The 129,995-nt window shown below is 40.0% G+C and overlaps 4 protein-coding genes, 4 long non-coding RNA genes and 2 pseudogenes across 19 annotated transcripts; 5 read left to right on the top strand and 5 right to left on the bottom strand.

Moving 5' to 3' along the window:
• Positions 1-6,612: 6,612 nt before the first annotated feature.
• On the bottom strand, positions 6,613-35,605 carry LOC143877118 (putative ADP-ribosylation factor GTPase-activating protein AGD8). 7 transcript variants are annotated; one of them, XM_077378963.1, is made up of 7 exons: positions 35,459-35,605; positions 35,229-35,347; positions 18,062-18,500; positions 17,635-17,901; positions 8,132-8,179; positions 7,241-7,345; positions 6,613-6,978 (listed from the first exon to the last, which is right to left on the bottom strand). In XM_077378963.1, exons 1-7 carry the CDS (start codon positions 35,525-35,527, stop codon positions 6,853-6,855), a joined length of 1,173 nt encoding a protein of 390 aa, XP_077235078.1. In that variant the 5' UTR covers positions 35,528-35,605; the 3' UTR covers positions 6,613-6,852. The 7 variants fall into 7 exon arrangements, with proteins under 7 accessions (XP_077235078.1, XP_077235079.1, XP_077235085.1 ...); XM_077378964.1 differs by having other exon boundaries at positions 7,244-7,345; XM_077378970.1 differs by lacking the exons at positions 35,229-35,347; positions 35,459-35,605 and adding exons at positions 22,439-22,467; positions 31,552-31,657.
• Positions 23,005-27,681, top strand: LOC143877119 (uncharacterized). Of its 2 annotated transcripts, XR_013250561.1 has the most exons (5): positions 23,005-23,602; positions 24,493-24,564; positions 24,895-25,021; positions 26,751-26,891; positions 27,311-27,681. It is a non-coding gene; the product is annotated as an uncharacterized LOC143877119 (long non-coding RNA). The 2 variants fall into 2 exon arrangements; XR_013250560.1 differs by lacking the exon at positions 23,005-23,602 and having other exon boundaries at positions 24,394-24,564.
• On the bottom strand, positions 32,023-33,641 carry LOC143877117 (serine hydroxymethyltransferase, mitochondrial pseudogene; annotated as a pseudogene).
• A 25,603-nt stretch (positions 35,606-61,208) lies between the features above and the next one.
• On the bottom strand, positions 61,209-61,766 carry LOC143876485 (uncharacterized). Its single transcript, XR_013250395.1, has 2 exons — positions 61,703-61,766; positions 61,209-61,610 (listed from the first exon to the last, which is right to left on the bottom strand). It is a non-coding gene; the product is annotated as an uncharacterized LOC143876485 (long non-coding RNA).
• Positions 61,767-66,754: 4,988 nt separating this feature from the next.
• Positions 66,755-85,099, top strand: LOC143876487 (uncharacterized). The gene is made up of 7 exons (XR_013250397.1): positions 66,755-66,879; positions 67,021-67,139; positions 82,985-83,086; positions 83,263-83,382; positions 83,532-83,612; positions 84,377-84,540; positions 84,636-85,099. It is a non-coding gene; the product is annotated as an uncharacterized LOC143876487 (long non-coding RNA).
• Positions 77,793-81,117, bottom strand: LOC143876484 (uncharacterized). The gene is made up of 5 exons (XR_013250394.1): positions 80,982-81,117; positions 79,112-79,252; positions 78,628-78,692; positions 78,448-78,496; positions 77,793-78,136 (listed from the first exon to the last, which is right to left on the bottom strand). It is a non-coding gene; the product is annotated as an uncharacterized LOC143876484 (long non-coding RNA).
• An 888-nt stretch (positions 85,100-85,987) lies between the features above and the next one.
• LOC143877112 (putative ADP-ribosylation factor GTPase-activating protein AGD8) lies at positions 85,988-94,163 on the bottom strand. Of its 5 annotated transcripts, none has more exons than XM_077378952.1 (5): positions 93,773-94,163; positions 91,530-91,968; positions 91,101-91,367; positions 86,465-86,566; positions 85,988-86,385 (listed from the first exon to the last, which is right to left on the bottom strand). In XM_077378952.1, the coding sequence occupies exons 1-5, from the start codon at positions 93,919-93,921 to the stop codon at positions 86,239-86,241; spliced, it is 1,104 nt and encodes a 367-aa protein (XP_077235067.1). In that variant the 5' UTR covers positions 93,922-94,163; the 3' UTR covers positions 85,988-86,238. The 5 variants fall into 5 exon arrangements, with proteins under 5 accessions (XP_077235067.1, XP_077235068.1, XP_077235071.1 ...); XM_077378953.1 differs by having other exon boundaries at positions 91,530-91,934; positions 93,796-94,163; XM_077378956.1 differs by having other exon boundaries at positions 85,988-86,191; positions 93,773-94,161.
• A 742-nt stretch (positions 94,164-94,905) lies between these two features.
• LOC143877110 (hyperosmolality-gated Ca2+ permeable channel 1.8-like) lies at positions 94,906-116,844 on the top strand. The gene is made up of 12 exons (XM_077378950.1): positions 94,906-97,432; positions 98,130-98,496; positions 101,718-101,870; positions 103,577-103,712; positions 105,412-105,513; positions 110,485-110,604; positions 110,754-110,834; positions 111,631-111,971; positions 112,733-112,978; positions 114,784-115,108; positions 115,814-116,047; positions 116,501-116,844. Exons 2-12 carry the CDS (start codon positions 98,183-98,185, stop codon positions 116,630-116,632), a joined length of 2,184 nt encoding a protein of 727 aa, XP_077235065.1. The 5' UTR covers positions 94,906-97,432; positions 98,130-98,182; the 3' UTR covers positions 116,633-116,844.
• Positions 97,151-97,930, top strand: LOC143876899 (uncharacterized). Its single transcript, XM_077378579.1, has one exon. The coding sequence runs from the start codon at positions 97,151-97,153 to the stop codon at positions 97,928-97,930; it is 780 nt and encodes a 259-aa protein (XP_077234694.1).
• On the top strand, positions 102,218-102,361 carry LOC143878043 (small nucleolar RNA snoR74; annotated as a pseudogene).
• Positions 116,845-129,995: the final 13,151 nt, after the last annotated feature.

Raw genomic sequence — 129,995 nt, 5'->3', positions numbered from 1 at the left:
GAAATAAAGAATCCTCAAGGAGGCAGAAATTGAAAAGCTCTAGCTCTACTCTAGCCACTCCTGCTCTCGAGCAAGACAATCCACCTCTCCATATGTTGAAAATGCAGGCATTCCTCCCCCCTCCCAAATCTCCCACATCACTGTAAAAGGAATCATACCCATAAAATCAAACCCAACGTCCCAAGGCGCCTAATCCGCAGCCTCTCTATGAGACTAGATACCGATACCGATGACGCATGAACCCAACTGTCGCAAAACCACCCAAAAATTTGGTAACACTTGCAAGGTCGCCCCTTTGTATTGAATGAATAAATGATCAATCAATTACTCCTCCAAACACATAGCACGCCTATTTTTCAAATGGAAGTTGCACTTCTTTAACATGTCTGTCGTGTTACTCTTCTTTTTTTCTTTTTTTTTGATAGGCAAGCTGGGGTTAGGCAGACCCCTACCAGATATATTTAAAAATAAAGAGACATACATGAAGCTTTGGAGCAAACCCACCAACAGGCTGGGGGCAAACAACAACAAGAGAAAGCAAAAACAATCGAAAAGACAAAACCAAAAGCAAAACAAGAGCACCAAACTCCAAAGAGAAGAGCAGAGATCAGACTTCCTCAAAAGGCTTGGATATTTGTGCGAATAGAGGCCAAGCAAACTTTCATGAAAAAAGAGAGGGACGTGAAATGTGGACTCCAAAGAAATACTAAATTCCAGATCAGAGTAACTCAGTTTCAGGGGATGAACTAGAATTCTTTGATAGAACTCTTATCTGTTATGACTTTTGAGCTGATTTTGTGATAGTTGTAGGGTTCCTTTTATTTGAATTTTTTGGTTGGAGGAACATTTGGGTCCCTCTTCCTTGTTTGTCTTTCAGACTTGGATTGAACTCACTGAACAGTGCGGTGTTTTCTGGTGGCTTCTATATTGGGTTATAGTTTAAGGCAGTCAATGAGCTAGGTCAAATGGACGGGAAGACCTTTTTATGGCTGGGCTTTTTGGTTGTCTTGGTTTTAAAGGTTGGAAGTGAAGTTGGATGTTTCCAAACGATGTGTAGAGGTGGAAAGCATGAACGGAAGGGAGGTCTCTTCAGAAGGGAAACTGCAAAAGGCAACAAGGCAGAGGACAAAAAAACGGTGATACCCACGCTCCCCGGCCTCTAGGCCCAACAATTAATTTGTTAGAAATTTTTGAACAAGGTACGCCCCGCTCATATTTTTCAAAATGAGATGATCCAAACCGTCCATTTGATGGGCCACGACGTAAATAGGTTACCCCAAAACATCATTTCCATAGGATGATCCTAGGCCTCCGATCCTCGGCGGCTCTCGAATCTCCTCAGGGGTTTCTTTATGGCTGTTTAGGGTTCTCTGGAGAAAAATAACCTAAAAATTAGTATTCATAGCCGTGTTCATTAACCCTAATCCAGATGCTTTGGGCTTTTAATAAAATGCTCTTCACTAAATTGAAATTTTTTCGTTTAGGCTCTGTTCACTTCTTTTCCCGGGAAAGGAAAGGATTTCATTTTCCTTTCCTTTCCAGGTGACATGGCAGAAGGGAAAGAAATAAAGAGGAAAAGGCTTCGTTTTCCATGGAAAGCCTCTTTCCGATATATTTAATCGGAAAGCAAATCTCAAGTAACAGGGAGAAAGTCAATTTCCACGTCATTTTTAGCCTTTAAATAAGAAATTTCGCATCTGATAATAGTTTTCCCTAGGAAAGAAGTGAACACAGAAATTCTGTCTAGTCAAGGTCTTGTCAGGAAAAAAATAGGCTGTTTTCCAGGAGAAACAGCACTAGGGAAAAGAAGTGAACAGAGCCTTAGGGGTGTTTCAAAGAGATTGCCAACACTAAATGGGGGGCGAGGGTGGCCCGGAGACGAAAAGAGATTCCCAACACTAATAGCAGGTGGCCCGGGGAAGAAAAGGGGCCGAATTGGATTCATGACTTTGCCCATTAATGCTTAATCTTTCTAACTTGTTCTATTTGGATTTTGAGAATCGATTTTGTGTCCAAATCTGATTATTGGACTTGAGATTAAACACAATTTTGAATGGAATAATCGGTTTTGGACTCAAAATCAATTCTCAAATCCAAAACGAACCGGGCGCTAGAGAGACTCGAAGCCATATGACGGACTGCCTTGCTTCAAAATCCAAGCCAGTCATACAATCGAAACAATCAAAATAGGATTCTACAAGCTGAATGTCAGCTGAATGTGGACTTCTGATCAGAACGATCCTAGTCATTTCACTCATTTGTATTAGAATTCTACGGTCGAATGTGGACCGTTGATCAGAATGAACGTAGCCATCTGTATTGGGCTTCTACAAATGTTGCTCTTTAACAATTTTTCATTTTCTACAAAACAATCAACAGGAATGATTATCCAATTGGTGTGTTTTTACTAAGTGGGGCCGGACGAGGATTACTTTTCTTTGCCTGCCGTGTCACACATTTGTCACACGTTACTTGACCTAGGCAAACGTGTCACACGTTAGAAATTTTACTTTCAGTGGGGCCAACGACATTCACTTGACTTTTAGAAATTTTACTTGACTTATGCTGCCATGTCTCACGTTAAATTTTACTTTCAGTGGGGCCCGACGACGTGTACTTCACCAGGGCTACCGTGTCTCAAGTTAGAAATTTTACTTTAGTGGGCCCCACGACGTTTACTGAACTCCATCGGATGGTTCTAACCCTATGATCTAATACGATGTTTGTTGACGAATATTTTTCGCTTTTTATTAGTTAGAAATTATTTTAATTTATTGAAATAGGATTAATCCTGCAATCAAATTTGATGGCTCTTGAGGATGGCTTTCGATGTTGTTTGTCTGACACGTCTCTCTTTGTGTGATTCACATCCTATGGGTGTGTCTTCTTTTACTTCTATATGTGGATGATATTACTGTCACTGGCAGTGACATCGGTGGTGTTCGCTACTTGATTACGTATCTCTCTCGGCACTTTGATACGAAGGATCTTGGTTCCCTAAGCTTTTTCCTCGGCATGGAAGTTGTTCGGACCCAGCCTCCATATTACACTTACACAGACGAAGTATACCCTTGATCTCCTTGATCGCGCATCCATGCTCGGGGCAAAACCTCTTACTACTCCTGTTTGTCCTGGTTCTAAGTTGTCTTGCACTCATGGTGCTAGCCTCTCTGATCCCACATTCGCGCATCCATGCTCGGGGCAAAACCTCTTACTACTCCTGTTTGTCCTGGTTCTAAGTTGTCTTGCACTCATGGTGCTAGCCTCTCTGATCCCACATTGTATCGTAGCTTAGTTGGCACCCTTCAATACCTCACTATGACGCGTCCGGACATCTCCTACGCCGTTAATCATGTATGTCAGTTTATGCTCGCGCCTACCACTGTACACTATGAGGCAGTTAAAAGGATCCTTCGCTACCTCAAAGGTAGTATTGGCCTTGGCCTTACACTTCGCCCAATATCAGCTCCCTCTCTTATTGCCTACTTTGATGCTAACTGGGCTGGTTCACCTGATGATCGTCGATCTACCATTGGCAGTTGCATTTATTTTGGACCCAACTTGATTATGTGGTGCTATGGACCCCGATCCCGAGGACGGTGGGCGAGGGACACGAGATCCCACGCCGATCCTCTAAGATCTCCACAATGTAAATGAGAGCTCTACCAAGGAACTCTTGAAATGGTGCCACTCACAGCATGGGTGGCGATATAAATGAGTACTTCTCGATTCAAGGACTAGCCCGGAACCAAGATGTACCTATAACAAAGAAGAGTCGACATCCAAGGAAGTAGGCCCTGGATCCCATGAAATACTCTGTTGCAACGGATAACCAGAGATACAAAAGTCCGTGCATGATGACGAATGTGGAAGGTGTTAAGCGCACCCAATTCACCCAAGTGCAAGCACCTGGTCTCTTATGCCATTTTTAATTAATTTTGAAGAGTTTTGGGCTAAAATCATGTGAAATGGGAACGAGTATCTCCGAGAAAACATCTATCTAAGCATGCATAACCTAGGGATGGGCAAAAGAAAATAAACATCCAAATCCTAACTCGCCGCATCTAATCCTAACCCATCACATCTAGAAAAGCAGTAACATCCACACGCACAGCTACAGCTAAGCAGATAATCAAGATAAGATGAATAAATGCTACAACTAAGCAGGTGAGAGGACAGATAAGCACAGCAGTAAACTACCAAAGCAATAGAATAAACACACTAGCATGCGAGCCTATGTAAGAGATAATGCTAAGAAAATATAATCAATCTCATGCTAGGAAAGTAAGCAAGCTAACAGTAGCACATAAGAAGTCAAAGATAAACACACAATGAGCTAAAAGATACAGGGAAAGAAATAAATCGGAAAATCAACGGTACATGAGGACCGAGAATGCCAGGGAAAAGAAAAGGGAGCGTACGATAGGCTCAGGAGCGATTCTAGTTAATCAAGCTCAGCGATCCTGATCCGCTAAAGATTGGATAAATCTCACAATCGTCATAGCCTATCGTTGGGCTCAGCGAGGACAATCCCTGTGAAGGGGCCACGCTACGTCGTCGCCCGTCCTAAAACCCGATAAAACGTCGGAAAACCGATAAAACCGAAAAACCACGATCAAAATCGGAAATGAAATGAAAGGAAGGCTCCGAGTGACCTGGCAATCATCATCCTTGCCCATTTTGATTTTTGTTGTGAAAGGTTTGAAAGATTTTTTGGATGTTTGAATGATTTTTTGAAGGGTTTAAATGATTTTATTGAAAAGTTTGACTGAACTTAGGATGACGGTCCCAAGCTGCCTACGTACCCTGTGAAAAGGGATCAAGCCAACGTAGTTCGAAACAGCTTTTCGAAAAACGCTTTTGTTGTTTTTTTATGTTTTTGTTGTTTTTGGATTTTTATGTATTTTTTATCCCTTTTGATTGAAAGGGGGTTTTGGCTCAGGAGGTTGCCGTCCGTCATCGCCTAAACCCGAACAAGTGTTCCTAAAATCGATGGGATCCCGAAATGTAAAGAGTATCCCAAGGAATATGCAAAGGATGTACTCAAAAAGAGAAGAAATCCTGAATCCTGAATGATGTAATAAACCTAACGAGATGGAAACCCATAAGCTCCACAGGAAATAAAGAAATATAAGGAAAAGAAAACCCCTCAAGTCCCATAAGAAGTGCTAGTTTCGAAAGAGAAGGGACCCCTAAGTCTCATAAAAGGTCCTAGATAAGGAGAAGAGACATAAAGGGCAAGGGGTGGCTCAAGAAATATTCTATGATCGCCTGGTTCCGACGACATGATCTGCAGATCAAATAATCTCCAAGATCAGATGGAATCCCTAAACACTGGATAGAAATCAATTGAGGCCTCAAGGTCATGAGAGATAAATCAAGACTACTCAGATATTCCATGGCTGCATTTCCACTTTTGAGACATGATAGTAATATGCGAACAAAGGACGATATTGTGAATGATACTGACTCAGGAATCTTCTAAGGGGTTGTCTCCAAATGAACTGGACATGATGAAAGATGGTGCAAAAGAAAATTAGCAAAGTGGGGTATACTAAGCCAAACCGAATGAAGAAATTTGGGTATTTTGACTTGCCAGCCGACTCACGGATTTTCAACTAATCTTGACGAGTGCTCTCACTAACAACTTAGCATAATCAAAACAATGAAACTTATAAACTCAGGTGCCAATCTCCACTGATTTCTCCTTCAACATGTGTAGATAACTTCATAACCCAACTGTGCTCAATGAAGAATCACCCAAACCCGTTTGTTTCACCATGGACAAACTGATTTGATTTGGATGAGGGTGGAGACCTGTTCCACAAATTCAGCCAACATGGCCCATCATATATGTGCATTACCAAACTCGGGAAGAACCTAAAGGATGGCTAAAAGGAAAACACATTGACATGAGAATATGGTATCAACACCCTTACTTCTTGATATTCATTGAACACAATTCCCATGGGCTCTTGAAATCGAATTAAGAAGAAGAGACCAATGAGATTTAAAATCGAGAGAAGCAAACCAATCGGACAAAACTCAGAAAACATATGCCTCTTCCGGTAAGAAACTTAAGGTGATCAAATATCAGCAAATTACAGAGGGATTAGGAAAAATTGATACATCAATGAGAAAATTAAGGCAATTGAAAATCACACATCAAAGGACCCAAAAATCTGTCAGGCAACAAGAAACCAAAAAGCCACATGAGCATGAGACATTAAAAAGGAATTATTAGGGAAAGTGAGATGGGTTTTACCTTCTTGTAAATTTTTTTCGAAATGGGTGAAGATGAAGATCAAACCCCTTTGCTGCAACTTCTCTACTTCTCTTTTTTCTTTTAAATTTACATAGACCTCCCCCCCCCCCCCCCCCCCTCGCTCTCTCTCTCTCTCTCTCTCTCTCTCTCATGCTTCATGAACTAATATTGTATTAGTTCATGAAGCATAGGAGAAGAAGTTAAGAATTAGAAGAAATAGAAGAAAGTGGAGAAAAGGAGAAGACGAAGAGAAGAGAAGGAAGAAGAGAAGAAGAGAAGAAGAAGAATAGGGGAAGTTAAGAATTAGAAGTAGAAGAGAAGGATTTAGAGGGAGGAGAAGAAACCTGTAGAGGGGAGAATCAATCTTTATTCAATAATCATCAAAGTTAAAATTCCTAATACAATGAGGCCTATATATAGGCAATGTGATGGAAATAAGATTCCATGGAAAATAAAATTACAGAAACTAATAACATGGAAATAAAAATCCTAGAAACTAAATAATATAAAAATAAATTCCTAAACTAAATAACATGAAAATATAAATCATAATGGGCAAATATGCCACTTATTGGCCAATATGCCACTTATAGGCGCATTATCTGCATCACGATTTCTTGTTTAACAACTGTTATAAAACTGGACCAGACAGATATTGGCTTCTGCCCAGTCTCCCCTGCCATATTCTTTAAGGACGAGATATCCTGTGATCCCTGCAAAACAAACCAACCACAAGCATAACAAATCTAAGGATCTAAGCTAACGAACCACGGGCAGTTCAAATAACATTTGAAGCAATTCCAAATGAACCAGGGCCGCCAAAGCCCAACAACTATGCTAGACCAGCCGACCATGCAAAGTGTGCCAAGCCCACCCACGCCAAGGTGTGTAATGGCCGATTGTGCTTGGAATTGTCAAAGGTCCATTTAATTGACAAGAAACCAAATTTACAATGTTCTTAGTAACAACACATACTACCTGAAAGGAGATTCGGTTGATGAGGTCAGATGCTGTGAGGTCAAGTTGAGAATCATCCATGTCTTGACCGAAGAGATCAGCACTTGATATGGCTGTTGAACTCTACATATATAAACACATTATTTAAAATGTCAGACATAAAAGTTTATCCAGCTTCAACTACTGAAACAGAAGCTGCATGCATTTTGCCACCAGAACGGCAGTTATTTATCTTCAACAGTAATTTATGCAAAACGGGTACCATTAAAAAAAAATTATGCAATAACGGCCTTCCATATTTTAAAACATTATGATCTCAGGCACATGCCAGATATGCCTAAAACACAAGTATTGGAGACCTTAAAGCAATCTCTTTTCTTGTTTATCAGTAGTATTTGTATACTATTTATTTTTTTCGAAAGAGTATTTGTATATTATTTATAATCTTTGTTTTCTTTGATTATTTGGTATTATTTATGTTCTTTATATACTTTCCCCACAGGCCTATTTAGGGGGCTGCCCACATCTGAGAAAATCAATCCCCCATTCCTGTTGCTGGAATCACTTAAACAAGCAGCACGGTAAAAGTTTAGTTTACATGAATAGACCTGAACACATTTTTTTTTTTTAGTTTTTTAATTATTTTTTTCTTGCATCTCATGTTTCATGAACTAATATTGTATTATTGTTTTTTTTTTTGATTGGTAAGCTGGGATCGAACCTGAGACCTCAAGGTTGAAGTATTATTGTTATACTAAGAAACTTAATTTTATTAATTATCATATAACTACATGGAGGTATCAGCATGTTGGTCTTCTCAGAGCCAATGTGTCTGACGCCTCATATCCCATGGAGCCAGATATTATTTACATAGAGGCCATTTTTAAACATAACAAGAAATGCACATACTGAAAACTTCCGCAGATAAATTTGAGACTCAGTATCGCCAGCTTTGTTCTGATCACAACAGACGATGAACCTCATCAGAGGCAGATGCATCAACAACACATAAAACGACATAATAAGCTTTAAATGGTAGAATAAAAATCCTTGCAATAGAACAATAAAAGCATACGCTGGGATTAAATCCTAAAGGATCAAGAAGTGGAAATTATCATGTCTAAATGACACCATAGAGTAGGAGCTGTCAAACCACCCAGGTCAGAGAATACAGAAATTAAAGATTTTTCCTGTTATCATGACATTTTATTGTAAACTGGTTATTGTCTAAATGACAAATATTGCTCTTTGGAATTTATTGGCTCGGGTATTTATCAGGATAACTTGAGCAACATTTTTTTTCTCAGGCAGTACTGGGAAATACATTTTCGAATGGCAAAAATATAATAATTAAAAATATTTTAAAATCATAAAATCCAAGATTTGGGTAATGCATTTAATGAGTTATTAATTATGACTTAGACATAAGTAATGAAATACGACTCTCTCAAAGCTAAATTTTAAATTTTTTTGAGAAGATTCAAGAGCATAAACCAACAGCGAACAATTACAAAATGAGCAGAGGTTGCTCTTCACTAAAGTCCGTACTAACTCTTGCCTATCTCATTTATGGTAAGACTCAAACTCCATGGGTCTCTACTCTTCTGAGCACACACTTCACCACATTTTGAGATCCGCTTTGACGATGAGGACTCCCCTCCTCGAAAGGACATAAAATCCTAAGAAAACTTGTTAGGTCTACTCTTTCACATTCCTACCAAATATCCTTCCCTTTAAACATTTCCTCCACGCGCTCATAGCACTCAAACACCTTAGCCTCGTGATCCCTGAAGCTAACTAAATTAAAAGGGTCCAGAATACACGCCACAAAGTGAGATCCTAACCAGAGTCCTACACAAAACATGATCCAGAATGATAGTGTTTTGATGATCAAACTAATGACAAAAGAGGGCAAATATCATAATATTTTTCTGATAATATCTAGCGAATAACAGATTATGCCTATTTCAAATGAGTATTTCAAGTGAAACTGAATTTTTTAATAGCCTCAAAAAAAAAAAATTGGCACATAGGTTAAACACTCAGGAAGGATATGGTTCGCTAGTTATGAATGGATGGAGTCAAATATACCCAGAGTTTCACAAATACTAAGTGGCTCATACTTCTATTTGAACTTCAAAGTTGTATGGTGCAAACACAATCAATAGGTGAAACAGCCAATGCTGAGAATTAGATGAAGGGTATCAGAAATACCATTTAACAATCATTTGGAGTACATGTGAAGACACAGATTCTATATGCCAAAGCGAAAGCTCAATAAAAGCAAGCGATCACAAACTGGTAAGTACAGCAAAAATACTCCGTGGCATAACATTTTTCATTACATTCTAGTAAACAATGCATCGCACTTCCCATTGTCAAGTAACAGGTGCAAAGGACATGTCTGAATACAGTAAAATAAATGTTTATGCTTACTTATATTTAGCATTTTAGCTCAGAGAGACTTAAAATGCCTCATGGGGGAAAAGGGGCTACAAGTTGCACAAATTTGATAAGAGTCAAAGGCGAACTTAATGGAATGGTAGTGGTGGTGGTAAGTGGTAAGAGTAGAAATGCAAGAGCGAGATGACGCTTGTAAGTGGAATTGGGGAAGGGAGTGGAAAAGAGATAATGACGCCTTGGGGAAAAGATACAGGCTAGTAAGGATCAATTAGATAGGCTGATCCAACAAAAGAGACCCATTAGAATTCTTCTGACATTGTGCAGTGCATCTATGTTTCCCAAGTTACTAATTTATCCCGATTAAACCGGGGAAAGAACTTTACTCAGGTAAAATTATGATACATGACATTATATGCATGTATCATAATTGTGTTCCCTTTCACGGATGATATTCCATGGGAAGAAATTGGTGTTTGTTGCCGAAAAGGATGTCCCTAACTTGGGAAGAAATGAGAGTATCTTTATTTTCTGCGTTTCCCAATAAGCTAATTTTTTCCGGCGTGATTTCTTCCGGCACGACCGCTGCTAAGGGCCCAAGCCCTTCTCATTTTTCCTTGGCGTTTCTCTCGTTTATTGGTTCTTTGGGCCCAAGCCCTTCTTGTTCGTTTGTTTCCCTAGAATAAAAAGGAACTATGGTTTTTGATAGTCGTCGCCTAAAAGAAAGCAACGAGGAAAACAATGCTACTCGTTTTCTTCTCGGAGATTGGTGGAGTAAGAAGTGTGGGTATCACAACTTCCGACGAAGGGTGGAGTGCCGGAGATGTCACCTAAAGCCGATAACTGCCGACAGTCGGAAAATAAAAATGAAGGTTCATGAGGAGGAGAAGGAGGTGGAGGACCGTCTGTGGCAGGAAGATGGAGACCGTAAGGAAACTGAGGATGATGATGATAGGATGGTGAAAATCTCCGGTGAACAGGTGAAACAGAGAGAGAAGTTGTTGAAGACACGTCCGATAGGAAGAGTGAAGAAATGTGACTGGGAGCTGGAGGAGATTTGGCAATGGGCAAGATGGTTTTGGGATTTGCCCCAACTTCCTGAGCCCTTCATAATCAGTAGGAACGAAGTTCTATTTGGATTCCAATCTGAAAGCAAGCTTCAATGGTGATGGGGAGGGGAGTTGAAGCTTTTGGAGAGTATCTCCTATCTCTTTCTCCTTAGCACCCGTCTTTCAAGACAGGGTCTAGGGCCGTTTGGATTAGGTTCTATGGCATACCTCTTCACGCTTGGGCCGCATCCATGGTAAGAAGTCTGGGTACTCAGTTTGGAACAGTAATGGAGATACGGACTGACGGCGACAATCCTCAAAGCCTCGAATATGCTAAGGCTAAGGTATTCACTTATGAATGGTCGTTTTTGAAATCGGTGGTTCGATTGAATGTGGACAACCGGTATTACTCCACTGGTTTCGCCGGAGAATTTGGTGAAAACCTGATTCTCGCTGCAAATTCCGGACCCAAGAAGGTGATGTCTTATCCATTTTCACTCAATGTCTCATTGGATGGGCGAGATTTGAAACGGGCGTCCCACCGGGATCACTCAATGTCTCGTCGGATGGGCGAGATTTGAAACGGGCGTCCCGCCGGGAATGGGACGGCTCGTTTCCAGCAGAGTATGTTGATAACTCACAGAAGAAGGATCCACCAGAGGCCTTCGGTCCGGTGCTCTCATTTAACGGCCAGAAATCCAATTATGATGATTGGCGGAAGGAGAAAAGACGAAAAGGGAAGGAACCAATGGGGGAGCTACACGATCTCGCGCATGAGACGACACGTGCTCGAAATTCAAATTTTAAATTATTAAAAAGAGGGAAGGAGGCGGTTGATCATTGGACCATTTTTCGGCGTGAATGGGGACAGGAAAGACAAAACCCGTTGGGCGAACAAGTGGGAACAACTATAGGGTGCGCAGTGACCGTCGGAGGAAGCTTTAAAATTTTCTAAAAATCCTTATAATGCAAAGGGTATGATGGTAAAAAACAAAACAAAGGTGGGGAAGGAACCAAGTAAGGATAGGGATAGAGGTAATGTGGTGGATAAGTCTGCTGCGCTGGCAAAGCCTCGGGAAGAAACGTCTTATCCTCTCTAGAAGGGAGGCATGCAGGAGGACACGTGGAAGCGTTCGGTGAGGAGAAATGTAACATCTGGCGGGCAATTTCCCCTGGAAAACAAATCAAGAAGCAAAACTCTCTCGAAAAAAGGGGATTTCTTCAGGCAAGGAGAAACGAATTCAGGGACATGTCCCGGAGCTCTCGTAAATCGATGGAAAAATTGATGCATTCATTGATTGATCGGGCGGTTGATCGAAGGTTACATCTTAGGCAGGAATGGTCAACGAATAATCGGAACTCCCAGACTTATAGAACGGAGGATGTTATCAAGGAGTATATAGCTTACAAACAGAGGAAGAGCGATGAAAAAATTCATTCGGAGAAGCACGTGGTAAAACCGAAGGTGGGGATTTCATTCCACATATCGTTGGGATGGAAATTCTGACAGAAAGTCCAAATACGCTCTTGCAGCTTGACGTCGGAAAGCGGATATCGTGTGAAACGGTGAGTGAAGCTTTAACCCATCCTGTTCCGGTTACTGCGGTATGTGAAGGGTCGCTGGGACTGGTATTGACGCAGCTTGCCCTCCTAATGTCAGCCTGGAGGTGCATAAATCGGGAATATGGAGAGGGTGGCGGTGGGTGATGTGGTATCGTCTGCGTCGAGGCAGTCTGAAGACAATGAGAAGCAATCCGTCGATGGTGTTAAACCTATAACCATGAATGGCTTGCTCTTGAAGGAAGCCTACAATTCTCTCTTTGCTCCTGTTGTTTTGGGCCTGAGAGAGGAAGATACTACGATCATGGATCATACTTTGGTGGCGCTGTCTGTGGAGTGCCAAGATAACGATATTGGGATGCATACCGCTATTGCTGAAGAGTCCGGAAATCCGATTGAAAACTCGGATTCAAAAAGGGGGTGTCTGGACGTGTCGGTGGAGGTGGACTCTATGGAGGTTGAATTGCAGGACAGAATTAAATCTTGTCTCCTTTGTGACGAAGACACGAATTATGAAAGTGATTAGGAATAATTCGAGGGCTTTGTCGGAAATGGGAAGGGATTTCGGAATTCTTTTCGAGGAAAACATTCCATTAACGGAGAAGATGTTTGCCGACATCCATAAGAGGGAAGTGAAGAATAAGGCTTCAGCCATTAAGAATGGGAGGGGAATGAGGGAGTTGAGGCGGTTGCGCTGATTGCCTCCTGGGGGGTACTGGAAAGGCACAGTTAGAAATGAAGATCATTTTCTGGAATATCTGGGGGCAGGGGTCGGAAAGGAAAAAGCTGGATGTCAAAGATTTATGCTCCACGAGAAACCTTGATATCCTGGTAATTGTGGAGTCAAAATTATCAGGGGTTTCGAAGCGTCTCATTGATGATCTATGGGGAAGGTCAAATAGAAGGTGGGAGGCCAAAGATGCTTGGGGATCTGCAGGTGGACTAGTAGTAATATGGCGTGACAATTTATTTGTGTGGATGGAAAGCTTTGCAAAGGATCACTCAATCTCGATCTGATTTGGATCTCGGTCAAATGATTATCAGTGGTTGTTGACGGACGGAATACGAAGACATCATAAGGAAAGAAGAGATTAGCTGGAGGCAGAAATCCCGTGCAACCTGGCTGAAAGAGGGGGATACGAATACTAGATATTTCCATCGCATGGCCTGCACAAGAAGGTTGAATGCTATCAGTTGCTTAGTGGTGAATGGGAGATTAGTGGAAGACAGAGAAGTAATTCGGAATCAAATTGTGTCTTATTATCAAAATCTGCACAGAATTCAGCATCATTGGCGTCCTAAATTGACGGGGCTACGGTTCAAAAGGATACCGGAGGGTCGGGATCAATGGTTGGAAAGGCCTTTCACTATGGAGGAAATTGAACTGGCGCTGAAATCGTTACGCAAAGACAAGGCACCTGATCCTGACTGGTTTCCATTAGCGTTTTACGATCAACACTTGGAGATGATCAAATCTGACATTCTAGTGTTCTTCTTTGAATTCCATGAAAGGGCGGTCCTTAACAGAGCCATTAGCACCATGTTTATTACCTTGATTTAATTCCAAAAGTTAGTGGAGCGGTTGAGATTAAAGACTACCGGCCTATCAGCCTTGTCCATGGGGTTTATAAACTTTTGGCGGAAGTTCTTACTCGAAGGCTTAAGACAGTTATGGGTGATGTCATATCAAAATTCCAGGGAGCATTAGTGAGTAATAGACAAATATTAGATGGAGTTTTAATTGCAAACAAAATCCTCGATTCAACTAAGTGGGAAGGAGGGAGTGGTATAATCATGAAGGTGGACATTGAGAAGGCTTATGATCACGTTGAGTGGCGGGTTCTTGATCATGTTATGGAGTGAATGGGTTTTGGTTTAAAATGGAGGGGTTGGATGAAGGCTTGTATTTCTTCGGCTTCCTTCTCTGTCCTCATCAACGGTTCTCTAGAGGGATTTTTTGGCTCATCGCGGGGAATACGGCAAGGGGATCCTCTATCTCCTTACTTATTTATCATGATGGCGGAAGTGATGAACTGTTTATTCGCAAAAGCGGAGGAGTTGGGATACATTCAGGGGCTCAAAGTAACTGAGAATTCCCCGGCGGTGACTCACCTACAGTTCGCCGACGACACGTTGGTATTTATAAAAAAACAGGCCTGAACAGGTATTGAATCTCAAACGTCTTTTCAAATGGTTTGAAATCACTACTAGGCTGAAAATCAATATGTATAAGAGCGCTCTCGCTGGCATTAATATTAATGCAAGCCTCTTAATGGCCCACGCTGAAAAATTGGGGAGTGTGACAACCTCACTTCCCCTAACCCATCTCGGTCTCCCACTGGGATTTGGAATACCATCGAAATCACAGTGGGATCTTGTGGTGAAAATGATAGAAAGGAAATTGACTACATGAAAAAAGAAATATTTATTTTTTGGGGGAAGAATAACTCTCATAAAGGCAGCATTGGCCAATATGCTCGTGTATTTCATGCCGCTGTTCAAAATACCAGTAGCAGTGGCGAAAAGAATTGAGAAGCTACAGAGAGATTTTCTTTGGGAACGGTTTGAAGAAGGAAAAAAGATGAAACATTTTAAATGGGAGAAGGTATGTCTGCAAAAATAGAAAGGTGAGCTTGAGATTGGCAAGCTTAGGCTGAGAAATAAATCTCTTTTGGGAAAATGGCTGTGGCGTTTTGGAAATGAGAAAGATGCATTATGGCGCAAAATCATTGGGGGGAAGTATGGGAGTAATTGGGGTGATTGGATATGTCGGAATCCTCAGCAAGGTAGGGGCTCTGGAGCCTGGAGGTCCATTAGTATTGCTCGGGAGGCTTTCGTCCCTCATATCCAATTCAAAGTCGGGCGGGGGGCGAATGTACGTTTTTGGTTGGATGTTTGGCTCTGCAAGCAATCACTAATGGAGAGGTTCCCGGCCTCGTATCGGTTGGCGATTAATCAACATTCTTCGGTGGCGGAACATTTCAGTTGCTGCGAGGAATCTGGGAAATTTGTGTGGGATATAAAGTTGCGGAGAAACCTTAAAGACGAAGAAATCAATTCCTACACAGATCTTCTTCGGATTTTGGAGGAGTGTTACATACTACCGTATGAGGATAGAGTTTTGTGGCAACCGGACTCGGAGGGTGGATTTTCGGTTAGATCATTCTTTCAACAACTTTGTATGGAAGAAGGCGTAGATTCCAACTGTCAAAAGATATGGTATCTAGCAATCCGGATTATGGCATTTGCATGGACGGTATCGCATAAATGTATCAACACATAAGATCGTCTGAACAACGTTGCTTTCAGCTTGCCAGTAGGTGCATACATTGCTGTTTTCTCTGACAAAGGTAGGCATTGGAGGCATATTGTTCTGGACACAAGGCTATCTCTCGTTGCTTGGGCAAAGGCAAAAGGAAGATTAACTTACCCCACTGGAATCGCATTAAGAAATTGGAATGTGGTGATACGCGAAAGAATTGCCCAGGTATCAATTACACCACATTGGATAGCCCCTGGGGAGGGATGGTTAAAGCTCAACTTCGACGACAGTTCATTGGGAAAACCCGGGCCGGCTGGTTTTGGTGGGCTAATTCGCGACTCCATGGGTAGGACTATAATGTCGTATTCGGGACTTGCGGGTACGTGTGATGCCAACGAGGCGGAAGCGAGGGGATTGCTTTTCGACCTTCGATGGTATGCAGACCACAACATGGGCCCTTTGATTGTGGACGGGGACTCGTCGAACGTTATTGGCTGGGCCGAGAATCGAGGCGGTGGGCCGTGGAGGTTAAACTTTATCATTGATGAAATCCAGCATCTCGTTCGGCGTATTCATCCAACTCTGGTTCATCGAAGGAGAACGGCCAACTCTTTGGCTTATGTTTTGGCCAAGGAGGGAGTCATTCTTGTGGAAATTATTGTCTATTGTAATGATTCTCGGGCCTCATCATAGGCATCTTTTTATTTGATCTGTATTGGGACACCTTGTCCTCCATTTTTATTAATAAAACTTCGTTACTTTTCAAAAAAAAAAATGACATTATATGCAAAATCTGTCTGATTAATTGCTCTAAGGAGGTTCAAATAACAAAATGATTGCAGCAATGAGAAAGAGGCATGGGGAAAAGCAGCTGCAGATCAAAAAATGAACAAAACCTGAACCCTCAACATATTTGGTCATGATCAAGCACTAGTAAATCAACATGAAGTCAAAAGAGCAACTGAGCTTGCACCTAAGCTTGTAAAGACCGATAAAAATTAACCATTCCTACAAAAGACTGATACAAATTCAAAATAAACAATGAAATCAAAAGGACCAAACAGCAAAGCATGTATAGTTTATTTAACTCACCAGAGATAGCAAAATAAGAACCTGGTTTCAGTAAGCAAAATGCATTGCTTCTGAGATTGAACTAGTACATATAACAAATAGGAAAAATCTGTAGTAGCAACAAAATAAGCCATTTTGCAAGCAATAAGTTGAGATAATCTGTCCACTAGGATCAGCCCTTTCACAGTCCAGACCCAGACCAAGATTGACTTGAAAACACAGAAACGAAACAAAAAAAGAAAAGAAAAGAAAAATTAAAATGACCACTGATATTGGCACTAACATGTTTGATAATTGCCCTAACTCAGCTTGTCTTTTCTTTTATAATTGGCTTCTCAGAGATTTTTGAGAACTATAATAACCTTAGATAGCTGTTGTCCAATTATCAAAACATGGTAGTGCCAATATCAGTAGCATTTAAAATTGAACATTTTTTTTTTTTTTTGAGAGAGAGAGAGGGGCACACAGAAATTTAGTAGACGGTGAACAGTTAGAGCAGTAGGTTTTTACTGTTCAGAAAATAAAAAATATTTGATAGTTTGCACTTCTTGATCAGACTGATATGCAGGATTTCAATTGTACAATTAAAAACATATATATATATGAGAGAACGGTTCCTACACACATGTGTAGATAAGTTATCTACACACTAGCTTAAAATACAGTGGGGGCCACATTATTTGGGTGATCCAAACCATTCATTTTTAAGGCCCTCACATAGATAGGGTGTCCACAAAAAATCAGATCCATAGGATCATCCTAACGATTCAAACTGTGGAGGCAAAAAATGGACTAATTTGTGAAGGTTTAAAGACATCCATTTTACCTCCACAAATCGTAGGGTTGGGATGATCCTATGGATCTGATTTTTTGTAGACACCCTATCTATGTGAGGGCCTTTAAAATGGATGGCTTGGATCACCCAAACAATGTGGGCCCCCACTGTATTTTAAGCTAGTGTGTAGAAAACTCTCTACACATATGTGTAGGAACCGTTCTCTCTATATATATATATATATATATATATATATATATATATATAAACAATGTCAAAACATTTATATAAATACCTGCACTTTAGATGTACCGGAGCTCGTCTTCTTCTGAAATCCACCATCCATTCCAAAATCTGCAGAGGATGAAGACTTGGGCGGTAAAACATGACTAATTGTTTGTGCACTTCCAGAACCATTTTCAGCAGATTGGACATTCTCTACATATTCAAAGCGAGAAGGAAAAGATGTGCGTGATGCACCCAACAATGTCGTGGCATTAGTTGAGGAGGTCACGGCAGGTGCTGGTTCTTCAGGCTTCTGATCATAGAGGCTTTCACTCGGCTGCATATATTCTTTTGTTAAGGAAAATGCATCACCTTTTTTGTGTGTAAATCAAATCTAACCATGAAATCCCAATTTAAACTAAAGACTGTGAAGGCCTCTGTTTATATTATTCTCTTATTACAGAAATCTTATTAAATATTGAAAAGGACAGATCTACCTTCGTAGTGAGCTTGCGAACACCAAGCCCTCCTGTCTTACTTCCAATCTTCTTTGCACCAATGGGCTTTTTAACAGAACTAGTAACAACTGAATGTGTTGGAGCTTTAGGAGAAGGGGAAATTTCAGGTGTTATAGGCCTCTCAAAGGGATTTTCTTTTGGTGCATCTATAACCTTCACATTCAAAAGTCCATTGGCTGTAGGTGTTGACTGGGAAGAAGCAGGCGATGAGGGACAAATGGTCTCTTCGGCAAAGCTTTTAGCAACTTCCTTTGAAAGTAGTTGCCTGTATAACTCGGCAGCCCTTGATGTATATTTTTCCTCAATTTTGCCTCCATCACTCCATCCATGCTGCTTAAAGAAAACTTGTGCACGGTTATTTCCTCCAAAACTCATCATCTTCAACTGTTCAGGACTCCATGAGTCAAGATTTGTAGACCTGGGAGTCAAATAAATAAAAAATTCTTACTGCCCTAAGTATAAAATAAATGCAAATAACAACTTTTAATCTGGCCGAACAAGAAAATAATGGCAATTAAGGGTGTGTTCTTTAACGCTTTTTTGGAACTGCTTTTCGTATTTTCGGTTCCGTGGGCGCGAGAATGTCGTTCTGCAACGACTCTTAAGAGTTATCCAAAGAATCTGTCCTGATTTTTAGTCGCTATTCTCTGGAGCGACTATTTGTCGCTCCAAAAAATAAGGGAACGATTCATCGATCTCCCCTATCTCCAACCTCTTCACGTTCTCCTGTCTCTCACTCTACACATCTCCACTCAAGACCGATGATTCAGGTGCAGCTTACCATAGGATAATCCAAGCCGTCCATTTGATGGGCCAGATCATTAATACGTTAAGCCCCCAAAATCATTTTATTAGATGATCCTAACCCTCCGTTCTATAGAGGTCTCCATAGTATGCAGTTCCACTAGAGATCGTAGAGCTAAGATCACCCAATTGAAATGAATTTTCGGGCACAACCTATTCATTATGTGGCCTATCAATGAGCGGTTTGGATAATCAAATGGTGGAAGTCCTACTGTACGTTTTGAAAAATAGTATACTGGTTTTCACCATATGAAACTCCAAAACATATGACCAGTTTGGATCTATCAAAACCAAAAAAATTATTAAAAAATGATTTTTCAAACAAAATAGTTCTTAGAAAAAACAAAATACCGTGTTAAATAGTGGGCCCCACCCATCAAACATGAAGTGTAAAATAAATTATATAATGGCCCCACTACATATAAAAATATAAGGGGAAATGATGTATTCGCCCCTTTTGACTCGGGACAAACCCTCTGGTGTAAAAGAGCAGTATGCCTCGCCCTATGCTCTAGCCCCTCCTTGAGCAAATACCTGGCTCTTAGAAATGATCAAATGAGTTAAGGAACGTGATTCTGATTTTGGAATGACTCCAAAGAATTAGAATTGTTCTAGATTCCAGAATGAGAATCATGAGAATGGTTAAAGACCGCACCCTAAAGTTCAAAATTTTCAGAATGCAATATAATTAAATGGCACTTGAAGCCTCAAGAATAAGACAGGATAAAAGAGAAAGCTGACATAGTGACTCCATGCCATGGTGTAAAGTATCATATATTATGAAATATATTGGATCGCTCCAATAAAGCTGACACAGTGACTCCATGCCATGGTGTAAACTGTAAAGTATCATATATTATGAGATATATTGGATGTCTCCAATATGTCTCTGATTTTCAAATGGAAGATACAAATAAGTTTACATCCAAGACAAAACACTATATATACAAAAAAGCAGTCTGTCTCGACGTCTTGTCCGAGACACAATGTATCAAACAATACGATACGATGTACGATGGACAAAGACAATGTTATCAAAATCTCAGCTCAAATTGAATAGAATGGATTTGATCCATGTGTTACGAATCAAAAATCAAGATGTATCATACAGTTCCTGTTCAAATCATACCTCTTATTGTAAGCTTAGAGGCTTCCGAAGGGAAATTATAAGGGTTTTGGTACCAAAACCCTATTTTTAGGAGTTCGAGTTGCACGCTTGTTTCTTGGGACTAGGCAAGGAAATATGGGAATACTGATCCCCATTCCAATTTTAAAGATGCTATTAAACAACAGGTAAATATGGATCGAGACTAAGGGTGTCAATTTTGGCTCGGGCTCGGAAGCTCGCTCGAGCTCGGCTCGAATCCTTAACGAGCCGAGCCGAGCCCGAGTTAGGCCAGGCTCGGCTCGGTTCGTTAAGGCTCGTTAAGAATTTAATATATTTAAATATATATATTATATATTAATATATATACAATAAAAGGGTTGTCTAGGGAGTGAAAGGGGGAGACAAAATATGTCACTTCTTTTTTGGAACCCCATTTGTTACTTGGACCACGCCCCTAGTGTAAAAAGAGTAGTAAAAAAACACTAGATAGGGCTGTCCAGGGAAGATGAGGGGTGTAAAATTAATATAATTCGAGCTCGATAAGGCTCGCGAGCCTGGCCGAGCCTGACCGAGCCTGACCGAGCCGAGCCCGAGCCGAGCTTTTGAGCTTAACGAACCGAGCCAAGCCTGGCTCGGCTCGGCTCGGCTCGGCTCGTTTACACTCCTAATCGAGACTCTCTGATCTTCAAAACAAGCCATTTATTGAGAATCTGAGATTTGAAAAGAAAATTGGTGATTTATGATCTTTCACACCTATTTCATACTATTTGTGCCAATACCTACACAGAACTCAAGATACAGAACAACTTAATATAATGTATCCTGAAGAACTTTAAAAGGCACAAGGCAAGCCCACGCCTCAAGGCAATGCGTAGCCTCAATACCTGGAGGTGTATGCCTTAAGGCACACATGCATATGAGACGTTTTGGGGTATATAGGCTCTTCAATAAATCAAAACAACCTTATATGAGAAAAATAGAAGATTAGGGGTTGGGTTTTTTTTGGAATGGAATGATTTTATTATGCTTGGGACAAAGGCTTTGTTGAGTTGTTGAGTTGAGAATGACTTTATTTTATTTTTTTTGAATGGTAAAGCTTTTGTTAGAAAGAAGCAAGGACCAAGGCAGTCCGAGCAAAGAGAGTTCAACATGAACAGAACATAAATACAAAAGAGATGCCCCCACACGGGGTGAAAAAGAAAGAGTTACGGGGGAAGGAGATCGAACAACTCCACACCCTCCCTGGCTAGCCTATTGGCAACTCCATTGGCCAATCACCTAACATGAAGATAGGATATAGTAGCATCACCAAGCCTGTCTTGTATTTCATCAAAGAAAGGCGCAAATCTCCAAGGGTGGGAGTGGGATCCCTTAAGCCACTGGATAACATTGAGTTACTTAGAAAAATAAAAATAAACATTGAGTGAGTCCCCAGCCACCACCACCTTATATAAATCAACATCCTCAAGGAACTTTATACCTTGATGAATCGCAAGCACTTCGGCTTCATTGGAGTCTGCTATACCAATGGGACCCCTGAATGCCTACCTCACTAACCCGTGCTCATCCCTTAGAAGTTAGAACACCTCAAATTCCTAACTGATCACTTCTGAAGTTGGAATGTCCTGTAATAGTCTTAAGCGAATGTTAAGGTTTAGTTCAAATGCTAAACCTGATCACTGTGAGATGTCTAGAGTCTAGACAGAAACAACAGGTGGAGATAACAGGTCATTCGTGTCGAAGGTAAATGTAGAGGAAGAAACAAATTGACCAAGCCAGGAAACACAATGTATGATAATAATACATAAGCATGCAGAAGTGGACATCTTGAGTTTGAAAAGTGTAAGAAATTGTGAAACAGAGACACAAGAAAGACAGAAGAGGAACTGCATAAAAAATTTAATCGAGCGCGTCAAAAAGTGAAAAGCAGTAATACTTTATTTCTTCAGGGAATCATCAGCCAGTGCAATCAAACACCTCCAATTGAATAAGCAGACAAGATAGGTTTGTGAACTTCGATCAGGTGAGATCGCAATTCGAGTAGAAAGGGGACCTTTGATAATAAGAGAAAAGACATTTGTACGAAGGTTTGTTTTCTTCATTTTCCTCCTATACAGTTTACATTCAAATGGTTTTCTAATACCGAGTTTCCAAAGTAGTTGACAATAGAATGAAACCTTTGGGTAGAACTGATTGATATGTGACTGGTTCCATTTGCACCTTTTGAATATATGGTGATCTCTTTCTAGCTCATTTTGGTGATGTTCCATTATATGCCATGTAATAGCACTTGAATTGGAATGACACCTGTGTAAGTCAGCAAGCAAGGTTGTGGAATAGCAGCGGTACCCAGATGTATTTGTAATTCTATCAAGGGATCTTAATATATACACGCTACATCCCAATCACAGAACGATATAGTACAATTACCAGCGACGACTCACCTGGTACCACCATGCGCTCCATAGAACAGCTGCATCATTGATAACAAGTGTATAAATAAGTCTTGAATTGAGTAATCCAGAACTTAATTCTGTCTCCAATTTAATTACTAGGTAGCTTCTTAAATGATGCCATAAATCCACTCGATGAACAATACACTTGGGAAAAAGATCGTGATCAAATTGACTCTAAACTAAAAAGATTTTGGAAAGAAAAAGTAAATTATAGGGGAAAAGATCATACTCAAAATGACTCTAAACTAAAAAAAAAAAATTGGAAACAAAAAGTAAAACATAGGGAATCATCTTGCTACCCTCCACGTATCTATACTATCTATATAAAGCTATATAAAGCTGGATGTGGTACGCTGAGGGTGTGCCACGTGGCACCCCTATGCAAACCGCATTCAGCCCTCTTTTTTTTTTTAACGCAAAAAACCCAAACCGTTGTGGCTATTCGACAATTGTAATCCATTTCTAACGTTCCATAAATACCGATTAGCTCTTCTTATTTCCAATGCATAACGTTTCTCCTATATTTATAGTTTATACATCCGGAATTTCGGAAGTCACTCGCTACTGGGAATTTCAAAAGTCACTTTCATATCACGTATTCTCTTACCCATAAAATCGGACTTTCTATCTAATCTATCTCTAAAGGCGTGGGAAGGAGACTTTTTCTCAAAGCATCCTAAAATCTCTCCCTCTCTCTCTCTCTCAATAGTTAGATTTTGTTGCTTCTCTACATCACCACTTGCGTATCTATACTGGATAGATACGGAAAAAAACTTCTTAAAACAAAAACCAATTCTACTTATTACTCTTCCCAATATATCACTTTGCCTTTACTATTTCCATTACAATTGGTAACTACTCTAAATTAATCCTATACGTTTTCATCTTGCCCTCTCACTTCCATCACAAATTCAGGAAGCCATTTACGGTATGTTTTCTTCTCCCCTCCGAACTTTTTTTGTGGTATGTTTTACCTTCTTGATTGGTTTGTTTTGATTGAATCTGTGTGATTTTGTTTGATTCTAGGTTAAAGCTTTGCATAATTGATTTATTTGTTCTGTGCAAGGTTTAAGGAAATTTATTTATTTGGGTTGTCCAAGGTCTTTTCCCACAACTCTAGCAAAAATGGCGAATTATTTTTAACTTTTCAAGGTACGTGGTTTCCCCCCCCCCGGCTTTCATTTAATTTTTTCGTATTTCTAAAATCTTGGATGATTCCTTCGGTAAAACATGAGTTTATGGGTTCTCTTTTTTCCTTTTTTTCCCTGTTAGGTGTCTTGCAAATGAGTCTGAGTGGATGGAGAAATTGCGCAGCTCTTCCCACATGCTATTTTTTTTTTTCTAATTTCTCGATCTTGATTGATGATTTTTATGCTATGGTTTATCTGCTCTCCCAATTAGAAATATCCCCATTTTTAAAGTGTATCTATGGGTTGGGTTTCTATTACATATGTAGTAGAGGGCACCTCTCCATGTAATATTATACAGTAATATAAATACACGAATGCAATGGTTTCTCAGTAGTTGTTTGTAACTTCCATGCCATTTGCTTCTAATTGTTTAACAATAAACATAAATATGTTCTAGGGATGCTTCAAATCACAAATCGAATAATGAAGTTCGAGGATTTGGAGAAGGCAAATGAGCCGCAGGGTATTATTTTTAATTTCTTTTGTGGAATCCATAAGTTTTGGTTTATCAAATTTGATGAAATCTATTGGTTTGACCACTTTTTCGTTCATAGATTCAATGTTTTCTTTTTAGTTACTCGGATTAATCAATTTCGTTTTTAAATCATGCAGTAAATTTGATTTGTATTGCTTCTTGGTAGTTTTGAGAAACGTTTGAGTAATTCTTTTTAACGAATTGCCATGTTTTCTAATAACTTTTTTGTGGAATATTTTTTCTTCCTTGAACGATTTCCTTATTTAGAATTAGCTACATCTTTCTGCATATGAATAATTATTGTGTTTGCGGCTTGAATTGATGAACACGTGTCCTTTACTTCTAAGTTTTTGACAATTAATATATATCTGATCTAGGGATGGTGCAGATCACAAACCAACAATTCTGAGACTGCAAAAGACTAAGAGAGTACGGATAGGTCTCACAAGGTATCATTTTTAATCTCTTTTGTGGAATTCTTTTTGAAATGGAATTCTTTTGTGGAATTCTTACGTTTTGGTTTATCAAATTTGATGAAATCTATAGGTTCGACCAGTTTTTCATTGATGGATTCACTGTTTTCTTTTGGGTGGCTTAGATTGATCAATATCATTTTTAAATCATGTAGTAAATTTAATTTTTGTTGCTTCTTTATAGTTTTGAGAAATGTCAGTTTTTTTTTTAAACGATTTCCTATCTGCTATAGTAGATTATTCTTATGTTTTCTATTGACATTTTTGAGGGATATTTTTGCATCCTTGAACCATTTCTGTTTGCAGGTTAAATTGATCAATATAAATCTGTTCCAGGGGTGGTGGTTCTGATCACAAATCGAATGTGAAGTCCCGCCCAAGAAACTGATCAGATGGTTGGGGGAGATACAATACATGTCCTACTTCCTAACAGGTTTTACTCCATGTTAAATATTCAATTTAGTTTTTTCTGATCTCTTCATATATTTTTGACCAATTTCAACATTTAATTTGTTTTCTAATCCCCAAATGTATATTTCACTTCCACTTACTGTGTCCCACCTCCCATGTACAGTAGGTTTTGAGAATGGACCTAAATTGTGCTTCCTTCCGTATTTTATCTTCTTAATTTTAGACTTCCCCTTATTTTCCTACGTACACCCTCTCCTCATCTTACATAGACCCCTAGCAACCATATCCAGCCTATCTCCTATCTCATACAAGAATAAGAGTAAGAGTTTTTTTTTCCAATGGTAATAAGAGTAAGAGGTTCTACATTTTTATTTAGGGTTTTCACTTTTTGAATTTTATTCGAATGGATTAGGGCCATTTATTGGTCTATTGTTGTTCGTTTTTTTAGAGTAATGTTAGACAAGGTCCTACATTTTGTTATTGGGTTTTTTTTTAAATGGTTCATAACGCCCCATTTGTTAAATTGATTAGTTGTGCTCTTTGGATCATAGATGAATGGGCGATACTCTTTTTGGAGAGGATGAAATTGAGATACACTTTTGGAGAGGATCGAATTGAAAACATAATGTGGATTCCTTCATTTCATTTATTGGATGTTGTTATGTTTTTAATGTTCCCTTCATTGTTTCCATGCTCCTTTTAATGCACAACACACTTTCTGATTTTGTTATTTTTGAGAATTTCTATTTTTCATGTACTATTGCAAGGGGAAGGACTTTCTCTGTTGCTTGAATTTCCACTTTGATTCCAATAAGAGTTGTTAGGATTTGAGTTGGAGTATCTTTCGGTATCTTTAGTTGATATCATTAGGATTCTAATAAAATTTGTTCATGAGCTCTCTCAGATTTTCTTATTTTAGGTAAGAGGTTGTGATGTGAAAGTGCTTCCTACATGTAAGACAAATCTACGTTCCCATGGCCGCATGGTTCTTGATTTATTTCTTCCCAAGTTTCCTTAATCTTATTTGCTGATTCAATATTGAGGTTTCTACTTTGGAAATCACTAAATAAGAATACTATCTATGATTTTTTTTGCCTGTAATTTTAAGGAAAATTTCTTCAATTATCACTTATCAAAATTTTCTTTGTTAACAAAATCCTGGAAAACGTGGTTGCGCCACGTGGCACCCCCCCCCACACACACACAAACGTAAAACTCTCTATTAGTTCCTTTCCTTAAGATTCCCGATTAGGAAAAAAAAGAGAAAAGTAGCTGATTTTTTGCCTAAATACTCTAGAGGAATAAATTGAGAATAATCTACTTTCCTAATCTAGAATTTTACTAATTCTCACCCCTTCTATATTCATCGGAGTGGCATTCTACCACTCCACGTTTCCTCTTCTCGATTTTCCATGCTTAAAAAGACATAAAAAGGAAGGAAAAAATGTCAATTAGAAGAACCGGTGAAAATGATGCATATAAAGGAAGAAGATAAACTGGTGAAAATGCTTGGGGAAACGGTTCTTTCCCAAAGGTGTTTCACATATTTCTATTCAAAAATTTCTATATTTCCATATATTTTCTCTCTTCACCTTCCGTTGAAACCCATTTATGACATCGCACATGATTTCACATTTTCTTTTTTCTCTGATCATGTGATCATGTTTGAAACCTCTATGTTCTATTAATTTCTTGCGTTGTATATGTGATGTAAATATTGTTATTGGCTTTATTTTGTTTTTGGTTTGCAGATCAGATCATAACCCTTGGGATGGAGGTGAGTAGATTTTGCCTCTTGATTTTTTCCTAATGTTTGAAGCTGATGTTATATGGAGCAGCTCCTCTAAGCAAGAAGATTATACAGGACTTCCAACAGTTTCTCTTTCTTTCAGGTAAAGGCAAAGAAATTTATATCGTTAGTTATAAATTAGCTGAGTGTAATTATTTACTAACATTTGTCTCCAAGGTTCCGTGAGTTTGGGACCTTATTTTTTTTCCCTATTACTCTCTTAATGTTCAAGGTATTCTTAAGGTAGTCTTAGATGTTATTTTATTTTTCCTGTGATGGCGATCATGCATTATTTATTTTCTTCTCATTCTCTGATATTCAAGCTTTCGGGTTTGTCTAGCTATTTTGATCGCGATCTTGCAAGTTTTTGGGTCTTTTTCAGGACTTGCGTAAATCATTGTTTATTTTTCCTTTTCTTCTCAGCCTTTTTCTTCCCAATTTTAATATGTGTCATGACTTTTATTTAAACCTTAAAATTGTATATTATTTTTAAATATCTTCTATGTGTTCTGGGTTGAGCAGGCTTGGCAACTGGGAAAGAGGAGGATGTGAGTTTTTGATGTGAAGGTGGAGAGTGGAAAAGAAGGGTGAACGATATTAATTTCGGATAAATTTTACCTTCTGTTTGTTTCACATCCTTCCTAAAATTTTCTTTTAATTGATCTTGGGTATTGCATTACAAGTTTTCCTGTAATTCATGTCAAGTGTTTTGTTTCAGGGAAAGAGAGATCATGGGCTTCATTTTGTTGCCATGGAAGCATAAAAGGGTATATAAATAACTTCTATTTATATCATTATTGTTATTATCTTAGTTTATGGGGGAATATATGGAAAGTAAATTATTCTCTACCTATGATGTTTGGGCTATTTTGTCTTCAAATCTTATTTTCTTCCAAGCTTTTATGAATTTATCAAATATCAATTCAAAGTTTTTTGAATTAGTTACATGGGTTGCAAATATCCCTTTGCATTCCTTTCTAGATAAATACAACTTATCGACTCATTTTTGTTGTGTCTTTTCATGTTATAGTGATCATTGATGCCTTTTCATCTTACTGATCCCACCTGAATTTTGTAGTTGGACTCCATGCCGATTGCAACATCTCCTGGTGATGTCGATTGCCATATAATACTTGAGAACAATGGCAGCAAGCCTGTTGTTTTTTAATCGCAGAGATGCAGATAAGGTATGTATTAGAGGTCGAGCTCTGTGTCCCTGAAGCACAATCTTCTAAAAGACTTTTCCATTAGAAGAGCATGCAGAGTTTAGGTTTCTATGGTGCCTGGAAATATTGGCCAGCTGGATGGTCACTTTGTCCATCTTTTGTTGCTGTGAAGTTTCTCATTGCCCTCATTGTTGCTTCATCTACTCCAGAAATATAATCGTGCAGTACATTGATGATGATTTATGTAATGTAAAAGTAGGCCTTTAAGCCAGTGAAACTGAAATCGTCATGAAGGGTAGATACCTAAAATCGTCATGTGATATCCCTTTCCAAAAATAAAAAGAATTTTCTTACAAAAGTACCATGCTATTCAAGACACTTGCAAAAAATTAAAAAGAACTTCAACAATTCCTTATCCCTCCGAGACACGATCATCATCCTAAAACCATCCGGATGCATCACTTGGAAATGCTTGGGCCAAAACCAACAGCTAAAGGAGATGGGAAGTTAGCTGACACAAAGAAGCATCCTAGAATGATTGTAGCCTCTATATCCAATTTAAACATGAAATAGTTAGTTTATGTCATGTTCTTGTGGACCCCGATCCGAGAGAGAGGGGCGGGGGACGTGCCCCACGCGCGAAGTCTCTATGGATCATCCACGTGAATGGAGAGCTCTACCAAGGAACTCTCGAAAGAAATGTGCCTCTCACAGCATGAGTGGCGATAAAAGGTGAGATACCTCTCGATTCGGGGACTAGCCCAGATTCGAGGCGTACCTTAAACAAAGAAGAGTCGTCATCTAAGGAAGTGGGCCAAGGATCCCATACTATGCTCTGTTGCAATGGATAACCAGAGATATAAAAGAGGGTTCGTGCCTGGTTACGAATTCGGAAGGTCTGAAGAGCACCTCATCCGCCCAAGTGCAAGCACCTGGTCTCTTATGCCATTTGTTATTGATTTTGAAGAGTTTTGAGCGAAAGTCATATGAAATGGGAACATATATCTCTGAGAAGACGTCTACCTAATCATGCATGTCTCAGAGATGAAAAATAAACACATACACAAAATAAATGAAAGATGTGTCACCTAAGCAAAACTAGGTTATAAGTGACATGCCTAATGGGTGTCTAAGTTCTGGTGTGCAAACACATGCATGTTACAGCTAAAGGTATAGGATCTGTACATGAAAGTAAGAAAACACAGCAAAACATACAACACAAATTAACTCTATACATGACTGGACAAGATGAATCCTAACTCTAATGCGACTTGCCTCGGACCAAGATGGTCGTCCATCCTAGCTGCTCTACGTATCCCAGCCTCGGGAAGAATCGGAGTCAACGTAGTTCGATGCCCTATTCTAAACTACGATGCCTAACCATCTAGAACCGCTATCCTAGACTCGATTCCACTAGACTCGACTGATTTTTAAAGCTTTTTGTACGATTGCTAAAGTTCAAATGAATTGTAATTTTTAGGACTCTCTCTATATGCCTTAACTAATGCAAGTTGATTAGCCTTAAATTAATGCAGGTGGGTCCTACATCCTATATGTATCTAGGTTGTGCAACCTAAGAAAAACCATGGGCTGACTATATGTTTCCTAGTCTAGCCATCGGTTCGACTAAATGTCTAACCGATCGACTCGAGGCCTCCTAACTCTAGGGACACTCACACGACAGGACACTCCACATCAATACAAATCAGGACAGACTCCTAACTCTAGGGGAAGATCTTTTTTGAAAAGGTTTTGAAGTTTTTTGTGTTTTTGGGAATATTTGAAATGTTTATTTTTAAAGGTTTGGCTGGACTTGGGATATGAATCCCAAGCTGCACTACGTACCCTTTGGAAAGGGATCAAGCCAACGTAGTTCGGAAATGATTTTCCTAACTACTCTGAATGACTCAAGATTTTTAAGATTTTTGGTTTTTAAAATGTTTTTGATGTTTTTGGAATTTTTGACACAAGATGACAGAATCTTATCATCATAAGGGCAGGACTGACTCCTGATATCCCGCAAAGGTTAGACAGCATCCTATGCTTTGCGGGAGGAATGAACAGAATAACAGCTCTGCAAGGGTTGGACAGCATCCTATACCTTGCAGGAGCGGATAAAATCACATGATTTGATGAGAGGTTGGACAGAATCCTAACCCCTATGATGATAGGACTGACTCCTGAAAGAATGACTGACTCTCTAGCTAAGGACAGACTCCAATGATAATGGAATGACTTCTAGATTGATGAATCTAAGAGGAGGATGCTAATGAGACAAAGCATGTCTCCTAAAAGAAAGGGAGGACAATTATGACCAATGAGACAAAGCCTGTCTCCAAAGGGGTTGAATTTTATCACATGAGACATAGCATGTCTCCCCGAGGATAAGCTTTTCTACGAGACAAAGCATGTCTCTCTAAAAGAATGTGACTTTGCTCACCTGAGACATAGCTTGTCTCCCTAAATTGGGGCTCTAAATGACAATGTTTAACGGTATCCCAAAAGACTGGGCAAGTCTTTAAAAAAAATGAGGGGAGTGCTAATTGGACTAAGCGAGTCCCCTAAGGATGGGCTTGGGCTATCGTCTTCATCGCCTCTTCAAGGGTATTTGTATTTTATTTTTATTTGTTTACATAGAATTTCCAAAACCTATATGTAACTAAGGAAAGGGACCGAATTTTTATGCTAAACATGGCTGAATATGGGGACAGATTTGTGCCAAAACTGGGACAGCAACATAGACTGAACTCTGTGCAAAACAGGGGCAGCAACATGGACTGAACTGTGGACAGAATCGTGCCTCAAACAGAGGCAGAAATGTGCTTAAAAATGGGAGCTGAATTGTGCTTAAAAATGGGCTGAATCATGATTTGAATAATTGCCTCAACAAAGCTTGCTCTCTTTGCCCATGAATTGTTTGGGTTACTATTTATGACTCGATTCAGACAACAATTTCCAAGATTAAAAGCGATTGAAGCTACAAGAGAAAGTAATAAAACCTGTCATATAAGTAGTCATTACCAAAACTATAACAATGAAATAACCTGAAGCCATTGTCATGGTCATTAAATCTTACACATAGCAACAAAATTCTAAGCCCAAAAACTAACATTTCCTTGATAGCAAAAATGTAAAACCAAGTAAAATATAAACTCAAGGAATCTCTATGTCTCTAAACACCATGAAAAATTGAACCACTAATGAATCTCAAAATAAATTGAAATCATTTAGCATGTCCAGTAGATAAAATTGCGAGTTGCTATATGGGGAGGTGATTCGGATGCAACTTGGAATCAAACCTTGCACTTCAACCAATTGGATTCCATGCAAATCAATTGAAATAAGACAAGCTGGGTTTATACTGTTCGAAGAAAATACTAAAAAAAAACCTATAGTAAGTAAAATCTCAATATTTTTTTTATATTCAATTTTCAAAATAAAAACAGATTTTGCCTTTTTACCACTGATTTCACAGGGCCAATCCAAATGAAATTCTGAGAGTGCGGATTCGAAGACATTAACCACAAACAATCATAGCAATTAATAACATAAATAAGAAATGAGAGTAAAATAAAAGATAGAATTAGGAGATCTTACCTTTAAATCTGAAATTCTAAAGAGATTCAGATCGAATGAAACATAACTGAATGGCAGAGACCTTTGAACTCCTTTGAGCTAATGACACCATTAATGGATAGCAAGCTTCCTTGACTTTTTTTTTCTTTCTCGATTTTTCAAAAACGCCACAAACATGAGATTCAAATCTTCTGTTCTTTGATTTTATAGGCTTCTGATCTAAGATCTCCTCTGTATTGAAGGAATTAGCTGCTGAGCGTGAATTATCTCTCCCCCTTTTGTATCTCTTGAGATGTACGGAGGCTTGCCGCGATCAGACCCGCAACAATGGGGTAAAAATTGGACAGTGAATGAGATGCCGAGAAACAATCAAAACTGCCAACTCGACGAAGGATCTCACAGGAATTAGGTAGTATTGGGCGAGATGGAGCAAATTTGCAGAGGTTAGTGGTGAAGAAGGAACCAAAGCTGGGTGATGTACAGCAAGGAGTGGAGCTCAAGCTCCCCTCTCAACCGCTCCCTTTCTTTTTCCCTCTGTTGCTTCTCTAAAAAATAAAGAAGTCCCCTCTTTGATTTTCAGATCTAAAGATGAAGTAGCACCCCCAAGCTCTCTTTCTCTGTCTTTTTCTTCATTCCCTATCTGCAATTTCTCTATAGAAATCCTAAAATCTACTTTTGTTTCTGCCTTGATCTTCAATGCTATTTTGACAGCAACATCAAAATAGTCAGCCACTTTTGCAAAATCCCCCTCAACAAATCCCCTAGATGTGAGGGCTGGGGTTCCCATCCGGATTCCACCAGGAACCATGGCAGAAACATCGCCAGGAACAGTGTTTTTGTTTGCTGCAATATGAACCATTTCCAAAACCTTTTCAACTCTAGAGCCATCAATCCCCTTGGGTTTCAAAGTCACCAAGACGAGATGATTTTCTGTCCCACCAGAAACAAGTTCATAGCCTTTCTCTATCACGCGCTGGGCAAATTTTGCACAGTTACTGAGAACTTGCTCTTGATATGCTTTGTACTCTGAAGTGGTGGCCTGTTTGAGTGCCACTGCTAAACCAGCAATTGTATGATTGTGTGGACCTCCTTGAAGCCCGGGGAAGACAGATTGATTGATTTTGTCTTCATAGTCATACATGACCTCTTGACCTTGTTTGTTAATCTCTTTTAAACCCTTCCTAAAAAAGATCATGGCTCCACGTGGCCCACGAAGTGACTTGTGAGTAGTTGTGGTCACTACGTCTGCAAACTCAAAAGGAGATGGGATAACATCAGCAGCAACCAACCCACTAATGTGTGCCATATCAGCCAACAGAATGGCTTTCTGCTTGTCACAGACCTTGCGAATACGTGCATAATCATACAATCGTGTATAAGCACTTGCACCAGCAACTATTAGTTTTGGTCGGAAGAGGGTGGCACTTTTCTCCAACTGGTCATAGTCAATGTAACCGGTGCTCTCATTCAGTCTGTATGGCATTGTCTCAAAAAAAATGAATACAGCAGATATTTTCTTGGTATCAGTCTGATAGCCATGTGATAGATGTCCACCGTGAGGAAGATCAAGAGCCATGATTCTCTCGTGGGGTTTCAACAGTGCAGTGTAAACCTGAAAATTAGCAGGAGACCCTGACAGCGGCTGCACATTCACTCCCCATTTTGAAGGATCTAAACGAAATGCTTCCAAGGCGCGTTTCTGGCATAAGGATTCTGCCATGTCTATATACTCATTTCCCCCATAGTATCTTGCACCGGGATATCCTTCACTGTATTTGTTGGTCATGATAGACCCTACAGCTTCCATCACCGAGACTGAAGTAAAATTCTCGGAAGGTATGAGTTCAAGTCCCTTCCATTGCCTTGCTTTTTCGAGCTCGATAATGTTTGCAATCTCTGGATCGACAATCTCCAGAGGAGCATTCAATTGCTTTGGCCACGAAACGCGAGATTTCTCCTTCTCGTAAACGGCTTCGTTCGGTAAAGAAGTCATGTGATATACGGAATTTGCATTGAAAAGAGGTCGAATCGGCCTCTGAACGGAGGATGAGAGCCTTCTGAGAGCCATTGCCATTGCCATCTCTCTCTATTTCATTTTTCTTCAAATCTCACAGATCTCTCTATCTCTGCAACATTTTCTTCTCCTCTATTTTCCACATCTCTCTCCTTATACTTTCTGGATAAGAACAAGGTTGAACCAACGATGGTGGAGATGGTGACGAATGCTGTTCGAAGAAGAGGAATCGGAGGAAATGTTGTTGTATCTTTTCTTTCCTTTTCCTAATTCTCTGTTTGAGAAGAAAACAACTGAAACCCTCTCTCCTTCCAAATCTAAAATTAGAGGCAATATTGATGAGGAGATCTTGATAATCAGAGAAAAAGGAATGTTATCAGAATCCGAAGAGCTGGCCGGATTCAATGGTGGACGGATCTTGTAGTGATGATGATGATGATGAGCGGTCGGAAAAACTGAAACTCCGGTGAGATCGTCGGAGAAGATAACCAGAGGAGAGTGGAAGATGATCGAAAGAAAAACTGAGGAATTCAACCTGAAGAAGAAGAAGAGGAGGAGGAGGAGGAATAGGAAATGATTTTACCCGGAGCTTTGGGCCGGAATCGTGACCGGAGACTGACGGAGAAGATGAGATCCCCTTTATCTCTCTCTAGCTCTCTCTCTCTCTCTGTAAATTTCTTTTTTTTTTTTACTTTTATAGAAAAAGATGGAGCTGATATTGGCACTACCCCCTTTGATTGGCGCGCGGTTTTGCGCGATTATTTGATGGGCGCGCGACACAATCGTGTCTTATTCTGATTTAAAATTGCACCGTTCAAGATAAATTCGCTCCCCTACCAGATAAATTCACCCCCCTTTTGCGAATTTGCACTACGACTTTGCTCGACTCGTTCGCTAGGCAAACGAACTCGGATTTTGACGAAATTTTACAGGGACCTAGTTAGGACCCTAAACTAGCCTAGGGTGAAATTTGAGGCCCTAGTTGATTGATTTGGTTGGGTTTTTGCTCAAACACGGGAGGTTTAGGGTACGGTCAAAATGGCGTGTCTACAGTTCTATGTTTCGCTACTTAGTTATACTATGTTTTCAATTTTCATTATTTTATAAGAATTTGTTTAGGCCATAGTTTCTAGGTTTGTTGTTTGGTTCCATCAACGAGTTTGCTTTGCTATTAACATGTTCAGTTCTTGACATTGATTCACCAATGCCCTTTTTGTTTCGGAGTTTAAGAACCGATTGACAGTCCAATATTCCGTTTTGGACTCAAAATACAACACAAAATACAACACAGATGACAATCATTCACAAAGTTGCACACTAAAGAATATCTACCATAAATTTGGGAAAATCTTTATTTAAAAAAAATTATAAAGCTTTCTTTTATGGGCTGCCCTGTGCATCGCATGGGTCTGCAACTAGTTATATCCATAAAATCATATCTGATGATATCATTCAAAAAACAAAACAAAACAAAAATCATGTCTGATGATCTTTTTCACAAAAGACAGGAGCAATGTGCGGGCATCCCTAGAGAGCATAAAACCTGATAAATCACTCGCATAGAATTGATGACTATATGCATCGATTATGCCATCGACAAATTCAGAAAAGAAAAGCCTAAATCATCCTGTAAAAAAACAAAATTACCAAATTCATGGAAGAACATAAGGAAAGAAAAGGATACCTAACGAAGCTGACGTGGACGCCGAGGCTCCGGTGAACGGCAGAGCAATCGATGCAGAGAAAGATCCCGTAGGTAACGGACGCCCATGTCGGATTCTTCGCATTGCAATCGAAGCACATCTGAAACGGAAAATTGAAAGTAAAAATGATGAGATCTGATACTTTTTCGTTCATATCTGCGATTCTCGGACCAGATCTCAAGGATCGGAGCCATTTCAAGCGGGGAAATACCTTGTTCAAGGACCTGGATTTCAGCTTTTTTAAAACCGCGTTTTTATCGTTGAAGCTTTCAGAAGCCATGAGAGAGAGAGAGAGAGAGAGAGAGAGAGGAGGAGGAGGAGGAGGAGGAAAGGGTTTTGTACCGGAATCCTCCACAGGGGAAAATGGTAAAAAGAAGAAAAGGAAAATATGAAGCACGACGATGGCTCCCTTATTCGCTATATATCTAGGGCGCTGATATTCCTTCGCCCGCCCACCCCCCCCCCCCCCCCCCCCCCGCGAAACCGCTGGCTAACGGTTTCCCACCATTTGACCGGTCTCTCTCTCTCTCTCCACACACACACAACAGGAACCGTTGGTGGAATGGTGGGCCCATCTTTGAACAACGTAGGCTCCGCTCATACCACACCATAGGATAATCCAAACCGTCCATTTGATGGGCTATAAACGTAAATAGGTTGCGTCCCAAAATATTATTTCCATAGGCTGATCCTAGCCCTCCGATCTAAATAGAAACTACATCTTATGCAACCTCTGTAGATTGTAGGGTTGCGATCATCCTACTGAAATGATTTTTGGGGCACAACCTATTTACACTGTGACCTATAAAGTGGACGGTTCGGATCATCCTATGGTCTGGACAGTACACTTCATTTTGTGGGGCCTAAATTGGTACGAACCACACCATAGGATGATCCAAACCATGGACGGCTTGGATCATCCTATGTTGTGGACGGGCCTTAATGTTACTGTACGACCAACTCCGTAGAATGATCCAAACCATTCATTTGATGGGCCACAATGTAAATAGGTTGTGCCCCAAAAATCATTTCCATAGGATGATCACAACCCTACAATCTATAGAGGTTGCATAAGATGTAGTTTCTATTTAGATTGGATGGCTAGGATCAGCCTATGGAAATGATATTTTGGGACGCAACCTATTTACGTTTATGGCACATCAAATGGATGGTTTGGATTATCCTATGGTGTGGTATGGGTGGGGCCTAAGTTGTTCAAAGATGGGCCCACCATTCCACCAACGGTTTCTGTTGGGCCCACCAACTGTTCCGGTTGTGTGTGTGTGTGTGTGTGGAGAGAGAGAGAGAGAGAGAGAGAGAGAGAGAGAGAGAGAGAGAGAGGGAGACCGGTCAAATGGTGGGAGTGACATATACGTTAAATCCTAACGTTTAACGTTAGCCGCGCGGGCGGGGAGGGGGGGGGGGATGATATCAGCGTCCTACTATATTTGGTTGTTGGAAGTTGGGTCGGGGATTAGGAGAGGAAAAAGTCAAAGGGGAGAAGACAAGAGGATTAGATTGGGAGAATAATAGTGGAAGATTGACCCCGTGTGTTTGGTTGTGTGGCAATCCGCGAGAAGATTAGTGAAAGATGGTGCCATTATCAAAATGGTAAGATGGGGTGTCACCATGTGGAATCCCCACCGCATCTCGAAATTTAAAACCGCTTGATAAGTAAAGCTGAATGTTGTACACAATAGCTTTGCCATGTGTCCCCTTAAAGCTCGGGTGTCGCCATCCACTGCATCCCGAAATTTAATACCACCTGATAAGTAAAGCTGAATGTGGTACACAGTGGCTTTACCATGTCGCCCCTTTATGCATAAAAGATTAATAATTATAGGAACTCTAAAGAAAATTATGTGATCTGATACTTTTATGTTCGGATCTGCCATTTCGGAGCATATCTCGGGAATCTGAGACATTTCAAGAAGGAAAATCAGAGAAATTGGGAAATGATTTGGGGTAATACCTTGTTATCGAACCTAGATTTCAGCTTTTTGAAAACTGCGTTTTTATCGTTGAAGCTATCAGAAGCCATGAGGGCGAGAGAGATTCCTCGAGAGGAGGAAAGGGTTTTGCACGACTATGCTCGCTTTGCAGTTTGAAGTCCACCGAAATTCCCCGTCCTCCGATTTTGTGATTTTATGATCGTATGCCAAAATTACCCTCTAACCTTTATTAAATTACGCAGTACTTCGGTGGGGGGCTGCTGAGAAATGAGAGACTCTTTTCAATCTCAATGGTAGAGGCCAATTTTTCAATGCTGGAAGGAAGCACATGCATGAAATCAAAACTTTTGATATAGAAGTTATATCTGAAGTAAAGCAAAATCTGTATAAAATAAACCATGCCTACATGTATTGTTATTGTTTGTTCTATTTTAGTGATACCGGTATTTCGATTGCTGTGAAAAAGGTCTTTGATACCTTACCTTAAATATCTATGATTACTCCCGTTGACAATTGTTCTGTGTATCTGATGGATACAGAAAGATCATACTCCTACGGTTCTTGTATCTCTCTTTTGTCATTTGTCAATCGATCTTTCTTTTTATCTTATCTTCTCTTTTGCTCCTTGATGGCCAAACGATTGGATCTTTCATAACCATCCAATTTCTCTCTCCTTTTGCCACTCCTTTCAGATTTCATCATCAATATTCTTCAAAAATATCCCTTCAATTATTCATGGGCTGTGGGTAGCCAGTCAAACATTTCGAAATAATTGATTGATCAAGGGGGAGTTTTTTCGTCTCAAAATCCGAATAATATTCCTTACTTAAAGTGGTTGCATTCATCGAAAGGAACAAATGACGATGCAATTGGTTCAAATTTGACCATGGGGTATCTGGAAACAATATTTGATTATTTCTTTCATTCGAAATGGGCCCTTATTTTTTGCATTCCATTTTTATTTGATTCTATTTCTATATTCTTTCCAGATCCAAGGATTAAACAATGAAAAAAAAGAGAGGAAATAGATCCATAGGTTCCATACCATGTTATAGAACTGATGCTTCATAGAAATATCAGATCAGATAGAGTCGACGCATGAAGCAGGTTCATTAACAATTCACAGAATAGAGTAAAAAAAAAGTGCCAAAAAAGAAAAAAAACATTGACTCCCCTCCCATATCTTGCATCTATAGTCTTTTTGCCCTGGTGGATCTCTCTCTCATTTAATAAAAGTCTGGAACCTTGGGTTACTCATTGGTGGAATACTAGGCAATCCGAAACTTTTTTGAATGATATTCAAGAAAATAACGTTCTAGAAAGATGCATAGAATTAGAAGAACTATTTCTGTAGGACGAAATGATAAAGGAGTACCCGGAGACACAGATACAAAAGTTTCGTATAGGAATCCATAAAGAAACGATACAATTGATCAAAATGCACAATGAAAATAAATGAACGGTTTGAAAAATACACATTTTATGGTGTCTACCTTATTCAAACATCTAAACCATTCATTGTTGGGCCCGACTAAGGGTCCGTGTTCAGAGTGAAAAGAGAGTATTGTGTAGACACCCCATTTTGACCTGACCCAAATTTCCCAAAAATTGAATAAATCGCGAATTTTGAGTCCCGGAACCGAATTCAAGGTCCTCAGAATCAAGCTTCAAGTTCCCGAAACCGGTTCCAACATGTCCAGAATCAATTTTGAAATTCTCGAAACCGAGCATAGAGTGCGAAAGAACCTGAGAGACCCAAGAGTGCACATTTGCAGTCCATTTCCGAAATACTCTGAAAGCCCCAATATCCATAAACCCCATTGATATCATCCGTTCCATCGCCCCGACCTTCCCTTTTATTTTTTCGGAATTTACAAAAATTGCAAAATACCCTGAGTTCTGGTATTAGCACCCCTCTATACAAACCTTGGTATTGGCACCCCTCTGCACGAACCTCCCAAGTGCAGATGATGCTGACACAATCTCGCTTTGATATTTTCACTAACTTACCTTGTCTTTTTGTGTTTAAATCACGATTAAATGATCATTGCATTCTCATGAGTTTAAATAAGAAAAGACGGGCGAGTTGGTGTCGTTATCAAAATACGAATGTGTCAATATCATTTCCCTAAGAAAAGATACAAGAAAAAGAAGTAATTCACTCTTCCCCTTTTCTTGCTTAGACCACCTCCTATAACTAGAAAATATGCTATAGAGGGCTGTCCAAGGAAGAAAGATGTGGCAAATATATCATTCTCTTTTATTCGCCTCCCTGTCTTTTACTTGGACTCCCCCCTCTAGATTAAAAGAGTAGTAACAAATGCACTATAGGGGCTGCCCATGGAATAGGAGGGGCGAAATGCTTCATTTCCCATGTAAAAGGGAGAGTGGTTTATCAAATCATGGGTGTGGTCATACCAATTACCATGCCCATTTAACCCAATAGAGAAAAGATAAGTTGAAGGGGTGCTATTACTAAAGCTTGGGGGTGCAAATATCAGCCCTCACCTCTCTTTAAAGGGGTAGTCGGCTAGGGTTTTTAGAGGAGCATTTTCTAAAAAAAAAAGAAGGGAGAGAGGGCAGCAGCAGCAGGGAGAGGAAGGTGAGAAAGAGAGAGAGGCCGGTCATCTTCCTTGGCCTCTCCCTTGCCGCCAGGTCTACCCCCATCACCTCTGCTATTTCTCCCCTTGTCCCCCTTCTCTAGTTTGCTAGCCACCATCATCACTACCCTTATCTTCATCTCTCCCTAACTCCGGTCATCTCCGACCACTATCTCCATGGAATCCGGCAATCCCCATTCCAAACCCACCTCTACTTTCCATCGGCCACCTCCACCACTGATCTAACCCATCGAAAACCACTTCCCTTTTTCCTCTCCACCACCACCGCACCCTCGCCGGAATCCGACCCAAACCAACCCAAACCCTCTTCCTCTTCCGCTCTCTCACTTCCCTAGCAGCCCCCATTTCTCACCGGCAAGCTCCACCGATACTCACCTTTGATTTCATCTCCTATACACTCTTATAAACCCTCACCATCCCACCACCATCCGACCATTATCGCCACCATCAGCCTAAACCCATTTCAAATCCACCAATCCCTCTTTGAAATTTTCTACCATCCTCCCCCTGTTTTGATCCTTCACCAAAACCCACCTCATTCCCATCATCAGATCCTCTATCACCGCCATTGCCTCCCCAAATTTGTGCAACGCACATCCAATTTTGGACGTTGTGAGAGCTAGTTCTTTGCTCCAGAATTTCAGCAAAAGAGATCTGAAGACATCTACATTCGCTTCAGATATTCGAGCCGCAACCCAGCGCGAAGGTAGTCTTGGAATTGGCAATTCTCCATGGCATCAGCAAGGTATTCTTATCGTACTAGTTCCAGCGCGATTCCAGGCAGCAATTCATTTAGCTGAAGGAGGATCAATCGAAGCATAAAATCATTTGAGAAAGCTCAGGTAACTCTCTCTCTTCTTTCAATTCCTTACTTCTATCGTACTTTTATCTGGTTCGTCCTGTTTGAGATGAGGTGGCAATTTGTGTTGGTTATCATGATGATTTGGGGTGAAGGGTTGCTATATCTGTTATAGTTTGAGGGAAAATTTTCTCCTTGAATTGGGTCAGGTTAAACTCCTGCCCAAGGATGAATTGGGATCAATATGAAGAATCAATAGAAAAAGAAAGAATCGGAATTGATCGATCTCTTTCTCGAAACAAATGAAAAGGAAAAGAAAGATGAAACATAAATCATGGATCAACTAAGCCCTCTCGGGGGCTTGTTTAAGAATAAGAAAGAGGGATCCGGGCGGTCCGGGGGGGGACCACCACGGCTCCTCTCTTCTCGAGAATCCATACATCCCTTATCAGTGTATGGACAGCTATCTCTCGAGCACAGGTTTAGGTTCGGCCTCAATGGTAAAATGGAGCACCTAACAACGCATCTTCACAGACCAAGAACTACGAGATCACCCCTTTCATTCTGGGGTGACGGAGGGATCGCACCATTCGAGCCTTTTTTTTTTCATGCTTTTCCCGGAGGTCTGGAGAAAGCAGCAATCCATAGGATTTCCCTAATCCTCCCTTCCCGAAAGGAAGAACGTGAAATTCTTTTTCCTTTCCGCAGGGACCAGGAGATTGGATCTAGCCATAAGAAGAATGCTTGGTATAAATAACTCACTTCTTGGTCTTCGACCCCCTCAGTCACTACGAACGCCCCCCGATCAGTGCAATGGGATGTGTCTATCTAACCTGAGCCTTGAATGAAGCTTCAACCCAAACTCTCAAGTAGTCGACCCATATTTCAAGTTTAAAGGAAAATAATAGCAACCTTGGTGTTAGTTCAGTACTTTATGAACCAGATTCAATGGAGAATAGAATGATTTTGGCCCCAATCTTAGTTTTGATATGTATTTGGGTAGCAGAGTGGTGAAGACCGAATTCTTGTCCTAGATATATCTGGATTCTTCTTAAGCCTCTCGTATACATCCTAACAAGCTTAAGAAACTTTTCCATGCCTCTTTCATTTTGTTAATTCTGAGAGTTAAGACCATCTCTACTGATCATCATGGGAATTAAAAGCAAACTGAGTCAATGTGAAGAAGTGAATTGGATAATGGCGACATCAGCTGTGGTTCATTGATATTAAAACACCATATTCTGGTCTCTGCCTAAATCCTTTTGTCCTTCTTGCTAAAATAAATTTCTCCGTTATAGAGTTTTCCCTGTGAAATTGCAATTGTCCTCACAGATGTCATACCAAAGAAGGAAAGCTAACTTGATGCAATTATTCACCTTGGCCATGGATTTGGTTCCGTTGATTTTCATGTCGATTATCCATTTACCCTCAAGAATCAGAACTGTGCATGAGCGTTCCTCTTGTTTGGCATTCGCATGAATGAAGCATGGTGGTCTATATATTTCAGAACTAGAAGCAGTATCATTGAATTTCTAGGTATTTGTTCCTTGGACCGAGCTGTTGTAGCAATCTTATTAATGTCATATTCCTGTGGCCATTTGGGGATACAAGTTGAGTTGGGTTGAGACTATTAAAATACGGTAGTGACTACATTTATTCTCCGACCTATTGATTCTAGTGTTACCATGTTTTAAGTGTCACCCAAATTGGTTATCCTTCTCCTAATCTGTTTGTGGAGAGTATTATGGTGTTAGATCATTCTTTGAAATATGTTAGAGGACAAGCCTAGTTTATGCCTCTATTAAAGGTAATGACATCTCATCACACCTTTATGCTCAGTTGAAGCAATTAATTTTGTAGCAGCTTGGGTTGATTTTGTAAAATCAGCCATCATCTTCCACGTTGGGTCAATTTTATCTACATGTTTGGATTTTGGATAAGTGTTTGTGTTGTAGGAGTCCCAGGAAATGGTGGTCATTTGATTGTGATTTTGCGCTTGCACGCATCACTTTATCCATTTGTTCATTTCATTGAGATCAAGTGTTAGGATGAGGGTATTCGCTCCCTTACTGAAATCAAGGGCATGCTTTGCGCGTACTATCGATTCAAGTTTCAGAAAATCTTTTAGAAAGGGGATGAGGGCATGTGTTTATTCATTTGATTTGGAGAGCAGATAGTAGTTATCAAAAGAGGGTAATGCACGCTCCAGCTTTCCTAAAAGTAATGTTGCCATGTCTTGACAATCACCGGTAACCTGTTCATTTTCTTCTCAGGACAATTATTCTCTCCTTTGGACTTCTGGTTGATCTATGAACCCTGCTTCGGTTCTTATGATTTATTCAAGATGTTTGCCGGTTTTCGGGATTTCTACTGGTTTAGGCTATGACGGACGGCAACCTCTTGAGCCAAACCCCCCCTTTTCGATCAAAATGGATAAAAATACATAAAAATCAAATAACAAAAATAACAAAAAACATCAAAAACACTCAAAGCGTTTTTCGAAAAGCTGTTTCGAACTACGTTGGCTTGATCCCTTTTCACAGGGTACGTAGGCAGCTTGGGATCGTCATCCCAAGTTCAGTCAAACTTTTCAATAAAATCATTTAAATCCTTGAAAAAAATCATTTCAGCATCCAAAAATATCTTTCAAGCTTTCTCAAAAATACAAAAACCAAAATGGGCAAGGATGGTGATTGCCAGGTCACTCGGAGCCTTCTTTTCATTTCATCTCCGATTTTGATCATGGTTTGCCGGTTTTATCGGCTTTCCGACGTTTTATCGGGTTTTGGGACGGGCGATGACGTAGCGTGGCCCCTGTACAGGGATTGTCCTCGCTGAGCCCAACGATAGGTCATGACGATCGCGAGACTTGTCCGATCTTCAGCAGATTAGGATCGCTGGGCTTGATTCCTTTTGAATCGCCCTCTGAGCCTATCGTGTGTTCCATTTTCTTTTCCCTGGCATTCTCGGTCCTCATGTACCGTTGATTTTCCGATTCATTTCTTTCCCTGTATCTTTTAGTTCATTGTGTGTTTATCTTCGACTCCTTATGTGCTACTTTGGCTTGCTTACTTTTCTAGCACGAGATTGATTATGATTTTCTTAGCATTATCCCTTACATAGGCTCGCATGCTAGTGTGTTTATTCTATTGCTTTGGTAGTTTACTGCTGTGCTTATCTGTCCTCTCACCTGCTTAGTTGTAGCATTTATTCACCTTATCTTGAGTATCTGCTTAGCTGTAGCTGTGCGTGCGGATGTTACTGCTTTCCTAGATGTGATGGGTTAGGATTAGATGCAGTGAGTTAGGATTTGGATGTTTATTTTATTTTGCCCATCCCCGGGTCATGCATGCTTAGATAGACGTTTCTTCGGGGATACTCGTTCCCATTTCACATGATTTTAGCCCAAAATTCTTCAAAATTAATTAAAAATGACATAAGAGACCAGGTGCTTGCACTTGGGCGAATTGGGGGCGCTTAATACCTTCCCCATTCGTCATCAGGCACGGACTTTTGTATCTCTGGTTATCCGTTGCAACAGAGTATTTCATGGGATCCAGGGCCTACTTCCCTGGATGGCGACTCTTCTTTGTTATAGGTACATCTCGGTTCCGGGCTAGTCCTTGAATCGAGAGGTATCTTATTTGTATCGCCACCCATGCTGTGAGTGGCACCATTTCGAGAGTTCCTTGGTAGAGCTCTCCTTCACATCGTGGAGGTCTCAGAGGATTGAGAAGGGGATCACGCGTCCCTCGCTCACTGTCCTCTCGGGATCGGGGTCCACATATTGTTGTGAGAAAAAATATAGGTGGGGCCTGCCTTCTTCAATTAGATGTAAACAATTCAGATGTTTAGTCCCAACCAAAGGTTCAGAGAGACATCACTAACCAATTTATATTGCCAGACTCAAGTGGTCAGAATTCAAACCCACTGAAAGGATATCCAGAAAGGGTGTTTTCTAACGGGAAAAGCCACAAGAAGCTCTATAAAAACAGTAGAAAATACTAATTCTAAAGAGAATTCGGATTTCTACTTTAGCAGACCCAAAATCACTATTTCCAACACAATTCTCTCTCTCTAAACCCCTATAAAGTTTATATTTTTACTGTTTTAGAATTCTCTCTCTCGTAAAATCTGGCAATATAAATTGGTTAGTGATGTCTCTCTGAACCTTTAGTTGGGACTAAACATCTGAATTGTTTACATCTAATTGAAGAAGGCAGGCCCACCCATATTTTTTCTCACAACTATACTCTCTTTTCACTCTGAACACGGACCCTTAGTCGGGCCCAACAATGAATGGTTTAGATGTTTGAATAAGGTAGACACCATAAAATGTGTATTTTTCAAAGGGTTAATTTATTTTGACCCAAGGTTGATCTTTGGGGCACAACCTATTTATGTTGGGGCCCAACAAATGAACGCTTTGGATCTGTTAACAAATTGGCCTCATAGAATTTTCTGAAAAATATGTAAATGAAGTTTGAATGTCGGTGCTATAAAAGAGGTGGGCCCTTGTGTATATTGCGTTCGCAGGTCTGCATAGATTTTGAAACATACAATGATGTTCAAAGTTCCAAACCATTCAGTTGTTGGGCAATAATGTTACTACACTATGCCCCAAAAATCATTTTCATTGGATGATCCTAACCTCATATAGAAATCTCTATAGATCGATGTGTTACGATCATCAAATGGAGATGATTTTCATGGTACGGACTATTAATGTTAGGGCCTAATAAGTGTGTGGTTTATATCTTTGAACAAGTTGGGCGCCACTCTATTTAAAAAAATAATAAAAATACTTGCACTTACATAGCCATATAATGATATTTACTAGAAAATTCATCGCGGCCCATGTTATTCCAATATTCAAACTGGTCATTTGATGGGCCCCAATGTAAATAGGTCTTTCCCCAAAAATACCCCATAGGATGATATTTGGAAAATAATTCATTTAAAAAACAAAATCATTTTCAAAAAAAAAAAATATTTGGAAAAATAATTAAGGGCCCGTTTGGATACCTCATGCATTTGTATTTTGATTTCAATTTGAGTTTTGGATACAAAACACATCAATCATCCTCATGATCATGCTTTGAGAGAGAGAGAGAGAGAGAGAGAGAGAGAGAGAGAGAGAGAGAGAGAGAGAGAGAGAGATTGGGGAAGGGATGTCTTGTTGCTGCCGGAGCAACATCGATGAGCAGCGATGGTGAAGGAAGTTGCCACAAATATTGATTTCCAAATAATGTCTCGCAGAACAGAGCTGATTTGGAAATCTAAAGGATCTGATTCAATTCAAAATATCAACTAAATCCAAATATAAATCTTTTTGGTATCCAAACGTGGCCGGTGCATTTAAAATCAATATGTCGGGTAAAGTATACCCAAAAAAGGGCAATGATATTTTCACTCCCCCTAGAGTACGCATTCGCTCCCCTTTTTACGTGATTTGACGTCAAAAAGCGTTAACTAGGGGAGCGAATGCGAACTGCAGGGGGAGTGAAAATATCATCACCCCAAAAAAATCATGATTATTTTGAAAAGTCGGCTTGCCTAATCATTCCCAAAACCTTACTTTCTAACCCTTACTTTTTAACTGTGGCCATGGATAAAAGTACATCCAAAGTTACAAATTATCAGAGGGGCTTAGCCTCTAGGTCAACTACTGAAGACTTTGTTCCCCAACCTTGAGGTGGGAGGTTCAATCCCAGCTTACCAGCAAAAAAATGTTACAAATATTTCTAATATGGGATTTGCTAGCATCCATCACATAAGGCATTTCGCAGATGGTCTGTTGCATTTTCTAATATTTTCGAAACATCGTGCTATTTTTTTAATTTTTTAGATCATTTGAGTCTTTGTTTTCCCTAGCTATCTTGTGTGTCAAGGGATACTGGCAGCAGGGGTCCCTGTCAGACTCTAGCTTACCTACTTAAAAAATGAATTTTGTAACATTGATTAAGTTAAAACGTAGTCAAATGGATGTGACAAACTTGTAATAAATTATGCAAAACGAGATCAATATGTTCGGCTGTAGTGGTGTCCGGCTTTTCCTCTTCGTCTTGTATGCTTGATTTGCTTTGTAAGCTTCTTGTCCCCTGTTCCTTTTGTGTTCGGGGTTAGGGCTGTTCACTATACGGTTAAAACCGAAATAACCGACCGAACCGAATTCGGTCGGTTATTTCGGTTCGGTTAAATGGTAATTCGGTTCGGTTTCGGTTTTTGTTTTTGTTAAATTTCGGTTTTCGGTTTCGGCGTCGGTTTTTAGTAAAATAATTCGGTTAGATGGGGAGGAATGGAGGATTCCATATGCTATTTTATCTGTCCCCATCTGTTCCCTATGGCTTACGGTCATTTGTTTTTAGTGAATTTAAAAATGCATTGGGAAGCTTTTTAACAGCTTTTGACTCTACTTTTGACCAAAACCACATGGTTTTCCTTAAAACAGTGGGCTGGTTTTCCTTAAAACAAAGGGGGTTTTCATTAAAACCATGGGTTGGTTTTCATATTGCAAATTCCATTTTGACTCTTTGAATATCATATTCTCCCTTTTTTTAATTGGGACAACCACAACAAATAAAAAAGAATAGTCATTATCACTCTCTGAGTCTCACCCTCTCTCGTCTCTGGTTTTCGTTCTCACGCCTCTCTGCCTCTCTGGCTACGAGGCATGGCCGATTGTCAAAGACTCTGGGATCTTCCTCTCCGCCACTCACGACTCCGGGATCCTTCAATCCCTCATTGGATGGTTTTTTAGTTTTGAAACTTTTGCCTTTTGAATAAATAAAAGTGGAAACTATTTACTAATTCGGTTCTAACCGAAGAAACCGAAATAACCAAAACCAAATTTCGGTTTCTGTTCGTTTCGGTTGGTATAAATTTCGGTTCGGTTTCGGTTAGACAATTTCAGTAACCGAAATATTTCGGTTCGGTTTTTTTTGGGTTGTTCGGTTCGGTTTTAACCGAATGAACAGCCGTATTCGGGGTGGCCTGATTTTCTCTCGATGTGGCGCTTTTTTTCTATATTAATATATATGGTGGGGGGTCTTGCCTAACCCCAACTTACCGATCAAAAAATAATTAAAAAAAAAATTACGCAAAAAGGTGATCTGGAAAAGAGATATTTTACAAGGTGTAAGCCTTTATAGCCCCGTATTTTTCAAAATGTAGTGTACGAACCACTTCATAGGATGATCCAAACCGTCCATGTGATGGAAAACGAAGGTGACAAGGATGGGAGATGTGTAGAGATGTCTAGAGGAGATTAAGAGGAGAGTGGTAGTGTGTTTGGTTGGATGTCAAAGCACGTGGAGAATGTAGGGGTGTCATTAACAAAATAAATAGTAGAAGAGAGAGAAAGGGAAGAGAGAGAAAGAGAGAAAAAAGTACTGATTACACAAGACAAGACATAGTCTACTCTTCTCCTTTCTAAAATCCACCAAAATGGAGGTTTTGCATTGGAAGATTAGTAGAGGGGACAATCCCACCACATAAGCACCACCTAAGAAAAAATCTAATTGATAATGATTTGTCCTCCATGTCTAGTAGTCCAATGGAGTATGAGCTAAAATTTGAAAACCAAAAAAACATTTGGCGTTTCATACTCTGAAAAATGCCCAGCCGGCTTCCATGTTTTTTGCAACCAAACAGGGCAAAGGGAATAGGTTGTGCCCCAAAAATCATTTCTATAGGATGATCCTAGCCCTCCAATCTATAGAGAAACTATGAATTATGGAAACCTCTATAGATTGGAGGGCTATGATCATCCTACGGATATGATTTTTGGGGCACAACCTATTTACGTTGTGGCTCATCCCATGGACGGTTTAGATCATCTTGTAGTGTGGTAAAAGAACTTATAGAGGTTCCATCGTGACGTTCTTCTGTCCCGCACCACCTTTATACATGTGATGGCTCTCTCACGTGGCCGACAATGGTGAAATCCTGGACCCGCTAGCTTCTTCTTTGTTTTTTTTTAATTTTTACTAGGCATAAATTAATGCCATGGAATATTTATTTTTTGTACGAGAGATGCTAGCAAGACGGGGACTCGTTTTGCTAAGAATAAGAAGAACGGGATCAGCCCGGACGGGTGTGCATAAGTCTCGAGTTTGCTCCCTGGAGATTTGTGATCGAATCCCACCCAGGCTTACCCGATGCGAGTGGTTTGCGCCCTATTGCGCACATCCGTAGGGAATAGTCCTGTTAGGCCTAAAATCGGTAACAGGTTATGGTAGGGCTGGACGGTCCGAGCTAATAAGTCACGACTGAAGGGCTGGTTGAGTCCTGCGCTGCACAAGGGTACAGACAAGAAAGAAAAGGGTCAGAGGACCAACCCGGAGTGATACTCCGGACGGGCTCTTCGACACTCAAGTCAGTATGAGCAGGAGTGCAGAGCAATGTCAGAGCAAAAGCTTAGAGTTTTGATTCTCAGATTTCAGGACCTTCACCTTAGTACAAGTGAAGGCTATTTATAGTGATTCTGAGCCACCTGTCTAGGACAGGTGGTGGGCTCTGTATGGACCAGGTCTCATACCTAAGGAGGGCAGGTGGAAGTCCCTGATTGGTCCAGGTGCCACACCTAGTGGGGACAGGTGTTGGCCTTCCAACGGTCCTTGTGAGGGCCACGTGCCAGCAGCCAATTGGATGCTGAGTTCGGACCCATCAGTGCTGAGTCCGGATTCCCTCAGTGCTGAGTCCGGACCCCATCAGTTGCCCCCTGGTTCTTCGAGCCATGAGAGTGGCTAGAAGAAGCAAAGAGAAGGTAAAGACAGCGTCTGGCCGGCCTTAAGGCCTCTGGGCAGCTCAGGCCGGACTCAGATTCAGCTAGGAGAAATCGTGGCCGGACAGGAGCCTCCGGGCGCCCTGGCCTGGCCTTGAAGTTTGGCCTGAAGGAGCAAGGCCGGGCAGAAGGCTTTCGGCTACCCAGTATGGCTAAATTTTGGACCAGAAGTCTGGCCGGCGAGGCTTCCTGGACGTCATAGCCGGGCGTAATTGGTTCAGGCGGTTCATGCGAGCCTGTCCGGCTAAGGCTGTGGACGGCCAGCCGGGCAGGTATTTGCCTTCTAGCGCTTTTTGTCGCCTAGCGCTTTTGTCGTCTAGCGAATGCGCCATATCCTGTCCGGACAGCCGGACAGGTCTTTTGTCTCCTAGCGCTTTTGTCGTCTAGCGAATGCGCCATATCCTGTCCGGACAGCCGGACAGGTCTTTTGTCTCCTAGCGCTTTTGTCGTCTAGCGAATGCGCCATATCCTGTCCGGACAGCCAGACAGGTCTTTTGTCTCCTAGCGCTTTTGTCGTCTAGCGAATGCGCCATATCCTGTCCGGACAGCCGGACAGGTCTTTTGTCTCATAGCGCTTTTGTTGTCTAGCGAATGCGCCATATCCTGTCCGGACAGCCGGACAGGTCTTTTGTCTCCTAGCGCTTTTGTCGTCTAGCGAATGCGCCATATCCTGTCCGGCCAGCCGGACAGGTCTTTTGTCTTCTAGCGCTTTTGTCGTCTAGCGAATGCGCCATATCCTGTCCGGACAGCCGGACAGGTCTTTTGTCTCCTAGCGCTTTTGTCGTCTAGCGAATGCGCCATATCCTGTCCGGACAGCCGGACAGGTCTTTTGTCTCCTAGCGCTTTTGTCGTCTAGTGAATGCGCCATATCCTGTCCGGACAGCCGGACAGGTCTTTTGTCTCCTAGCGCTTTTGTCGTCTAGCGAATGCGCCATATCCTGTCCGGCCAGCCGGACAGGTCTTTTGTCTTCTAGCGCTTTGGAACCTGTGCCTTGTATTTAATGCGGACGGCGCATTTAATGCGGACGGCGCATTTAATGCGGCAGGCGACGTGGCGCACTCCGGCTGGCGGGAAAATGGCTGGATTTTTCCCGCTCTTCCCAGCCTCTCTATAAATACTGAAGTTTACTCTTCATTATTTACTTTTCATCTTTTACTCTCCTCCTCTTCTGTTCGGCTATTCAAGTTTTCTGCCCGCTTCGAATCAGTGAGCCCGGAGATCTTCGTCCAACACTTCAGTTCGGTAATCTCTTTTAGCTTTTCTTTTCTTCCCTTTTTAATGTCTAGCACTAGTTCGGAGACGGACTCTAGCTCAAAGGAGTCCGGTTCGACCAGTACCACCACGGGGTCCGGGGCGTCAGAGAGGGCGGTGCCGGCCTCACCTATGGAGGCCGGTGTTGAGGACGAAGAGATAGTAATCGTATTAGACGAGGAGAGCGGTGAGGAAATGAGTGTGGACTTAGACACAATCCCGGTCCGTGGGGACGGACCGGACCGGGTAGAAACCAGCGACGATGAAGAGGACGTCGAAACGGTAGTTCCTCGCTCGCCGCGCATGCCAGTCGAGGTGATAGCGGAGGCACAGATGGAAGCCAACCCACAGTATAACATCGGGGCCTTATACGAGGTGAACCATCTGTGGCCGGGCAAGCTTCAGATCGTCAGGGGCAAATACTGTATTCCTAGCCGGTACATTTTGAGGGCGGCTGTTGAAGGGGATCGGACCAGCAACGATAGTGCAGACCTCTGCCTATATGAAGAGGCCTTACGGGCCGGACTTAGGCTCCCCTTCCACCCCTTTTTTGCTGACGTACTGAATTATTACGGGCTGGCAGTTACACAGGTCGTTCCAAACTCTTGGAGAACGCTGGTCGGCTTCTTGTACCTTCTGGAAGTCCGGCTCCGTAGGAACCCCACCGTGCCCGTCTTCAGGATGTGTGCGCACCTGAAGAGGCATAAGGACGGCGGCTGGATCTACATTAGCCAGAGGCCTGAAGTGAGAATGATCACTGGGATACCTACTTCCATTCACACATGGAAGAACAGGTTTTTCTACGTAAAGGACACCGTGCCGGGCTCCCACTGGCCGTTCTCATTACAATGGAGAACGCCGGACACTCGTCGCCTTAGTAAGAAACCAGCCCTTGAGGACTATGACCATATGACCTTCGCTCTGATCAAAGAAGAGCTCAAGCGAGGTCAAATACACTGCTCAGAGTTCGAAGAGGAGGCCGAGCTGGTAGCGCTCGGGGTCAGTCGTGCGACGCCGGCACGTATGTAGACTTTTTAGGCCAGCATTTTATTTTCCTGAACTGTTCTTCAATACTTCATAGTTCTGACTGCGTTCCGTTCTCTCTTGCAGAAATGGTGAAGCAGATGTCCCTGTTGGACAGAATCAAGCAGACCTCCCAAGCGTCCCCAGCGCAGGAGCAGCCCCAAACAAAGGGCAAGAAGAGGAAGGTGCCGGAGTCGACTCCGCCGATGGTCGCACTGGCTAAGCCTCTGAAAAGCAGCCGGGCGACGCATAAGCTTGCCCTATCGAGCCGGGCAGATACCACGGGTCAGAGCTCCAAGTCCGGAGGGACGACAGGGCCGCAACACGGCGGGGCAGTTCTGGGCATTGCTGCCGCCGCGTCGGTTGGAGGCGACAACGTCTTCCGCCCGAACTGGGCCGTGCAGAAAACGGACACCGGTCTGGGGGATACCCGGGTGGCCACGGAGTTGATGTACAAGGGCGTCCTCCCACGCGACCGGTTAGAAGTCGAAAAAGAGGTGCCGGAGACCTGCGAAGCGGCAATCAGCTCCGCCCTCTATCAACTCCAAGTCTACTCGAGGGACATGGCTAAGAAGCGATATCTCTTCTCTGAGACGATCACAAGGATCGAGTCCGAGAAGGCCCAGCTCCAGAAAGAGAACGGCGAGCTTACCGAAGCCGTCCAGATCAAAGAAGCCGAACTCAACAGCTTACAGGACGAACTGCAGAGGGTCAAAAACCAGGCCGTGCAGGATCTCCTAAGTTCGGCGGAGAGGGCCGGAAAGAAGGAGAAGGCGGCCGTGGAGAAGGCCGTGAAGGAAACCGAGGAGAGGAAGGAGGCTCAGCACTTCGACTTGGGCCTCCAGGCCTATAGGGCGGGTTTCCTTCTCTGCTCCGAGCAGGTGAAGAGGCTTCACCCCGGCGTTTCCTTGGACGGACTGACCGTTCCGTATGCACCTCCGGAGGGGGAGGATGACGAAGAGGAAGACGAGCCGGACTCCTCCCGGCCTGTTGAGATGGATGCGGAGGTGACTGTGGCCGCAGTCTCCTCTGCTGAGGTCGGCGAGCTTGCAACCCTCACTCCCACAGAGGTCGTCACCGAGGGAGTGGCCGACGAGGAGGCCTGAGTAGCAGCCCTCTTGCTCTTATCTTTCTTTTTGGTGGTATGTTTTTTTGCACAGTTCGTAAAGCCCATTCTTTGTAAGCCAGCTCGGCGAAGAGAGCAATTTTGTAATATGAATACTATGAATACAAATACACTTTTGTTCAACTGTCTGTATGGCATTCTTGCTTTTTGTACGCATAATTTCTGTACTACTTTTTTCTCTTTCTGTCGAGCCGGAGTGGTTGTCCGTCGTTGACCGAGAGGGTCTGTGAGCCATTTACAACGAGCCGGAGTGAACCACTTCAACCCCACTTCAACGACCGAGAAGGTCTGCAAGCACCGAGCTGGTTTGGTTTCAGCTACGGGCGTCCTCGGCTGGAACTGATCTCCAAGCCAATAGGATGAGCCGGAGTGCACCACTACTGCTCATCTTAAGTCTGCGAGAACCGAGCTGGGAGCTTGGTACGCAAACACTTAGAAAATATTTGAAGGTGGTTTCCACTGCGGGCGTCCTCGGCTGGAACTGATCTCCAAGCCACTAGGATGAGCCGGAGTGCGCCACTACTGCTCGTCCTAAGTCTGCGAGAACCGAGCTGGGAGCTTGGTACGCAAACACTTAGAAAATATTTGAAGGTGGTTTCCACTGCGGGCGTCCTCGGCTGGAACTGATCTCCAAGCCACTAGGATGAGCCAGAGTGCGCCACTACTGCTCGTCCTAAGTCTGCGAGAACCGAGCTGGGAGCTTGGTACGCAAACACTTAGAAAATATTTGAAGGTGGTTTCCACTGCGGGCGTCCTCGGCTGGAACTGACCTCCAAGCCACTAGGATGAGCCGGAGTGCACCACTACTGCTTGTCCTAAGTCTGTGAGAACCGAGCTGGGAGCTTGGTACTCAAACACTTAGAAAATATTTGAAGGTGGTTTCCACTGCTGGCGTCCTCGGCTGGAACTGACCTCCAAGCCACTAGGATGAGCCGGAGTGCACCACTACTGCTCGTCCTAAGTCTGCGAGAACCGAGCTGGGAGCTTGGTACTCAAACACTTAGAAAATATTTGAAGGTGGTTTCCACTGCGGGCGTCCTCGGCTGGAACTGATCTCCAAGCCACTAGGATGAGCCGGAGTGGTCCAGCGCTGTATGTTGGTGTTTATATAAGTGACTCAAAGAGGGACACTTGTTCGGGAAACTTATTTTATTCATTCCGGAACTTGGATAATTACAACAGTTCTTTACAAGTCTACGAAGGCAAACAAAATTACGGATAATAGATCCGAAGATTTCTAGAATTCCAGGCGTGCGGTAGCATCTGTTCGTCAAGGGACTCTAGCCGATAGCTTCCTGGGCGGATGACTTCTTTGATTCAGTACGGCCCTTCCCAGGTCGGAGAGAGCTTGCCTACGCTTCTTGGCTGGGAAACGGAGGCCTTCCTCAGGACTAGGTGGCCGGCACAGAATTCTCTTGGTCGGATCTTGACGTCATGATATCTGGACACTTTCTGCTTATAGGCCGCAGCCCTGAGTTGATATTCCTCACGAACTTCTTCAAGCAAGTCAAGGTTGGCACGGAGTCCGTCCCCGTTGAGCTGCTCATTGAAATGGACGATCCTTGGGGAGGGGACGCCGATGTCAACCGGGATCACTGCTTCTGTTCCGAAGGAGAGATTGAAGGGTGACTCGCCTGTAGCCGTGCGCGGAGTAGTCCGATACGCCCAGAGCACATGATACAGTTCGTCAGCCCAACGCCCGGCCTTGCCATCCAGTCTCTTCTTTATCCCCTGCAAGAGGGTCCTGTTCGTCACCTCTGTCTGCCCATTTGTCTGAGGATGTGCCACAGATGTGAACCTCTGCTCTATCTGCAGGTCTGAGCAAAACTTTCGGAAGTTCCTTGAGTCGAACTGCTTGCCATTGTCCGTTATGAGGACCCGGGGGATTCCGAACCTGCACACTACTGATTTCCAGAAGAAGTTCTGCACATTCTGCTCTGTGATCTTGGCCAGAGGCTCTGCTTCTACCCATTTGGTGAAATAATCGATGGTGACAACGACGAACTCACGGCCTCCAGAGGCCGGTGGGAAGGGGCCCAGAATATCCATTCCCCAGACTGCAAAGGGAAGAGGACTGATGATGGGGGCCATCGGAACGGGGGGCTGGTGGACGGCCGGAGAGAACTTCTGGCACTTCTCACACTTTTTCACAAGGCTCAGAGCGTCCTTCCTCAATGTAGGCCAGTACAGACCTCTCAGGAGGACTTTAATGGCGAGGGACTTGCCCCCGAGGTGCTCTCCGCAGATTCCTTCATGTGTTTCCTGCAGGGCCAACAAGGCATCACTGAGGCGGAGACACTTTAGATACGGGAGGGTATACGACCTCTTGTATAGAGTCTCGCCATCCAGTGAAAACCTCGCTGCCCGCTGCATGACCTTACGGGCCTCCTTTTTCTCTCCCGGGAGCTCTCCGATGCGCAGATACCTGATGATCTCATCCATCCAGCACGGCTCATCGTCGATCTGCATCACTACGGCGGACCGGCCATCGATACTGGACCTCTTCAGGAACTCCATGCGAATTTCTCTGAGAGCGGTGTAACCTGATGCTGCAAGCTTTGATAGCACATCCGCCTTTACATTCTCTGTTCGGGGGACTCTGACGACCTCAAAGCTCTTGAACTGATCAGCCAGACTACGAACCCTTCCCAAGTACTTGATCATCCGCTCTTCACGGGCTTCATATACCCCCTGGATCTGACAGACGACCAGCTGTGAATCGCAGTACGCCTTCAACCTCTGAGCACGGGTCTGCACAGCGAGATTCATCCCGGCTATGAGCGCTTCGTATTCTGCTTCATTGTTGGTCGCACGGAAACCAAACCTCAGGGCATAATTCAGGACGAAGTCCTCTGGTCCAGTGAGAACTAGTCCTGCACCACACCCTGTCTTGTTCGATGACCCGTCCACATACACTTCCCAGAGCGGCTCTCCCAAATCTGGATGCGCGATGACGGACTCAGTCCCGGGGGGCGGTGATGCTCTGGAAACGATTCGCGGCTCCGGTACAGCCAGCTCTGCTTCTGGAGAAGGAACTGCTACCAGCCCGGGGTCTGGGTCCGGAACTGTGCACTCAGCTATGAAGTCTGCGAGAATCTGGGCTTTGATCGCCGGCCTGGGCAGATACTTGATATCAAACTCGCTGAGCTCCACGGCCCACTTGACAAGTCGGCCTGAAGTGTCTGGCCGGTGGAGGATCTGTCTGAGGGGCTGCCCTGTCAAGACCCTGATCGTGTGCGCCTGGAAGTACGGCCTTAGCTTCCTGGCCGCCATAATGAGGGCGTACACGAGCTTCTCTACTCGCTGATATCTGGTCTTTGCATCGTGGAGGACCTTGCTGACGTAGTAGATCGGCTTTTGCTGGTTAGACTCTTCTCTGATCAGTACTGCTGCAACTGCCAAGGGTCCCGCTGAGAGATACAGAATCAGCTCTTCTCCTGGCTCCGGCATGGACAACAAAGGGGGAGAGGATAGGTACTGCTTCAGCTCCTCGAACGCTGCTTGACATTCCGGAGTCCAGGGCGCGGTTTTTATACCTTTGACCGCGTTGAAGAACGGGAGGCATCTTTCGGCGGATTTAGAAATAAACCGCCCCAGGGCTGCCACCAGCCCGGTCAGCCGCTGCACTTCTCTGATAGTATTGGGAGGAGTCAGCTCCATTACTGCCTTGATCTTCTCTGGATTGGCCTCTATTCCTCTCTGGCTTACCATGAAGCCCAGGAATTTGCCCGCCCCGACGCCAAACGTACACTTAGTCGGATTAAGCTTCATGTTGTGTTCCCTCAAGACTTGAAAGGCCTCTTTGAGGTCGGAGACGTGGTTGGAAGCACTTCTGCTCTTCACTAGCATATCATCAACGTAGACCTCCATGTTCCGACCGATCTGATTTCTGAACAGCTTGTTGACAAGCCGCTGGTAAGTGGCTTCTGCATTCTTCAGTTCGAAAGGCATCACCCGATAGCAATAGGTTCCCTGGTCGGTAACAAACGATGTCTTCGGGATGTCTGACTCGTACATTCTGATCTGATTGTATCCTGAGAAAGCATCCATGAAACTGAACAGCTCGTGACCTGCAGTAGCGTCAATGAGCTGATCTATTTTTGGGAGTGGGTAGCTGTCCTTTGGGCAGGCCTTATTCAGGTCTGTGAAGTCTATACAGGTCCTCCACTTCCCATTTGACTTTTTCACCATCACCACATTCGCGAGCCAGTCCGGGTACTGGATCTCGCGGACGAAATCGGCCTTCAAAAGCCTCTCCACCTCTTCTCTGATGGCTCTCCGCCTCTCTGGTGCAAAGTGCCTCCGCTTCTGCTTCACGGGCTTGCAGGTCTGATCGACACCGAGCTCATGGGTGCTAATCGACGGGTCGATGCCGGGCATGTCTGAAGGAGCCCAGGCAAAGACATCTGCATTGGCTCTGAGGAACTGAGCGAGATCCTGCTGCGCGGCCTCTGGCAGGGCAGAGCCGATCTGGACAACCCTCTGCTCGTCATCGTTGCTCAATCGAATAGAGATGAGGTCCTCTGCGGGCTCGTTGACTGTGATCTGCGCTTCGTCTCTCAGATCATACAGCTCGATTGGCAAAGACTCAGACGCATTCTTCCCTCTCAGCGCCGCCGCATAGCACCGTCTTGATTGGGGCTGATCCCCTCTGACTTCACCTACGCCTCTGGGCGTAAGGAACTTCATCTTCTGATGATAAGCGGAGGGAATAGCTCGGAGGAGGTTCTGGCCAGGGCGTCCTAGAATGGCGTTATAGGCCGACTTGGCCTTCACCACCAGGAAGGTCACCATGGCGAAGGATTGGCAGGGCGGCTCCCCGATAAGAACTGGAAGCTCAATCTGCCCTTCAACCTTGACAACTTCTCCTGAGAACCCGAACAGATCAGAGTTGGCCGGCTTCAGACGGTCAGTTCCGATCAGCATCTGCTCGAAGGCGTGGTAGTAGAGGATGTCTGCGGAGCTCCCATTGTCGACCAGGATCTTCTTCATTTTCCAGTTCGCCACTAGCATGGTGACGACCAGGGCATCATCATGCGGGAGGATCAGGCCGTCAAGATCTGCTTCTGAAAAGGATATCTCGTTTTCCGGCTTGGCCTTCTTACTGCAGGCATGGACGGCGTTGACCTGCCGGGCATAAGTCCTGCGGGCCGATGAAGAGGTCCCTCCCGCGGTCGGCCCTCCTGAAATGGTACCAATAACACCATGAGGTTGAGGTTGAGGTACCTGAGGAGGGAGAATGGCCGGGGCAGGAGTTTGGATGCGGTCGCCCAGAGGTTGGGCGTCTCGGGGGCTTCTATCTCTGGGCCTCGGGTTGTCCTGGCGCTCCCTTCTGTTGTCGTTATTTTTTAAGTACCTTCCGAGGTACCCTCTGCTTATCAGCTGCTCGATCTCCTCCTTCAGATGAATGCATGCATTGGTGTCATGGCCGTGACTCTTATGGAACCGGCAATACCTGGACATATCCTGCGTGCCCGCCTCTGATGTCTGCTTCTTCGGCCATCGGATAAAGTCCTCCTTCCGAATGGTTGCCAAGATTTGGGCCCTGGATGCGGTGAGCGGGGTGTAGCGCTCCCTCGTCGGGGGGCTCCTCTCCTTTCGGGGCCGGGGGGAGCTCCTTTCCTTCCAGGGCGGGCTGCTCTCCTTCCTCTGAGGCCTATCGTCCCTACGTTGCTTGGCAGGGTTCTTCTCCTCGGGTCTTCTCTTGCTGACGGAATCCAGGGCGGCGAGAGTTTCCTCGACGGATATGTACTCTTCCGCCCCGGTCATCAGATCTGCCAGGGACTGCGGATTGCGCCGGGCAACTGCTCTTCTGAAGTCAGTGGACCGGGCTCCGGCCAGAAGAGCATTCGTTGCCGCGGAGGGATCCAGGTTGGGTACCTGCAGGGCCTCCCTGTTGAACCGGCCAACGAACGCTTTTAAGGCCTCACCGTCTTCCTGTCTCAGGGCCATCAGTGAAGCTGTTGTCTTTCGAGGTCTTCTACTGCTCATGAAATGTCGGGCCAGGTCATCCCCGAAGTCGTCGAAATTGTCCACAGACTTGGGCTTCAGCCGCGAGTACCAGTCTCTCGCGGCTCCAGTTAATGTGGTGGGGAGTGCCCTGCAAAGGAACCCGTCCGACGCCCCGTGGAGAAGCATCGTGGTTCTGAAGGTCTGCAGATGATCCACGGGATCGGTGGTCCCATCGTACTGCGGGATCTGCGGCATCTTGAAGCCCATGGGGACTGCCGCACCGAGTACTCTGTCTGTGAAAGGAGGATTGCTACTGAAGATCCTCGAAGCAGGGCGGCCATGATCTCTGGCCAGCTCTTCGATTCTATTGTCGATCTTCTGGATCCTCAGTAACATTGGATCATCCCTCTGCTCGGCCTGACGGGCAGGTCTGCTCCTTATGGCTGATGGGCTCATTGCAGATCCGGACTGGCTGAGCGGACTCCTTCGCCGGTGCCGCGATCCCTCTCCGTGCATGGGGTCTTTCTTACTGCCACGCTTCTGCACGGAGGGAGATCGTGACCGGTGATGCCGACGAGGCTCAGGGCGCACGTTCCTGTCCCGCGAGCGGTGGTCTCTTCTTGTGGAGTGACGAGTTTGGTCCCGGGGTGGAGACGCGCGTTCTCTGCGGGAGCTCTCTCCCCTCTGAACGTGTCGAGAAACCTCGACTGGGTGTTGCTGGAGTGCGGGAGCCGCGTTCCTGAACTGCGCAACTACAGCAGTCATTTCTTGAAAAAGGGCTCGCATCTCCCTCGGGGTCGGGGTAGGGTCTGAGCGGTCCGAGTGAGGCGAAGTCCGCTCCACGGTCGCCCCGACCTCTACCTGCGAGGCCAGTCGCTCACTTCGTCCTTCGCGGGGGGCCGTAGCCCGGGTAGCCCGAGAAGTCGGAGGTGCTCGCTTGCCGGTCTGTCCTACCATTGTTTCTTGAGTAAGATGTCGAACAGCTTTTTGTTGCGGTGGTCCCACGGATGGCGCCAAATCTGTTAGGCCTAAAATCGGTAACAGGTTATGGTAGGGCTGGACGGTCCGAGCTAATAAGTCACGACTGAAGGGCTGGTTGAGTCCTGCGCTGCACAAGGGTACAGACAAGAAAGAAAAGGGTCAGAGGACCAACCCGGAGTGATACTCCGGACGGGCGCTTCGACACTCAAGTCAGTATGAGCAGGAGTGCAGAGCAATGTCAGAGCAAAAGCTTAGAGTTTTGATTCTCAGATTTCAGGACCTTCACCTTAGTACAAGTGAAGGCTATTTATAGTGATTCTGAGCCACCTGTCTAGGACAGGTGGTGGGCTCTGTATGGACCAGGTCTCATACCTAAGGAGGGCAGGTGGAAGTCCCTGATTGGTCCAGGTGCCACACCTAGTGGGGACAGGTGTTGGCCTTCCAACGGTCCTTGTGAGGGCCACGTGCCATACTTCCAATGGGGCGGGAGAACCTACGTCACCAAAAAAACAAAAAGAACGGGATCACATTTGATGCCACGTGCACTGAGAGAGGCAGCACTAAAATGGTGCAAATTTTGGGTCTACGTAAGTGACAAAAAAAACCTACTTAATCCAAGGCCGTATTGGCCAGAGGGATACACTCCGGCCGGTGTTTCACTGTTTGTGTTTGTCGAAGTATCATTTATTTGTTAATTTAACAGTTAGGTAAGGATATTTTAGTCCATTTCAATAGTCATGCAAATGGTCTCTCTCCTTCTGTTGGAAACGGTCGTTAGGTGCAATCCTTATCTCATTATGCCCGAAACAATGCCATTTGTTACTGTTAAAGACGCCGGAACGTTGAACCTGCTTTTTCTCATTCATTAATACTGAACCCGGATAAGGTTCTCCGTTTAATTTCAGAACTACGGGTGGGGCCACTTTTTTTTCAACAATGCATCAGGTCAGTTGTTTTAGATGGGACCCACGGATGGGTCCCAAAAGTCTAATATTTCTGACAATTCTAACCCTCTAATAGGTGTGTGGCAAAATGGATGGTTAAACCCTAATCGCATCAACCGGGCAAGGGCAAAAACGAAGAAGTTTTTGGGCTTTGTTTCTCTTGGATGGGTTATATTCCTTATAATTGATATTGGTGTCATTGTTAAAAGGAAGAAGAAGACCATTCTCGTGGACATAGGCTATTGCCTAGCAAAAGGCAAAAATCAACGGGTTAGCATTTATTTGCTGAACCCGCAAAGATTTTTGGCTTCATAAGACCAATCAAGCTGTTCGACGATTGAATTTGGCCGGTAAATTATGGATGCAATCGGATCAACGGATCAGATCACGTAGCTGGGGCGCAGGTGGTGCTTAACATAAACGGTCTACACTATTCAATTACTTTCAGGATTGATGTAGTATTTACAAATTAATATTCTGTCAACGTAGTGTTTGCTTTGCAAGGAAAGAAGGTAACATGGGAAAGAAGAAGAAGGAAGCAACACACTTTTATTCACATATTTCATATTAGATACACGAGGCAAGCAGATTACGCTCTGTTACAACAACAAAAACTCATCCACATACGAGCTCAGTAGAACTGAGGACACAATGCAAAGAGACCCTTCCTCTATGAAACCGCTACCTCTATGGTCTTGGGCTTAGAGGTGTCCTGTTGAGCCTTTTTCTTGCCAACGGTGACTGTCAAAACTCCGTCCTTGTAAGTGGCCTTCACATCATCTGGATTGGCGTCCTTCGGGAGCGTGAATTTTCTCCAACAACGCACCCTTCTCCGCTCCACTCGTATTGGCTTCACTTCTTTATTCTCACCTTGGTCACTCTTCTTCTTCTTCCCAGCTATGAATAGAACCCCATTATCTATCTTTACCTGTTTTCACAAACCCCATTGAAACATAGGCATCAGAGAAATGAATACAAGTATAAGTTGCTTTTAATTTAGGGAAATGATATCAGCACAACCATATTTTGATATTTTTCACAAACCAACTGGTATTTTAGAATTTACATTTCCCAAAAAGCTTTCAGGAGCCCATATAAGAAAAGACAGCTGGGTTTGTGCAAATATATATGGCAAGTTATATATTGATGTTCTGATAACATTTCCCTAAATATCCGAGACTACCTCTCGGATGTTGCTTAACACGTCAAGAACAAGGTTATTTGTTACTAATATTTTTCTTTATTATCACCAAATTTATTTTTCAAATCATTAAATAGGAACTTTTCGAAAAGATTTCAATATATTGGCAGATGTCCGTGGCTTATAATACCTTTTTGCAGGAAGTGTAGATTGTTAAATTTTAATTAATAGTGAATTCTGACAAACGACAAAATAAATTATAATATCTTTTTGTCTAAGTTACTTCCTTTTTTCTTTGCGAGTATCGAAAATCTTGATCAATGGAGGAGCAATATCACCATTTTTGTTCAATAAGATACCAAAGTGGATGATTGACTCATTCCATACTAGAAATAATCGCAGGAAATCCTTCGATAACACTGATTCCTATTTCTCAATGATATCCCACGATCGAAACAATTGGCTGAATCCTGTGAAACCATTTCATAGAAGTTCATTGATATCTTCTTTTTATAAAGCAAATCGACTTCGATTCTTGAATAATCCACATCACTTCTGGTTCTATTGTAACAAAAGATTCCCTTTTTATGTGGAAAAGACCCGTATCAATAATTATGATCTTACATATCGACAATTCCTCAATATCTTATTCATTCTTTAATCAAATTATATTGACAATTCCTCAATATAATTATGATCAAATTATATTGGCAATTCCTCAATATAATTTGATCGTTATGGGCAAATCCAAAATCTTTGTAGATCGAGCCAATCATTAGTTCCCAACCATAAGGCGAGTGGAATCCGATACATAAATCAGTTAATAAAAGAATAGAAAAAGCTTTTATTGTGTCACTTAAGTTATAGAAGAATTCCTAAACCCAATAATTCAAAATGAGAAGTTCTTCATTACCCATAATAGAATAACAGCTTAGAATAGCGAAACAGATTATATTTGCCGAGAAATCCAAAATGATATGGATATGATCTTCATTGTGCATTTTGATCAATTGTATCGTTTCTTTATGGATTCCTATACGAAACTTGTGTATATGTGTCTCCGGGTAGTCCTTTATCATTTCGTCCTACAGAAATAGTTCTTCTAATTCTATGAATCTTTCTAGAACGTTATTTTCTTGAATATCATTCAAAAAAGTTTCGGATTGCCTAGTAACCCAAGGTTCCAGACTTTTATTAAATGAGAGAGAGATCCACCAGGGCAAAAAGACTATAGATGCAAGATATGGGAGGGGAGTCAATGCTTTTTTCTTTTTTGGCACTTTTTTTTAATCTATTATGTGAATTGTTAATGAACCTGCTTCATGCGTCGACTCTATCTGATCTGATATTTCTATGAAGCATGAGTTCTATAACATGGTATGGAACCTATGGATCTATTTCCTCTTTTTTTTTTCATTGTTTAATCCTTGGATCTGGAAAGAATATAGAAATAGAATCAAATAAAAATGGAATGTAAAAAATAAGGGCCCATTTCGAATGAAAGAAATAATCAAATATTGTTTCCAGATACCCCATGGTCAAATTTGAACCAATTGCATCGTCATTTGTTCCTTTCGATGAATGCAACCACTTTAAGTAAGGAATATTATTCGGATTTTGAGACGAAAAAACTCCCCCTTGATCAATCAATTATTTCGAAATGTTTGACTGGCTACCCACATCCCATGAATAATTGAAGGGATATTTTTGAAGAATATTGATGATGAAATCTGAAAGGAGTGGCAAAAGGAGAGAGAAATTGGATGGTTATGAAAGATCCAATCGTTTGGCCATCAAGGAGCAAAAGAGAGGATAAGATAAAAAGAAAGATCGATTGACAAATGACAAAAGGGAGATACAAGAACCGTAGGAGTATGATCTTTCCGTATCCATCAGATACACAGAACAATTGTCAACGAGAGTAATCATAGATATTTAAGGTAAGGTATCAAAGATCTTTTTCACCGCAGTCGAAATACCAGTATCACTAAAATAGAACAAACAATAACAATACATGTAGGCATGGTTCATTTTATACAGATTTTGCTTTACTTCAGGTTTAGTAACCTTTCCATAAATTCTATCACGTCAAAAGTAAAGTGAATGGAATTTAGACATGTCTTTCCTATCTATCCAAAGCAATTTAGAGGGGCAAGGCTGGCTATACCAAATGGTGCCCCAATATAAGGCAACATTATGGGTCTAAACTATTATGTCGAAGGGTGATCTATCAACTAGATCAAGGCTGTAAAAGGGCACTGTTATATATATATATATATATATATATATATATATATATATATATATATATATATATATATATATATATATATATATATATAGCAGAAGAGAAAATGAGAGAATTATTTGAATTTCTCGCAAAATTCTATGAGAATTACACATCACTTTTTTTTACTTTTTTTAACAAAGGCACCCATTCAACCCACATATTTTCAATCCTACCCCCTGCTTTATGCTTTTTAATTATGGAAACCTCTATAGACTGGAGGGCTAGGATCAGCCTATGGAAATGATGTTTGTACGGTATCAAAAGGTGAAACGAAAATTTTCGGCCAACTCCATAGGATGATCCAAACCGTCCATTTTCTGAGCCACAATGTAAATAGGTTGTGCGCTGAAATTATTTTCATAGGATGATCCTAACCCTCGGTATAGAGTAATATATAAGTTCTATATCAAAAGTTTTGATTTCATGCATGTGTTTCCTTCCGGAACTGAAAAATTGCCCTCTACCATTGAGATTGAAAAGAGTCTCTCATTTCTCAGCAGCGCCCCCCCCCCCCCCCCACCACCTTTAATAAAGGTTAGAGGGTAATTTTGGCATACGTTCATAAAATTTCACAAAATCGGAGGACGGGGAATTTCGGTGGACTTCAAACGGCAAAGCGAGCATAGTCGTGCAAAACCCTTTCCTCCTCTCGAGGAATCTCTCTCGCCCTCATGGCTTCTGATAGCTTAAACGATAAAAATGCAGTTTTCAAAAAGCTGAAATCTAGGTCCGATAACAACGATAAAAACACAGGTTAGAGGGAATCGGAGAACTGATAACAAGGTATTACCCCGAATAATTTCCCAATTTCTCTGATTTTCCTTCTTGAAATGTCTCTGATTCCCGAGATATGCTCTGAAAATGGCAGATCTGAACATAAAAGTATCAGATCACATAATTTTCTTTAGAGTTCCTATAATTATTAATCTTTTATGCATAAAGGGGCGACGTGTTAAAGCCACTGTGTACCACATTCAGCTTTACTTATCAAGTGGTTTTAAATTTCGGGATGCAGTTGATGGCGACACCCGAGCTTTAAGGGGCCACATGGCAAAGCTATTGTGTACCACATTCAGCTTTACTTATCAAGCGGTTTTAAATTTCGAGATGTGGTGGGGGTGCCACATGGTGACACCCCATCTTACCATTTTGGTAATGGCACCCACATCTTCCTCTAATCTTCTCGCGGATTGCCACACAACCAAACACACAAGGTCAATCTTCCACTATTCTTCTCCCAATCTAATCCTCTTGTCTTCTCCCCTTTGACTTTTTCTTCTCCTAATCCCCGACCCAACTAATCCTCTTGTCTTCTCCCCTTTGACTTTTTCTTCTCCTAATCCCCGACCCAACTTCCAACAACCAAATATAGATATAGATATAGGGCGCTGATATCCCCCCCCCCCGCGGCTAACGTTAAAAGTTAGGATTTAACGTATATGTCACTTTCCCACCATTTGACCGGTCTCTCTGTCTCTGTCTCTCTCTCTCACTCTCTCTCTCTCTCTCTCTATCCACACACACAACAGGAACAGTTGGTGGGCCCAACAGAAACCGTTGGTGGAATGGTGGGCCCATCTTTGAACAACTTAGGCCCCACCCATACCACACCATAGGATAATCCAAACCATCCATTTGATGGGCCATAAACCTAAATAGGTTGCGTCTCAAAATATCATTTCCATAGGCTGATCCTAGCCATCCAATCTAAATAGAAACTACATCTTATGCCACCTCTATAGATTGTAGGGTTATGATCATCCTATGGAAATGATTTTTGGGGCACAACCTATTTACATTGTGGCCCATCAAATGAATGGTTTGGATCATTCTACGGAGTTGGTCGTACAGTAACATTAAGGCCCGTCCACAACATAGGATGATCCAAGCCGTCCATGGTTTGGATAATCCTATGGAGTTGGTCATACACTAACATTAAGGCCCAATCGTAGGCCCCACCGATATTTTTCAAATTGAAGCGTGTTGTCCACAACATAGGATGATCCAAGCCGTCCATGGTTTGGATCATCCTATGGTGTGGTTCGTAACAATTTAGGCCCCACAAAATGAAGTGTACCGTCCAAACCATAGGATGATCCGAACCGTCCACTTGATAGACCACAATGTAAATAGGTTGTGCCCCAAAAATCATTTCAGTAGGATGATCACAACCCTACAATCTATAGAGGTTGCATAAGATGTAGTTTCTATTTAGATAGGAGGGCTAGGATCAGCCTATGGAAATAATATTTTGGGATGCAACCTATTTACATTTATAGCCCATCAAATGGACGGTTTGGATTATCCTATGGTGTGGTATGGGCGGAGCCTACGTTGTTCAAAGATGGGCCCACCATTCCACCAACGGTTTCTGTTCGGCCCACCATTCCACCAACGGTTTCTGTTCCTATTGTGTGTGTGGAGAGAGAGAGAGAGAGAGAGAGAGAGAGAGAGAGAGACCGGTCAAATGGTGGGAAAACGTTAGCCAGCGGTCGGGGAGTGGGGGGGGGGGGAGGAGGAATATCAGCGCCCTAGATATATAGCGAATAAGGGAGCCATCGTCGTGCTTCATATTTTCCTTTTCTTCTTTTTACCATTTGCCCCTGAGGGGGATTCCGGTACAAAACCCATTCCTCCTCTCTCTCTCTCTCTCTCTCTCTCTCTCTCTCTCTCTCTCTGTCTCTGTCTCTGTCTCTCATGGCTTCTGAAAGCTTCAACGATAAAAACGCGGTTTTAAAAAAGCTGAAATCCAGGTCATTGAACAAGGTATTTCCCCAAATCATTTCCCAATTTCTCTTATTTCCCCGCTTGAAATGGCTCCGATTCTTGAGATCTGGTCCGAGAATCGCAGATCTGAACGGAAATGTATCAGATCTCATCATTTTTACTTTCAATTTTCCGTTTCAGATGTGCTTCGATTGCAATGCGAAGAATCCGACATGGGTGTCCGTTACCTACGGGATCTTTCTCTGCATCGATTGCTCTGCCGTTCACCGGAGCCTCGGCGTCCACGTCAGCTTTGTTAGGTATCCTTTTCTTCCTTATGTTCTTCCATGAATTTGGTAATTTTGTTTTTTTACAGGATGATTTAGGCTTTTCTTTTCTGAATTTGTCGATGGCATAATCGATGCATATAGTCATCAATTCTATGCGAGTGATTTATCAGGTCTTATGCTCTCTAGGGATGCCCGCACATTGCTCCTGTCTTTTGTGAAAAAGATCATCAGATATGATTTTTTGTTTTGTTTTGTTTTTTGAATGATATCATCAGATATGATTTTATGGATATAACTAGTTGCAGACCCGTGCAATGCACAGGGCAGCCCAAAAAAGAAAGCTTTATAATTTTTTTTTTAATAAAGATTTTCCCAAATTTATGGTAGATATTCTTTAGTGTGCAACTTTGTGAATGATTGTCATCTGTGTTAGTATTTTGAGTCCAAAACTGAATATTGGACTCTCAATCGGTTCTTAAACTCCGAAACAAAAAGGGCATTGGTGAATCAATGTCAAGAACTGAACATGTTAATAGCAAAGCAAACTCGTTGATGGAACCAAACAACAAACCTGGAAACTATGGCCTAAACAAATTCTTATAAATAATGAAAATTGAAAACATAGTATAACTAAGTAGCGAAACATAGAACATGACATAAACTAACTATTTCATGTTTAAATTGGATATAGAGGCTACAATCATTCTAGGAAATTATGCTTCTGTGTCAGCTGACTTCCCATCTCCTTTAGCTGTTGGTTTTGGCCCAAGCATTTCCAAGTGATGCATCCGGATGGTTTTAGGATGATGATCGTGTCTCGGAGGGATAAGGAATTGTTGAAGTTCTTTTTAATTTTTTGCAAGTGTCTTGAATAGCATGGTACTTTTGTAAGAAAAATCTTTTTATTTTTGGAAAGGGATATCACATGACGATTTTAGGTATCTACCCTTGTAGACACCCCATTTTGACCGTGCCCTGCACCTCCATGTTTTGTACTTAACTTTTTGAAATCAGTGTGTTAGGACCCTAAATTCCACCTTAGGCTAGCTTAGGGTCCCACCAAGGTCCCTGTAAAATTTCGTCAAGATCCGAGCGCGTTTGCCTGGTGAACGAGCCAAGATAGTGTCGTGGTGTAAGTTCAGGGGGGTGAAATATGTCATTTCCCTCGTAAAGGAGGGCACTCTTGGCAATTTTATGTTGCTTCCTTTGCAAGCAATCGTATAGGCCATTGGATCAAATCATAGGGTTAGGAGCATGCAGAGAGAAAATAATTTTATGCCCATTTCTTACTCGAGACCCCCCTTTGTAGTATAAAAGAGTAGTAGTAAATGCACTAGAGTAGGCTGCCTGGGGCGAAAATATCATTTTTTTTCTCTTAAGTAGCCCACGAAGTAGGGTTTCGAGGGGAGAGGATTTTTCGTCCAAAACGGAGAGAAAGGGAAAACCATTTTGCAGAGGGAGAAGGGAAGAACACACCGGTCCCATCTCCGGCTACCATCTCCGACCAATCACTCCTCCATGGTCGCACCTCCCTATCTACCACTACCTTCTTCTTCTCCTCTACCATCTCCTCTTCTCCGGTCGCCACCACCATGAAATCCGGCACACACCCATCTCCAGCCATCTTCTCCGGTTGTCCCGTCGGAGATCCGACCACGCCATCAACCGCCTCCACTCCCAATCACCATCATCTTCTCCAACCTCAAACCATCCACCGTCTTCTTCCCATCCCATCTCAGCCACAATCCCAACCTCTTAAACCCACCTTCATTTTTACCCATTCAAACCCTCTTCCATACAAAACCCATTTTTATCGACCTCACAGCCCCATCCCACCATTAATCCCCACAAATCAGCCACCATTTTCGGCAAACCCCATTTCTCCGACCTTCTTCCACCTCACCCATCTCCGGCCACCACTACCTAACCCCATCACACCATCATTCTACCACCGAACCCATCTCTGATCATTTCAAACCCACCTCTCCTTACCATCTCACCACCATAAGCCACCACCATCTGCATCTCCTCTGCCATTTCTTTCGTTTCACCTAAACCCTCCATCAAATCCACCCATCTCCGGCCACCACTACCTAACCCCATCACACCATCATTCTACCACCGAACCCATCTCTGTTCATTTCAAACCCACCTCTCCTTACCATCTCACCACCATAAGCCACCACCATCTGCATCTCCTCTGCCATTTCTTTCGTTTCACCTAAACCCTCCATCAAATCCACCCATCTCTGCCATTACCAACCACACCAAACCCACTTCGAAACCCTAACTTTCCCTTTCCTGATCTAGCCTCATCTTCTCTGGTTGAAATTTGATCGGATTCCGATCATTTTCTGAAGTTACAGATTCAGAAATTGCATTCCCAAAAGCCTTAGATTCGACCTGTTCTGGAAGAGATCTGATCATTTGCTTGAGTTATCTCTTGTTTCACCTTCATCAGCGGCACTCTAAGTTTGATTAGAAAGGGAAAGAGGTTCGTTAAAGAAGCAGTTTCATCTTATTACCAAGTACTGCTTTCTAATCGACTCTTTCTCTGCAATTTGTGAGAATCAGGTAATATCTCTAATTTCACCTGTATCATTAAAAATTGCATGATTGCTCGTCTTGTTTTCTGCTGTTGTGGCATTGCTTCATGGGTTTAGATTTTAGTTCGATTCTCGAATGTAAGGTGACAATCTTATTTTCTGATGAATGGATGGTGGAGGGATGTATACTTAATTGGTGTAGGAAATCAGATTATTACTCTACTCCGTTTCATGAGTATGAGTATTATCTGATTTCATAGGAGACCCCGTGTCGAGGGTTTGATTGTGTGTATCATTTGATCTCGTTTATTGTGGGTATGTATGCTTAATTCTTTTGCTCTCGAATGTTTGAGAAATGGGTATCCCATTAATTTAGAAATAATTCATGGCAATCCATGCAGCTTCTAGGAAATCTTAATATTGTGAACTTGTTGGTTTGGTTACCAAAATAATGTGAACTCAACTTGCCTTTGCCAGTTTAATTAATTGACATCTAAATCTGTTTGGGTTTGCTGTGGCTGCATTGGTTTGAAAAATAATTTGTAAGAGAGAGTCCATTTACTTAAATTTGTTTAGTGTTGGGAGATTTTGTGTGTTTGTCTGAGAGTGGAACTTAAGTCTTTTTTTTTATATACTCTAGTGTTCCTTTTTTTATTTTATGCTCAAATGCCTAGAATCCAGCAGTAGTCATATGATGCTCTGTTTAATACCATCTAGCGGTCAGGCGATTGTATTCATAAATCTTTAGATTGAATGATGCCAATGATCATGGTATTGTCAATGATAACCTGTCAATATTCTTTGGAGTATTGTGGGCATCAGGTAATGTAATCAGTGTCACTGATTATGCCGTTCCATTTCCTTTGGGATGTTGTAGTAGACTTACTTAGTCTTTTGAAGACCATTGAACCTTAGGTTTCTTTTCCTCTTTGTAGAGACAAGCTATGTCTCAACAGAAAGATCAATCATTTAGGAGACTATCTTGGTCTCATTAGAGAAGTCCGCTTCTAGGAGACAGGCTTTGTCTCTAGAGGTTCCTCCTCTTGGGAGGCTTGTATAGCCTCATTTGCGGGGTGCCCTTATAGGTAGAAGACTAACATAGTCTTTTTAGTCGCCCTGATCTTGCGTATCATTACTAGGGCGATGAAGGCGCTAGCCCAAGCCCATCCTTAGGGGACTTGCTCAGTCCAAGTAGCGTTCCCATCATTTGTATAGTAGACTTGCTTAGTCTTTTAGATGCATCTTAGATATTAGTAGCCCCATTCATTGATAGGGCGATGATAGGGATACTTTGAGCCCTCCTTTGTATATAGGAGACTTGCCCAGTCTCATCAGAACCCTTGTTTACGTCATTTGTGTCTCAGAGACAAGCCTTGTCTCATATAGAGAGTTTCCCCTTTAGGAGGCTTACCTAGCCTCATGTTAGAGTGGCCTCCTCTTTTAGAGCGAGTCTTTGATTTGGTAATGTTATTAGAGAGTCTCTGACTCATTTGTATTCCCTCCCTAGTGTTATTAGTTAGGATTTTTTTTATTAGAGACTAATTCAGTCTTATTAGAGCTTTGCTCGTTTGAGATCTTAGATTCGTTTTCTCTGTTCTTGGGACACTTCTTTACGTGTTGTGGTTTGTCTCTTTGAGACGCTAGTTGCTTGTTCGGGGTTTCCCCTTTAGCTTTAGGGCTTTGCCCTAGTTTGTGGTTGTACTTGCGTGTTTCCTTTAAGAGTGAAAACATCTAAAGATCCAAAAGTATTGAAATATTTTAAAATCCAAAAACATTAGAAATTTGAAACTCAAAAATATTTGAAAGCTTTAAAAATATCAAAAACATTTGAAAAACATTAAAAAACCTTAAATCAGCTAAAGTGTTGAGTTTTATAGCGTATTAGGAGAGTTCGTTTCGAACTACGTTGGCTTGATCCTCTTCCACGAGGTACGTAGTGCAGCTCGGGATCTTTATCCCAAGTCCAGCCAAACTTTGTAAATAGACTTTTAAATTTTTCAAAAAATCGTTCAAACAACTTTAAAACCTTGTTTTCAAAAGGATTTTCCTCTAGAGTTAGGAGTTTGTCCTAGATAGAGAGTTTTAGAGTTAGGAGTTTGTCCTAGCTAGGAGTGCCTCCGTCCGGTCAGCTGGCAATCCACATCGTCGACTGATGACTAGGTCTTGGACACGTTAGTGATCCCATTGTTTTCCTTAGGATGCACAGCCTAGTTACACATAGGTTGTAAGAAACACCTGCATTAGCTCAGGGCTAACCTGCATTTAGTTAGGGCATATAGGGTGTCCTAAAATCTAAAATCCATTGGAATTTACATAATCGCACAAGAAGCTTTAAGAACTAGTCCGGTCTTTTAGATCGAGTCTAAGGTAGAGGTTTAGGTGTCTTAGGCATCCTAGTTTAGAATAGGTGCGAAGAACTACGTTGCCTTGATTCTCGTGGAAGCGGGGATACGTAGGCTTCTTTGGATGAACATCAGACCATCCAAGGACTCGAGCTAAATGGTTTAGAGTCTTAGGATTTGTTGTGTTATATTGTATGTTTTGATGTGTTTTCTTACTTTCTTGTACTGATCCTACACCTTTAGCTGTAGCTTGCATGTGTATGTCCACCAGAACTTAGACACCAGTTAGGCATGTCACTCACAACCTAGTTGTCATTAGATGACACATCTTTGATCTTACTTTATGCGTGCTTATTATTTCATCCCCGAGTCATGTATGATTAGGTAGACGTTCATTCGGGGATATTTGTTTCCATTTCACATGATTTTTACCCAAACTTCTTTGGAGTTAATGAAAATGGCATAAGAGACCAAGTGTTCGCACTCGGGCGAATTGGGGGTGATCTCTGGACCTTCTCCATTCGTCATCAGGCACAGACCTTTTGTATCTCTGGTTATCCATTGCAAACAGAGCATTTGTTTTGGTTCCATGGCGTATCCATGGATGGCGACTCTGAGTTATTTTTAGATATATCTTGGTTTCGAGCCCTGGCTCCGGATCAGGATATATCTCTTTCTCTTTTATATCGCCACTCATGCTATGCTATGAGGGTGGCAACCGTTTCGAGAGTTCCTTGGCAGAGCTCTCCTTCACGTTGTGGAGATCTAGATGGTGTGGGGACTCGTTTCCTCATCACTGTATCTTGGATCGGGGTCCTTGGAAGCTTCCTAGGTGGTTAGGATTTTTTTGATCTTAACCCTTGAATCAAAAGGTGATTTGAAGGGTTAAGATCAAAGGGAGAGAAGATATTTTTTGCAAAGATTTTTCCCCCCTGTTTTCTACTTGGGCCCCCCTGATAGGTTAAAAAAATGCATTAGAGAAGGTTGTCCAGGGAGGAAATGGGGTCAAATATATCATTTCTCTTAGGGGTCCATTCTATACCCGAGACCACCCCCCCTGTAGGAAAGAGTAGGCATAAAATATGCTAAGAATGGGCTGTCCTAGAGGAAAGAGGGGGGCGAAATTTATCGCCTTGCTTATTAAAAGCCAACCGATTAGGGTTTCGAGGGAGAGCCCATTTTCTTAAAAAAAGAGAGAGCTGAGAGAGGGAGCAGAACTTCTTGAAAAAAAGCAGAGAGCCGAGAGAGGGAGAGAAGAAGATTGAAGGAGAAGAAGGTGGCCATTGCTTCCGGCCATTCTCCGGCCTCATCAACCCCAAAACCTCCAACTCTCTGATTTCCCTTCATCTCCTTATACCTTCATTTTTTTTCTTTTCTTCTTCACTACCCAAACCATCATTTTCACCCAAAACCATTGCAAAACCCAGCCGCAATCTTCAAGCTTCACCCACCGCCACCACCACCTTCTTCCACCTCCATACCCATTTTTCCTTATACCTCTAACCATATCCCATATTCTCCGACCACCACCATTTTCTGCCCAACCTCCAAACCTCCGGCCAATACCCCACCTTCAAACCACCACCACATCCGCTAGCTCTGATCATCTTCTTCGCTCATCTTCTCTCTCAAAAACCCATTTCCACCCCAACGGCCATCAACCGACCAAACCCACATCCACCACCATCTTCTCCGGTGAGAAATCCCCAAATCCGACCGGATCTACCATCTCTGGCCACCCTCACCTACTCTAGCCAGCGGTTACCTCCACCATCATCTCATCCCAGCCACCTTTATAATCCATCGAAACCCACCTCAAACCCATATCTGCAGACCCTCTTCTCCATCTCTTGCTTCAAGCCCATTTCCCTCATTCTCCATTGAAACCCTAACACACAGAGAGAGAGAGAGAGAGAGAGAGAGAGAGAGAGAGAGAGAGAGAGAGAGAGAGAGAGAGCATCGCCTCCACCTCCGGCAAGCCACCATCACCGACCATTTTTCCTCCACCCACCTCCTCCATCTTCTTCTCCACCGGATTCCTCAAATCCCTCATCCCAGCCACCTTTATAATCCCAGCCAAACCCATTTTTACCCATCTTCTCCCCTGTATTCTAACCCATCTCTATCATCCTATCAAACCCGTTTTCACCAAACCTTAACCCTAAACCATAATCCATTCTTCATCTTCCTTGGCTAAATTCCGGCTGAATTGCCGGAGCTCCGGTCAGGTAGCATTTCACAGCTTTAAGAGTTCTGGTCAGGTGAATTACATCGGCATATTCAATTTCATTATTTATATTGGAAGAAAGGAAAGAGGCGTTAAATTCTGCAGTTTCAGGTATTTTTATTTTATTTTATTTATTTTTATATAATTAGCTTGATTGTTTTGTTTGTGTTATAAGTGTTGATGTCCTATTTTAGTTTGATCTTGAATAGGTTTTGGTTTCAAGCATTGAAACCTAAATCTCTACTTTGCTTCATGTTATAAATGGATCACAAGTTAGTCGATCTGTTATGAGAGATAAAAGTTGATTGTAATGCTAATGATTTTCTGGTATCATAAGTTGATTTATGTGAATAGATCAGGTTTAATGCCGTAATTTGGACTCTGTTTTGGTCATTAGCCATTGAAAACGAAAAGTTTTGGTTTCCTGGATTAATTTAAATGTTTTATGGATAATGGATGATGAAATTGTTTGTATCAAATGGAAAATGCTAATGTAATGACTATTTGGACCCATGTCATGCAAATATCTGGGTTATCAATTGACCCTATGTCATGGGTATGGAGATATGAATCACATGATTTCTCATTGATCTTTTATTTTAGGAGTGATCTGATTTTCTTGGATATGTTTGTTGGTTGCATTCATAGTGAATTAACCAATTGTCCTCATATGAAATCAGCATGTTTCGCTTAGCTGAAATATTTGTCCATCTTTAATGCTCGTGAATCCTACTGTATCAGTGGGGTTATAGTATAATGCTCTAATAATCGTACCTGCTCTTATAAACTTTTCAATCAACTGTTCATATTGCCTTGATATTGCTATTGCATGTTCTTTGAATTTTTAGTCTTGAACTCTACTGGATAGCAGTGAGTGGAAGTGAGGGTTCCCAGCTTTTGAAATGAATGGCTACAATTTCACATTCAACCGACTATTGATAAAATAACTCACAGTGATGGTCCAGCAAGTGTTTGATAAAAGGACAAGGTAGATAGGCCACATTTACTTGTCTTTGGTTAATGAATTGCGTGTCACACTTGGAAGCTTAGGGTTATTCCTAAGGTTTCAAGGATCTTGAACCTGCTTGTGAAATTGTCTTTGTGAATTAAAGTGTTGCAATCTTGTTGTTTCTGTTACTTGATGGTCCCTGGCTGCTGTCCTTTGCTGGAACATTATTGGATTTCGAGGAATTGCAGTGTTCAAGGTTGTTGAATGTGCTATATTGGAATTTCTCAAGGCATGGATTTGGCATTTCGCGCAAAGCGCTAGTGGTGGATATTGTGCTTTGCTAATTGTGCTGAGCCAATAGAATTTTTCCCAAGAGTGCCAACCCACAATTGAACATTGGACGCTTGTCATTTCAATTCAGTGTCGGAGCATGCCATTGGAAGGGGGCAGTTTGTGCAGAGCAGCAACTGAGTAGTTGGGTCCCAATCTTACAGGAGCAATTCCCATACTAGGCGCCTTTAGCTACTTGAATCTAGTTGAACCATTCTTGTTGGTCACTAAAGTTAGAGACCCGTCCCAAGCCCATCCTTAGGGGACTTGCTCAGTCCAAGTAGCATACCCCTCCTTTGTATATAGGAGACTTGCCCAGTCTCATCAGAACCCTTGTTTACGTCATTTGTGTCTCAGAGACAAGCCTTGTCTCATATATAGAGAGTTTCCCCTTTAGGAGGCTTACATAGCCTCATGTTAGTGCGGCCTCCTCTTTTAGAGCGAGTCTTTGACTTTCTTTGACTTGGTAGTGTTATTAGAGAGTCTCTGACTCATTTGTACTCCCTCCCTAGTGTTATTAGTTAGGAGTTTTTTTGATTAGAGACTAACTCAGTCTCATTAGAGCTTTGCTCGTTTGAGATCTTAGATTCGTTTTCTCTGTTCTTGGGACACTAACTTTCTTGTTGTGGTCCGTCTCTTTGAGACGCTAATTGCTTGTTGTTTGTTTGGGGTTTCCCCTTTAGATTCAGGACTTTGCCCTAGTTTGTGGTGTTACTTGCGTGTTCCCTTTAAGATTGAAAACATCTAAAGATCCAAAAGCATTGGAATATTTTAAGATCCAAAAACATTAGAAATTCGAAACTAAAAAAAAAACATTTGAAAACTTTAAAAATATCAAAAATATTTGAAAAGCATTAAAAAAACCTTAACTCATCTAAAGTGTTGAGTGCTTATTTTATAGCGCATTAGGAGAGTTCGATTTTCGAACTACGTTGGCTTGATCCTCTTCCACGAGGTACGTAGTGCAGCTTGGGATACATATCCCAAGTCCAGCCAAACTTTGTAAATAAATCATTTAACCCTTTAAAAAAAATACCAAAAATCTTTCAAAATTTTGTTTTCGAAAAAAATCTTCATCTAGAGTTAGGACTTTGTCCTAGATAGAGAGTTTTAGAGTTAGGGTTTTGTCTTTGATTTGTTGTGTGCTTGTTTGTGATTGTTTTAGAGTTAGGGGTTTGTCCTAGAGTTATAGGAGCGCCTCCGTCCGGTCAGTTGGCGATTCACATCGCCGACTGATGACTAGAATATGATGCGTTAGTCAACCCATTGTTTTTCTTAGGAAATACAGCCTAGTTACACATAGGTTGTAGGAACCACCTACATTAGCTTAGGGCTAACCTGCATTTAGTTAGGGCATATAGGGTGTCCTAAAATCCACAATTCACTGGAATTTAAATAATCGTACAAGAAACTTTAATAACTGGTTCGGTCTTTTAGATTGAGTCTAGGTGTCTTAGGCATCATAGCTTAGAATAGGCGCAAAGAACTACGTTGCTCTGATTCTTGCGGAGGCGGGGATACGTAGGCTTCTTTGGATGAACATCAGACCATCCAAGGACTCGAGCTAAATGGTTTAGAGTCTCAGGGTTTGTTATGCTGTTATTGTATGATTTGATGTGTTTTCTTACTTTCTTGTACTAATCCTATACCTTTAGCTATAGCTTGCATGTGTTTGCACATCAGAACTTAGACACCCAGTTAGGTATGTCACTCATAACCTAGTTGTGATTAGGCGACACATTTTTTTATTTTTGTTTTATATGTGCTTATTATTTCATCCCCGAGTCATGCATGATTAGTTAGACGTCCACTCGGGAATATTTCGTTCCCATTTTGTATGATTTTCGTCCGAAACTCTTAGAGGTTAATAATAAATGGCATAAGAGACCAAGTGCTTGCACTCGGACGAATTGGGGGTGCTCTTCGGACCTTCCCCATTCGTAATCAGGCACGGACCTTTTGTATCTCTGGTTATCCGTTGCAGACAGAGCATTTATTTTGGTTACATGGTTTATCCATGGATGGCGACTCTGAGTTTATTTTAGGTATGTCTTGGTTTAGAGCCTTGGCTCCGGATCAAGATATATCTCTTTCTTTTTATATCGCCACTCGTGCTATGCTATGAGGGTGGCATCCGTTTCGAGAGTTCATTGGCAGAGCTCTCCTTCACATGTGGAGATCTTTGAGGATTGCAGGGGGGGATCTCACGTCCCTCGCCGCACTCGTCCTGCTCAGATCGGGGTCCACAACCCTTCATGACGATTTCAGTTTCACCGGCTTAAAGGCCTACTTTTACATTACATAAATCATCATCAATGTACTGCACGATTATATTTCTGGAGTAGATGAAGCAACAATGAGGGCAATTAGAAACTTCACAGCAACAAAAGATGGACAAAGTGACCATCCAGCTGGCCAATATTTCCGGGCACCATAGAAACCTAAACTCTGCATGCTCTTCTAATGGAAAAGTCTTTTAGAAGATTGTGCCTCAGGGACACAGAGCTCGACCTCTAATACATACCTTATCTGCATCTCTGCTATTAAAAAACAACAGGCTTGCTGCCATTGTTCTCAAGTATTATATGGCAATCGACATCACCAGGAGATGTTGCAATCGGCATGGAGTCCAACTACAAAATTCAGGTGGGATCAGTAAGATGAAAAGGCATCAATAATCACTATAACATGAAAAGACACAACAAAAATGAGTCGATAAGTTGTATTTATCTAGAAAGGAATGCAAAGGGATATTTGCAACCCATGTAACTAATTCAAAAAACTTTGAATTGATATTTGATAAATTCATAAAAGCTTGGAAGAAAATAAGATTTGAAGACAAAATAGCCCAAACATCATAGGTAGAGAATAATTTACTTTCCATATATTCCCCCATAAACTAAGATAATAACAATAATGATATAAATAGAAGTTATTTATATACCCTTTTATGCTTCCATGGCAACAAAATGAAGCCCATGATCTCTCTTTCCCTGAAACAAAACACTTGACATGAATTACAGGAAAACTTGTAATGCAATACCCAAGATCAATTAAAAGAAAATTTAAGGAAGGATGTGAAACAAACAGAAGGTAAAATTTATCCGAAATTAATATCGTTCACCCTTCTTTTCCACTCTCCACCTTCACATCAAAAACTCACATCCTCCTCTTTCCCAGTTGCCAAGCCTGCTCAACCCAGAACACATAGGAGATATTTAAAAATAATATACAATTTTAAGGTTTAAATAAAAGTCATGACACATATTAAAATTGGGAAGAAAAAGGCTGAGAAGAAAAGGAAAAATAAACAATGATTTACGCAAGTCCTGAAAAAGACCCAAAAACTTGCAAGATCGCGATCAAAATAGCTAGACAAACCCGAAAGCTTGAATATCAGAGAATGAGAAGAAAATAAATAATGCATGATCGCCATCACAGGAAAAATAAAATAACATCTAAGACTACCTTAAGAATACCTTGAACATTAAGAGAGTAATAGGGAAAAAAAATAAGGTCCCAAACTCACGGAACCTTGGAGACAAATGTTACTAAATAATTACACTCAGCTAATTTATAACTAACGATATAAATTTCTTTGCCTTTACCTGAAAGAAAGAGAAACTGTTGGAAGTCCTGTATAATCTTCTTGCTTAGAGGAGCTGCTCCATATAACATCAGCTTCAAACATTAGGAAAAAATCAAGAGGCAAAATCTACTCACCTCCATCCCAAGGGTTATGATCTGATCTGCAAACCAAAAACAAAATAAAGCCAATAACAATATTTACATCACATATACAACGCAAGAAATTAATAGAACATAGAGGTTTCAAACATGATCACATGATCAGAGAAAAAAGAAAATGTGAAATCATGTGCGATGTCATAAATGGGTTTCAACGGAAGGTGAAGAGAGAAAATATATGGAAATATAGAAATTTTTGAATAGAAATATGTGAAACACCTTTGGGAAAGAACCGTTTCCCCAAGCATTTTCACCAGTTTATCTTCTTCCTTTATATGCATCATTTTCACCGGTTCTTCTAATTGACATTTTTTCCTTCCTTTTTATGTCTTTTTAAGCATGGAAAATCGAGAAGAGGAAACGTGGAGTGGTAGAATGCCACTCCGATGAATATAGAAGGGGTGAGAATTAGTAAAATTCTAGATTAGGAAAGTAGATTATTCTCAATTTATTCCTCTAGAGTATTTAGGCAAAAAATCAGCTACTTTTCTCTTTTTTTTCCTAATCGGGAATCTTAAGGAAAGGAACTAATAGAGAGTTTTACGTTTGTGTGTGTGTGGGGGGGGGTGCCACGTGGCGCAACCACGTTTTCCAGGATTTTGTTAACAAAGAAAATTTTGATAAGTGATAATTGAAGAAATTTTCCTTAAAATTACAGGCAAAAAAAATCATAGATAGTATTCTTATTTAGTGATTTCCAAAGTAGAAACCTCAATATTGAATCAGCAAATAAGATTAAGGAAACTTGGGAAGAAATAAATCAAGAACCATGCGGCCATGGGAACGTAGATTTGTCTTACATGTAGGAAGCACTTTCACATCACAACCTCTTACCTAAAATAAGAAAATCTGAGAGAGCTCATGAACAAATTTTATTAGAATCCTAATGATATCAACTAAAGATACCGAAAGATACTCCAACTCAAATCCTAACAACTCTTATTGGAATCAAAGTGGAAATTCAAGCAACAGAGAAAGTCCTTCCCCTTGCAATAGTACATGAAAAATAGAAATTCTCAAAAATAACAAAATCAGAAAGTGTGTTGTGCATTAAAAGGAGCATGGAAACAATGAAGGGAACATTAAAAACATAACAACATCCAATAAATGAAATGAAGGAATCCACATTATGTTTTCAATTCGATCCTCTCCAAAAGTGTATCTCAATTTCATCCTCTCCAAAAAGAGTATCGCCCATTCATCTATGATCCAAAGAGCACAACTAATCAATTTAACAAATGGGGCGTTATGAACCATTTAAAAAAAAACCCAATAACAAAATGTAGGACCTTGTCTAACATTACTCTAAAAAAACGAACAACAATAGACCAATAAATGGCCCTAATCCATTCGAATAAAATTCAAAAAGTGAAAACCCTAAATAAAAATGTAGAACCTCTTACTCTTATTACCATTGGAAAAAAAAACTCTTACTCTTATTCTTGTATGAGATAGGAGATAGGCTGGATATGGTTGCTAGGGGTCTATGTAAGATGAGGAGAGGGTGTACGTAGGAAAATAAGGGGAAGTCTAAAATTAAGAAGATAAAATACGGAAGGAAGCACAATTTAGGTCCATTCTCAAAACCTACTGTACATGGGAGGTGGGACACAGTAAGTGGAAGTGAAATATACATTTGGGGATTAGAAAACAAATTAAATGTTGAAATTGGTCAAAAATATATGAAGAGATCAGAAAAAACTAAATTGAATATTTAACATGGAGTAAAACCTGTTAGGAAGTAGGACATGTATTGTATCTCCCCCAACCATCTGATCAGTTTCTTGGGCGGGACTTCACATTCGATTTGTGATCAGAACCACCCCTGGAACAGATTTATATTGATCAATTTAACCTGCAAACAGAAATGGTTCAAGGATGCAAAAATATCCCCCAAAAATGTCAATAGAAAACATAAGAATAATCTACTATAGCAGATAGGAAATCGTTTAAAAAAAAACTGACATTTCTCAAAACTATAAAGAAGCAACAAAAATTAAATTTACTACATGATTTAAAAATGATATTGATCAATCTAAGCCACCCAAAAGAAAACAGTGAATCCATCAATGAAAAACTGGTCGAACCTATAGATTTCATCAAATTTGATAAACCAAAACGTAAGAATTCCACAAAAGAATTCCATTTCAAAAAGAATTCCACAAAAGAGATTAAAAATGATACCTTGTGAGAGTACTAATATATCATGACATAACTTTATGCACAAATTAACTTTGACTGTCATCAATATGCATTTACCATTTTCTAAGCATACTTTCTGCATAAAACTATGAAGAGACAAGTGGAGGTTTAGTGGAGTTTCTTGTAATTACTTTCAGATCATGGATGCATAAAAACCTGAAAGGAAAATGAAACTATCATAGATATATTCTGAATAAATGTGGGTGGGTGAACTATTGCTCTATTGGAGAAGGGGAAAAAATGTCATGACCATGTACTATAGTGACTCATTGAGCTCTCATTTAGATAACTGATATAAATTGGTTGTCGTCTCTAGAGTGCAAAGTTGAGCGCATTGCACTAAGAATGTCTACAACATGGTCAGGGTGACCTGAAAAACTAATCTAACGGTAGTATGAGGTCCATCTCGATCTCGGTAATATTTCCTAGTTATTTTGAAAAAAGATGCAATTATTAGAGCTATGATCACGAAAGCAAGGATGTCAGTTCCAGAGTGGAGAAACACTTCTCCTATAATAGCTAATCGAAAATGAATTTTATAATAGTTTCCCCAAAAATGTGAAACCCAAGGAGAAGTCTGGGAAGATGCTAGGAGATCTCGAAGAAGTGCAAGGGAAACACATTGTGTGTGTATAATGCTGCAAAGCATGTTTGTTCGTTCCCCAACATTTCCCATGGATATGATGCACTTCTCCCAACATTTCCTGCTTCATTATCCATTTCTTGTCTCTACCTCTTTATCTAGGGTCTTCATGTCTCACTCATGTTTTGCCATTTGTTTTGCTTCTTACTCTGCTAACTTCAACTCCAAGTCATCTGGAGCTGACAAATTTATGTTCTGGTAACATATAATGTTCGCTTCTACATGGAACGATGAAAATGCAGGGAATACAACTAACTTCCTTAGGACCTTTGGGATGTATGGTGCGCAAGCTAGTTTTATTGGAAATGGAAATGACGCTTTAAGCTTTTAAGTCCCACAGGAATCCGGGTGTGATTACAAAGAGTTTGGGGTGTGATCAAATTGGTTGGCAGAACCCTACTACTCTGAATTCACAAATCCACTAGCAGTGGGCTTCCTCATCTTTGCTCGTCTTTGATGGTCCTGTTACAGTTGGTTACCTAGACTCCTCAGATATGAGGTTATGTGACTTTTAATCTGTTTCTAGGTCTCAAAGCATGGTCTTTGAGGCATGATTATGTGTTCAAGATGCATTTACCAAGGAAACACTTTTTTCAAGTTATGCGTTACTGTTCAAAATGAAAAATCTGTGCTGTATTATTCATTAATGTAATAATGAAAAAGGATAAAAGCTCATGCAAGCATAGAAGTAAGTTCTGCCTATTTTTTTTTTTTTATGATGATTGTGCATTATGGTGATTCATGATCTACACTTTATTATAAATAGTTCTTACTTCATGTCTCGACTATGCTGTAATGTGATATCCCACTTCTAACATTGTAGCCAATGGTTGTGGAGTTTTTTGAAGCTCACAAATTTTTTTAATTTGGTTTCTGGTTATTTTTGCAGGTAGTGGTCAGAAATGTGCCACATGTTTCAGGCCAGTCATTGTCAGAGACTGTGGACCACTTCTTCCAAACTAACCACCCCAACCATTATATTGGTCACCAGGTAGTATTCATTCTTGTAATTAAATTTGTTGAAAATAGTAATGTTACTTTGCATGACATGGAAGGGGTTTGCAGATGTTGTCACTTGTCACTATAGTTATCGTCATGATAAATATGTTGTTTTTGCTTTGGATAATTGTATTGATTTCATGATAATTGATGCTTGTTATTTTTCAGGTTGTCTACAATACAAACAAATTTGCTAAGCTCATGAGCCAGAAGGTTATTCTCCAAAACGAGCTGAACTATAACCAGCTTCAGTTAGAAACGAGTCCAGACAAAAGGCCAAGTAGAATGGTATATCATTTTACAATCCCATGATGATAAAAATCCTTGTCAAGCTAACCTACTTTTAATTAAGACTCAAATTTCAGTACAATCTTGTTGCCTTTGATTGTTGCTTAAATTTTGAGTATTTTATTGGTTGTTCTCTTTTCATGTTCCAGAACGGATTTCTTGGCCTTAGTGGTGCATAGGTGGATTTGATTAATTTCTATGAACATGAGATCGATGAGCTTGAGGGAAAGGTAAGTCTTCTAGATGCGTATATGATAATCTTGTGTGGCATATTCAAGTTGCTTGATGATAAATATCTTTGTAAAATTGTTGGGATTTATAATGCAAATGCGTTATATTTTTCCACAGTTTTAAATTCCCACCGAAATCAACACGAAATGACCAAAATGTTTCTGTTTCCATCCTCACCTAAATGACATTGAAACTGAAACACATACAACATCCAAATCGTAAGTGCATTAGTGGTATACTGTATCAATATGTGTTACATAGTTACATTTAGATGAATTGCATATGAAATGTGGTGCATCTATTGTGATACATATTATATAAATTACATGTGAAATGTGGTGTGTGCTGAATTATTATTAGACATGTGCGACAGCTCATGTCACTAGATGTTGGATGTTATTAAACCATTATGGATGATTGTCTGGCTTATGCAATGGTTTTTAAGTATGTATTCTAGCATTTCCTTAAGTTTCATCTTAAAATTCTATCATTTACATGGGTTTCCATATGTTTCCATGGATTTATTTGATTTTCACCAAAATTCCCAACTGGAGCCAAAACATATCCATTTCCTTGGCAGCAACCGAAACTGAAATTTAAAACCTTGCATTTTCTCTTATATGGCAACACATGCTGTTCATACTCGTTTCTACTTCCTAGTTTGATTGGCATGGATGTCATATGTTTGTTTTTGTTTTGTTTGGATTCTCAATTAAGTATGCCCCAACTAGTATTTATACAATTTTCTTATATCATGTTTCAGATTGTATCTGAGTGTCACAGGATTCTTAATGATCCAAAAGCTACTAAGCCAGTAGCTTTTGTTTCATTCAATTCACGATGGGGGGCCGCTGTATGTGCACAGACACAGCAAAGCAAGAATTCCACACTGTGGATAACTGATTGGGCCCCAGAGCCATGTGATGTGTACTGGCAAAATCTTGCAATACCATTTGTTTCTCTCAGCATTCGTGTTTTTCTTTTCTGTATTTTACTTTTTAAGTCTCTTGTTTGTATTTCAGGAAGCCATGGCGAAGGACACATTGGAGCGAGCTTCGGAACCAAACCTTAACATTAACGAATACTTGGCGAATGCATACTTGCACCCAGTATTCCGGTCATCCGAGGAAGTGGAAATGCAGAGTTCAGGGTAGACAAGACTCAATCTCATATAAGTACACCCGCCATGAGCGAACTAAGTTCACCGTCCCCTCCCCATTATGTCTCATTATGAAGTCGAGCCTTGAATTGGTGCTTGCCCAACGTGCAGATGGTCTGAAGCGGGCCTTTTGTTTCTAGACTCACCACCCCTTTGCCATTGGAAACTTCATTTTATTTTTTGTTTTGCTTAAAAAAGTCCCCTCCTTAACGGTTCATTTTCCAGGCGTTAGCAAAATCATGTAATAAATGTAATTTTTAGGCCACTCTTTAACGAGTCGCAACAAATGAATTGTTTGGAGCTTCGATCAAAGCAAACCCAAGTGATCTTTTTATGGTCTCCACCTACTTCAAGGATATAAACAATTCCTTGTTGGGCTCTACTAAGGGTTGTGTTCAAAGATATAAGAAAGAGAGAGTACACATGAAAACCTGTATAGTGTAGTACTTTTTAAAATGGACTGTATGGACCACACCATGCGATGATCCAAACATTAATGTAAGTTGAAACCTCCGATCTCTGCCCTCTGAGCTAATGGAAACCTCCATAGATCATAGGGTTGGGGTAATCCTATGCGAATGAAATTTGGGTCACAACCTATTTATGTTGTAGCCAATCAAATGGACGGTCTGGATCATCATATGATGTGGACCGTAGAGTCCATTTTGAAAAATTTACTCCATATAAAATCTCGTGAGAATTAAGTATGGGTGGGGTCTACTTGTTCAAAGATTTAAATCAATCAGGGCCCCACCAACTGTTCATGTTGGAGAGAGAGAGAGGTTGTACCATTGTTTTGCGTGTAGCTTCACAACTGGTACAGGTAGGTGAATTTATCCTAGAATGGGGGTGACTTTATCACCATCTTTTGTTGCTGGTCATGAGTCCACTTAGCACATGTATGGTCCCGATGAGTTGATATACATGTGTTCAGTTAGACCAACACCCACTAAATCCCATGGCTTGACAGGTCCTAAAGACACTTCATTGGTAATGATTTTTGGGTCGACTAATCATGTTCGACGAATTTGAACGCATTGAAATCGTTTGTTTTTCGAGTTGGTTGTTTTTTTCCCCTCTTGCAGGAAAGTGGTTGCAGGACAGTGGAAAAAAAAAAAAAAAATGGTTGGAGCAACTTTTTCCACACTCTCCCAATTTTCATTTGCCTGTAACTTATAGTTTCTATTTCGTGATTTTGGGGTAACCTTGAGACACTTTTAATATCAAGTGCAGATCTTAATGTGTTTAACGCAAGTGTTCTTTTGATTTCGGTACTATCAATACATATTGGCAAGACGAAAGAAACAACACAGATATACTGCCATATTGGAAGATCTGTTATAAAATTGGAAGCAAAAGATGTTAGCTTCTTCCCAGTCTCCCCTGCCATATTCTTTAAGGACGAGATATCCTGTGATCCTTGCAAAACAAACCAACCACAAGCATAACAAATCTAAGGATCTAAGCTAATGAACCAAGGGCAGTTCAAATAACATTTGAAGCAATTCCAAATGAACCAAGGCCGCCAAAGCCCAGCAACTATGCCAGACGGTGCCACGGCCGACCCTGCAAGGTGTGCCAAGCCCACCCACGCCATGATGTGTAATGGCCGACTGTGCTTGGAATTGTCAAAGGTCCATTTAATTGACAAGAAACCAAATTTACAATGTTCTAAGTTACAACATATACTACCTGAAAGGAGATTCGGTTGATGAGGTCAGATGTTGTGAGGTCAAGTTGAGAATCATCCATGTCTTGACCGAAGAGATCAGCACTTGATATGGCTGTTGAACTCTACATATATAAACACATTATTTAAAATGTCGACATAAAAGTTTATCCAGATTCAACAACTGAAACAGAAGCTGCTTGCATTTTGCCACCACAACGGCAGTTATTTATCTTCAACAGTAATTTATGCAATACGGGTACCATTCAAAAAAAATTATGGAATAAGGGCATTACATATTTTAAAAATTATGATCTCGGGCAAATGTCAGAAATGCCTCAAACACAGGTATTGGAGACCTTAAGGCAATTCTTGTTTATCAGTAGTATTTGTATACTATTTTTATTTTTTGCCTCCAAATGTGGCGATTTTCAGGTTCGGCAAAACTAGGTGGAGAAAATAACATCTTTCTCCTTTTATGTTATTCCAATTGATGAGATAAATGAGTTGAAAGTTTTATTCAGCTTCTGTGTATAGGCAAACGATTTGGAAGAGGTCAGCTTCTTTTAATTAACTGAGCTGCGTAAGGGCTTTCCCCCAAATGGCCTATGAAATCCCTCCTGGCATATATTGCTTGTAAATCTCAAATTCATAATTATTGGAAAAGTATTTATAATACTAATTGAATCACTGATTAATTTTTAAAAGGGAAAATGATCAGAAAAATGTACTTTTTAGCTGAAATTGTCATAAAGGGGGGATGATTTCTAAATTCTCAAAGAAGGTTGGAGGGAGAAAACTTAGCCCATTTTCAGACCACAATACCCTTACATAGCTTTTGAAGTTAACCCATCAAATCATTCTTTTTTCACGTTTTCCAAAGGCACCTTTTCACCTTGTTTCATGATTACCACCCAACGAAACCATCTTCTTTTTTCAAACATATGAAAAAGCTTCCATTAAACCACTTCTCAGAGTCCCATAAACACTTTTTATTCTTCCATTTGAGCTTCTTCAATCACTTCTCTTCTCAAACCAATAGTATAAAAACCTTGTAACCTTGTAAAACCTCTTCTCAAAGGCTTGTAAAACCATGGTTTTGGCAAGCTCTCCTCAAAGCTATAGTTTAAAAACCTCTTCCTCAATCTCTTCTCTTCTCAATGCCAAACCTTGTATTTAAAAACCTGGAATTCTTGCGAGCTATCTATGATTCCATTTCGCATCAAATTTAAGGTATTCCCTCCCTCTTAACTTTGTTTTTTGAAAATAGAGGTTCACAGTGATATATAGTGGTTCTTATTGTTAAAGTAGTGGTTCGGAGTGCTAATTAGTGTTAAATAGAGGTTATGTACTGTTAAAACAGTGATTCGAAGTGGCAAACAGTGGTTCTGATTAACTAAATAGTTTTTCTTAGTGTTCAAATAGTGGTTCAGAGTGGTAAATAGTGGTTCTTAGTGTTTAAATAGTGGTTTGGAGAGATAAATATGGGTTCTTTACTGTTAAAACAGTGGTTTGGAGCTATAAATATTGGTTCTTAGTGTTTAAATAGTGGTTCAGAGTGGTATTTAGTGGTTCTTAGTGTTAAATAGTGGTTCTTAGTGGTATTTAGTGGTATTTAATGGTTCTTAGTGTTAAATAGTGGTTCAGAGTGGTATTTAGTGGTTCTTAGTGTTAAATAGTGGTTTATTATTTATTGGTTCGGAGACCTAAATAGTGGTTCTTAGTGTGAAATAGTGGTTCTGTAGATTTGAACTAGTGGCTAATAGTGCTAATATTGGTTATGTAGTGTTAAATAGTGGTTCTTAGTGATAAATAGTGGTTCTTAGTGTTTAAATAGTGTTTTAGAGTAGATGGAATCCAATCCAATGAATCCAACCCAATGGTAAGGTAGATGGAATCCAATCCAATGAATCCAACCCACAGGTAAAGTAGATGGAATACCAGTAGCGGTGGCGAAAAGAATTGAGAAGCTAAAGAGAGATTTTCTTTGGGAACGGTTTGAAGAAGGAAAAAAGTTGAAACATTTGCTTAAATGGGAGAAGGTATGTCTGCAAAAATAGAAAGGTGGGCTTGCGATTGGCAAGCTTAGGCTGAGAAATAAATCTCTTTTGGGAAAATGGCTGTGGCGTTTTGGAATGAGAAAGATGCATTATGGCGTAAAATCATTGGGGGGAAGTATGGGAGTAATTGGGGTGATTGGATATGTCAGAATCCTCAGCGAGGTAGGGGCGCTGGAGCCTGGAGGTCCATTAGTATTGCTTGGGAGGCTTTCATCCCTCATATCCAATTCAAAGTCGGGCGGGGGGGCGAATGTCCGTTTTTGGTTGGATGTTTGGCTCGGCAAGCAATCACTAATGGAGAGGTTCCCGGCTTCGTATCGGCTGGCGATTAATCAACATGCTTCGGTGGTGGAACATTTCAGTCGCTGCGACGAATCCGGGAAATTTGTGTGGGATATAAAGTTGCGGAGGAACCTTAAAGATGAAGAAATCAATTTATACACAGATCTTCTTCGGATCCTGGAGGAGTGTTACAAACTACCATATGAGAAGGATAGAGTTTTGTGACAACCGGACTCGGAGGGTGGATTCTCGGTTAGATCATTCTTTCAACAACTTTGTATGGAAGAAGGCGTAGATTCCAGCAGTCAAAAGATATGGCGTCTAGCAATCCGGATTATGGCATTTGCATGGACGGTATCGCATAAATGTATCAACACATATGATCGTCTGAAACAACGTTGCTTTTAGCTTGCCAGTAGGTGCATACGTTGCTGTGAGACGGAGGAAACTATTGATCACCTATTTATGCATTGCTCTTACTCGTGTACCGAATATGCAGTGCAATGTTTTGCTCCTTTGGGGTCCAATGGGTAATGCAAAAGGAAATTACTGATGTCATTCTCAACTTGTACAATGCCTTTCATGGGTGCATAGGTGAATATTTATGGAAGGCATTACCATCTGCTATTATATGGCACTTCTGGAGGGAAGGGAATAAACGTGTTTTCTCTGACAAAGGTAGGCATTGGAGGCATATTGTTCTGGACATAAGGCTATCTCTCGTTGCTTGGGCAAAGGCAGAAGGAAGATTAACTTACCCCATTGGAATCGCATTAAGAAATTGGAATGTGGTGATACGCAAAAGAATTGCCCAGAAATCAATTACACCACATTGGATAGCCCCTGGGGAGGGATGGCTAAAGCTCAACTTCGACGGCAGTTCATTGGGAAACCCCGGGCCGGCTGGTTTTGGTGGGCTAATTCGCAAGTCCATGGGTAGGACTATAATGTCAAATTCGGGACCTGCGGGTACGTGTGATGCCAACGAGGCAAAAGCGAGGGGATTGCTTTTCGGCCTTCGATGGTATGCAGACCACAACATGGGCCCTTTGATTGTGGAGGGGGACTTGTCGAATGTTATTGGCTGGGCCGGGAATCGAGGCGGTGGGCCGTGAAGGTTAAACTTTATCATTGATGAAATCCAGGATCTCGTTCGGCGTATTCATACAACTCTGGTTCATCGAAGGAGAACGGCCAACTCTTTGGCTGATGTTTTGGCCAAGGAGGGAGTCATCCTTGTGGAAACTATTGTCTATTGTAATGATTCTCTGGCCTCATCATAGGCATCTTTTTATTTGATCTGTATTGGGACACCTTGTCCCCCATTCTTATTAATAAAACTTCGTTACTTTTCAAAAAAAAATGACAATATATGCAAAATCTGTCTGATTAATTGCTCTAATGAGGTTCAAATAACAAAATGATTGCAGCAATGAGAAAGAGGCATGGGGAAAAGCAGCTGCCGATTAAAAAATTAACAAAACCTGAACCCTCAACATATTTGGTCATGATCAAGCAATAGTAAATCAACATGAAGTCAAAAGAGCAAGTGAGCTTGCACCTAAGCTTGTAAAGACCGATAAAAATTAGCCATTCATACAAAAGACTGATACAAATTCAAAATAAACAATGAAATCGAAAGGACCAAACAGCAAAGCATGTATAGTTGATTTAACTCACCAGAGATAGCAAAATAAGAACCTGGTTTCAGTAAGCAAAATGCATTGGTTCTGAGAGTGAACTAGCGCATATAACAAATAGGAAAAATCTGTAGTAGCAACAAAATAAGCCATTTTGCAAGCAATAAGTTGAGATAATCTGTCCACTAGGATCAGCCCTTTCACAGTCCAGACCCAGACCAAGATTGACTTGAAAACACAGAAACGAAACAAAAAAAGAAAAGAAAAGAAAAATTAAAATGACCACTGATATTGGCACTAACATGTTTGATAATTGCCCTAACTCAGCTTGTCTTTTCTTTTATAATTGGCTTCTCAGAGATTTTTGAGAACTATAATAACCTTAGATAGCTGTTGTCCAATTATCAAAACATGGTAGTGCCAATATCAGTAGCATTTAAAATTGAACATTTTTTTTTTTTTTTTTTGAGAGAGAGGGGCACACAGAAAGTTAGTAGACGGTGAACAGTTAGAGCAGTAGGGTTTTACTGTTCAGAAAATAAAAAATATTTGATAGTTTGCACTTCTTGATCAGACTGATATGCAGGATTTCAATTGAACAATGAAAAACACACACACATATATATATATATTTATATATATATATATAAACAATGTAAAAACATTTATATAAATACCTGCACTTTAGATGTACCGGAGCTTGTTTTCTTCTGAAATCCACCATCCATTCCAAAATCTGCAAAGTATGACGACTTGGGCGGTAAAACATGACTAATTGTGTGTGCACTTCCAGAACCATTTTCAGCAGATTGGACATTCTCTACATATTCAAAGCGAGAAGGAAAAGATGTGCGTGATGCACCCAACATTGTGGTGGCATTAGTTGAGGAGGTCACGGCAGGTGCTGGTTCTTCAGGCTTCTGATCATAGAGGCTTTCACTCGGCTGCATATATTCTTTTGTTAAGGAAAATGCATCACCTTTTTTGTGTGTAAATCAAATCTAACCATGAAATCCCAATTTAAACTAAAGACTGTGAAGGCCTGTCTGTTTATATTATTCTCTTATTACAGAAATCTTATTAAATATTGAAAAGGACGGATCTACCTTCGTAGTGAGCTTGCGAAAACCAAGCCCTTCTGTCTTACTTCCAATCTTCTTTGCACCAATGAGCTTTTTAACAGAACTAGTAACAACTGAATGTGTTGGAGCTTTAGGAGAAGGGGAAATTTCAGGTGTTATAGGCCTCTCAAAGGGATTTTCTTTTGGTGCATCTATAACCTTCACATTCGAAAGTTCACTGGCTGTAGGTGTTGACTGGGAAGAAGCAGGAGATGAGGGACAAATGGTCACTTCGGCAAAGCTTTTAGCAACTTCCTTTGAGAGTAGTTGCCTGTATAACTCGGCAGCCCTTGATGTATATTTTGCCTCAATTTTGCCTCCATCACTCCATCCATGCTGCTTAAAGAAAACTTGTGCACGGTTATTTCCTCCAAAACTCATCATCTTCAACTGTTCAAGACTCCATGAGTTAAGATTTGTAGACCTGGGAGTCAAATAAATAAAAAATTCTTACTGGCCTAAGTATAAAATAAATGCAAATAACAACTTTTAATCTGGCCGAACAAGAAAATAATGGCAATTAAGGGTGTGTTCTTTAACGCTTTTTGGGAATTGCTTTCCGTATTTTCCGCTCCGTGGGCGCGAGAATGTCGTTCTGCAACAACTCTGAAGAGTTATCCAAAGAATCTGTCCTGATTTTTAGTCATTATTCTCTGGAGCGATTATTTGTCGCTCCAAAAAATAAGGGAACGATTCATCGATTTCCCCTATCTCCAACCTCTTCACGTTCTCCTCTCTCTCACTCTACACATCTCCACTCAAGACCGATGATTCAGGTGCAGCTTACCATAGGATAATCCAATCCGTCCATTTGATGGGCCAGATCATTAATACGTTGTGCCTGCAAAATCATTTTATTAGATGATCCTAACCCTCCGTTCTATAGAGGTCTCCATAGTAAGCAGTTCCACTAGAGATCGTAGAGCTACGATCACCCAATTGAAATGAATTTTCGGGCACAACCTATTCATGTTGTGGCCTATCAATGAGCAGTTTGGATAATCAAATGGTGCAAGTCCTACTGTACTTTGTGAAAAATAGTATACTGGTTTTCACCATATGAAACTCCAAAATATATAACCAGTTTGGATCCATCAAAACCAAAAAAATTATTAAAAAATGATTTTTCACACAAAATATTTTATAGAAAAAACAAAATACTGTGTTAAATAGTGGGTCCCACCCATCAAACATGAAGTGTAATATAAATTATATAATGGCCTCACTACATATAAAAATATAAGGGGAAATGATATATTCGCCCCCTTTTGACTCGGAACAAACCCTCTGGTGTAAAAGAGCAGCATGCCTCACCCTATGCTGGCCCCCCCTTGAGCAAATTCCTGGGTCTTAGAAATGATCAAATGAGTTAAGGTACGTGATTCTGATTTTGGAATGACTCCAAAGAATTAGAATTGATTCTAGTTTCCAGAATGAGAATCATGAGAATGGTTAAAGACCGCACCCTAAAGTTCAAAATTTTCAGAATGCAATATAATTAAATGGCACTTGAAGCCTCAAGAATAAGACAGGATAAAAGAGAAAGCTGACATAGTGACTCCATGCCATGGTGTAAAGTATCATGTATTATGAAATATATTGGATCGCTCCAATAAAGCTGACACAGTGACTCCATGCGATGGTGTAAACTGTAAAGTATCATATATTATGAGATATATTGGATACCTCCAATATGTCTCTGATTTTCAAATGGAAGATACAAATAAGTTTACATCCAAGACAAAACACTATATATACAAAAAAGCAGTCTGTCTTGACGTCTTGTCCGAGACACAATGTATCAAACAATACGATACGATGTACGATGGACACACACAATGTTATCAAAATCTCAGTTCAAATTAAATAGAATGAATTTGATCCATGTGTTACGAATCAAAAATCAAGATGTATCATACAGTTCCTGTTCAAATCATACCTCTTATTGTAAGCTTAAGGCTTCCGAAGGGAAATTATAAGGGTTTTGGGACCAAAACCCTATTTTTAGGAGTTCGAGTTGCACGCTTGTTTCTTGGGACTAGGCAAGGAAATATGGGAATACTGATCCCCATTCCAATTTTAAAGATGCTATTAAACAACAGGTAAATATGGATCGAGACTCTCCGATCTTCAAAACAACCCATTTATTGAGAATCTGAGATTTGAAAAGATAAATGGTGATTTATGATCTTTCACACCTATTTCATACTATTTGTGCCAATACCTACACAGAACTCAAGATAGAGAACACCTTAATATAATGTATGCTGGCAGTGGACGCCGAGGCTATGGTGAACGTCAGAGCAATCGATGCAGAGAAAGATCCGTAGGTACCGGACGCCCATGTCGGATTCTTCGCACTGCAATCGAAGCACATCTGAAACGGAACAAGATTGTTTTACCGATTCTCTCTCTCCACGTCTCCACGACTCCACGAAATAAGAAAAAGTCTCACGAAATCGGGGTGAGAAATACTCTCCCCTTGAAATTTGGCTCTGTCAGTTTTGCCATAACCACTCCCCACTTCCGATTTAAAATACCCCCTCCTCTCTCTTTATCTCTCTCCCCGTTCAGAACCCCTCGACAGTGTGCTGGTATGTTTGTTTCTCTGCATCTATTATTTATTGTTTTATATCATCTTCTGTTTTTCGACTTTCTAAATATTATAATTTTAAGGGGACCATAGCAGAAGACTTTTCGCCGACGTTGTTTGGTTATTTTTTAAGATCCGTTTGGAAAATGTTTTTTTGATGAGGTACGGTATGACTCATCCAAACCGTCCATTAGATGGGCCATAGCCTAAATAGGTTATGTCCCAAAATTATTTCCATTGGTTGATTCTAACCCTCTGATCTATAGAGGGTTAGGATCAACCCTCTAACATTCAGATTGGAGGGTTAGGATCATCTTATGGAAATGATTTTTGGAGCATAACCTATTTAGGCTATGGCCCATCTATTGGACGGTTTGGATCATCCTATGGTGTGGGCCATACCATACTTTTAATAAAGTGAGAGTACCCTCCTAAGAAGTAGTGTTGATAACATTTTTTTTTTTCGTTTTATTTTTTATATCAATTTGCTAGTAAACTTCTCCTATGCCCCTTCTCGGCACGTGGCCTTGTGAAAGATGTGCCAAAATGTTCTTAGAAAAAGCAAAAATAAGTAAACAAAACCGTAATCATTACCAAAAATAAAAAATAAAAAATTATAAAGTTTTAAATGAAAAATTACCTAGAAAATGTTATAAAATTTGAAAATTACGAAAAAAATAAAAACTACAAGCAAAAGGTGAAAAATTATAACAATTACGTGGAACCCAAAAAAGTTTTTCGAGCACATCTCATCCCTTCCCTCTTCTTCCCTGAGCAAAACCCATGAAAATTGCTTCCTCCCCCCTGTAAGTTCCCCCTCCCCAACCAACCTTTCTTAACCCTGGAATACGATGAAGGAACATTGGCCAGGCGAATCCTTTCCGCCCGAACCTCAACCCAGTCCAAAACCCCGAGCTTTAAACCCCCTTCTCTTTTCTGAAATCCAGTCGGAGCTAGATCCTAGCACCCACTATAAGAGAGGAACAAGAACGCACAAAATTTTTGAGAAGCCTGTCACCCTTTCCTCTCAAAAATCCAAGACCATTCCTAAAAACAAGCTGACCCCACCCCACCCATACCACAAAATCAAAGATTCCATTAACCCCGACACCCTGCACCATCTCAACCCACCCCCTCCAGCAAACCTTTCCCACTTTTTCACAATCACCTCTGTAAGTCCAAACCCACACACCCCTCATCAATCTTCTCTTGATTTGGTGGCTCTGAGGAACTCGGATGCGTTTTCCAACTCAGACCCAACTGGGCGAGTAGACTCGCTCCCTAAATCCGCCTCGGTCTCCCCCCTTTCCTCGGGCCCACCACCAAATCAAAATGGTTTATTTTCAAAAGTGGATACCTGCCCGCCCAACTACTCAGACCAGCGCCTAAGTGCCCCCCTCTCCCCCATCCAAAGTCCACACCCCGCCACTCCCCAGCCATCCCCAAACCTCCCGCCCAAGTTCTCAGACCAGCATCTAAGTGCCCACCTCTCCCTCTCCCCCTCCCAACTCCCGCCACTCCCCAACCCTTCCCAACCCACCTGAAAGATGCTCCTCCATCAAGTCCTTTATTGAACCTCCATTCCACTCCCCAAGATACAATCTGGCCCCAGCTACCTTCCAGTTCAGCCAAACCGTCTCAGCCTCAAACCCTTGAGGGTGAAAAGTATTCCAAAGTGGAACTCCCTATTTACCCATTCCTCATCCCAGATAGTGGAGACAAAGATTGAATACCACTCCCCTATAGAATCTGACCTTGGACCAAGAAGAGCTAACTTTGAGGAGGGAGATTTCCAAAAAGCTGAAGAAATGTGGAATCACTGCCTCCTGGGAAGGCAGCCTTACTACCTCACCCTGAAAGATCAGCTGATTAGAAAATGGAGGCCTAAAGGAGACTTCAATCTTGTGGCCCTCCCAAACAGTTTTTTCCTTTTCAAATTTACCAATGAAGAAGATTGTACTAAGGCTTTAGAGACGCCAACAACCTATGGAGGTCGTACCCTCATCATTCAGAAATGGTCCCCTGATTGTGCTCTAGAAAAGATGAAATTATCAACCATTCCTTTGTGGATAAAGTTCCCTGCGCTTCATCTAAAATATTGGACCCGAACAGGTCTTGGGAAGCTTGCGAGCCTTATAGGAAAACCACTCTCCATGGATACCAAGACTGCGGAAGGTTCCCGACTCACCTTTGCCAGAGTTTGCGTAGAGATCTCCTCGGATGACCTTCTCCCGGATTTAATCCACATCCAAACTCCCATAGGATTAGAAACCCAAGCTGTGGAATATGATTGGAAGCCCAGGGCCTGCTGCCTGTGCAAGGATTTTAGCCATGCTTCAGATCGCTGTGCTCAAATGCCATCCCAAAATAAGCAAAGAGCAAAATCAAAGCAAGAGTGGGTGGAGAGCCAAAGAGACCCCTGAAATCAGCCCCCCTGACAATCCAATCTCGACATCAGCTCCTCCCCTTGCTTTCCTTCCCATCTCAAATGCCTTTGATACATTAATGGAACCTGAAGAAACCCCAGAGGCAGCTGAAACCACTCTCATGCCAGAAAACTCATCCCCCCACATTACCCCTCAACCCCTTGCTGCTCAGGAATTAGACAATCCTTCTGCCCGATTTCCCCTCCCTGTGGTTGATACAAAGGATCAATCTTCTGATTCCCCCACTTCCAGCACTCCAATTTAAAAAAAAGCTAAGAAAAAGAAGAAAATCACCCCCTCTCCTTCCCCTGCTACAATCCACTCCCCCATCAGTATTGAAAGCTCAAAGCCCCCCTCCTCATCCTCCTCTCACTCTCCCTCTGCCCCTGCTACAATCCACTCCCCCATCAGTATTGAAAGCTCAAAGCCCCCATCCTCATTCCCCCCTTCTCTTCGCCCATTCCCTCCAAAGTCGCTGGAGGTTTCTGAAGGTCTAAACTCTCCCATGTCACTGGATGTCTCTGAAACCCAAAACCCCCCTGAATCCGCCTCCCTGACAGCCAAATCTCCTCCCCCCATGGTTACAAATGAAAATTGTTGATGCTTGGAATGTGAGAGGTCTCTGCACCTCCACAAAAAGAATAGAAGTCAGAGATCTTATAAGGAAAACTCAATCCCCTATCTGCTGTCTCATTGAAACTAAAGCAAAAATTCACAAATTGACAGAATATTCCTCATTTATCTGTGATGGCTGGCAAGTTCATGGGAACTATTCCTCTGTTGTGAAAGAAAGAATTTGGATCTTATGGGATCCAAGGTTTGTAAATGTCAACATTCTTGAAGAATCCAGCCAATTCAGCCATTCAGAGGTAAGGTTGATTCAGACAAGCCAATCTTTTAATCTCACTGCTATCTATGCACATAACTACTACATTTCCCGTAGAGCTCTATGGGCAGATCTTGAATCCATTGAACCCCAGGTTAACCTCCCTTGGCTCCTGATCGGAGATTTTAATGTGGTTAGATATGTGAATGAAAGGATTGGCAACACAAATCATTACTTGAATGAAACAGAGGAATTCAATGAATGTATACCTAACTGCGCCTTATCTGATCTCCGTTCCAACAGTCATCAATGGACTTGGCATAACAGATCCACCTCAAACCGAAAACTTGCTAAGCTTGATAGAACCCTGGTAAATGAGCTAGGGCTCCAGAATTTTGCTTATTCGTTAGCAGAGTTTCTCACTCCTGGAATCTCTGACCACTGCCCCATTACCATCTCCCTTGAAAACCATCAGAGTTTTTCACTTCTGTGCTATTTTTTGACATATAGTAAAACTAAAACCCTAACACCAGAAATCTGATTTTTTCATTTGATACTTGATTGAGTTCATTTGAAACCGTTTAATGCAAGTCTCTGTCTATTTGATACTTGATTGAGTTCATTTGATACTCAATTGGTTTTATCAATTTGAACACTTGATCTATTTGATTTTGGGTGGATTTAGGGTTCCACAAATATGATTTTTTCTCGTTATTCATGTTTTTCTTCTTCTTTTGCAGGTGATCATCCTACCTAAGAAACAAAAACCCCTTTAGTTTCTTCTGGAATTTTAATGGCTACTCTTGAAGAAATTGGAGTTTCAGCCTTTATAAACATTGCATGTGCATTTGCCTTTTTGTTGGCATTTGCTGTGTTGAGAGTTCAACCTATTAATGACAGGGTCTACTTCCCAAAATGGTACATTATTGGGTCCAGAACACGTCCCCCAAGGTCTGAGAATTTTGTTGGCAGGTTTGTAAATCTCAATTTTTGGACTTACCTTACTTTCTTAAATTGGATACCCGAGGCTTGGAGGATGAGTGAGAGCGAGCTTATTGATCATGCTGGCCTAGACTCTGCTGTCTATCTCCGGATTTATATTCTGGGGTACTGTAAAATTTTATCTTCTTCATCTCAGTTTTTTTCTTTTTTTAAATTTGGTTGTGGGTTTTTGATGTATTGAACAAATGGGTTTTTTTGTTGTTGATTACTTTATGCTGTTGGCTATTGAACAATTCAACTATTTAAACATGAAAGACTGCTGATGGGGTTTGGTTGATTGTCAGTTCCTGCTTGACTATTCCTAAATTTTACTGTCGTTTGACATGGAATTATATTCTTGGATACATTTGTTTTTTATTTAGTTTATGGGTTTTTATAGTTGTAGACTGATGGTTTTTTTTTTTAATTTGATGTTTCTGTTGCCATAACTGTATTTCAATATTCAGCATCTATTGAATTACTGTGGAAAATGTAGTTGTCTGAAAATTCCAACCTACTGATTTGGGCTGTTTGATTTGTAGAATACAGAGACTTGTGGGTTTGCTAACATTTTTAATCTAGACTATTTGCCATTTATCTTCCTGGGGGTGGATTTATTTTCTTCTTCTTCTTCCTTTTTGATAACTTTGTTGTTGGAAAAGAAGAGGAACAAGGAGAAAAGGAGGACAAGAGGTCCTCACAAAGCAGAATAATACAGGAGGAAACTGTTTAACAAGAGGAAACCAGAGTCCAGACACAAGAGATGTAGTTATTGGTAATAAAAATGGACAGAGGGCTGCATTGAAGCATCCCTTTAAAATATTTAATGGAGAATCAAATGGGGGAGGAGCTTCTGAAACGACAAACTTATCATCATTTCTATTTCTTTACAACAAGTATGTGAGATAGACCCCTAGATGGGAGACAGGGAACACTTGACCCTTTCAATGCAACCAAGACAACAACCCTTTCAAGATGTAGTTATCCCCGAGCAGGGCATCAACATAGAGAAGAAAATTGCTTCGAATACAAAGCTTATGGTAGCGTGTCGGCTTTGGTTGGTTTTGCCATGTTCATTTCAGATTCTAAGAACAGATTTGGTTTTACCATGTTGGTTTTATATTCTTGGGTACTGTAAAATTTTATCTTCTTCATCTCTGTTTTTTTCTTTTTTTAAATTTTGTTGTGGGTTTTTGTTGTTTTGAACAAATGGGTTTTTTTTGTTGTTGATTACTTTATGCTGTTGGCTATTGAACAATTCAACTATTTAAACATGAAAGACTGCTGATGGGGTTTGGTTGATTGTCAGTTCGTGCTTGACTATTCCTAAATTAGACTGTCGTTTGACATGGAATTATATTCTTGGATACATTTGTTTTTTATTTAGTTTATGGGTTTTTATAGTTGTAGACTGATGGTTTTTTTTTTAATTTGATGTTTCTGTTGCCATAACTGTATTTCAATATTCAGCATCTATTGAATTACTGTGGAAAATGTAGTTGTCTGAAAATTCCAACCTACTGATTTGGGCTGTTTGATTTGTAGAATACAGAGACTTGTGGGTTTGCTAACATTTTTAATCTAGACTATTTGCCATTTATCTTCCTGGGGGTGGATTTATTTTCTTCTTCTTCTTCCTTTTTGATAACTTTGTTGTTGGAAAAGAAGAGGAACAAGGAGAAAAGGAGGACAAGAGGTCCTCACAAAGCAGAATAATACAGGAGGAAACTGTTTAACAAGAGGAAACCAGAGTCCAGACACAAGAGATGTAGTTATTGGTAATAAAAATGGACAGAGGGCTGCATTGAAGCATCCCTTTAAAATATTTAATGGAGAATCAAATGGGGGAGGAGCTTCTGAAACGACAAACTTATCATCATTTCTATTTCTTTACAACAAGTATGTGAGATAGACCCCTAGATGGGAGACAGGGAACACTTGACCCTTTCAATAAAACCAAGACAACAACCCTTTCAAGATGTAGTTATCCCTGAGCAGGGCATCAACATAGAGAAGAAAATTGCTTCGAATACAAAGCTTATGGTAGCGTGTCGGCTTTGGTTGGTTTTGCCATGTTCATTTCAGATTCTAAGAACAGATTTGGTTTTGCCATGTTGGTTTTATATTCTTGGGTACTGTAAAATTTTATCTTCTTCATCTCTGTTTTTTTCTTTTTTTAAATTTTGTTGTGGGTTTTTGTTGTTTTGAACAAATGGTTTTTTTTGTTGTTGATTACTTTATGCTGTTGGCTATTGAACAATTCAACTATTTAAACATGAAAGACTGCTGATGGGGTTTGGTTGATTGTCAGTTCGTGCTTGACTATTCCTAAATTAGACTGTCGTTTGACATGGAATTATATTCTTGGATACATTTGTTTTTTATTTAGTTTATGGGTTTTTATAGTTGTAGACTGATGGTTTTTTTTTTAATTTGATGTTTCTGTTGCCATAACTGTATTTCAATATTCAGCATCTATTGAATTACTGTGGAAAATGTAGTTGTCTGAAAATTCCAACCTACTGATTTGGGCTGTTTGATTTGTAGAATACAGAGACTTGTGGGTTTGCTAACATTTTTAATCTAGACTATTTGCCATTTATCTTCCTGAGGGTGGATTTATTTTCTTCTTCTTCTTCCTTTTTGATAACTTTGTTGTTGGAAAAGAAGAGGAACAAGGAGAAAAGGAGGACAAGAGGTCCTCACAAAGCAGAATAATACAGGAGGAAACTGTTTAACAAGAGGAAACCAGAGTCCAGACACAAGAGATGTAGTTATTGGTAATAAAAATGGACAGAGGGCTGCATTGAAGCATCCCTTTAAAATATTTAATGGGGAATCAAATGGGGGAGGAGCATCTGAAACTACAAACTTATCATCATTTCTATTTCTTTACAACCAGTATGTGAGATAGACCCCTAGATGGGAGACAGGTATCACTTGACCCTTTCAATGCAACCAAGACAACAACCCTTTCAAGATGTAGATTATCCCCGAGCAGGGCATCAACATAGAGAAGAAAATTGCTTCGAATACAAAGCTTATGGTAGCGTGTAGGCTTTGGTTGGTTTTGCCATGTTCGTTTCAGATTCTAAGAACAGATTTGGTTTTGCCATGTTCGTTTTATATTCTTGGGTACTGTAAAATTTTATCTTCTTCATCTCTGTTTTTTTCTTTTTTTAAATTTGGTTGTGGGTTTATGTTGTTTTGAACAAATGGGTTTTTTAAATTTTTATAGTTCAGAGTTAGCTTTGTTTGTTAAAGTTAATGTCTAGTTGTTCATGTCAATATTCTTTCAATTATAATTATTGTTTATTGATCTAAAGATTATTCATTTCATGTGACAGTTTGAAGATTTTTGTGCCAATGACAATCCTAGCAGTCTCGGTTCTTATTCCTGTCAACTTATCCGGTGGAACACTACTTTTTCTAAAAGGAGAGTTAGTTTTCAGTGACATTGATAAGCTTTCAATATCAAACGTTAACCCTCGGTCCCAAAAGTAAGTTCATACTTCTCTTACTAATGGAAGAAATATCTTATTTACCACAAAGTATCCCTACATTTATGCTTCTCTTACAATTGAATGTAAGTTTATATTGCTATGTACTAGTAGATATTTTCCCTATCCTTATTTGGTCTTAGTATAAGAAGATTGGATGATTAATTTCATAGGACATGCCCATTTTATAAAATAGCTTAAGGAACTGTTTACAATTTTACTTGATTGTAAGAAAAGGAGATGTGATTCTGTTGCCTAGTCAAAAAATATCTAATGTTATTTTACTTTGTTGCAAGTCAGCATCTTAGGATATTTTAAGGATATGGGTTATTTCTTAGAGAAAACTGAAAAATGATGACATGGAAACTGTTACCTTGTTTATTAAAACACCATCATTCTCGTCTACTTCAGGGAAAGTGAGTGCATTGTTATTGGGTGAACCTCTGTTAATGTTGTTAACGACAAAAGGTTCAGTAAACGATGACACATTATGAACTTATCCTCATAATCACACTTTTCAAAAAAAAATAATTAAAACACCATCATACTATTGCAAGAAGAACACTGGATAGTATCCTGAGTGTACATATCCACTAATCCTAATTTACTACAATTTAGTTACAAATGTTCCCTCTTGCCTCACAATTGACTTGCCAATTCACAAACTGTATCAGAGTGTCTAGGAACCGCTCGGGAGTGACCCACAATTTAGCACAAAAGGTCATGATCAGTCGGGCCTTATTGTTCGTGTCACATTTGTTTGGCTTTTGTAAAGTTTGGATCTCTGATAAATATTGTGTGTATAGAGTTGATGACAGAAAATTCAAAATTCATCTCCACCATCTTCAATTTCATCCATAAAAGATGTAGGATTTTGAGTGCATCAGGTATTTGGTTAGCTATTTGGCGGTGACTTGTCTTTTGGCATTGGTTGTCATGTTGTGTGACGTAACCTTGATGTCCCAGGCCCAACCCTAACCTACTTACCAAATACAGAACCACAGAAGGAAATAAAAATTTCTGTTTGCCAAAAACTTGGATGTCGACGTGAGGTCATTTTCTGCTTTACTGCCATGAGGCCATCAGTTCACATCCATATCATTATCAGTTTCAGATTTATGCTATTGATAATATCATCTATTTATTATTCCCAGTAGTATTTGGGTCTACTTGTTCTACTACTTTTTCTTAGTGCTTCTTTTCTGTAGCCTAACCTAAACTATATTATTTAATTAGTATTGAAAGAGATCATATGTTGCTTCTCCCTACTGAAAAATTCTCCTACTTGTAAGCTCTCTGTGGCTTTATTTCTCAGCTTATTGAGGGTGGAATAGTTCTGTCTTATGCCTCAACTTTGTGTACTGTAAATTCCATGTATATCTTTTCCTAAACTTTCAAAAGTTTATACAATACTCTATTTAGGTGTACATTCCTTTCTTAATGTGGTCATTCTTTTTTAATTGAAAAGTTTATACAATACTCTATTTAGGTGTACATTCCTTTCTTAATAATCAATTTTTACATAGATCTTCTGATGAACTACTGCACCATCTCTTAGTAATGTGTACTAATTCTAAACACCTACATTTCCATTTGCATAAATGTTTCATGCTGGTTCTGGTGTTCGATACCACTTATTTTTTCCTTTTTATTTTAGAGGAGATATTGTTGGACATTTCATTAAGAAAAGAATTTTTCTGTTTCAGGTTTTGGGCCCACATATCAATGGCATACGTGCTTACAATATGGACTTGCTATCTGCTCTACTGGGAATATAATAGAATAACATCTATGAGGTTGCATTTTCTAGCCTCAAACCATCGCCGTGTTGATCAATTCACAGTAAGAGTTTTCATTGAAGCTTTATGGCACTACTGAAATTAAATTAAGTACCCTAGTTACTGGGAGAAAACATTCATGTGCTCTTTTGCTCCTTTCTTTTCAAACTTCTATTATTTTGCATTTCCATAAAGTAGATCTGTTATTGATGTTTTGTGAGTACTAATATATCATGACATAACTTTATGCACACATTAACTTTGACTGTCATCAATATGCATTTACCATTTTCTGAGCATACTTTCTGCATAAAACTATGAAGAGACAAGTGGAGGTTTAGTGGAGTTTCTTGTAATTACTTTCAGATCATGGATGCATAAAAACCTGAAAGGAAAATGAAACTATCATAGATATATTCTGAATAAATGTGGGTGGGTGAACTATTGCTCTATTGGAGAAGGGGAAGAAATGTCATGACCATGTACTATAGTGACTCATTGAGCTCTCATTTAGATAACTGATATAAATTGGTTGTCGTCTCTAGAGTGCAAAGTTGAGCGCATTGCACTAAGAATGTCTACAACATGATAAGGGTGACCTGAAAAACTAATCTAACGGTAGTATGAGGTCCATCTCGATCTCGGTAATATTTCCTAGTTATTTTGAAAAAAGATGCAATTATTAGAGCTACGATCACGAAAGCAAGGATGTCAGTTCCAGAGTGGAGAAACACTTCTCCTATAATAGCTAATCGAAAATGAATTTTATAATAGTTTCCCCAAAAATGTGAAACCCAAGGAGAAGTCTGGGAAGATCCTAGGAGACCTCGAAGAAGTGCAAGGGAAACACATTGTGTGTGCATAATGTAGCAAAGCATGTTTGTTCGTTCCCCAACATTTCCCATGGATATGATGCACTTCTCCCAACATTTCCTGCTTCATTATCCCTTTCTTGTCTCTTCCTCTTTATCTAGGGTCTTCATGTCTCACTCATGTTTTGCCATTTGTTTTGCTTCTTACTCTGCTAACTTTAACTCCAAGTCATCTGGAGGTGACAAATTTATGTTCTGGTAACATATAGTGTTCGCTTCTACATGGAACGATGAAAATGCAGGGAATACAACTAACTTCCTTAGGAGCTTTGGGATGTATGGTGCGCAAGCTAGTTTCATTGGAAATGGAAATGATGCTTTAAGCTTTTAAATCCCACAGGAATCCGGGTGTGACTACAAAGAGTTTAGGGTGTGATCAAATTGGTTGGCAGAACCCTACTACTCTGAATTCACAAATCCACCAGCAGTGGGGGGCTTCCTCATCTTTGCTTGTCTTTGATGGTCCTGTTACAGTTGGTTACCTTAGTCTCCTCAGATATGAGGTTATGTGACTTTTAATCTGTTTCTAGGTGTCAAAGCATGGTCTTTAAGGCATGATTATGTGTTCAAGATGCATTTACCAAGGAAACACTTTTTTCAAGTTATGCGTTACTGTTCAAAATGAGAAATCTGTGCTGTATTATTCATTAATGTAATAATGAAAAAGGATAAAAGCTCATGCATGCATAGAAGTAAGTCCTGCCTATTTTATTTTTTATGATGATTGTGCATTGTGGTGATTCATGATCTACACTTTATTATAAGTAGTTCTTACTTCATGTCTCGACTATGCTGTAATGTGATATCCCTCTTCTAACATTGTAGCCAATGGTTGTGGAGTTTTTTGAAGCTCACAAAGAATTTTAATTTGGTTTCTGGTTATTTTTGCAGGTAGTGGTCAGAAATGTGCCACATGTTTCAGGCCAGTCATTGTCAGAGACTGTGGATCACTTCTTCCAAACTAACCACCCCAACCATTATATTGGTCACCAGGTAGTATTCATTCTTGTAATTAAATTTGTTGAAAATAGTAATGTTACTTTGCATGACATGGAAGGGGTCTGCAGATGTTGTCACTTGTCACTATATGTAGACACCCCCATTTTCCTCCGCTTTAACCAACAAAGGTTTTCGTTAGCATTTTTCATTTGAAGACCATTTTCCCATTTCTCGAGCTTTTCCCTATGTCCCAAGTCATATTCTCCATAGCATTCCTTTTCCCTCTACTTCCATCACTTTCTATCTCATTTTTCTTATCCCTCTCTTTGGAGTTCATTTTCCGTGGAAAATTTGAAGAAGTTGGAATTTCGAAGCCCGCCATATGTTTCTTTTTATTATTATTCATAAATTTTCGCCAAGAGGTGGTGCATATCATTTTCAAAAATGTTACGTGACAATGGTTGGTGTTTCGGTAATTTAAAGCAGGGCCTACAATTTGTATTTCAAAAATTGCAGAATTTCAATCAATGGATGTTTGAGGGGCCCGCTATTGAAATTTAGAATTTCCATGGATATCCGGCTAGTTTGGGAGCCTCAATGCAATATGGAATTTATAAAACCCAAGTGTCACCATTCGGTAAATTTTTCTCAGGGTCCGTAATCTCACTTTTGGATTTTTCTACCCAGCACCCTCTTTCCTTACAACTTACGCTAGCTAGTGGGCCCCATCAAAAGTTGTTCTTATCTAAATACTAGCTATTGAATGAGGAAGAGTCCCTGCTGATTTTAACTTTAATTAGATGTAGGAAGTGTAAATAAGTTGGGTGGTATGACCATGATTCGGTCAATTTGGAAAAACTCCCAAATTCGTTCACCATTTTGTGGGGTCCACTAGACGAGCCAATGGCCCAATTGATTAATATATTACTATGCATGTGGGCTGAAGTGGGCATGATATCATGATTTGAGGTGGCTAGTGGAAATGATTTTGGAGATATTAATTCATTCGGAATTTCGTCCATCAAATGGATGATTCAGATCTTTCTATGACAATGGTTCTAAGGCGCCACCTACTTGCTCTTTGGATTATAAAATTGATGGTTGAGATCGTTCTAGTGGGGATCTAATTTTGCGGTACAACCTAATTACACTATGGTCCATTAAAATAGATGGTTTGGATCATCCTATGGAATTAAATCACATCGCAGCCCAGTATTTGAACGGTCAAGATCATCAATTGTCGCCCATCAAATGAACGGTTCGGATCATCATATGGGAGTGATTTAAAGATGGTGTAACATATTCACATTGCGGCCCATTATTCGGACGGATCGGATCAGCCCATGGAAATGTTCTAAAGGGTGCAACCAATTTACATTTTTGGCCTATCGCTTGGACGGTTTGGATCATACTGCAAATGATTTAAGAGAAGAAAAGTGTTGCTCGTGCAACACTTCATGGAGGGGTATTTTAGTAAAGCTAAATATAAAAAAAAAAGAATTTGAGTGAAAGAGTCCAAATGGTTGAGTCTTCCTCATACTTTCTAAAAAGCATGTTATGTTAATTTTATTGAAAAAGTAATATCTCTCTTTCCTTGTATGGGCCCCACACGTTTTTTTTTTAATATTGGAAAGGGTGTAGTGCTGTTTGTTCACACGGTTTTGAGTATTCTTAAAATAACAATTTTAAAAAGGAATGCATGGTACTATCACCTTTGCTAAAAATAAAAAACTATTTTTTTATATTCAATACGTTGGTGGCACTCTCTCTCTACTACTTGGGAGATAAAGAATGTTTTTTTAAATAGAAGGAAGCTTTAATTTTTTGAACTCTTTCCAACTCTAGCTATCCTTGATTAAGGCATGTACGTTATGCGTAGAAGAATTATTTCTTTTTTAACAGACTTTCTATTGTATATTTTGGGGAGGGATTCAAGGCAAAGAGAGGTCACTATATGGAGGCCGATGGCTCTCTTGAGAAGGATTCAAATTTTTTGTTCCTTGGAGGCTTCATCGTTTCACTCTCTTGAACATATTATTCTTTCACTCCCAATCTTGGTTCCTTCTTGGTAGCACTCTCCAATACAAAGAAATTCCGTCCATCCCTTTTGGAGGAGTGGGCCATCTCTCTTAAGGTTCTCGTTTGAAGAACAATCAGAGTTCTTCATCTCTTCTTCAATATCTTCTTCAATAGACGTCGATATTGCGTAATCGTCGGGGATTTTCTAGCGTATAAAAGGGTGCGACAAAGCGTATACTTCGGATTTACGCACCCTAGAGACAAGGAGCGCGATCAACAGTAGGTTCCTCCACTTTTATAATATCAAAGGTAGAAAAGCATGCTTAGAGCCGTTTCTTCTTTGTTTTCTTCATGATTCTCGTAAAAGCTACCATGCATGATCTAATATGATTTTGATAGGTCAGTTTATTTGATTATCAATTTTGGTAAAAAAAAAAAAAAGAATCGTTATATGACAAAATTGGGCGTTTGACAGATTGGGATATCCAGTGGCTTTTGAATCGTTTTTACGAAATGAGTGTTTTGAAACTAAGGGTTTTTCGTGAAGCTATGTTTTCTGGGTTTTAATGTAGTTGAAATAGCACCGAAAATCTAAAAATTCCTGTAGATTTCATTTGTTTTGATGACATAAAAATTCGTTTAAATAATACCCTGAAATAGGATTTTGATGGTTCTAAAAATCGTTCATATAACAAAACCATTCAAAACTGATTGAATTTGGTCATCAGTAGATTTTTAATGTTCAAATATCATACAAAAAGTTTCAAAAGATTTGGAGTTTATTTATTATTTTTACTGGAATTGTTTTGATAAAATCACTGATTTTCATGTATATGAAAGACATATTATTAAACGAACTCCTTAAAAGCTGAAATTTGGTAGCAAGATGAACTGACCAGTCAGAATCATATTGTGAATTTTTCGGAAATTTTGGTCATATTTTAATATTTTTTATTCAATTTTAATTGTTCTGACCAGAATATGAATATATCTGTTAAAAATAGATAATTATCGAAATAATGTCTGAATGTTTTCTCATAATTTTCTATTTGTCCGAGAATGGTCTAGTAAAAGTTTGGTTGGATTTGGAATTAATTTGATATATTTGTTAGTGTAATGTCATCAATCTGACTCGAAAGTGGAAAATCAATTAAAAATCGAATTTCAATCTTTAAAATCATGAAAAATTAAAGCAGAATATATTTTTCAAGAATACATCATATCCTAAAATTTCTGGAACAGATAACTTAATTAGCTGTAGGCTTCTTTGTAAAATCATTAATCTGATCCAATTGTGATAAATTCATTTAAAAATCCAAATTAATTCAAAGCACCTTGAAAATTTTCAGAGAACAACTTTTCATAATATATTCAATCAATAAGCCATTTGAAACAGAAATTTTAGGAGTAATAGATTTCCTTTGTAAAATAATATGCTAGGATAGTTTTGCTGCCGAGATCGTAACCATAATCGTATACTAATGGCGATCGATCCAGCATAATTGGAGTGCGTAAATTATAGTATGTTATTGGCTCCGAGGTCCACTGTCCACGGAAATCCTGAGAAATATGCCAGGCAATAAGATACCATAACTTACGTGCTAAAATTATACAAGGGTTGAGAGCACGATTCCCTTCCATGGTTGCAATTCGAGGCCGAAACTTGCGAACCATAGAGCCTTTGGTATTCCTTAGATGTTTAGGAATTGAAAATCCTCAAAAATCGAAAATCATTAAGTTTAACAAATCGAATTAACTCGATCCGCGTCTTAGGAGCCTTTGGATTACGGTCTCCTGTCGTAGGAACCTTTAGGACCCCTTAGGAACACTTACGTCTCGTTGTGTCTTAGGTTTTAGGGAGTCCTAGAGTTAGGAGTCCACCCTCATCACGCTCATTTGCTATGGATAGCAACCGTGCCAATAGATCTAGTTACACTAGTCACCCCTTTTTCCCATAGGACAAGCCTAGTTACCTAGGATGTAGGTTCACCTGCATTAGTCAAAGGGATGTCTTGTACTTAGATAGGACCATATAGCATCTTGATGGAGTCCTAGGATAATAAAATCTACTCAACTTGAATTAAATAATTTCTCTTAAACTGTAAAACAGTCAATCCAGTCTAGATCGGTGTCTTAGATGAGTTAGGCATAAGTAGCTTAGTTCAGGTGCACCGAACTACGATCGACTCTGATTCCAGTGAGGCTGGGATACGTAGGCAACTTGGATACTTGAGTGGCATACCAAGCGCGAGTCGGCTCCACACATAAGTGGTGGGGTTTTGTACATTAATCCTTAAATTAAAAGTAATGAAATCCCTTAGGACTTTCCATGAAATTAGAATTTTAGGAGAACTTTCACTTAGATTGAATTCAAACAAGTTAAGAAAATCAAGATACACATTTAGGAATTACATTGAAATTAGATCATAGGATGCATGTCACGTAGTTCGCATATTAATATAGATTTAAATGAGCCACTTAAAATAAATTCAAAAGAGTTAACTTTTGGAATTGAAGACCGATTATCGGGCAGGAATGGTGCATGTGGTGGTAACTCCCCATACCTTCCATTCTTCTAACCAGGTAACGAGTCTAGATTTCTGGTCAATTATGGGTCCTAGATCCCTCATCTAGGTGGCGACTCTGTCACTCTCTTTTGTGTGGAATTCGGATTGCCTTAGTGATCCCAAGTTCACGGAAACGATGAATTAAATCACACCTTGCTAGGCTCGGCGGCTTACCCCTGCCCTTATGGGTACTGGGTTGCACGTTTGTTTGCACCTTATGGCTTGGTTGCTGCCTGCTTAGTTGGGTAATTAAAATCAATAATAAAAAGCACACGTCATTCGCGTGGGTACAAGAGACGAAGAGAGAGGGTGGCGGTTCGCGCCCCACCCCTCTCACGGGATCGGGTCCCACACTATAGTTATCGTCATGATAAATATGTTGTTTTTGCTTTGGATAATTGTATTGATTTCATGATAATTGATGTTTGTTATTTTTCAGGCTGTCTACAATACAAACAAACTTGCTAAGCTCGTGAGCCAGAAGGATATTTTCCAAAACAAGCTGAACTATTACCAGCTTCAGTTAGAAACGAGGCCAGAGAGAAGGCCAAGTGGAAAGGTATATCATTTTACAATCCCATGATGATAAAAATCCTTGTCAAGCTAACCTACATTTAATTAAGACTCAAATTTCACTACATTCTTGTTGCCTTTGATTGTTGCTTAAATTTTGAGTATTTTATTGGCTGTTCTCTTTTCATGTTCCAGACCGGATTTCTTCGCCTTGTTGGTGCAAAGATGGATTTGATTAATTTCTATGAACATGAGATCGATGAGCTTGAGGGAAAGGTAAGTCTTCTAGATTCGTATATGATAATCTTGTGTGGCATATTCAAGTTGCTTGATGATAAATATCTTTGTAAAATTGTTGGGATTTATAATGCAAATGCGTTATATTTTTCCACAGTTTTAAATTCCCACCGAAATCAACACGAAATGACCAAAATGTTTCTGTTTCCATCCTCACCTAAATGATATTGAAATTGAAACACATACAACATCCAAATCGTAAGTGCATTAGTGGTATACTGTATCAATATGTGTTACATAGTTTACATTTAGATGAATTGCATATGAAATGTGGTGCATGTATTGTGATACATATTATATAAATTACATGTGAAATGTGGTGTCTGCTGAATTATTATTAGACATGTGCAACACCTCACGTCACTAGATGTTGGATGTTATTAAACCATTATGGATGATTGTCTTGCTTATGCAATGGTTTTTAAGTATGTATTCTAGCATTTCCTAAGTTTCATCTTAAAATTCTATCATTTACATGGGTTTCCATATGTTTCCATGGATTTATTTGATTTTCACCAAAATTCCCAACTGGAGCCAAAACATATCCATTTCCTTGGCAGCAACCGAAACTGAAATTTAAAACCTTGCATTTTCTCTTATATGGCAACACATGATGTTCATACTCGGTTTCTACTTCCTAGTTTTTTATGACGACTGATGCATTTTCTTAGATTTGATTGGCATGGATATCATATGTTTGTTTTTGTTTTGTTTGGATTCTCAATTAAGTATGCCCCAACAAGTATTTATACAATTCTCTTATATCATGTTTCAGATTGTATCTGAGCGTCACAGGATTCTTAATGATCCAAAAGCTACTAAGCCAGTAGCTTTTGTTTCATTCAATTCACGATGGGGGGCAGCTGTATGTGCACAGACACAGCAAAGCAAGAATTCTACACTGTGGATAACTGATTGGGCCCCAGAACCACATGATGTGTACTGGCAAAATCTTGCAATACCATTTGTTTCTCTCAGCATCCGGAAGCTTGTTGTATCACTATCGGTGTTTGCATTGGTGTTCTTTTACATGATGCCCATTGCTATAGTGCAATCATTTGCAAATCTTGAAATTCTAGAAAGAGTTGCTCCTTTCCTCAGGCCAGTGATCGAAGTGTAAGTTTTCTGTCGGATGTGCTTTATAAGTAGAAGAAATTTTATAATTTTGAGATTTTAAACTAAGCGATTACTTAAGATGACAGGACAAATTAGTTGGGAATCTATACTTGAATATTTGGGTTTGAATGTGTACTGTGGAGCATAGAGTTGATTGATCATGACGATTGAAATGTATTCTACAAGTTCAAAATGAAACCATCTTTAGGAACTTCTGAAAGCTTAGATCAATTTGGTTTTTATGTCCGATTATTTCATTGCATTTCAGCAGCATTTTATTGAGGAACCTCTATTATTTCTATATTATCTTTGTTTGTTTTGGTATATTTTACTTTGGCACGCCCCATGCAATAATTTGACTTCACTAATGATTTCGGTTGTGTGCAGCATGCTTACAATTTTTTGTGTTGATTCCTATCACTTAATTTGTATTAGGAACTTCCAATCAGTTTCAGTCCCATATATATTTCTTGACTGTTTGATGACTTGGGTTGTGCCAATGATACTAGAATATTTTTTGCTTTCCATCGTTTCTTGTAGCTTTTCTAGTCTGTTATATTATAAAAATGTACTCATGATTTGGGCAAATCTAGTTACTCTGCTTAAGTTTATTGAATATTGTAGTCTTGATTGCTCGTTCAAGATTTTATTGGTGAGATTTCCAAAGCCTAACTCTTAGAATAGTTATCAGTTAAATGTTTGTTCTAGCCTCACATTCATTTTTATTAGTATTGACTTTGGATGCTTGTAATATCATGCAGGAAGGTGATCAAATCATTCCTCCAAGGATTCCTCCCCGGTCTGGCTTTAAAAATATTTTTATACTTTCTTCCTTCGAATCTGATGTTTTTGTCAAAAGTTGAAGGCTACATGTCACTATCATCGCTCGAGAGAAAGACTGCATCTAAATATTACTATTTTATGTTGGTCAATGTGTTTTTGGGGAGCATAGTGACGGGAACTGCTTTCCAGCAACTCCATTCTTTTCTCCATCAATCACCAACCAAGTAATTGTCTCACACCTTCTGATATTGCATGTTCTTATTTGCAGATAGTACACTTCATATTTCAGAGTAATTTAGTACAAACGAGGCCATCTTTGGGATGTATTTCACTTATTGTTCTTCATAGTTGTACTTTATAGAAATTCAAAGTTATCAAATTTTTAAAAAGAGAGAATATATAACCTAGAATGATGAGACATCAATGGAAAGTTAAAAATTATTCATGTTCTTGATTCAGGAAGTGATGGTTCATGATGCAAGTATAAAACTTGCTAGATAATTGAATGTTCACACAAAATTATTCATAGTTAAAAATTATTAGGAACTCGTCAAAAGTACAAAATTTACTAGATAATTGAATGATCACACAAACAATCCAATAGATCTTCACAACCAAAATTGGGGAGATAAAGTGAAAATAGATTTGATCAGAACATGGTCAAAGAAGGATAAAAGTCAAATATCAATTGGGGAAACTCGCAACTATTCATTGACCTCTTGAAAAGTATATCAAAACTTAGTATAATATATGCCCAAAACACCTTAAAACCCTAGGTCAACCATAACCATTGATAAGCTTGATTTCTGTTTAACTTAAAGTATGAGTCTCAATAGCTAAATACTTGGCATTTGAATCACGAGTAGGGATCGTAAAGAGGATATTAGAGCCCCCAAGTCCTTTACATTTTGCTTTCCATGAAACCCACACAACCAATTTCTAAAATTATAGAACTCTAAAATTAGACTCCATATTTGACGAAAACACTATTCAAGTTTTTGTTCGTATGGCTCACTAAAACCTGTTAAAGTATAAAGGATTAAATAACACCTTCTCCAACAGCTTAAGCTATTGGAGTAACTGGTAGTTTCACATGGTATCAGAGCGAATGCCTGGGATCAAACCTCCTTGATAGCAAAAAAATCCACATGTAATGGCCCAACCCAATAAAGGGGCCACATGTGGGCCAATCCTAAAAGAGGGGCCACACATGAGGGGGAATGTTAAAGTATATAACACCTTCTCCAACAGCTTAAGCTTTTGGAGTAACTGATTGTTTCACAAAACCTAATGAAACTCTACCCCAAAATTAAATAAACATTAGTTTCCATTAATCACAATGACCCATCTTGCCAGCTTTTCTGATGAATGGAGCTTTGTAGGGCTCACAATTAGCATTAGCATGATGTTTTCATTCGTCACTGGTCTACTTTTTTTTTATCCCGATTGACCCTCTTCTTCTCTTTAATCATTTTTGTTGAATTATAGCCTTGAATAAATTTTTTTCCTGAAATTCGTTTGCCTCATTTCCTAAGTACGTGCAAGAGCATACAAATCAGTATGCAATATGCTTAGTTTTTTTTAAAAAATATTTGATGTGAATGCATGCACTTTTATTTTGTGTGGAGTCGTTTGCATATTTAATGAAACAAAACAAAAACAAAAACCATATTTGGATTGCTTGATGTTTAAGCTCTTATGATTAGATCAGAAGTGAAATTTCACAAAAAATGAATGAGACCGTTCAATGAAGGTGGTTTTAGCTACTTTCCTCAAAATTATGATTGGTGTGTCATGTAAAATGCGAGGTGTGGTAGCTTGTATGTCATGTAAACTTTGAATCTTTATTTTGTATTTGATAAGGTAATTTGCGCATAGTAGTTTGCAAGTTCCTACACTCAATCTTGCATAACCTTAGCAGTCCATGATTAATTTGAAAAATCTAGTGAACAACTCTATTACCTTGCCAAATTGATCTTGCACATACATACAAATCCTGAAAACTCTCTCTCTCTCTCTTTCTCTGCAGGATTCCCAGAACCATTGGAGTATCTATACCGATGAAAGCTACGTTCTTCATTACATATATAATGGTTGACGGATGGACTGGCATTGCTAGTGATATTCTACGATTGAAGCCACTGGTCATATATCATTTTAAAAACATTTTTTGGGTGAAAACTGAAAGGGACAGAGAGAACGCAATGAACCCTGGAAGTGTTAACCTCCCAGAGACTCTGCCAAAACTCCAGTTATACATTCTACTGGGCATTGTCTATGTTGTGATCACTCCAATTCTTCTTCCTTTTATACTCGTCTTCTTTGGGCTGGCATACCTTGTTTATCGTCATCAGGTTTGTAATCATCCCAATGCTGTTCCTTCTCTTTTCATTCCCATAGTTGAATTAAATGTTGAAGGTTACCACATTCTTTACTGGTGCAAACTGACACAAGACATTGAATATTTGCCATCATAAACTTTCCTTTCAACTTGAAAAGGAACTATTTTCAAATATTTGCATGGCTATTATTGTGGAAAGCCGTAACTGTTGATATTTTTTAAGCACATCGGATATTGAAATTGTTATAAACTGCGAGTGTTATATTACTGTTGGCAAGTTCTGTAAGCTCGTGTCTGAAATCAGTTAATCAGTGGCTCAGGTAATATATGGACATTTAGACTTGGTGTGTTAAATATTTGAAAGAAGTCGTGAAAGATTAGGAATAAAGGTTTGGTGAAATATGGTAAATATGCAAAATAAGAAAACAATTTGCATAAACAATTTGCAGATGCATTTTTGGAAGGCTTACTGATCTATTATTCATGAAGCTCACTGGACCAAACCATTTGAGTTGGTGTTAAATTGAGGTTTACACATCTCCAGTGGTTTTTCTATTTGCAACATTTGAAGAACATGTGACTCATTTACTTTTTCCCTATAACTCTGCCTTCTTTGCAAATTCTTGCGTTCCATATAAATCCTATTGTCAAACTTAATTTTTACTTCAATATTTGGAAGGCTAGCTCATGGTTTTCTTCTTTACATTGTATATTCCAGATTATTAATGTCTACAATCAAGAATATGAAAGTGTTGCTGCATTTTGGCCACATGTACATGGCCGCATTATTGCTAGCTTGTTAATATCCCATCTTCTTCTGCTTGGTCTTCTCGCCACAAAGAAAGCTGCTAAGTCCACTCCTCTTCTTCTTGTTCTGCCTGTACTCACGATATGGTTCCACCGGTACTGCAAGAGTCGCTTTGAACCTGCATTTAGAAAGTTTCCTCTAGAGGTGAGCTTGCTTGTATGCATTTTGTAACTTTTGGATTTATTTTCATTTTTGAAATTAAACATTTCTTACCAGTTGAAGAAAGATACTTTATGGATTCAGAATTAGCAGTTTCCCAGTCTGTATGATATGGAACTAGTAGTGCCCAGCATTCTATGTTATACAAATGTAGTGTGTATGCATATACATATACATAAACATATAATGGGAAATGACATCAACACTCCCTTGCCTTGGTGATGGCACTTTATTTGTTTTACACTTTTCTAATAAGCTCCTATAAGCTCTTACAATTCCTCAAAAGCTATTGATAGCTAATCAAAAGGTTTAGTGAAGCGGATAATGAAATTATTAAAATAAGGGAGTTCATATTTCATTTCCTACATGTGTATCTTTACGCGTTTTGTGTTTTTCTTTTCTGTATTTTACTTTTAAAGTCTCTTGTTTGTATTTCAGGAAGCCATGGCGAAGGACAAATGGGAGCGAGCTTCGGAACCAAACCTCAACATTAACGAATACTTGGCGAATGCATACTTGCACCCACTATTTCGGTCATCCGAGGAAGTGGAAATGCAGAGTTCAGGGTAGACAAGGCTCAATCTCATATAAGTACGCCCGCCATGAGCGAACTAATTTCACCCAGCAGATGGTCTGAAGCGGGCCTTTTGTTTCTAGACTCACCACCCCTTTGCCATTGGAAACTTCATTTTATTTTTGTTTTGCTTAAAAAAAGTCCCCTCCTTAACGGTTCATTTTCCATGCATTAGCAAAATCATGTAATAAATGTAATTTTTAGGCCACTCTTTAACGAGTCGCAACAAATGAATTGTTTGGAGTTTCGATCAAAGCAAACCCAAGTGATCTTTTTATGGTCTCCACCTACATCAAGGATATAAACAATTCCTTGTTGGGCTCTACTAATGGTTGTGTTCAAAGATATAAGAAAGAGAGTACCCGTGAAAACCTGTATAGTGTATACTTTTTAAAATGGACTGTATGGACCACACCATGCGATGATCCAAACCATCCCTTTCATGGGCCACAATGTAAATGGAAACCTCCGATCTCTGCCCTCTGAGCTAATGGAAACCTCCATAGATCATAGGGTTGGGATAATCCTATGCAAATGAAATTTGGGTCACAGCCTATTTATGTTGTAGGTAGCCAATAAAATGGACGGTCTGGATTGTCATATGGTGTGGACCGTAGAGTCCATTTTGAAAGATTTTAATCAATCAGGGCCCCACCAACTGTTCATTTTGGAGAGAGAGGTTGTACCATTGTTTTGCGTGTAGCTTCACAACTGGTATAGGTGGGTGATTTTATCCTAGAATGGGGGTGACTTTATCACCATTTTTGTTGAACCCAATATTCTGATCATGATTCCACATAGCACATGTATGGTCCCGATGAGTTGATATACATGTGTTCAGTTAGACCAACACCCACTAAAACTCATGGCTTGACAGGTCCTAAAGACACTTCATTGGTAATGATTTTTGGGTCAACTAATCATGTTCGACGAATTTGAACGCATTGAAATCGTTTGTTTTTCGAGTAGGTTGTTTTTTTACCCTCTTGGAGGAAAGTGGTTGCAGGACAGTGGGAAAAAAAAAAAAAAAAATGGTTGGAGCAACCGAAAACGGAAGTAGTAGGTTGTTTTTTCCACTCTCCCAATTTTCATTTGCCTGTAACTTTTAGTTTCTCCTTCGTGATTTTGGGGTAACCTTGAGACACTTGGTGGAGAATGAAAAAAACAACCTTGCAACCACTTTGGAGAAGGAAGATCATCTTCAACCTCATGCATTGAGTTCATGGAAGGATTTTAATGGGTAAGAAGATCATCTTCAAGTGAAGCTTTGGGGTCGCCTAAACCACCCTGGATCACCGATTATTGCCTCCAAGTGTGGCGATTTTCAGGTTCGGCAAAACTAGGTGGAGAAAATAACATCTTTCTCCTTTTATGTTAGTCCAATTGATGAGATAAATGAGTTGAAAGTTTTATTCAGATTGTGTGTATAGGCAAACGATTTGGAAGAGGTCAGCTTCTTTTAATTAACTGACCTGCGTAAGGGCTTTCCGCAAAATTGCCTATGAAATCCCTCCTGGAATATATTGCTTGTAAATCTCAAATTCATAATTATTGGAAGACCACAATAACCTTACATAGCTTTTGAAGTTAACCCATCCAATCATTCTTTTTTCACGTTTTCCAAAGGCACCTTTTTTCACCTTTTCACCTTTTGAAGTTAACCCACCCAACGAAACCATCTTCTTCAACCTCTTCTTTTTTCAAACATATGAAAAAACTTCCATTAAACCACTTCTCATAGTCCCATAAACACTTTTTATTCTTCCATTTGAGCTTCTTCAATCACTTCTCTTCTCAAACCAATAGTATAAAAACCTTGTAACCTTGTAAAACCTCTTCTCAAAGGCTTGTAAAACCATGGTTTTGGCAAGCTCTCCTCAAAGCTATAGTTTAAAAACCTCTTCTTCAATCTCTTCGTTTTGGCAAGCTCTCCTCAAAGCTATAGTTTAAAAACCTCTTCTTCAATCTCTTCTCTTCTCAATGCCAAACCTTGTATTTAAAAACCTGGAATTCTTGCGAGCTATCTATGATTCCATTTCGCATCAAATTTAAGGTATTCCCTCCCTCTTAACTTTGTTTTTTGAAAATAGAGGTTCACAGTGATAAATAGTGGTTCAGAGTGCTAATTAGTGTTAAATAGAGGTTCTGTACTGTTAAAACAATGATTCGGAGTGGCAAACAGTGGTTCCGATTAACTAAATAGTTTTTCTTAGTGTTCAAATAGTGGTTCTTAGTGTTTAAATAGTGGTTTGGAGAGATAAATATGGGTTCTTTACTGTTAAAACAGTGGTTTGGAGTTATAAATACTAGTTCTTAGTGTTTAAATAGTAGTTCAGAGTGGTATTTAGTGGTTCTTAGTGTTAAATAGTGATTCTTAGTGTTAAATAGTGGTTCTTAGTGGTATTTAATGGTTCTTAGTGTTAAATAGTGGTTCAGAGTGGTATTTAGTGGTTCTTAGTGTTAAATAGTGGTTTGTTATTTATTGGTTCGGAGACCTAAATAGTGGTTCTGTAAATTTGAACTAGTGGCTAATAGAGCTAATATTGGTTCTGTAGTGTTAAATAGTGGTTCTTAGTGATAAATAGTGGTTCTTAGTGTTTAAATAGTGTTTCAGAGTGGTATTTAGTGGTTCTTAGTGTTAGATAGTGGGTACGAGTGATAAATATGGGTTCTTTACTGTTTAGTAGTGCTTCTAATTAACTAAATAGTGGTTGAAACAGTTAAAATAGTGGTTTATAGTACTTAATACCCAATCCGTAGTGTTTAAATATTTGTTTGGAGTGATAAATATGGGTTCTTTAGTGTTGATACAGTCGTTTGGATTGATAAATAGTGCTTCTTAGTGTATAGATAGTGGTTCGGAGTGGTAAATAGTTCTTCTTAGTGTTAAATAGTGGTTGGGATTGTTAGATAGTGGTTATAATTAATTAAATAGTGGTTTTAAGTGTTAAAAAAGTTGTTTCCAGTGGTAAATATGGTTGTCAGTGGTTTTTAGTGATAAAATAGTGTTTGGGATTGCTAATTAGTGGTTCTAAGTAACTAAATACTGCTTATTATTGTTAAAATATTGATTCTTTCATTCCTATCATATCCTTACAGGGTTGTGAATATGGTAGAGCGAAGGGCTTTCTTTGTTGATGGATGCTTGAAGGATGCAATATCCTTCGAATACATTGGCGGGAAAATGATGCCTCTAATAGTGAATCGAAAAATTAAATTCTTAGAATTGGAGACCCTAATTCACAACAAAATTGGGACTATAGGAGCTGAAGTTGCATTGTCAATAAAATATCGATATATCATAGATCCATTTCAAATATTCTATATGATGTTGGAAATGATGACGACCTTGAGCTGGTCATGATACTTTTTGACAATAATGTGATCAATTCTCTGGGCCTCTATATAACTAAAGAGTATAGAGTTGGAGGAAGTAATTATGTGGCCGGTTGCACCGGCTTTGCCCCCCTGATCAATTCTATCTCTACACTCCCTCCGAATTTATCTGTTCCATCGGAAGGTCCCCTGATTGAGGGAAGAGATGGCGATGGACTTAGCACCCATTATTCTAATTACCATTGTTTGAAGTGGACTTGAATGAAGTTCCAAATATTTTCCAAAGCAGAATTGTGTCGTTTTCCAGTCAACCTACATCGGGTTTGCACTCCAATAATTCTGTCCCAGCACATTATGCATCACCTATTCCATCCGTTGTTGCTCCCAAAGAGCGAAAAAGGCATAGGTATTTTTGTAGAGGAGTTGGTATGGGGATTTCTTATCATCCTATTATGATATTGTGAATCCATTTTTATCTCTAAAATTCATCAACCCGTGCAAAAAAAAATCCATTTTTTGGGGGTTGTGTTGTCCATCCATCAAACGACACCAACAAAATACTAAACGCCTAATACCAACGAAAGAGTATTTTAAACACCACAGAACAGTTTAAACCAAAATAAGATAAGTACATGCCAACTACTACAAAGATGCCAAAAAAAGAACATGCGAATGATAACATCTAAACCCCATAGATCCAAAAAAGAACTGAAGATGTCCCATCTACTCCTCATCCTCCTCGTCAGGCTCACTATACTGCAGTATAAAATCGTCGAGTCTTGTCTTCACGGCGGCGATAGCTTCATCCTGTTGTGTCATGTGCCTGCAGAAAAACACAATATCATAAAAACATATACACTACAACTCTAAATTGATGGAATCAAATTGACAGAATAACAATGCTTTTAGCCAACCATTATGTGAGGAGATGCTACAAGGTCCGTAGAAGTAATCTACAAAAAAACCATGTAAAATACTCAAATATGTCAAATTATGGACGACAACATTCAATAACAGAGTATAAAAAAAAGCCCAATCAACTGGAAAGGTAGATGGAATCCAATCCAATGAATCCAATCCACTGGTAAGGTAGATAGAATCCAATCCAAGGAATCCAATCCAATGGAAAGGTAGACGGAATCCAATCCAATGAATCCAACCCACAGGTAAAGTAGATGGAATCCGACCCAATTAATCCAATCCAATTGAAAGGTAGATTAAATCCAATCCAATGAATCCAATCCACTGGCAAGGTAGATGGAATCGAACTATTGAACGACTATTACAACTATAGAGGAACTGGTAAGGTAGATGGAATCCAATGGAAAGGTAGATGGAATCCAATCCACAGGTAAAGTAGATGGAATCCAACCCAATTAATCCAATCCAATTGAAAGGTAGATGGAATCCAATCCACTGGTTAGGTAGATGGAATCAAACTATTGAACAACTATTACAACTATAGAGGCCATTGAACCACCAATGAACCACTATAGAGTTCATTGAACCACAATTGAACCACTATCGAACTATTATAGAGGCGATTGAACAACTATTGAACCAGTACTGAACCAATATTACAACTATAGAGGCCATTGAACCACCTTTGAACCACTATTCAACCACTATTACAACTATAGAGACCTTGAACCAATCCAATCCACTGGTAAGGTAGAATCCAACTATTGAACCACTATTGAACTATAGAGTTCATTGAACCACAATTGAACCACTACTGAACTACTATGGAGGCCACTGAACAACTATTGAACCAGTACTGAACCAATATTACAACTATAGAGGCCATTGAACCATTACTGAACCACTTTTGAACCACTATTACAACTATAGGGACTTTGAACCAACATTGAACCACTACTGGGCCACTATTACAACTATAGAGCCCATTGAACCACCATTGAACCAGTACTGAACCAATATTACAACTATAGAGGCCATTGACCACTACTCAACCAATATTACAACTATAGAGGCCATTGAACCACAATTGAACTAGTATTGAACCACTATTGAACAACTATTGCAACTATAGAGGGCATTCAACAGCTACTTGTAGACACCCCATTTTGACCGAACCCCAAATCTTCATTTTAAATAAAATTTCCCTTAAAGCAGTGAGTTAGTGTTCCAAATTTGTTTTTATAGTGTTTTAAGAGTCAATGGTGATCCTCATATTTTTTTATCTTGGTCATCCCCTGTTGAATGAAAATAGCCATAAAATATGCATAGAGGGGCTGTCCAGATGATATTTGGGGGAGGATAAGTATGTCATTCTATTGATAAAAAGGGGTAAAAGAGGGTGAATTATCTGCATCAGGGGTTGTCCATAAAAGAAAAGAAAAGAGGGAGATAAAATATCATTTTCATATAACTGGGGGGGGCTATCCAGTTGAGATGGAGGGTTAAAAATTTTTCATATAAACTATTGTTATAAGACGATAAAGGGGGGGTACATAATCCCGTCCGAGGCTAAACCCATTCGCGCGTTCATCACTTCTTGGCGCGCCCATCAAATGGGTAGTGCCAATATCAGTTACCATTTGCGTACAACAACAAAAAATTAGAGGGGGTTTTTCTCATTTTTGCAGAAATAGAGATAGCAGAGAGAGAGTGAAAAAGAGAAAAAAAGGGAAAAATTAGGGTTTCTTTGCAAACGCGATTTTCCGATCATCTTCCCTAAAGTTCCGGCCATGTTCCGGTGAAATTTTAGTCATATCCTCCTTCTTGCTTGCTGAGTTTTAATTTTTGTTTAGATCAAAGATCTTCTTCTCAGGCAGTTCTTTGTCGGAATTTCATTTTCCGATCAACTTTTGTGGCTGATTTTCTAATATCTGTTGCATTCCTTTTCGGATCTAATTGTTTTTAAAACCCTAACTCGAAGATCTTTAAAGACGTTAGATCTGTTTTGATAAACCCTAGCTCAAAATTCTAAATGGAAGGAACAGATGAATGACCACTTTAATGTCTTTAATTGTTTTCTGTAATTGAATATACGTAGAAGAAAAAGTTCATTATTTTCTTACATGTTCAAGATTTGGGTGTGTCAATATATAGCTATGCATGATTTGGGCGACTCAAAAGGCTTCTGCTTATTACGATATGCAACATAAGGTTCGGAGTCGACTTTAGAGTCGATTTTAAGCAAAACAGTAGTTTCAAAGTCGACTCAGGTTCATTTTCTTTTGAGGTCGACTCTTGAGGCGCCTTGCAACGTTTATGTTCAATTTTTAAAGAAAATAGAAGTTTTGAAGTCAAAGCTTGAGTCGACTCTCGGTTGTTATTTTTTTAACAACTACTTACACCCATAAACTACTATTGTTAGAGTTGGAACCACTATTTATACCCTCTAAACCACTATTTACACTTAGGAAAGACTATGTAAAAACATGAACCACTATTCCAACACTATGAACTACTATTCCAGCACTCCTGAACCACTATTCAAGTAGGTGAAATTCAATCCAATGAACCAATTTAAACTAGATGGAATCGAATCTAATGAATCACTTTTTACAACCATAAACTACTATTTATATTGTTTTAACCACTACGTACACCCATTAACCACTGATGGTAGAGTTGGAACCACTATTTATACCCTCTGAATCAGTATTTACACTTAGGAAACATTATATAAATACATGAATCACTATTCAAACATTATGAACAACTATTCCAACACTCCTAAACCACTATTCAAGTAAATGGAATCCAATCCAATGAACCAATTTAAACTAGATGGAATCAGATCCAATGAATCACTTTTTACAACCCTGAACTATTAGTTATATTATTTTAACCACTACGTACACCCATTAACCACTGATGGTAGAGTTGGAACCACTATTTATACCCTCTGAACACTATTTATACAGTTTTAACTACTATTTATACTTAGGAAACACTATGTAAACACATGAATCACTATTCGAACACTATTAAACACTATTCCAATACTCCTGAACTACTATTGGAAAAGGTATGAGGTAAAATGTTGAATATGAAAGCTGAAAATGAGAAGAGAAAAAGGTAAGGGAAATTCTAGTTATAGAATTCAACCGCATTCCAAACAATAATTACAGAGTTCAGGAACTATTTAGACACTTTCAACCACTAAATAGACACTTTCAATTACTAAATACAGAGTTTCAACCACTAAATGCAGAGTTTTAACCACTAAGTAGACACTTGGAACCACAAACTTGTAACTGTTAACCACAATATTATACCTGCTTTCTCATTTTCAACCACTACTTCGACACTATAGATCTTTGAATCACTATTTACATATTAGTGGTTCAAATAGATACTTACAACCACTAATCACATTTTCAACCACTAAATAGATGCGTTCGACCACTAATTACATATTTCAACCACTAATTTATCAGTATTACACCTATTCCGACCACTATGGACACACACTTTGAACTAATTTCAACCAATAATTCAAGATTTCAACCACTAACTCCTCACTAGAAACCACTATTTCAACACTATAAACCACTACTGGGAAAAGTGAGCGTACTCGGTCGAGTAGATATGCTTATCAACTCGGTCGGCCAAAAACAGTGGGGGGCTCACTTTTTTTGGATGATCCAAACAAGGTTTCAGAATACGTTTCGGTATTCACCGAAACCGAATTTTTTGCCGAAATTTCTGTATTTCGTTCGAAATCCAACGAACTAAAAATGTATTTATATTGAATGATTAACTAATTCCAAATTTTTTGGCGAAATCCCTAAAATTTCGCACTGATATTTCAGGGAAAAGAAATTTCCACCGAAATTTTGAAATTTCAATCGAAATAATTTACCATTTCGAATTTAATTGATTTCGATTTCGGTATGATTGAAATCCGAAGTCGAAATTTAAAACCTTGGATCCAAACCATTCATTTGAAAGGTTCTTACCTATATGGGGTGTCCACAAAAAATCAACCCCATATGATCATCCTAACCCATCCAAAAGTGGAGGGAAAAATGCTCAGATTTGTGACAAATAGTGTTTGTCCATTTTTTCCATTTTCCCTCCATTTTTGGATGGGTTAAGATGTTCCTATGGATCTGATTTTTTGTGGACACCCTATCTAGGTAAGGGCCTTTCAAATGAATGGTTTGGATCACCCAAACTATGTGGGCTCGCCTGTTTTTAACCCGACCGAGTAGATAAGCTTATCTACTCGACCGAGTAGGATCACTTTTCTCACCACTATTTTATAAATTGATCCACTATTTAGGAACTTTCAACCTCTATTTGAATACTCTAAACCACTAGGGTTCTCAAACACAGAAAAACCTTAACAGAACCCTAAATAGTGGTTGAAATTGGTTTTGCAAAACCCTAACAAAATCCTAAAATGTGATTCACCTTTACAAAACCATAACAAAATCCCTACATAGTTGTTGAAATTGGTTTTGCAAAACCCTCAAAAAAACCCTCAATAGCTATTGAAATTTGTTTTGCGAAAAAGTAATAATAAAATAATGGATGTGATTGAAAAGAAAGAGAGAGGTAAGTTTCAAAAGGTAATAATAAAATAATAGATGTGATTGAAAAAAGGTGAAGGGCATTTTTGTCCTCCAAAATCCATGAACGGTTAAAAGCACTTCATTTTGGTCATTTTCAACTTCGCACTGCTTTTTCAATAATAGTTCAAAAAAAGGCTTTTTTTTGTCATTTTCCCAAACAAAAAAAACAGAAAAAAAAATTGGCCACATCCAATGAGCCCCTCAATTCTATCTACGAACAGTAGAGAAGCCCAGCTAAAAAGTTGGTTTTCGGTAATTCTCATGGCCAGTCCCCGGCTCCCCACTTCTCATTTAGTACGAAATGAGGACATTGAAATGCCTGTGCCAAGCGTATAGAGTTGTCTAATGATTTGTGGTCTCTTTGGGGTACCTCCAAAAATCATTTGCATACAATCTTACATATAAATGGTTTTCAATTGCAAATACTTGTTTTTTTTTTAATGGGAAAAAGTAATAGTTGTTATAGTTATAGAAATGATGGTGATTTCCAAAAAGGCCTCAAGGTCCCGATTGCATATAAGATTTAAAATAAAATAGAACCGATTTTGCTGGCATCTAAAGATGGCTTTATTTGCCGCATTCCTGTATATGCTGTAATATTTTAAAGTCACTCCAGTTGTTTCCAGCATCCTTATTTTGCAACAACTGAAAATGCACCAACAGGCAAGATATACTACCAACATTATGGATAGTCTATTCGACAGTACTATCAATACATATTGGCAAGACGAAAGGAACAACGGAGATATACTTTTAATATCAAGTGCAGATCTTAATGTGTTTAACGCAAGTGTTCTTTTGATTTCGGTACTATCAATACATATTGGCAAGACGAAAGAAACAACACAGATATACTACCATATTGGAAGATCTGTTAAAAAATTGGAAGCAAAAGATGTTAGCTTCTTCCCAGTCTCCCCTGCCATATTATTTAAGGACGAGATATCCTGTGATCCCTGCAAAACAAACCAACCACAAGCATAACAAATCTAAGGATCTAAGCTAAAAAGTTCCAACATATACTACCTGAAAGGAGATTCGGTTGATGAGGTCAGATGTTGTGAGGTCAAGTTGAGAATCATCCATGTCTTGACCGAAGAGATCAGCACTTGATATGGCTGTTGAACTCTACATATATAAACACATTATTTAAAATGTCGACATAAAAGTTTATCCAGATTCAACAACTGAAACAGAAGCTGCATGCATTTTGCCACCACAACGGCAGTTATTTATCTTCAACAGTAATTTATGCAATACGGGGACCATTAAAAAAAAAGCATGCAATAACAGCCTTCCATATTTTAAAACATTATGATCTCAGGCACATGCCAGATATGCCTCAAACACAGGTATTGGAGACCTCAAGGCAATCTCTTTTCTTGTTTATCAGTAGTATTTGTATACTATTTATTTTTTTCGAAAGAGTATTTGTATATTATTTATAATCTTTGTTTTCTTTGATTATTTGGTATTATTTATGTTCTTTATATACTTTCCCCACAGGCCTATTTAGGGGGCTGCCCGCATCTGAGAAAATCAATCCCCCATTCCTGTTGCTGGAATCACTTAAACAAGCAGCACGGTGAAGTTTAGTTTACATGAATAGACCTGAACACATAATTTTTTTATTATTTTTTTTCTTGCATCTCATGCTTCGTGAACTAATATTGTATTAGTTCATGAAGCATAGGAGAAGAAGTTAAGAATTAGAAGAAATAGAAGAAAGTGGAGAAAAGGAGAAGACGAAGAGAAGAGAGGGAAGAATAGAAGAAGAGAAGAAGAAGAATAGGGGAAGTTATGAATTAGAATCAGAAGAATTTTAATGGGTCTCTTTTGTTGGATCAGCCTATCTAATTGATCCTTACTAGCCTGTATCTTTTCCCCAAGGCGCCATTATCTCTTTTCAACTCCCTTCCCCAATTCCACTTACAAGCCTCATCTCGCTCCTGCATTTCTACTCTTCCACTTACCACCACCACTACCATTCCATTAAGTTCGCCTTTGACTCTTATCAAATTTGTGCAACTTGTAGCTCCTTTTCCCCCATGAGGCATTTTAAGACTCTCTGAGCTAAAATGCTAAATATAAGTAAGCATAAACATTTATTTTACTGTATTCAGACATGTCCTTTGCACCTGTTACTTGACAATGGGAAGTGTGATGCATTGTTTACTTGAATGTAATGAAAAATGTCATGCCACTGAGTATTTTTGCTGTACTTACCAGTTTGTGATCGCTTGCTTTTATTGAGCTTTCGCTTTGGCATATAGAATCTGTGTCTTCACATGTACTCCAAATGATTGTTAAATGGTATTTCTGATACCCTTCATCTAATTCTCAGCATTGGCTGTTTCACCTATTGATTGTGTTTGCACCATACAGCTTTGAAGTTCAAATAGAAGTATGAGCCACTTAGTATTTGGGAAACTCTGGGTATATTTGACTTCATCCATTCATAACTAGCGAACCATATCCTTCCTGAATGTTTAACCTATGTGCCAATTTTTTTTTATTTTTTTTGAGGCTATTAAAAAATTCAATTTCACTTGAAATACTCAAATAGGCATAATCTGTTATTCGCTAGATATTATCAGAAAAATATTATGATATTTGCCCTCTTTTGTCATTAGTTTGATCATCAAAACACTATCATTCTGGATCAGGTTTTGTGTAGGACTCTGGTTAGGATCTCACTTTGTGGCGTGTATTATGGACCCTTTTAATTTAGTTAGCTTCAGGGATCACGAGGCTAAGGTGTTTGAGTGCTATGAGCGCGTGGAGGAAAAGTTTAAAGGGAAGGATATTTGGTAGGAATGTGAAAGAGTAGACCTAACAAGTTTTCTTAGGATTTTATGTCCTTTCGAGGAGGGGAGCCCTCATCGTCAAAGTGGATCTCAAAATGTGGTGAAGTGTGTGCTCAGAAGAGTAGAGACCCATGGAGTTTGAGTCTTACCATCAATGAGATAGGCAAGAGTTAGTACGGACTTTAGTGAAGAGCAACCTCTGCTCCTTTTGTAATTGTTCACTGTTGGTTTATGCTCTTGAATCTTCTTAAAAAAAAAAATTAAAATATAGCTTTGAGAAAGTCGTATTTCATTACTTATGTCTAAGTCATAATTTAATAACTCATTAAATGCATTACCCAAATCTTGGATTTTATGATTTTAAAATATTTTTAATTATTATATATTTGCCATTCGAAAATGTATTTCCTAGTACTGCCTGAGAAAAAAATGTTGCTCAATTTATCCTGATAAATACCCGAGAATTCCAAAGAGCAATATTTGTCATTTCGACTATAACCAGTTTACAATAAAATGTCATGATAACCGGAAAAATCTTTAATTTCTGTATTCTCTGACCTGGGTGGTTTGACAGCTCCTACTCTATGGTGTCATTTAGACATGATAATTACCACTTCTTGATCCTTTAGGATTTAATCCCAGCGTATGCTTTTATTGTTCTATTGCAAGGATTTTTATTCTACCATTTAAAGCTTATTATGTCCTTTTATGTGTTGTTGATGCATCTGCCTCTGATGAGGTTCATCGTCTTGTGATCATAACAAAGCTGGCGATACTCAGTCTCAAAATTCTCTGCAGAAGTTTTCAGTATGTGCATTTCTTGTTATGTTTAAAAATGTCCTCTATGTAAATAATATATGGCTCCATGGGATATGAGGCGTCAGACGCATTGGCTCTGAGAAGACCAACATGCTGATACCTCCATGTAATTATATGATAATTAATAAAATTAAGTTTCTTAGTATAACTATAATACTTCAACCTTGAGGTCTCAGGTTCGATAAGTCTGCTGCGCAGGCAAAGCCTCGGGAAGAAACGTCTTATCCTCTCTAGAAGGGAGGCATGCAGGAGGACACGTGGAAGCGTTCGGTGAGGAGAAATGTAACATCTGGCAGGCAATTTCCCCTGGAAAACAAATCAAGAAGCAAAACTCTCTCGAAAAAAGGGGATTTCTTCAGGAAAGGAGAAACGAATTCAGGGACGTGTCCCGGAGCTCTCGTAAATCGATGGAAAAATTGATGCATTCATTGATTGATCGGGCGGTTGATCGAAGGTTACATCTTAGGCAGGAATGGTCAAGGAATAATCGGAACTCCCAGACTTATAGAACGGAGGATGTTATCAAGGAGTATATAGCTTACAAACAGAGGAAGAGTGATGAAAAACTTCATTCGGAGGAGCCGGTGGTAAAACCGAAGGTGGGGATTTCATTCCACATATCACTGGGATGGAAATTCCGACAGAAAGTCCAAATACGCTCTTGCAGCTTGACGTCGGAAAGCGAATATCGTGTGAAACGGTGAGTGAAGCTTTAACCCATCCTGTTCTGGTTACTGCGGTATGTGAAGGGTCACTAGGACTGGTATTGACGATAGCTTGCCATCCTAATGTCAGCCTGGAGGTGCAGAAATCGGGGAATATGGAGAGGGTGGCGGTGGGTGATG

Source organism: Tasmannia lanceolata, unplaced genomic scaffold, assembly GCF_043159265.1.
Source record: "Tasmannia lanceolata isolate RefF3 unplaced genomic scaffold, GAP_Taslan_0.1 ptg000005l, whole genome shotgun sequence".
Classification (NCBI taxonomy): Eukaryota; Viridiplantae; Streptophyta; class Magnoliopsida; order Canellales; family Winteraceae; genus Tasmannia; species Tasmannia lanceolata.
This window is presented reverse-complemented; position numbering and strand designations above follow the sequence as displayed.

Coding starts and splice junctions, on each gene's coding strand:
- LOC143877118 (XM_077378963.1), bottom strand. CDS start 35,527: ATGGCTTCTGAAAGCTTCAACGATAAAAACGCGGTTTTAAAAAAGCTG. Junction 18,501..35,228: donor GTCCACGTCAGCTTCGTTAG/GTATCCTTTTCT, acceptor TTTGACTCCCAG/GTCTACAAATCTTGACTCAT. Junction 6,979..7,240: donor ACCGAATCTCCTTTCAGGTA/GTATGTGTTGTT, acceptor TTTGTTTTGCAG/GGATCACAGGATATCTCGTC.
- LOC143877112 (XM_077378952.1), bottom strand. CDS start 93,921: ATGTGCTTCGATTGCAGTGCGAAGAATCCGACATGGGCGTCCGGTACC. Junction 91,969..93,772: donor TTCTCTATCTTGAGTTCTGT/GTAGGTATTGGC, acceptor TTTGACTCCCAG/GTCTACAAATCTTAACTCAT. Junction 86,386..86,464: donor TCAACCGAATCTCCTTTCAG/GTAGTATATGTT, acceptor TTCCAAGCACAG/TCGGCCATTACACATCATGG.
- LOC143876899 (XM_077378579.1), top strand. CDS start 97,151: ATGAAAATTGTTGATGCTTGGAATGTGAGAGGTCTCTGCACCTCCACA.
- LOC143877110 (XM_077378950.1), top strand. CDS start 98,183: ATGGCTACTCTTGAAGAAATTGGAGTTTCAGCCTTTATAAACATTGCA. Junction 110,835..111,630: donor TCGATGAGCTTGAGGGAAAG/GTAAGTCTTCTA, acceptor ATCATGTTTCAG/ATTGTATCTGAGCGTCACAG. Junction 115,109..115,813: donor ACCTTGTTTATCGTCATCAG/GTTTGTAATCAT, acceptor TGTATATTCCAG/ATTATTAATGTCTACAATCA.